A 119,547-nucleotide genomic window follows, 5' to 3' on the forward strand; every position below is an offset into this window, starting at 1 on the left:
AGCCCAGGATAACAGAGCAGCGAGGGACTGCAGGTAAGGGCGCTTCTCTTTTCACCTTCCCATCCTGTTTTTTTTAAACTTTTGGGGTGTTTATTTGTGCATTACTGTAGTTAACTGATGGGATGGAGCACTACGTACTGTTCGGTTTCCTGCAATGGTTTTTTTGTTTTTTTTTTTCAGTAGATACAGATATATGTATTTGCCACAGTGGTGAAATTTTAAAGAACATGTAGAGCAAAGCAGCTGTTTTCTTTCCTGAAAATATTTCCCTTATTTAGATTACTTTCTCTTTTCTAAGATGTAGCTGGTGTCTGAAGAGGTTACCTGAGGTTTCATGAGGTTGTGTATGAAACAGGTAAATGCCATTTCCGTCCATGTAGTTGGATAGAATTATGTGGCTTTCAATTTTCTTTTACCACCGCAAAAATCTTTACGAACAAGCAAAATGTGATATTTTAATCTCTCAAGAAGACAGTGCCAAAGGTCCGTTCTCTTCAAAGAAGATTTTAGGAGATTTTCGAATCAGTAATATTTTAAACTGCTGAGCCTAACAAAGGTGATTCCAGCCTGTATTTCTGGCCCTTTCCCATCTGTCCTCAGCTAAGCAGTTAACTTCGGCATCAGTCTGGAGGTTTCCAACCCTCAAGATGTACGGCCTGTATTTGGAAGCAGTGAACGATTACATCAATGAATCCTACGGAGAGGATGTGTGGAGGCTGATCGAGAACAGAGCAGAGATACCCCACCTCAAGTTTGTCAGACATCAGATGTACAAGTAGGTTGTTGTTTTTGTACTGTGATGACCGCACAAGTTTGAGACAAACCTGTCAAACACTTGTACACAGTTTAGTATAGAGATGCATTTGTAAAGCTTGTGTTTTTTAGTCGCTAATTTGACTATTTCAGTATTCACAGACTGAAGACTGTGATGATGATGTCCTCAGCACTGCATCATTTCAAATTGCCCACTTTAAAATCGAACAGGGGCAAATGGCAGCTAAGAACAACTCAAAACAAACATGGTTTGGTAACTTTCTTTACAGCGACAACCTGATCCTGCGGTTGGCAAAGGCAGCAGGCGAGGTTCTGGGAAAGACCCACGATGAGCTGATGTACGCCTTCGGGGTCTATATGGTCAAAAGGATTGGAAATTATGGATATGAGAGGATACTAAAGGTGACGCCCCTAACAGCAGCAATAAATACTCCATTACTGACAGATAACATATTAGTGACTAAGTCGTATATAATCATTAAAAAATAAAAACGAGCATATAAAATTCAAATGAAAATTCACGACTGTACACAGAACAGGTCTGTAGTGGGGTTGAAAGAAACATTAAAATAAATGCTAACTACTAAGTGTTAGGACATCTAGAAAAATGACTTCATAATGACATGTTATTCATAATATATAAAGCCTAGCACACTTTCAATTTTAAACATCATCATCCTCCATCTTTTCCAGGTGTTGGGGCGAAATGTACGCGACTTCATCAATGAGCTGGACAACCTGCATGAATACTTTCGCTTCTCCTTCCCCAAAGTGCAGCCGCCGAGCTTCTGTGTCGAGGAGGAGTGCGAGACGAGCCTCACGCTGCACTATCGCAGCACCCGCAAGGGCTTCACTCAGTTTGTCAAAGGTAACAAGAAGCACAGCGGGCGAAAACATACAAGCATAACTACTACTGCATGCTCTGTTCTAGTATTCTATGAATCCTTACTACAGCGGGCTGTTGAGGTGTGTAAAGGTGTTTTTGCTGTCTGTTGTTATGCACTATTACAAAAAGATAATTTGACTTTGACAACACAAAATCAAGATAACGTTTAATGTGATGGACAATACAGTAATGATAATGTCCAGTTTTGGCACATTTACTTCCATACTGCAGTCAAAGTCTAGAATGATGCAAATCATATTAAACATAACATTAACAAACTGAGCTGCTGATCATATTTGGTTTCAGTTGTTTTAATAAGGAATAGCAAACAACAGGTGAATATTAAGAAAATCAATTAGCCAATAGTTATTTGTATTATCGAGTTTTTAGTTTGATCTCTTCTTGATTGTTTGTGTTAATGTTTTTAATTGTGTTAATGTTTTCTGCACATTTCTCGCTTCAGTTTCTCACCTGCTTCACATGTATTTTAGCGAAGACTGACAAAAGCTGAAAGGGATGAGCCTCATATTCAGTTTGCTGTGTTGAAATTTAAAATAAATGACTTGGTTCATAGGGACGAGGCAATCGTCACACCTTCAGGCAAGGTTCATCTATCCAGGCCAAGTCATTGATTCAAAATAAAATGCTGACTCTCGTTGACTCTTGACTCTGAAATGAAGTCGATTTTGAATGAATCCTGATAAGCAAAAGTCGACCTCTACACATCCATGATCAGTGCGTGTAATTGACTCCTGCAGGGCAGCTCTCTCAAGTAGGACGGCAATTCTACAACACCGACATCGAAGTGGAAATCTTGTCTAAAGAGGAAACCGAGAAAATGACGTATGTGGTACGTATTCTGGCTTACAGGTCAAGTAGAAATCGAGCGTCTGACCTTGACCCTGTGCCGACTCTATCAGCATGAAAATGATTCCATCACTTTCAATGAGATGCCAGGCAGAGTTTTTGTCTATGCTCAGACAGCAAGTGTTTATTGGACGGAGATAAGTGTTTATTGGGATGGGATTTACAGCAGAATATGTTTGACATGTGCAACCTCATAAACCTGTTGTCATGACATCAGGTAACATCAATATCAGCCCCTGTTGTTGAAGAGTTTGTCCCATTTGTTTCACTTTTAATTTATCATATTCAGCTTTTGTTGAAACCGTTTTAAAGAGGTGTTGATTTAACTGTAGGATAATATGTGTATGTGAACAAGTCTGCAGTTTGTCTTCACTCTGATTGGCCAAAAAGCAGTATCCTTCATTTGACATTTGCTTACAACTATAGAAGAACAATGTAAAGTTATGACAATTCACAGGCATGTGAAAAGCTCAAAGTTAAAAAAAACACTGCATTATTAAATGCAGTTAAGATATCCCAAGCTGTATTTTTTGTTGTTCAAACCGACATAAAAATATTGTATAGATTTGTATTTGTAGGGTTTAATTAACTTCTCACTGCTTGTCCAGGTTTATAAGATGAACTTTGACAACGCTGCCTTCAAACACCGCATGCCCCAGCAGAAAACAGCGCCAAGCTACGAGAAGCTGCCAATGAAGCGAGGTATCTTTTTTGACATGTTCCCCTTCAGTGTGATCTTCCGCCGGGACATGACTATGTACCGCATCGGTGACGGCCTCAAAGAGGTCTTCTCTGACCTCCAGGGCAAGAAGGTCAATGAAGAGTTCACTCTGGTCAGACCCATGCTGGAGTTCAGCTGGGATAATGTGAGTTTGGAAGGAGCAGCCCAATTTTTCTTGTCATGTTTGCATTAAATCGAGCATGTGACTTGCCGACACAAAAATCTTTCTGCTGACCCTCATCAGATCTACACCCATTTGAACAACGTGTTTGAGCTGTTGTCTAAAGCGGTGGTGGAGAGCAAGCAGAAGGTCAACATCCCCAAACTGAGCAAGGAGGAGCCAGAGGAGAAAGAAGAGAGCGAAAAAGCAAAGAGGGAAGAAGAAAGGGGTACCAGTCTTTCCAACTCAATATTTATTTCATTTCAAATGCATTATATATGGAAAAGGGGTCATTTCAAATGGACGGGATAACAAAGTGTTCATCCCCTCACTTCCCTGACTCATCTTCTGCCAAGGTTATTGTATCTAATTAGAGCAAAGTGAAATATTTATTACGAATCCAGGCGGGAATGAAAATCAATCTTAGTGAACAGCAAAACCACTACTGTTCATTTAACAATAAAGTTAAATGTACTTATTCCTCAAAGCACATATAACTTAAGAGAAAGGCAGCATGTTTTGCCTGTCAATGTAACAAAAATGCTGATGCCAAACAAGAAGCTTTAAACTCGAAACACCATTGGCCATCATTTACAGCAATGTCAAGTAACAGCTTCAAATGCCAAGAAAGATGGGAGTAAATGTTTAAAATAACATAAAAAGCATGACATAAGTAAAGGAAAAAGAAGAAAACAATTAAAATAAGTATGAGTTCATAAAAGATACAAGAACAAATGGAACTAAAATGTAAACATGTCAGAATGAAAGGGGAGATGAAAAGAAATAAACGATGACTTTGTTGCTGATTGCCCACAATGTTGTTGATCATACCAATTTTACCACTTTATTATTTTGTTATGTGTAAGAACGAAAGGTGCTGGAGAACCATCAACAGCACACACTGGAGCACAGGTCTGAACCAGATGACAACTTTATAAGCTATTCTCTCTGAGCCCTGCCGCTCCGCTCTTGCCTGAATGTGTGACTGGAATTCACTGCGCCCTTTTCGCCGCACTCGTTAACTCACTTGCTTAACTCACACTCGGGTTCATTCGGTCATCCGTCCTCTCACTGATTCTGCTGCTCTCCTTCCATCAGAGCCGAAGGCGGTGGAGGAGATGAAGGGCACAGACCAAGAGTACAGCAGTGCTCTCACCCAATACAACAGCTCTGCAAACTCTGGAGGGGAAGATATTGAACTGCTGGCATTCCAGACTGTCACTGGTCAGAACCATTTACACTGCAACGCCTGCAAGCACTATTGTCAATTTGGTCTTACATTTTCATGACCGACTGTTTAAAGACAACCAACACGCTGAAAGCATTTCATACCTTAATTCTAAAAATCAACTGTCGCTTCTTGCTTGCATAGTTTTAATTGTCACAATTCTTTTCAGGAAAGTGTAGTGAGACCATCTTCGAGGATATGCGGGAGCCTCCAAAGAAACCTCTCCATCTGAAGGGCCAGATGAAGTATGTCCCTCAGTGGGACTCCCTCATCTTCCTCGGGACACCCATGTAAGACCGCAGCCTACAGACTGACTATATTTGATGGTGCTGACTCTGAATTCACCAGAGGTCCACTTGGTTCATAGAAACTGGGTCCAAAGCCCCAGCTTGGGGCTTATATGGTAGGGTAGTTTCCAGTTCTATTTCTTCAAGTATGAGTTCTATCTGCCAATGTGTCTAATACTGGAGTGAATGTGTCTAATACTGGAGTGAATCCAAGTTTATCTTGTGGGGCATCATAGTCACCCAGTCTTTTCTCTATTATGGTCAGCTTCAGGTCAACTGCAACTCGATCTAATTATTTGGACTATAGAATCTGACTGTCTCTATGTCCTTTTTGGATCAGGTGTCATTTGTAACAGTAAATTTGATTTGCATGCACAAAACTGGAAATTCAATTTGGAAAAAAGTTATTATTTTGTGGTCATTGTGAAAAGGGTTGTGTTTTATGTCTCAGTATGCCAGGGTGCCATCACGATAAGAGCAGACTTAATGTTGGTTCCAGCACTGGAAACACTCAATGTTCTCTGCAGTTTGGTGGTTAAAATATTTGCATAGATTTGTATCATTAATGTTTTGGATGGAGTTTGGATTTGTTAGACTAAATTCACCATGTGAACCACTACAGTACAGTTGATTTTCTTTTTTCCCCAGCATATATTTTGGACCCTTTAGTACAGATGGCAACTCAGAGCTATTATTTTTTAAAATATTGGCCTTTATTTGATGAAGTAATTGAAAGTAATTTCATAACAGCGCTCAGGTCAGTAGGTGGATTGTTCTGAAAACTTGACTCCCATTGTTACGAAACCGTTGCACTGAAAATAGCATTGCTTTTTCTCCTCAAATCATATCTAATTTTGGAGATTGGATTGTGTATGCTAATTTAGTGAATGAATTTACATTCTCTTGCTCTTCTTTTCTTTGACAATTCATGTATATTAATCTCTTCTCCTTATTCTTGCAGTATCGAGACAGTGGAGGACATGATAAAAATGGGTGTGTACGTGAACGATCTGAACCTGCATGACTCCAGCAGAGAGCTGATTTTGGCCGGGACTCAACAATCGGCTGAGCTTCAGCTGGCCCTTGATCAGGTGACTCCTTACTCACCAGATAAAGACCTTCACACCAACAAAGCAGACTGGAGAACTTAATTGTGTAAAATCACAGAACAGCGGGGCAGTCTGAGGTGGTTCATGTCGCCTCAGAATTGTACTGTAATAAGTAAAATTCAAAGTAGAAGTCTTATTATATGATATGCTGTATGGACAAAATGTAAGAACTGCTGGTTCTCTCTCTATCCTCACCAGGTGAGCCCAGGTGAAAGCCTCGGTCCCCTATTGATTTCACCCATTAAATCCACTTCAGTCATGCAGGAGAGATGTGGATTAAGAGGATTAGAGAAGGCAAAGAGGGATTTTTGAGCTTTAAGAGAGGTGAGACTGTAACCATAGACTCCCATTTCTGATCCTCTAGGAGCAACAGAAATATGCTCAGCTGCAGGAAATCATCAAGAAGCTGGACGAAGAGAAGAAGAGAGGAGATTCTTTACTGTATGCCATGATCCCTAAAGCTGTGGCCGACCGTCTCAGGAAGGGGATCACTGCGCTGGAGACGTGCCAGGTACAAGACAGCGCTGTACCCAAGGACAGCACTACTCAAAAATCACACAAAATGTCAGAACATCAGGCTCTGACACATGCTAAACTGAGGCCTTTTTTTGTTTGTATCTTCCCATCCTAATAATGTGATGAGAGCATAGTGAGCAAGCACCCACTTACATACCAAGTACTTTTTTCCTTGCAATGTCAACCCACTACACACGGAGGTGAGGGGTCAACCATGCAACAATTTAGCTTCAGCTGCTCCAGTTGAGACTGGCAACTCGTGTTGCGAGATTTGATTTACTGACGGATCTGTAATATCAAAGAAATGCAGCAATGTTGAGTGCAGGTGATACCAATCATTCACATCAAGTACTGTAGAAAAGAGATGAAATAAATAATACCATGGGCAAGGGCATATTATTTGTATGCTGACTATTATTAGGTGACATTCAGCTACTCACAAGCATCCTTGACTGACACCTCATGGTGACTTCACTGGTGTTTCCTCACAGTATGAAGTCTGCATAACTTTATATTTGTTTGTCTTCCAGGTCTTCCCAGATGTGACCATTCTCTTCAGCGATGTGGTCAAGTTTAATGAGATCTGCATCCACATCACACCCATGCAGGTGGTGGACATGCTCAATGAGATCTACATTGTCTTCGACACACTCAGTGAGAAGCACAATGTCTACAAGGTCAGTCCAAGAAAGTAGCACAGCCTGATGCTTCTGCATATGATTCATTTACTTTGTTTTGTCATTTGAAGTGTTTTGGATCAGTTTTTGTTTTGTTTTTTCTTTTCTGTACATAAAGAGAAGAACTGATGAGTTTCTTTACATTTGACTATAAAATTCCAGCAGAATCTCACCAGGCTGTGGGAAATACTGAAACACTGCAAAACCCCTACCAAAACCTAAATTTACTAAATCCTTAGTGATTCAGTCAATCTAGTTTCAAAGGTACAACTGTATTAGAACCGTTCTGACTTTTAACCGTGATTTAAAAATACAAACACAAAACAGTCAGTGTGTGTAAGTTTGAAGAGGAAGACGTTGCACACACACACACACGCACACACACAGACTCACTCACTTAATGCGTTTCATTAAGAGATAAGCTTGAATTGAACGTATTGCATTTATTTATGTATTGCATTAATACTGATTTTGCTTTTGAAGCGACATTCAAAATTTAATGAATACAAATAATCGATTCTCTTATTGCAATGTGGAAATCACCACTCTCCTCTCTGTGCAGGTGGAGACGATTCGCGATGCCTACATGGTGGTGGCAGGTGTTCCCAACAAGACCACGTTTCACGCGCACCACATCTGTGACATGGCTCTCGACATGTTGAGCTCTATTGACCACCTCAAAGACCCCTCCACCGGAGATAACATCCAGATCAGAGTCGGTGAGCAGTCCAACCGTCAGAGGCCACACAGATTATTTAGCTGTTTTGGATGTTGTTGGCCATCAGGAGGTCATAGCTCAGGGTCAGCCAACACTGTCTCTGAACTGGTAGAGATTCAGTGTCTTGATCCTTGTACTCCAGACATTTACAGGTTGGGCTTTTCATCCACTCAAACACCTTTTAAGTAACAGCCCCTCCGCCCCCCCCCCCAAAATAATCTTGGGATCTTTGGGCAAAACAAGGGGGCATTAAAGGGAGAACTAAATAATCTTTGTCTTATCATCCACTACTTGCATTTCATATGTGGCAAGCACTATGATACTGCAGCCTGTGAATGATAAAAAATAACTCATAATGCTGTATTACAGCCGACATAAGCCTAATACGGAGAGCAGAGATCTGATCAACAGATCCATGCGTCCATTAGCTCTATAAACTATTAATTCTGTCAGGGTCATGCACTGGGGTAAAAGGTAGTCTCTTGACAGGTCGCCATTCTTGATGCTAAACACTTGAGGCAAACACTGCTTTGCTGGAGACTATTTCTCCAACTGCAGAAAAAACTCTTTCTAGTCAAAGCCGGAAAGCAACTGTGAGTCATTATGAAACTACAAACCGATCACTTTTGCACAAATAATTACAGCCATGAAAAGGGACAGTAAATTTTATAAACTGCTGCACCTTCGAGGTTAAACACAAATCAATTCAAACATCGCAAACAATTGCTTGCAATGGTTGGACTGTCTTTTACTGCTCTAAACACAGTAAAAAGTACACAATATCTGCAGGTAGCAGTTTTACTAGCGGTTTTCACTACAGGTGACTTGCAACAATAACTAAATTTCAGGGTCTGGATTAGTAACTACTGCAAATGAAAATCAGTTTTCGGGCATTTTATGAGTAAATCAGCTCAGGTCCTATGAGCTGTTCTTCCTCTTTCAGGTATCCACTCAGGAATGGTGGTGGCAGGCGTGGTGGGTCTGAAGATGCCTCGCTACTGTCTGTTTGGCGACACTGTGAACACAGCCTCAAGGATGGAGAGCAACGGAGTGGTGACTACGCTAACATATTTAACAAACCATCACCCAGCAAATGCGCTAAATAAGCTACGACAACAGTACAAACAAAAGCAATGACGTTCATGACTTACCTCTAATTCAAGTAAATTAGCAGAGAGAACCATTTTCAGACTAATGATGACATTATGCATGCATGCTATGTTTTAGTTAATGGAAACGCTAATCACTTTCATTTGCTTTCCATTACTAACAGTAATACCCTCAATGGCATGTTTTGTGGAAATCTGTTCTATGATGAAAAGAAAATTAAAAAGGAGGTAGTTTGCAGGCTTAATTTCCTCACTGCACACTCCTGTAAAGGAAGAAAACCGTAAATGAACTTTCATTTTCATCACGCCAAATGTTTTCACTTCCCTTTGGTGATTCTGAAAAAGTCTTTCAGTACAAATGGAGCTTGTACATCAATACTCCGCTTTAGCAGTAGTGTTTTCTGTCTGTGCGTCTGTCTGAGCAGGGCATGCAGATACACATCAGTCAGACCACCAAAGACCACCTGGAGCACGAGCCCTATATCATTGAGGAGAGGGGCAAAATCTTTGTGAAGGTGAGTGATTAATATCAACAATGGACACAATCATTCTCCCAAACTATGTCTGCCCAGAAAAGATGGACATTATGATTAATATTTTCTGTTAGGCCTAGTCTTGTAGCTGTAATACTTGAATCACTTTATCCCAAGATGAGGTGTGTAATTGGAACAATGTGCCATGCAGCTGAGTATCACTGAAAATACTGAAATAAGATACTCAGATATATTTTGAACACAACAGTGTTTTAGTGTTGATGACTGAATTTTAAATGAAATGTTCTTTCCAGCACGTATGTACAGCATTTATGATCAGAACATTTTATTTTTCCTTACATCTTCCAGGGTAAAGGCTACATGAAGACCTACTGGCTGAAAGGAAAGAAAGATCTATCGTTCAAGACCCCAGCAGAGCTGCGCTACAGCAGTGAACAGAAAGACTCTGAGGACAAGAGCTCAAATGGGTGAGTAGACAAAAGGAGAGCACCAAAGAATCACTTTCCTCCTGTACACAGAGCAGACTCCAGATGCTCCCTGTTGATTCGGTCTGAGCTGTGCTCACTGCCCCCTGCAGCACCACACAGCAAGCAAACCAAAAGGCTGTTTTAGGTGCTTTTGTTTGTTTGGAGGGGTCATGCTGACCACCAAACACAACACTTGGACTCAGACAGAGCAGTGAGACCCTTGGGTTACCGAGGCACAACAACAAAAAAACCAAAAAAAAAACAGACTGAGACAAAATGGGCAACGCAGCACTGCCAAAAAGCCCATTTTATCAGCTGCTTTAGTCTGAGGTCGAGACTTTCAGACTTATTTTTCATTAAATGAGAAACATTACTACATTCTGTTACTTAACATAATTGTTGTTATATGTTCAGTGACAGAAACTACTCTGCCCTCTGCCCGTTTCCTCTGTTCAAAGAAGTTTTTGGAAAAGCAAATTCAGTAGGTTGAAATGTCAGCCCTACATTGTAACTGGAAAATTATTAGATTATCATTATTGTAATTAATCAAAATTATTAAATGCATTGATTTCATTGAATGCAGGTGAAATAACATCACTCTGAGGACAGAGTTCTTTGTTTAAAGAAAATGTGACTGTAGGACCAAACATACAACCTAACAAAAAATATATATATATATATATATATACTACAGAAGAAGAAGAAAAAGCTTTTGTTTGGGAGTCTCAGCAGGTCAGTCATTTTCCCAGTTTCATCAACTAAATGCGTTTTGTGCCAGACTTTTTGGTAAATGTATGTTTATTTGTGTTTTCTCTTGATCATGGAAATGATTAATAAAACAAGCCAAACTTTTCCAAGAGAAACCCCTCAACATCTGTGTATTGACTGATGTTTCATGTATTTTCCACTCTGCCAATCCTCATCTGAAACCTGTGTCATATCATCTGTAATCACAGACATACTTAAGACAGTGGGACTTTTTTTTAAATGTCTTTTGTGAATCACTGACAAACTCTTATAATGTCTAACTGCACCAGTTCCACAAGCACCAACGCCAAGCACATGGCCTCCAACCTCCACATCACCAGCAGCGAGGAACAAGCGGAGGGGAAGCCAAGCCCCAGTGATCTCCCCTTGGATACCCTGCCACCACCAGAGGCCACTAACGAGCCCCCTGTCATTTCAACTGAGCCACAGGAGAAGGAGAAAGTCAAAAAGACTAAGAACAACAAGGGGGCCAAGTTGGAGGTGCCCCAGGGAAACGCGGTGCCAGAGTCTTCGTCGCCCGCTGACGGCCTGGAGAACCCAGGTCCTCTACTCAACAGCAAGAGAAACAGCTTCAGGCAGCAGTACGCCAAGCTGCCCACCAACCTGCCCATGCGCAGCGCCTCCTGCTCCATTCTGTGAGATTACAAGATGACACCGACGTGACGAGGGTGCGACGATGAAAATAACACTGAGGTTTAGTCAGAGGTGAGACAAAGCAGGCCTTTCCATGTTACCCCGAAGGATTGAGTAGGAATGAGTTGAGACAAAACATTTTCCCCCAAGTTCCAAATTCAATTTTTTGTTAGATCATTTTTTTAGATCAATTACATCAACACCTTGAATTTACAGGTTTCAAAACAGTACTTCGAATCGACCGTTTCAAAAATAAAAAAGGAAGTACAACATCCTCTACACACGAGCAGTGCATGCAGAGAAAAAAAGAACTTCAAAATTATTCTCACACTTACTGACTTTATTTCTGATTTTCTTTATGCTTCTTGCTGTATTATTTTACAGCTCTACAAGCCATTCATGAAGTCAGTGCTACTACTGTTACAGGATTTATGTTTAATATGTAAAATGACAACAAATGACAGGATGTTTTGGAAAATTAAAGTAAGCCATTTTGTGACAGGGCTTACATGGGTTTTAACAGAGATGGGCGCATTCACAGAAACAGAAAAAACTATTTCTATGGATGCTTCATTTGACCCACTGAGAGTAGACATCATCAGAGGTTGTATTTTATTTTGTTTAAACTAGGCGTATGGTAGTTCAGTAGATTAGACCTTCACAACATTGTCTTAAAGAGTTCTACTTTCTGTATGTGACTGACTGCATTTATTTCACTGTATGATAGTGTTTATTTATATAAAACTGTATGTACAGCCACTACAACTCATGTTTTCATTTTTTGCAATTAGGTCAGGGCACTTGCACTCATCTACTGGTTAAAGTGGTTTCAAAAAGCACACACCAGTTACAGGTGTGACCAAAATTGACCTGCTTTTGGTTTGTGGACAGAACTGTACCCATAAAACTTCTTAAAATTAAAACAAGTTTCAAAATTTTAACCCTTAAACACTTATTGTCATTGTTTTTCCAGTTAATCTGTTAATTTATTAGTCAGCAAATCTTCACATGTGAAAGACTGAACCTGGCAAACATTTGGCATTTTGCTTTCGATGGATTCAACAAATCAATCATCAAAATTTACTCTTTGTTGGATTTAGTGGCATCTAGTGGTTGCAGTGATTGCAACCAACTGAGCAATCCTTGTATCACTCTCCCCTACCGTGACCGCTGAATGTATGAAAGGTGCTCTCTAGAGTCAGTGTTTGATTTGTCTGTTCTGGGCTACCATAGAAACGTGGTGTTGCAACATGGCAGACTCCATGAAAGAGGACCTGCTCCCTCTAGAGATATATAAGGCTCATTCTAAAGTAAGAAACAGAAGAGATCCTAAATGCAGGTGATTATATGCTAGTGAAAATCTAATTATAAATAATAAATGTCAGCTCTTAAATCCTGTATGATGGACCTGTAACTGAGAAACAGTTTCTGCTCTACACTGGAACACAAAAATGAAGCCAAAGCATCACACAGTTCCACAAAACCTTCAGTGATGTCTGTAAACACTGCCATGCCTTTTAATGGCCACTAGGAGGTGACAAGGTAAGTTAATGAATAAATGAATAAGTTCATAAGTCAGAGAAACAATGTGAGTGAATTGGCTCCCTAAGGTTCCCTTCACATCTAAAAACACAAGCGAGATGGAAGGGGTTTACATCTGATCGTGCCATGAGGGGAAAGTGAATCCCTGATCGCAACAGACTGATCATATTAAATCTTTGGTCTCCCCCAAACCAGCATCTGTTAATCTCAATCGGTGATCACCATCTATCTTTTAACGCTGCGAGTGGAAAGACAGCATGGGCGTAGAATGCAACTAAGCTCACCAAATCCTCTGTCCAATTCAGGCTCTAAATCTCCAGGCGCAATTGCCTGACCTCAGTGGTTATGAGGTCAGTTATTCCTGTCTTAGTCATCTAGTGATAATACACTGCCATTATGTGAGCAACAGTGCATGTGTGTGTCTGTAAGGTTGGAGGCTGAAGGTCCATGAGATCTTTTTAATGAAAGATAAGTGACATAATTGAAGTTCCTCTTATTATCTCATAACCAAAAGAGGTAAGCATGTAAGCTGTGTACAGTACGAAGGTGAGACAGGTGAGCGCGCTCCTTCACACACACTACGCTCACAAACACATGCAAGCACACTCGCTCACGCTCACACGTACATATTCAGCAGAGTCCTCCCTGCTGATGTTTCCTTGTGAGATGTCATTACATGATAAAGAGGAAGCCTTCAGGAAACCGCTTAAGCACTACTTCCTGCCTGTTTCCACGGTGACAGACCTCATTCTGCAGTTGCAAAGTTAACCATGACTTTACTCAAGTTAATTTCCTTCAGAAGGGCTGAGTGGGAGGCAAAACAAAGAGGCAGGTGTGTTTCAGTCTACGCCGCAAACTGGTGGGCTGGTGTCCTGTCCCGCCACTCCTCTTAGTCCAGCTGGGTGTCAGCGTCACCTTTAACCTCGACATCTGGCAACAGTTAACATTTACGAGAGTTGATTGGACAATTCTTTTTGAATGGTCTGAGGTTCAGCCAACAGCCCCTTTAGCACAGCTGGTTGCAATTCAGATAAAACTACAGATAAACAAACAGCTTTAGAATCCGGGGACGCTTCCTGATTTCTAAATAAATCGTTGAATTCATTTCGGACATGTTTGCTGTACACTGACTGCTCTGTTGTGAACAACAGGCTCTTTATTGGTTACTCTGGATTATATCCTATATCACCCACATCAGTATTTACATTTCACTCGCTTACAGAACACTTCAAAAGGTAGGCAGGTTTTACAACCAGCTCAAACAAAGCTTCATTCATAAAAGTGATACTGGCTTTCAGATTTTATTAGCCAATGCTGTGACTGCAATCAGGTGTCACCGCTCCAGAGGGAATTACTTTATGAAGTGTATTTTTCATGAGGATCAACTGTCAGGGACAAAGTGCACTCAGTGGCATCATTATGTTTTATGTTCAATTAGTTCATGTTCCAAGGTTTTTTGTAAATTCAACTTCAAAAATTATAGATCAATAAAATAAATGTTCAGGGCCAGACGTAACTGCGTCAATACACACACGATATATTAATGGTAAGTGCTGGAAACGTGTGCTGACAACATTTATTCTGGAGGCCGGGTTGCATTTTGTCCATAAGCTTTATATCTCAAGTCCCGCAGGTTGGTAAAAGCATTTAGTTCCAGTAAAGCTGTGGCTATGTGAAGGTTTGTGTCACACTCCTGACTCCTGTTTTGATTCTGCTTTGTACGACAGACACACAGGAAGGGACGTGGTGCTCAGCGACACTGACAGGAGCTGCATTCCAGCGAAGGTGAACACAAAAAAGGGGTTAAGCCACTCCCTTTTCAACTAGCTGCATCACTGGATTATTGCTAAATTCTTTCGAGGGGTTTTCACTTGTCAGAACAAGCAGAGGGACAACGTCAGCAGTACAGAGAGGAGCCAGGGGGGAGAGACGGACAGATTCAGAGAGAGTGGCAAGGTGTAATGACAAAGGGTGAGAAAGAAATACAGCAGGTTTGAAGGGTTTGAATTTAAGAAGGAAACACAAGATAGAGAGCAGTCAGAGAGAGAGAGAGAGAGAGGGAGGGACTGAGAGAGAGAGAGAGACACACACACACACACACACACACACACACAGTGAGGGGTGTGTCATAGCAATTTAGTTCCTCAAGGAAGTACAAGTCAACACTATCTTAAGATAGGGTGGCAGCACTGACAGTAGCGCTGCAGGAGGGCTGTGTTCTGGAAGTTCAGGCTGTGCTCGTGGTGAAGATGAAGGGATCTCATTGAATCTGGCCGGTGCTGTCACCCTGAGACCCACAGCAGAGGGAGAGAGAGAGAGATCTGACACAGAGCAGGAGGGAGGGGGACTCAGAACACACACAGGTAAGAGACTTCTGCTGCATTCATGTGCCAGTGAAGAATAAAATCCTCAGGGCCCAGATTAGCAGTGTTTCGCCTTCTCTTGTTCATGGAAAAATTAAGTATATTCTTCATTGGTGCCCAGGAGAGACAAATTGGAACAAATTGTGACTTCTGTCGACTTCCCCATCTTGAGCGCGGTTGTATGCTCACAGTCATGCTGGGACAAGTACTGTGACACAGATGTAGAAATCACAATTTTGTTTGTGCACGCTGGGAGTTGCTCAACTCAAATCTCTAGGCAGTGGACTTTCCCTCCTTTACTGGCCTACTTTGATTTGAAGCACGTTAGGTCAGAGACGATGAAAGATGTTACTTGCACTGCGGTGCAGATACGCAGGTCAAATGCAAGCTGTGGGCCTTTGCTGATGACACCCCGCCGTCTCACCAACTGCTGTCTTTCGCTTCCCTTTTGAGGCACCGTAGAAGGGACAGGTTGAGCAACTCGACTCAAAAAAGTTGTGCAATGTTGAAAGAGAAACTGCAATATGTGCTTTTTGAGAATTTCAAAATGCTTCCTTTTCTGTCGCAGAAAATTTTTTGTTTGTTTAAACCAATGATTTTGTCAAATGAAATAAACTTGCATAAAGAATTCAATATGCCACTGAAGTAAAATAACATTAAGGGCTACAAACTACACAAGATACACATCAGCCTTCAGCTCTTTTGCTCACAGTTGAAAACATGAGGCGGAAGTGACACTTCATCCTGGCACAACGTTCATCTCACACAGCCAGCTGCTGTGTAAGGACAAAGCACAGACAGATCATTAGCCTGGCCCACGATATTCAATGTGTTTGCGATTTTGTGGAAAGTAAAGAACCTCAAACTCATACTTAGTTACTGTACATCCCATCACTGGTTACTCTAATAACACGTAGATTTTTATTTTTAATGCAAATGTAAATCAGACCTTTGTCTATTAATAATATAATAAAATATTGTCCCTTAAACACGTCAGTTGGTCCCTACTAAGTTTTACTGTTATCATATAATCCACTCTGGTTCATCACCAGGACAAAACAAAGTTGCACCGGTTCAACACAACCACCTTTGTAGCTCAGCACTTTTAATAAAGAGTCTCCTTGTTTCCATCTGACTGAGGGATACAGCCTTTCTACGTGTTTTTTCTGGAACATTCTCATTGTTTGACCTGATCAAAGGCTGCTGGCAGCCGAAAGACACCTCCTAACCCTCCCTCAGTCTCATCAGCTACAACTCAGTGTGCCCAGTCTGGTGCTGGGAGTCAGTGAGGATGTCTGTCTGTAACGAGGGCCTGCTGCACTCTAACAACAGTACAAGGCACACTGTGATCGGCTGAGTCAGAAGGGGCTCCATGAATCCCCCTCTAAGCCCTGTGAGAGGATTTATCTTCATGCTCACACACATATACACACATACACATATGCTGGAAAGGGCAAGGACATGAGCACACAAGTGCACACACACAAAAATCCAATATATTCTTTTATTTGAAAACATTCCTCAACTAAAACAACCGGAAACCACTTTCAAAAGCGCACATTCACGTGTGCACAAGTTCATACATGTACACAAACACAGAGGCTGTCAGCTGAGGAATGCTAAATATTTATCTCTGCTGCCTGCCTGGATGGCTAGGCCAATCAGCAGTCTCCCTTTGACTGTCCATTAATCTAATGTTTGAGGAGTCCTCACCGGGTGGCTGTTACAGTAACTCCAAACCCAAGTGGGACCATCTCTAATGCAATGCTTCCACTTCTACTCTGTTTTTCATTTTGCTCTTCTGACAGTATTGGGTCACTTGTCAGTTCAGGCAGGCATTTTTATGAGGGAAATAAACACTTGAACATGTAATGCAGTCACTCCCTGGTCAACAACAAGCCGATGCTTAAAAGCACTCTTCAATCCGTCTGTCCAAAAAATTATGCTTTTAAAGAGTCCTCGATGTAACCGACTCAACGGCGTTCATTACAGAGAAGAGGTTTCATGGCAATGTGCTGCTGTAACAGGGAAATGTTTTCAACACTCTCCAAATGGTCTCAAACTTCCAACAGATCTGCATAAAATAAACAATGCACATGCACGAGAAGCCTAGAAGCGACCAACCTCCAGCTGTGAAGCTACATTCCACTATGTGGAATACTGACTGATGACTACGCACTGTGCGTGTCCTTCAAATCCCTGTAGTCTTTTTAGCAAATAAATGAGATTGAAGCATGAATCTGAAATAGCTATCACGCTGCTGTGCTTCCATTATCACCGTTCAGGGAAATTAATCTAATGAATGCTCTTTAATTCCCCACAGGGAACCCAAAGCTTTTCTAACAAAGTGAGCTATTAGAAATGTGACACTTGTTCAAAATGAATGACTGCGTGTGCAAAATGGAACCTAGTGAGATATCCCATAAAAGTGACTATTTGCTTATTATAGATGCTTTACACCAGCGATGGGGACAGTCGGAATGAGCGCTGATATTTGCATACGATCGTTAATGTGACCAGATTGCTTTTTCATTTATTAGCGAGCCGTAGTCGTTTGCTGAAAGTGCATCACTGAAGTCAGACAACGAGAACATCATCATTTGAATAACGCTGCCTAAGCAGCCATCATGCAGTCCTCTAACTGACAGACTACAGACAATATACTGCTGGTAATGCACATGTTTCCATGACACATTAGCTGCTCTTTTACCCAAAGGCAGACCCCTGGCCAGTAATTAATTTGGAGGTTGCATCCAGGGTGCTCACTTCTGGTGTGCTGCCCCCAACACTACCACTGATGTAATCTGGAAGCAGCAGGCAGGGACCTGTCTCAGCTATGCAGCTTACCAGCTCCTCTGAAATACTTGTCCACACAGGCCAGAAGTGGGGCTTAGTGTGGAAAGTTACACTGAAAGATGCTCAGTAACTCTTCCAGGCTTGTTCACACACTAAATGTGTGAATGTTGCTCATCGCAAATACTCAGGATTAAGATTAAGCATTTAAATAAAAGTTAAGCTGCTCTTCATCTGTGTGTTTTGGAGATGAGTTGGAGAGAGATCTAGGACTTACCTGTCAAGCATAAGTATTCTACAAGTACGCCTTGTGTATTTGCTTCGTCTTCTTTAAGAGTCATATTATTCCAATCCTTTGTTATTTTGTTGCTGAGGGAATTTAAACTTATTTTACACACCCAACCTTTGTATGCTTCCCTAATAAGAACATCAGCCAAATGAATTGCAGTTTTCCTCTGTGAATTTATTCACTCCAAATCTGCCAGTTTTCATGTTAGAGATTAGAGGAAAATCGAATGTAATTAAAAGGGAATTAATTCAAACTGTGTTGACAATCAAAGATAAACAGTGGATTTTGTGGTTGTGTCATAGCATGCTGCATACACACTGATGACCTCCCTGGGGGGTGGGTTGTCTGTCATGGATGCTAGGTGTGGTCAAAACCTCAGTGGAGAAATTAAAAGTCTCAATGGAGTCTCTTCCATGGTACTTTTCCCTTTTGGCATCATATGTGCATGTCAGATACAAAAACAAACACTGGCACTGTATTGAAATACTTGACACTGTATTCCAGCCTCTGTTAATTTAACACAGTGAGAATATTATCTTAAAAAAGACACATAATGGAGCTTTAAAATGTTGTCACTGAAATGTACTTAAATGACATGTCTGGATAGGTGGAAATCTGAAGGTTAAAGTAATGACCGGAGGGTCAAACTGTCACGATATCTGGGAAACATGGACAGGAGAAGTGAACATGTGTTGTCCTCCCCAGCCTTCATAGTGACAAACAGCCCATCAACACAGCACTTAATGTCCAACTACTGAAGCTGCTAACAGTGTGGCTGTAAATGGCTGAAGTTGTGCTGAGCACCCAGGTGTGAAAACGTTCTTCCTCTTCCTATAAAGCGGCATCTCTAAATATCTTCATTATTTTTGGTAGTGTAGGCGCTCCTCTTACATTTGGCACTTTATTTTGTATTCAGGCAATGGAGAAAATACTGAAACTTCTCCTTTTTGTTATTGACCGAGAAGAGCAAAAATTATATTTTAAAACTGGGAAAAACACACACTAAGTGGGGGACTTACCCAAGAAAATATAACCACCAAACACTTAATTTCCTGCATTTTGATGACTTTTGTTCAAATTAATGATAATAATAAGAAGAAAAAGAATCTAATGTCAGGTATGGGCAGAGAGAGAGATTTTTCCAAATGCAGGGAGAACACAAATACAAATTTTGAGAGACATAACATAAATCATAGAAACATAACTGCCTCATACATGCTACAGAGCAATTAATCCATTCAGAGAAAGTTGGACTTCAACAAAAAAAAACATTTACCTCTGTGACTGGGCGCACTGTGTGTGGTTAACTGACCTAATTTTGGATATTGTAACTCATCATCGTTTCTTTGAAAAATGCTAAATATTTTTTCCTTCTCCCTGTCAATTCAGGCAACCATGGACTCCTTCAGCTCAAAGGACATGGCCCTGAGGGCACAGAAGAAGATCCTCAGCACCATGGCCAACAAAACCTCTGTCCAAATGTTCATTGATGACACCACCAGTGAGATCCTGGATGAACTGTACCACATCTCCAAAGACTTCTCGGGTAATAAAACAGAGGCCCAGAAAGTGATCAAAAACCTGATCAAGATAGCCGTGAAGATTGGAGTGCTGTTCAGGAACAACCGATTCAGCACAGAGGAGCTGGGAACGGCCCAGGAGTTTAAGAAGAAGCTGCACCAAGGTGCCATGACAGCTATCAGCTTTTATGAGGTACGTTTCCACTGTGTGTTTGGTACTGCATGTTCTCAGCCCCTCAGCTTACCTCAGCTCTGGGCTAAGAGCCAACCCTGGGATAGCTTAGTCGCAAGGGGTTAACCTAAGACAAGGGCCATATGACTCACAATGGACTGCTACTATATCTAATGGTTACAGTTTAAAGTTAAGCTTAGTTTGGAATCAAACCGAACTGTGCCAGTGTGAAAGCTCCATTAGACTGGGGCTAAGGTTCTAAGAAGTACAAGGTATGAGCAGGTTTCAGATCGACAGAACTTATATTTACTCAGTGAAATATACACTGTCAAAAACATCTTCAATTTAACAGACAAAGGGATAAAAATCCCAGAAAACTACAGACTTTTTACGGACAAGTCTAAGTTCATTAAAACTGAAGTGATGAACAAGAGGCAGTACATAAAGACTATATCATTTTTCTAATCTCCATTCAAAAGTAAAAAGTCATTGCTATGAAGCGCTTGTTGTTATTAGTGCAAACACACACTCAAGTTGCCTTAATTTAGCTTGTTTCCATCTCTGCTTTCGTAACATATGTCAGAACACAAGGATAGATTTGTACCACACTTTCCAATGTCAAAGTGACAACTGCCATTGGCTTTCTTTTCAAGGATGTGCAGACATCAAGGACTCGATTAATTCATAATGCATGAGTCTGCTACTACATATACATGAGATTCCAAAAAAGTTAGGGTAATTTTTAAAGCATAAATAGACAATGTAAGACAATAAAAACAATAACTGCAATGTTTCATCAACTTACCTCATTGATTTCAGTAAATACATCCTTATTCTGAATCTGATTCCAGTACAGCTGGGACAGAGGTAACTAAAGACTAGCACAGTCCACAGGTACAGAGCTTCACCTGTATAAGGTGATAGTATCATGACTGCGTGTCAAAGAAGGATCCTTCACCACTTTGTCAAACACAGGATTGTATAAAAGGATGTTACTACATGTGCTCAACAACACAGATTAGCTGCACGATTGCAGTCTGTTTTTATTTACGTTTTACAAACTTTTTTTGAAAGCGGGGTTGTAGCACTCATGTATTACCTGCAGTTACAGATCCTCTGTGAGATTAGATGTTTTTTGTTAAATACAGAAATACAAACCCTCACAGTGACAACATTCTATATCCCTCCTGACTGGTGCAGGTGGACTTCACCTTTGACAAGGCAGTGATGGAGGACCTCCTGACCAGCTGCAGGGATCTGCTGCTGAAGCTGGTCAACAGCCACCTCACCACAAAATCACACGGTCGCATCAACCATGTCTTCAACCATTACTCCAACCCAGAGCTCTTGACCAAACTGTACGACCCCAACGGCCCCTTCCGACCCAACCTCACCAAGATCTGCAAAGGACTCAACAAACTGGTGGAGGATGGGACAATATGATACAAACAATAAAATGTCAGTCAGACACTGGGAGATCTTCACAGTCAAAGTGGCAGACTAACTTGAGACTCAGAACTTTTGGATGAAATTGGTCTTACTGCTGCTGAAGACTGGCTACATGAGTGCTTTGAGAACAAAAGTGATGCCCTGTCATTCTCAAAGAACACGTGGGATAAAAAACAAAGTTGACTGAGTCATTCCTCAAGTTATTAATGTTCAGAAGTCATAGATAATAATTGTAACTTGTCTGTTTAGACAATGTTTGCAGAAACCAAACTTGAACATAAAAAGTATATCAGTGGTTAAGAGCTATAAAAGTTGTGTTGAGTCAAAACAGGTGGACAGATTGCATAAAGAACAGACAGAGAACAAAGCCAGTGTAATACAGCACTGCCATCTGGTGGTCAAGATGTTGCTTCAGCAAGTCAATGTACTGTATTTACAGAAGCATCCAGAAGCCAGCCAATAGTAGAGCTAATAACACCAGAGTGGACAATTACTTATACCTTATAGTCTCATATTCAAAACAGGTCTAGAAGCATCAACAAAAACACTGACTTTTAAAATGCATTGACTGCATGAGCTTGGATTGCAGGTGTTAGTCTTTGGTTTTACATTAAAAAGACATAGAATATCAACAGACATGAGAAAAATCAAGCCCTGAATGGACACTCCACCTTGTATAGAGTTTAACTGCTCAATATTTTCATCTTTATGTGAAACAATAATGTAGAGAAAAGCCAGTTAAACTGTAAAACTAAAGAAAGCTGTGTTTAAAGTGCTAATGCTAGTTAACAGGTTCTTGAGGTGCTTTTGAGGGCCACAGAGCTCAACCTTGTAAGTGTGAAGAAACATATACTTAGACCCCGAATGTGATGAATTCACACATTTTTTTTTAATTCTAAAATGAACTATACAAAACTTTTGAAAGAAAAATATGCCCATAGCAAATAATAAAATGACTGCTGTCACAATGCATTCCTAAAAGACATGTCTCTTTTTTAAACTTTGGCTCCATTACAGTTTAAACTCTTAAGCAGTAACATTTGTGAGCAATTTTGTCATCTTGATATTACAGTGAACATGACTTGTATGCTTTACATACCATAGCTAAAGCTGTGGCATGTAAAGCTTTAATTCTGAAAACTTGTGTGACTGTGCATTCGCAGGCTGTGAGGTAGCATGACACATGACCGTATGAAGAGTCATATGACTAAATCAACATGACTGAATTCTCATTTTCCACATTTCATTCTTTTAATTTCTGCACGTGAAAACAAGCCAAAAGCAGCTGTCGGGGGAATATGGAGCTTTTCATAATCTAAAGTATGTCCCAACAAATAAATAAAAAGGATACATAAGTGCGATATTCCTTTTAAAAACCCGTTAAAAGACAGTGTAACTTAACATTATATAGTCTATTTTAAATGGCAGTGAGAAAAGACTTTTAAACTCCAAGTCATTACAGCAGCATCACAGCAGGGGATCAGATAAGATCTGTTCTTTTATGTGTAATGCTCTATTATGCTGGAGGCCGAAGCCAGTGACATCGCTCTCTGGGAAAGTTTCTTTAATGATCAGAGTGAGACAGCAGAAACAACATGTCACAGCTGGAAGATCTCATCTTCCCTGTCTCTCAGTTTCTTGGTGAGTTTGGTGATAGTTAGTGGTACTGCTCCATGTGGTGTCTGCTGCTGCTGCTGTTTTCTGGGAGATGAAATGACACTCTGCGACCTTGTGAGCGGCCGACAGTCTGATGTCCTGCTGGTGCAAGCTGCTTCTAGGGCGGCAACCCTGTGAAGAACAAACAGATGAAAAGATACAGCGAGTCTGAAGAAGTCTTGCTATAAGAGTCCTGCTAAAATAACAAACAGGTCTCCTCTGAATTACATTCAACTGCAACTAACATGTACTGACATTTTTATTTTCACTCAAAGCGTGGTTTCAAGGCAGGAAGCGGTTCATAAGAATGTTGAGGCCAGGGAGTTGGATGGGCGCATTAAGTGTTTGACCTGTGGACTTAGGTCCATGTCAGTGTGCAGTTTCCACCAAATAAAGCATGGAGGAAACTGCACACTCGCTGATGATGGCTTACATACCTATAAGCGTATAGCAATACATTTAATTGGTCAGCCTGCTGAAAAATGTCCATAACCAGCACCAAGTGGCTGGTCTCTTAGAGGGACAATTTGGGCTGCCAAATTGCAGCACAGTAGCAACTGAAATGGTAACACTTGAGGACTCTGTCATAACAAACATGAAGCGTGACTGTCTGAACGACCACTGTAAACAAACAAACAGTGAGGGCCATGCAAATGTACCTTTTCTCTGCTTCCAGGCATCCTTTGACAGCCGCCTGCTTGGACTGATTTATCAAACCATCCAATCTTTTCAAAAAATCCCCTGGAGTAAGGTCTGATACTCCTGTGCCATCATCTTGCTTCGTCTCAAAGGAGTTCTCTGTGTGCCCATTTTTAGCAGAATCACAGCCTTCTTTGCTGTCTTCAAAAACCAAATCCACCTCACCAGGACAGCAGTCCAAGTCTGACAGCACAGGAATTGACAAGGACTTCTTCAGGAATATGGAGTCATTGGTGTACATCCTGTTTGCTCTTTTGATTTGTTCCATCTGTAAGAGATGATCTTGTCAGTTTTTTGCAAAATTCTTTTTGAGCTCAACCCGCTTCAAAAACACTGATACTTTTTGATTTACTAAAATAGATAGATAGATAGACAGATAGAAACTTTATTGATCCCGAGGGAAATTCAAGAATCACAAGGAGGATACCAACAGCACTGCAATTAAATTGTTCACTCTTGTATGGCGTTTCAAGCTGAAGCAATTCCTTAGCATGCAAATGGTAACAACTGAATAAATTTAATTAAAGTGCTGTCTTGTTTGTGATGATGTTCTTGTAAAGATTCCTTTATTTTACTGAACCACTGAGTAAGTCCAATTAACGTTCAAAACTGAATGAAGAAATAGCCAAGATAAAAACAGTAAGAAAAATGTATATACACACTGTGATTAAAGCAAACATTACACGATTGATTTGTACGTCCGAATACTGTAAACAACTATAGAGGGCGGCATGATATAAGAATATTGTGTATTTTATCTAATGCGGGCTTAAAATAAATCGCAGACAATCAATACAGATACAGAATTTGACTTATAATAGATTCACTAGAAACAATACTCACCGAGACTCCATATTTCAGGGAAAGCCCTTGCAAGGTTTCTCCTGGCTGAATTTTGTGCTCAATGCGTCTCTGGCGAATCGGAGAGAGCGGAGACCGGACCAAACTGCCATACGACTTGGTACGGCTGCCGCGGAGAAGGCCGGTGCCCCCGGCTGGCAAAGGTGCTCGCTCCCCGGACATGTTCGCGAACCACTTCGCTAGAGTTAAGTTGGCCACCGAGCTCACAGTCGTAAATTACGGTTGCCAAAGACGCACTTGTAAGTGTTGTTCACATCGTAGGAATGCAACTTATTTAACTTACATATGCGTTGGAATAACCAAACTAGCAGCTTAGTTAGCCATCTAGCTAAGTCGTCGACTTAGCTAATTAACCTGACGAGCATACTTTATTGAAAACTATCACGCTGTGACTGTATGTGGCAAGCGTTTGCCACGGGTAATGACAACAACTTATCAAACTTGACTACAACTTTAACCTACCTTATCTCTCAAATAAACACTTGAAAAGTTGCTGACGGTTGTTATTGTTAATCTTTTCATGTTTCCTGCTGCCAGCTGTCTGCTCACATGTTGCCATGACTGCCGTGTTGCATGACTTGTCCCATGATTCGTCACAAGCGCTGCGTTTACAGTAATTGGAAAATACATACAACTTGAAGCCATCTATATAGTTTATCGTTTGAAACAGAATTAATGCCAATGCATAATCATGAATCCTGGATGGTTTAACAGGATTCTCCAATCTCAGAAAAAATAGTAAAAATTGACGGCTATTGCTAAACTCCGAGTTCAAAACAACTTACTATATACAAACTAAGCTAAACGGTATTTTCAAAAAGGAAACTCATGTGTCCAATTTCCCCCTTTGACTGGGAACGCAACATTGCCATCAGGTTAAAGCTTATCGTTGTCGTAAAGTAGGTAGCTAACGCGTGACAAACAGCTTTCAGATAAACAACCCTAATAAGTATGTCTTTTAAAAGGGAAGGTGATGACAAGAGTCAGTTGAACATCCTGAAGGTAACAGTTTGTTCTTTCAAGCATTTCAGCACGAGATTTCAGCTGAGAACTTAGTTTAGTGTTGTTAGCATCCTAGCTAGCTGCAAACCGCTATGGTGTTGAGAGCTGCGTTGTTGAAACTAAAGAATAAATATAAAAAGGTGAATTAATCGCTCTACTGTTGCTGTCCAACGTCGTTGTCTTTTCTTTCAGAAACGCCGTGTGGCAGATCTGCTGTCTAATTTTATTCCAGAGGATGAAGCAGCTCTTCTAAAAAATGGAAGGTGAACTTAAACACTGATACATTCGGGAAAGACAGTCTTATATTTTGATGTTGTTAATGGCTGTTGACACAAAATAAGCTGGCTGATGATATGTAGTTACATTTAACCTGCTCCAGATACACTTGCCTTGTGTGCTCCTACCGCCCGGTGTTTGACACGGTTGATATGCTGACAGTCCACAGAAAGGGCAAAAGGCATCTGGAAGGTGAGACGTTTACAGCCCAGTCGCTCTTTTTCTGATCTGATGATTATGAGTTCATTCCATAAGTAATTTTGGGGTGAAGTGTTTCGATAATGTTCTCCTCTCTTTTCAAGGATAATCTAGTGTTGGTGACCGTTTTGTTGGCTAACCTTTGACTTCCTGCTGAAATGTTAGCTTTGTTGCTTCTAGCAAGCAGCTGGCGTTTGTCATGAGGGGCACATCAAGTATCCTGTTTTTGTCGAAAAGGATGTGTTTCTGTTATGTTCTTTTTCTTTTAAATTTTAGGTTTTCCACATTCCCTGACGTCATTAAAACATTTAATAATTAATAAATAGTTATTAGTAATAGATATCAAAACCAAAACTGTTGCTGCTGAGCTCTGATGTCTCTTAGGTCTTGTACGAGTGGTAAATGGCTGCTCTGAGAATAAATCCTACTCTGTTTCTCTGTTTGTTTGCTTTTCATGCATAGAGTTCCCAACAAGTTAGGTCTCTTTATAACTGTGATGGAAATATGCAGCTCATTTATTTGAAACAATTCCTCACAGTGACAAAATACAAGCAGAGAAACCGAAGGGGTAACTACAGTACTGTGGTACGTACGATGTGGCAACTGTTCTGTTGCCTGACAGATTTATACTGTCTCATCGTCCGTATTGCCGTATCGCCCAACTCGACATGTAGACATTAAAAGAAATTATGAATGGTTTAGAAAATAATCGTTTTTGTTTTATTTCTTCAGGTCTAAAAGCATTCTATGGCAAGAAAGCACAACTGAAGAATGAAATAATAAAAAGGCAACATGAAAACTACGTCAAGATGGAAGACAAAAGACAGGTTGGTAACTACAGTTAGGGTTTAGCGATCTGGTGTTTGTTTTGTTTTGGGGGTTTTTTATCTGCGATCCAACAACTACACAATTGATGATTATCTAAAGTTGTTAGATCGCCCGCACTATACTGTATACAGTTAATGGCCATAAGGTGTGTTTGCTCCTTTGAGTTGTTGTTCAGTTACCTCCTAAGCAAAAGACAGAAGGTCAGTGAATCACCTCTGCAGAAAAACAACATGAGCTGGACAGTCTCTCTTTGACTTGTCTCGTGTCCAGGACATCGTGTGGCTCTCTGGCTGCCATATGACATGTTGTCAACCAATTTAAAGTTGTTGTCTGCTGTGGAAAAGACAAACAACATTTGACTTCTGAATGATCCCTCTATGGTTCTGGAAACACTTAACCTTAACCCTATAAGTCTACATGCAGTGTTTTGTTGTGTTTTAAGGAACCCTCCTGTTCAGCCCCTTTATTGGCACAAACACGGAAGCTCACACATCACGCTTTATTGAAGTCTGTACCATACAACAGCTGCCACAGAAAAACCAGGTGAGCGGGGTGGTTATTTCATATACGAATTCTCACCTCACATAGTTTAAATCGCTAAAAAGAAATAAAGGTTGTGTTGTTTTTTTTGTTTTGTTTTTTTCTTTAGTACAAAATCTGAAAAAGGACTGGACAGCCTCAGCTCAGACCGAAGTGACAACCATTCCAGCAAAACAGCATCTGAACAAGAAAAAGCACGTCAGCAAACTGAAGTTTCAAACAGTTTATCAGAAAGCAGTTCAGAAGGTAAAATCTTTCACAGGAACTCTTTGTGTTAAAGGCAACCCAGATCAGCTTGTGCTTTAACTGTGGACATGTCTTCTGCAGCCAATAACGAGTCACATCCATCAGTAGCAGTGACACAGGAAGCAGAGCCTGTAACAGCCCAGAGGAGGAGAGAGATGGAACACTACCTCAAGCTGAAAAGGTACAGAGCTGTTAGGACTGCACATTGACACTACTGCGTTATCTGACTGTGCCAACCTCATGGTCTTCATCTGGATTTGTTTATTTCTTAGCCAGGGGTGGTTGCAAGACCGAAGCGGCAAGTGGGTCAAAGATGAGAATGTGGAGTTTGATTCAGACGAGGAGGAGCCTCCTTCACTTGTTTCCACACCTGCAAGTCACGGAGAGGACTAAGACCTGTGGAAAACACTGGTTAACTTGTACCACAGTGGTACATTCAGAAGCCACTGAACTTCACATGCAGGGACTTTCTCAAACTGATTTGTACCGTCCCTCATCCTTTAACTGAACTCCACGGCTTTTAATTAATGATAAATATCACCCAGTGAGCTGATACTCGATCCCACGTCCTGCATTTTTTACATCAAATTCTTTTCACTGTGACTCCCTGAAAATGTTTGTTGCTGTCTTTTTTTTACTACATGGGACATCAAGCAGACTTAGACTCTACTTAGCAATAGTAGAGAATATAGTTTTTGAACAAGGCAGTTCTGTCTCTTTCTCAGTGTTCACTTGTAAAATCTCCAGCCTTGTCTGTGTCCTGATGTCTCGAAGTCAATAAAGCGCAATTCTGGTTTATAACCACTTGGTCTTCGTTGTTTATTTTCACAGTTAATTGTTTAGTCCATAAAATTGTGAAAAAAATCTCATCACAGTTTCCCAAGGCCCAAAGTTACATCTTCACATTGCATGTTTTGTCCAACCAGCAGTTCAAAAACTGAAGAACCAGCAAATGTTTGACGTTTTTGTCTAAAAAGTGACTTAAACAACTAATCAATTATCAAAATAGTCAACAATTTTCTATCTTGTAATCAACTGTCTGACTGCATCGGTCTCTTGCCTCGCCTGAGCTTGAGACTTTAGAGATGCTGCTGTGCTCTCATGTCTCAGCAGTGTGACTTTAAACAGTGTTACAAACTTCTTTATCCTCACCAACATCGGCAATATGTCTCGTTCACGGACCCTTTAGGATGAGAAAAAGCAGAACTTGTGCAAAATGAAAGAGAGAGCAAGAGAGAGAGGCAGACAGAGAAACCATCGCTGATCAATTAGCTAAGCTAGCAGAATTAACCAACGCTAAACCACTGCTGGATAAGTGAGGAAAACAGGAGCTATAAGTGTGTGAGGTGACGTATTTTAGTACAAGGTGAAGTATTCGTTGCAGTGGAAAAAATAAGCAACGTTTGACTGTGGAAGAGACAAACCATACACACAACAAACAAGCTACGCTACCAACACGTAGAGAAACAGGAAGTGACGTAGGACGCTTGCTGTAGTGCAATGAGTTGAAGATGGGCGGTGGCCAGGTTTCTGCCTTCTAAAAGGCAGTTTTTCCTCACCACTGTCACCAAGTGCTTGTTCGTGGGGGTTTTGTTCAGTCTCTAAAATCAAATTAAAGAGCTTGGTCTAGACCTGCTCTAATTGGAAAAGGTCATGAGACAGCTGTTGTTGTGATTTGCCGCTATATAAATAAATTGAATTGAATTGAATTGAAATGATGAGACTCTTTTCATCATCCTTTTGTCATCTATTTTACTTAATACAAACTGAGTTTCCTCTCTTCTCCGGTAGGGCTATAAATGAGCAGCAGACAGGCTGTATTGGTGCTAATCTGGGTAGTGAAGCCCCCAGTTAGCTTTCACAGTGTGTTCGTTCAGTGCTGCTCTCGGCACAGTTGGTATAAATTGGATAACACCATCAGGGTCAGTGGCGGGTTGGCAGAGAGACTGAACATGGGTTCGCTTCTGGTGACGCCGTTAATATGTGTTGAAAGCCCGCTTGCTTCATTATTTTGGAGCTCAGAGCATCAATGCTACACAGGGAGGCGTTTCAGATGTTGAAGATAGTTTTCAGCTGTTTTGGAGACTTGGCAGAATGACATGTAGGATGCTCTTGAAGTCATATTTATCGATACTTAAATTCTGATGATCTTTAACAACATGTCTTCCATTTCTGCATTACATCTTCCACAGTCCTCTGACGCAAACAAACAAACAAACAAATGAAACACAATATGGAAAATATGTTTGTCATACTATTCACAGCGCCCAGCATTACAGTCCAAAAATATATCCGTGTTTTACTGTGAAACAACGGCGGCAGGGATGAGAACCCCTCAGAGTAGAGTGTGTCGAGGCGACGCTGACTTTAAATCATTTTAAGATGCCAAATGTCAGAAGAGCCTGTAAAATGTGACCTTTGAGAAAAATGAGTTTTCTCCTTATTACTAGTCTTGTCAAACTTGGCATTTAGTCTGAGCGCTTTAAAGAACTGAGGGAACTGAGGGTTTAAGAACGTGGGGGAGGTGGTGAAGGAACCTCAGCAATGCTGTCAGAATCCTCAGAGGTTAGCAGCTGTTTCTGTTCATAAATCTCTGTGGGTGCACACAGGTGCAACCCTCCAAAAGTTGGTTCTTATATTTGGAACAAGGTAACTCAAGCCCAGTGGACTAGGTTATGTTTCCCATCAGGGTTTGGGAGTGTAAAAATAGCTCAGGTGCTTGAGGGAAGTCAGAGGATCAGGAGAAAGTAAAAGGGATTAATGCAGTGTGATTCTCTACATCCCTTAGAGCTGCAGTGTGTGTCAGTCTTATCAAATCTTCAGTCTTATGAAATCTCGTACACCCAGTGTCTTTAGATCTAATACTGATTCTGCAAAACAAGTCTGTCCACTTTAACGTCAAAAGCACCAAACAATGTGCAGGTTTGGTGCATTTAAAACCAGCGTCTATATAATTCAAAGTACTCGTGTTCAGATAAGGTGTAGAAACAATACAATTAAATTTGCCAAACACTGACAAAAAAATACTTGAATATATATATTTTTATTTAAAGTATTTACAGTTCTTCCCACAGACAGCACCACATTATTAATGTTTTCATGAATGAAAAGGGTTAACCTTTTGTTTGGGATGATGTCGGCGATGCACAAACTAAAAGCATTAAAAAAAGACACATCACGTTTTGCTTGTGACCTGTACATGCCTTTATGATGAATTCAGCAGTCTACAAAAAAACTGGCTGCGAGAAATGAAATGAAAATGATTAGACATGTATGATAGGTGGGTTTTCACCCTGCACGATGACCCCTCGCTTGGTGCGTGACGCTGAGAAAGCTGGCACGAGGCTGCTGTTTGCAGGCTGAAGCAGTTGTTCTTCTGACTGCTCCTCGGTGCTTTCATCTTAATCTCTGCTGGCGAACTGCACAGAGAAGAAAGACTAAGTTAGACAAAAACTACACAAAATAAAAGCAGTCAGTTAAAAAAAGGTGGAGGTTCAAGTTGCATTCACCGGCCTTCAGAATTAAACCAGTATTTAAGTGTTATAAAGACACCTGGCAGCACTCTAACCCTCATTTCAGCTGGATTTTACACAGACTAATCTTGCCCTCCAATCTTTCCATAATTCTTCATAAACATTGACATTTTCCAAGCATTTCTCACTCATGTCGTTGTTTCGCGTGATGGCCATGGCAGCTCTGGCACGGGGACCCTGCTGGGTGAAGTGGTAGCCGAACTTGAGGATGCTGGAGTTGTTCTCCAACATGGAGGCGATCTCCATCTCAACTGAGTCTCCCAACTTCTGCCTCTGTACCAGAGAGAGAGCAGCTGATTCAGGACAAGTGACACTGGCCCTGGAGGACACAGGGCTACAACTCAAAACACATTAAATCTGACTGACTAGAACTCTTGTGTGTCGCCCATCAGTCAGTGCAGTGAGGTTTAGAGTACATCTATAGTCTCAGTTGTGTGTTTCACACCTGGTTGTCAATCTTGAGTTCCACCAGCGTTGCGTTGTTGGCCATAGCTTTGATGATGGCCATCATGCCGTCTGCAGTGATGAAGTTTGACTCGATATTAAGACTCTGCAAGCTGGTGTTCTCCTGCAGCATCTCAGCACAAGCCTGGTACACACACACACACACACACACACACACACACACACAAATGGGGAATGTTTTGTTTGCTGCACAACTGCATGTTAAAAATGATTAATATATTCTCAACTCCTGCTTTGTGACCTTTGAAACACAATTTCGTTGCCCAGTGAAACACCTCGCAGTTGGATATTGATGTTGCTCTGTGCAGGTTTCAAAAGTTCAGTCATGTCATGGTCAGAAGTAAGACATCTGAGAGTTTCATCCCATAGAGAGCAGTTTTCAGCCCTGTGTGATTTGACCCTTTTAGACAAATTTCAAGTGCTTTTATGTGAAGTAGGAGTTTATTTTAAGATGAATTATGGGTTCAAACTCAACATTATACTCCATTATACTAATACTCCATTAGAAGTAAAATTCTTTCTGTAACTTCAGTAATGATAGTGTCATGCTCAGGTGGTCGTACAGGTATAAATGACAGAGCGCAGCCTTAACCATGGAGTCAAATCTACCTGTGATGTTTGTATCGCACTTACTACAGTCTGTTTTTTTTAACACATTTTAAAGTAATGGAATACAGCAGTTGTACGGAGTTTGGGTTACAGCAGTTGAGCAATGACTTCTGGTGAGGTGCGACAACACCGCTTGGACAAACCACATGCAGGAAGTAACAAGTTGATAAATAATTCTAATAATTCAGTACATAACTGACAGCAGAGATATTTTTGGCATGTCTGAATATAATGTTATAATCACAGCCATGTGACAGAGATTATGTTTCCATACCGAACAAAATGAAACAATAAAAAATAAGTAGCATTTTTCTGTTTCTTATTGTACTCACATAGGCCACAGGGTCATTGCTACGGGTCGCAGCGATGCTCAGAAACTCCACATGAGAGTTTCCCTTCATCGCCTCGAAGATCTCTTTCAGCGTCGGGATGGGAATGTCCTGCAGCACAGACAGACAGACAGACAGACAGACTTTATGAGCTCTGAGCCAAGCACTGCAGAGGATTTAGACCCCAGTACACAGCATTGTGTTTGGTGTCGTGCTGATACGACACATGGCAGACGGTCACTTTCAGGGTTTTCAGGGTTTTCAAGTTATGTACAGCAAAAAGTAAAACTATGCTGGCTTGGAAAGAGATTTCTTGAATCTGTAGACCTCTGCTGTGTGGTTCACTCTGATGCAGATGGTGACATTTGTATTTCTGGCACTGCTTGAAGTTAACATCGCTGTTTTTTTTCCGTTCCGCTGACCTTGATGTTGTTGAGGTTGACTTCAGTCAGGGTGCTGTCGTTGCTGTGGATCCTCTCCAGGGTTTCCTCCACGTTGGTGGGATTGGGCGGCTCATCGGGGAAGATCTTGAAAGGATCTGGTTTCACTACACCTGTTGGAGATACAACTTCACAGCTTAGGCTTCAGAGTGGCATACTGACATACAGTGAATGATATGTTCAGTAAACAGTATATCTAAAAGAAGTATCTTGTCATGGTGTGCTTATTTAGTCCATTTTCTGTTAACATTAATATTTTGCACATTGGCTATATATAAAAATGGACAATATGAGAGATCTGCTTAAATAAAATGTAGTCTAAAATACTTTGAATATGGTAAAAATCACAAATGAAATGAGGAAATCAAGAGACATTAACAAAGTGAAGAAGCTAACCAGCAGTTTACCTTTCAACTTAACTTCTTATGACTTCCATTGGCTTCTAAACATCTTAATGAATAAAAAAAAGATGAAATTGTTCATGAAGTGATGTCATACGTACTGTTGATGCCCTCTGTGTTGGCAATCGTGCCTGTGGTGCCCAGAGCATCATAGTACTGCTTGTTGCTCATTAGTGTGTACATTCCAAGGATGGCTGCGAGTAAAGGAAAACAAAATAAAACAAAATAGTAAATAATATTTGAATAAGATCATATTATATGTCCTGGATTGTGGTTTTGTCCCTGTTGTTGTTTCAGGCTGTGCTGATATCCCCAAGTCAAAGTTATGCTGGATTTGTAAATAAAATGTTTTTACGATTTGTACTCACTTCTGAGCCCAAAACAAAAAGAGACCTAGTTAGATTCTCTGGCTTCGTGCGTGGCACTACTCTGTGTCTGTCTGACGAGATTAAGATATCTTTGTCTAAACTCCACAGGAAACTCCATCACTGGTTGTAATCGCACAGTTTCCAGCAGCCCAGAGGAACTAAATACACCATACATTTCTCTCTGACTTTTTCAGTGTTATTCGAGCTGACACTGAGTCAGTGTTAAAACAACAGCAAAAATTTTGTGAAGTAGGATACCCGTGGACATCAAAAGTATATTTCTGAACTTGAACAACTTCACTATAAAGTCATAAACCAGCAAATTAAGACTCATTGTGATGTAATCAGATATAAAGTTTGACATCCAAAGAGAGTGACCGACAGAAAAGACGTTTGACTAGCTTGAAATCTTGAAGTTCAAGCTACTTTGTAAAAAAGAGATTGATCAAATTGACCTTGCGCACATGATACAAAACTATAACAAAAGAATGATTTTTTTTCTCTTGTTGTTACTGTTTGTGACCAGAAGGGGGCAGACCTGCTAGTGCTTTTCTTGCTGTTGTTCTAACCTGCCAAACTATGTCACACGCAAACCCACAACCCCACCCCTCTTCCTCCCCTCTACCCTCACTCCACCTTCCAACCCACCAGCCTCCTGACCCGGTGTGTGTGGGGAACCATGGGAAGGGCCTTGTGAGGGGAGAGAGACCCGGGAGACAGCTGCTTGCTCTTGGGGTGGGGGGCGTAACTGACCATAAACACCATCTCATCATCCGGTATGGCCCTGAGAATAACCCACAGTAATTTTGCAGCACAAACTAGACTGCAGATAACTAAAAAGCTCCATATAGCAAAGTGTTAACCTAAATCAAATGTGAAAATTAAGTCACCAGGGTGACTTGTCAGACGACTCTCCCTTCGAGCTCACAAAGCAGGTCGGCCAAGCCATTCATCCCCTTTTAGTCTGTTTGCCAAAAAGCCCACACAAAAGACTGACAGAGGCTAACTGAGGTTTAATCCTCATCTGGACTCCATCCAGCGGTCTCTCTGAGAGGCTGATGTAGCTGGACAAACTGGCCCCCCTGTTCAGTCTTTCCGGATGCCTGCCTGCCAGTTTGGCCTGTCAGAGCAGTGTGGCTGGGTTTGCCGGGTGGTCACACTCAATAAAGAAAACAGGTTTTATGGTTTAATTTAAACTAATTTCTACAGTTATCTAACATTTATTCAACCAGGCATAGTTATAGACTTGAATGTGGGGTTTTCAGGTGAATGATGTCAAATACAGCTATTGTATCTTATGGGATAAGTTATTGTCACATTTAGCTAATATTTTAGCAGATGGCTAATTTTCCATCTGCACTAGCCTTTCTATTGTCCCTGATGTTGATTGAGGAATAATACCAATACTATTACAGCTACTCCTACTTTCAGACAATCTGATCTATAAACCGGGTCATTTAAAATTTGATTCCCACAATACTTCTCACATTTCACTGTTGATTAATTCTGAGTTTCAGTAACTCGAATTTGAACTTTAAGCGACAAACTGTGGCTTTTCTATCTGTGAATACAGAAGCTTCCCACTGGTCTGTTCTAAACAGATACAGTATCTTTGTCCCCACCATCTCCATGTCTACTCCACCCTTCCTTTGGTGGCCTGAGGCCAGGCTTATTTATTTTTGTGTTGCTGAGCATGGGGAATTGGACCCCACTGCATGTCTGGCCACGTCCGTTAACCCTGGGACTACTGAGCTGTCTCAGTGCTCGGGGAAACAATGCGAAGTTAACAGTATGGAGCTAACAGGCTCTGTATAATACAGCTATGTGGGTCAGAGCTGCTGTGACGAAACACTGAGGTCACACCACGCTTGTGTTGGGTATGTCTTCATATGAGCCTGCTGCTGGGAAACAGCATGAGGACAAACACATGACATCAAATGGAGAGAACAGCAGACATTTTTTCATGTCATAGTGGAAAACAAGCAGGTGTCATTGATAACCACGTTCCATTTAGATGAGCTATCGTTTCAGGGTCCTGGTGTTGTATGTGCTGGCTTACTGGGACACTTGATGGAACTGAGCCTCTAAAATGAAAATTATGCTCATCCCAATGTTATCAAATAAATCACATTCACACACATACATGTGACCATATCTTCATAGCAAATGCGCATGCGTTTTAAGCTGTGAAAATTCACATGCAGCCACATGTTCGGGAGCCGCTGATCGAGAAAAGATTAACAGAACTGAGTGGTAACAGTCTGACTCCAGCACTCATGACCCAAACAGGATCACCCCAGATGGATGGAGAGACACAGCTGCCACTATTAAGTAAAGTAAAAGTGGTTTTCTAACCTGCAATATCACACATCTCTGCGTCTGTGGCGTTTTTCAGAGCCTCCTCCAGCTCTGGCTCCAGGATCACCTGCTCGTGCTGAGGGATCTCCGCTACTTTCTTGGCCACGAAGGCCTTTCCTAAAAACAGAAAGAAAGAACGAGTGAGTAAAGAGGGGCAATCAGAGGTGAGAAGGAAGAAAGAAAATATGGCAGACAGAAAGAAAGGGAAGATTCAGATGTACAGAGTCGAAAAGGAGAAGAGAAAAACAGAAGGAAAGAGTTGAGTATGAGAAAGACTCAGGCAGTGTGTTTGTGAGTATTTGTTCATCAGTCTCCACAGTGTGTGTTTTGTTGTTTTTTTTTATCTTGATGTGGTGACTTCAGTTGGAATCCTTTAAACTGCAAATTTGTCTAAAAGCTCTGCTCGGATCATGTTTCCCAAAGTAAGTCGAGGCTTATCAGGGATTTGTGGACCAGCTCTAATAAACTCAATTTTCCACTGGAGCCTGTGCTGGGCTTTCTTATCTTTTTCTTTGTGTGTTTGTCATTCATCTTCACAATTTCAATTCTGAATCACAAAAATAAACAAATTTTAGGCAGGACACAGGCATGCCTGTAATGCCTTTGTTAGCTGAGTTGCACAGAACTAAATACTAATAGTCAAATTATTGCCTGGTGTAGGTCTGGACATGTCATGCCTGTGAGACCATTAGGGAAATGGCCCCAAAACTCAGTGAGCTGCAAGAAACCCACACAGACCTGAAACCAAGAGCCCGAGCTGCTGTGCAGTGGTGCATTGCTGTACAGCTGTCGGAGGGAGAAGGAAAAAATGTCTCTGGAGATTTAAGTTGGCACGATCTGTGTGTAAAGCTGTTAAGAGCTATCGTACAATATAAACCCATAAACCCTGTATGAATGGTCATTTTAACCTCTGCTGATGTTTTACAGTGCAGAATGTTGTCTGCACAATAGACTGAGTGGAATCTCTATGAGCATATGTGATCATGTGATGGAGGCACACGCAGCAGCTTTTACTGTGACAGAGCAATGCAAACCTTTTCTGACTGTGTGCAGTTTAAAAAATGTCATGTCCTCTATTCTGCATCTGAACATTGACAGCATAATAGTTACTTTAAATATGTTCTTTTTTCTGTTAGGAAACTTAAAGTGCATATTCTGTGGACAGTGTATTTCGCAGAGTTCCTCACACAGGACACCTGCCTCCCCCCACCTTTCTTCTCCCCAGTGAAGGGCACCAGGTCCTCCCTGTCCTGGTGCTCCAGGGCCAGCTTCTCCAAGTGCTGCTGCAGGGCTTCACGGTCAAACGGACCTGTTGGGCTCTTCTTCGTCTGGTCACGCTGCCGCATGCCAGCAGGCAGCATGGCGTTCTGGGAGAACAAGAGATCAAATGTTATGTTGACATGTCATTAAGACCAGAGAACATGTGAGAATGGATTCACTGTTGTTTCAGTGCCTGGATGGACTGAGTGAGAAACTTCATGAATCAAAGTCAAAACGTTTGTACAGCATTTTCATTCTTTACTGACTGTAACTCTAGCTTTCTTGATGCACCAGTTCCCACAATGCAAGTGAAAGTCTTCCCTTTTGTTCCTTCTCCCCAGCATTAAACGCGTCCCATAATGGAGGACACTGTGAGTCAGGTGCATCGTGCGTGAACCTTGGCTACAAAGATTTAAATACATGCGCACACCTGTTACTAAGCATTCAAATCTAAAATGATGTCCAAGTGGCTTTTAAATGTCATAAAGTCCTGAAGCAAATTTTAATTTGGAAAAATATGTCATGGCGATACTTATTTTTACACGTCGAGAGGGCAGCCTGATTTCATACTTGAATCACTGGTGTGCTCACCCCCTGTCTACACAGTCGTGTCTCCTGCAGGTTTTGGCTATCCTCACAGGTAACAAGTTACATGAGATCTGACCACGAGCTCTCTAAGAAAACAATCAGAAACCAACCACCTGGCAGGTTGAGGCAAATCAAGCGCTTCCCCGTACCTCAGGGTCCATCTCCTGCAGCTCATACTCCAGCTGGTCCAGCTCCTCGGCACTGAGGCCCCTGAGGATGGCATCCTCGTCGATGTCCCTGGGGTCCGACATGGTTCCAGACGTCTGGTTCACATACACACACACTCACTCATACACACGGCTGCACACTCCTGGGTGAGAGGACACTGTGGGAGAGGAGGAGGAGAGGGGTGAGGGGTGAGGGATGGATGTGCAAAACGTTTGAATCTCAACCCCAATTTCAGCTTTGGCCCTGAGCAAAATATCAGCAACTTATTCGAATCAAACATCGCAACATGAACTCCTGGACCATACAAAGTACTACAGCACGTAATAGCTGGATGTTCCAAACATTTGTCCTTTACTCTAAGTGATAAGGTTCAACACTTTATCCATTACAATTTCAATTATTTATCCAAGTCAGAATTTTTTAGCTGAGCTACTCCACAGTCTCTCCATGTGACCCCTGGCAGAAGTGCCCCTTCTCATAATGTATGGTATCATACAGTAGTTCACAGTACTGCATTCAGACTCAGCACATCAAAACCTCTGATCAGGATATTCATTGAGCAAGTCTTTTTATACTTTTCAGATTATTTTAAAATGAAAATGACTTTTTGGACATTTTATGACTTTATTGAATGGGCAGCATTAGAGAGAAACAAAAAAAGCAACAAATGGGACGTTTCAGGTCATGGTCAGCATGTTAACCCCTACAGGACACAAGGCAGCCCCATGTGTTTGACAAAACTATGAGCCACTCTGTCCTTATTTTATCTGGGGACCCTGTGGAGCCCTGTCAAGGACCACAGGGGGTCCCCTGCTCTGCTGCCCTTGCCAAACAGTTTCATGCTCTTCATTGAGCTTATCGGCAGCCCTATTCAGAGCACCTCAGTGATGCGATGATGATAATAATAGATGCATTTCCAATAAGAAATCCGCGATTCCCAGGAGGGCAGAGTCCATGTAAATATGCTACAGCAGTTCCCAGGTCACATGCTTACGTAAGGCTTCACTTTCACCTGAAAGCACACAAGGGGTGCATAACCACCCACTCATGGCCTGCAGTTTGAAAGCAGAAGCTGCAGAGCGAGGGAGCGAAGAAGGAGAAAGAGAGAGCAAAGTCTTTGTAACTCTAAACCCTTAGCTCACCACACAGCAACTAAGAATAGCATGATGCAGAGAGGAGAGGGTGGAAAGTGCAATCCCTTATTTATCATGGACAGACACTCGTTCATACAGCAGTGGACACACCCGGAGCATATCTGCGCTCAGTGATGAAAAGACATGGACACATAACAACAAACTGTAAAGAACAGCAGGTTCACACAACAGGGTCCTCAAACGAGGAAATACCACAACGATAGCACAGGGTCAGAGCATGAGTAATGCAGCTATCAGGTTTGGGAGGTCCGATGTTTTCATTTTCAGTCCAAATTTCATCCCAACTTGGCCAGAGAAGAGAACCCACCACAGTTCATGTCACAGAATGAGGTTTCATTCAGCCATCCTGCTTGTATAACGTCAAGAACGTCTTACAGCAGGAACGTAATCACGTTTAGCCTCAGGGACTGACTGAAGGGATGTCTAAAAACACGGGAATTACATCAGTGGGGCCTTTCATTTCTACAGCCAAAATTATGTCAGTGCTTTTCAAATTAATATTACTCATATTTTGTTTATCTTTAAAAGGAAGCAAAAGGTGCGTAGAGCTAAGTATCAGATACTCTTCTTTGAGTGGTCTCAATTACGAGTTTGATCGATGAGCTAATGTTAAGTGTGCTTTAAAGGTAAAATATATACAGCAGCAGAATGTACTCTGCTGCTGAAGGTACACGTGCACATGAATAAAATCTGCAAACTTCATGTGAGAACATCAAGATGGAAATCGTGGTGAAGATGATCCACTGAAAGTGAGTTTGTGGCCTTCTGAGAATCAGAGCTTCAGCCTAACTCATTTGAATGTCTGTCTGCTGCACAATATCCTACAAACAACTTACCTACACAGCATTTCAGCGTGTATTTCTACAAGAGTACTGCTTCATGGTTCACTTTTTTCTTTTGTTTGTTTGTGGTGTCAGTGGATCAAATTCCTGCAACAAATAAACCACAGCCGAACGACTGAGTTACCTCAACAACAGCACATTATGTCAGTCGGCATGGACATGAAATGACAGACTTTTGTCCATATTTACTCCAGGATGTGTCACGACCTTGAAGACACCTGCTTTGCTGCATTTTACGCTGTGTTGTGTACTTTGTGTTGCTTTGCTGCAGTGACACACAAACAATGTGAGCATAACCTCATTCTTCTCAAGGTAGAACCTGTTTGGTGGGAGTTACTGATCAGATTACACTTTATCAGAGACCACACACACATACAGTACATACATATGTATTTATATACAAGCACAAATTCTGAATACAAACAATACCTGCCATGAACCGTGCGTGTGTGTGTGTTTATGAGTCACACCTGCTGTATTTTCCTCTGACCTATAAATTGTAAAGAAGAGAGAAACACGTTCGTTTTTCTCTGAGTTTTTTGAAATAAACATCCTCGATAACATCAGCACAAAAGCTGAATTACAGTCATGACCCCCCTGCTCCTCTAAAATCTTCTTTTGATAACTAAAACGCTGGAAGCGCCTGTTAAAAGGTGCTCCTGTGTGCCTGGCAGCTCCCCGTTGACGCCGCGTGGCTCTAATGCGTAAAGCCAGTGACACAAACAGCAGATCACACAGCTGAGCGCCGACGAAGACGGAGCAGATTTAAAGGGTGACAGGAAGGAGGCTGAAGCTCAAAGCACCAAGCGGAGGACAAATCTACCACAGCTCACTTTGTGTCTGGGATGAAAGGTTTTACTGCAGCCTTGACGTCTTAACAATCAGATTTACAAAACTTTTATCATAATAAGATTACCAAGAAAGCATTTGATGGTATACTCTGGGAGGTTTTCATATCAACAAACAGAAGTTACACCTACATTTAGGTCTAAGGAAATGTGTTTCCCTCCTCATAAAATATTTGTAAAAGCAGATTTTTCTAAAAAATGTAAAACCTGCATAGTTTTGTCCATATTTACTAGGCTGCAGTCTTCTTCTTCTTCTTCTTCTTCTTCTTCTTCTTCTTCTTCTTCTTCTTCTTCTTCTTCACAGAGGTTTAGTGTGACACCTTTGGCAGGACTGCTCTTTAGCCCCACAAGATATCAGAAACTTCAAAGGAAACCAAAGGTTTTCAGTTTTAAGACTTCAAGCATCTTCACACCTGAAGTATCCACGAGCAAATGTGAGTTCTGTCAGACGTCAGTTTGCTGTTTTGTGAAGGAACAACCAATGTTAACTCCCAACACGTTTCATATAAAGCAGGCTCAGGCCATATTCCATAACAGACCATAATAATATTGATAATCCTGTATAAATGCGTATTGTTTCAAATCTAACACATTTGACTATTAAAATGTTAAAAATGAGTCACTGTCAACATCAGCTTGGCCATAAGCGTTTCCTCTTTCCCTCTGAGACAGCTTGTCGGTGTATTTTACTGGTTTGATTTCGACTGTAGTTAATGTAGAGCGCAGTGTGTGACTTAAGGAGTGAATGCGATCCATTGCAGGGCTCCATCCAAACGAGGCTCATGTGATTTGCCTGCAGTCAAGCCTTTGAGCCTCGCTTATTGTTGAGCTAAATACATGGCTGATTTGTGACACTTGAGCTAAGAGTGAGGGCTCAGCTGCGTACCAGCAGTTTACCAGTTAAGGAAATAAGGAACGTATTACTTTTACATACTTTTACTGCACAACAGGACATTTCCTTTTCCGGTATTGTACAGAATCAATCCAGATTAGATCAATACATTTGATTTCTGCGGGTGGTAAACAAGTGTAAACCCAACGTTTGTTTGGGGGCTACTGTTTTGAAGACTGGGCCTGAGGACACGACGTTTTGTCAATCACAAGGTAACCCTGCCCTAAATGGGAGTAAAAATTTTACTAAACGAACTTCGCACTGTATTGACAAAGACTGCAGATTAGCAACTTTTAGCAACAATTAGCATAAACTCATTTGGAAACTGTTTAATGAGGTAATAAAGCAAGCGAGAAGCACACTCGTTTCCCCACAAGCTCACGTACAATGGGACTTCTTTCTGAAACCAGTAGAGTCGCCCCCTGCTGGCCAGTGGAACGAAATGCAGGTTTAAGGCATTTCTGTATTATCTTCACTTTTCAGCCCCTGGATTATGTCCATGTCGTACATTCAGTATGTGCCAGTAAAATATAAAATAGTTAAGCTAGTTAAAAAATGTCAGGACGTTGGCAGGCAGTCTGACGAGCAGACAGACAGCCAGGCCCCACATTGTGCTTTCATTTGTTATGACATTTAATTTGGCACGTTCTACATGCCACTGGAAACAGGCTGGATGTTTGTGAATGTGCATCTGCCCCCAACAGTCCCAGCAGGGTTTCTGTATGGACCAAAACAAAGCGGGAGTGGTGGCCGTCACCTGCTGCTGTCAGCTGGCTCCGGATGTTTCTTTTTCCAGTTTAAATCTCAAACATCTCGCACACCCTCACTTGTTGTCGAGACATGACACAAACCTGATCATAAACATAACGTCTATGTTTCATTGGGGTTCCTTTAATGACATTAGACATTATCATTAAATGTTAAAACGGCATCTGGAAGCGTGCCAGTTTTCCCCTCGTATGTGGCGCAGGATTCATTTTTTAGGTTTAAAAAGATGTGCACATTCTGGTCCACAAACGTGTTACTGACACGTGACTCTTAACGAGTCAGAGCAGAATGTGTCATAATTACCACAACAGGAAGTAAATAATTTTGACATTCTGCTGAGATAAATGGCATGAATGTGACTGTTTAGAAATACTCAGTTAATACTGAGGGGTTTATGTCTGAGTCCACGGTGGGTGGGAGTTTTGTCTGTACAGAAACAGACAATGTGAACGTCTTTAATACTGAGACGACTTTAAAAAATGAAGAAAACGAAGGCCTCTGGTGTGACCTTGTCTCACTGAAAGTCATAAAAAATAAAAGATGGAATATAAATTAAATTTACATTCTCTGACCGCTAACTTTTACAAATGAGACCTGTTAAACGTATAGTTAGGGCTGTACATGAATATAATATATTAGAAGAAGAGGAATAAGAAACATTTCGAGAGTATGAGCCTCATTTCTTTAGTTAATTTTATCAACCTTGAACTGGGTTACACTTTGTGACTCAAAGTGACAGACAAGTAAGACAGTAAGACTAATTGGACTTGTACAGACTGTGCTTTAACTTTTGGCCATTTTATTTGAGTGCCTGAGTGTAAAATCTACACACTATGTACAGCAGTGCTCTCATAAGTCCCTACATTAGAACATAAAACTTTCTGCTAACAGTCCCTCAATGTATTGAATATTACAGATGTGAGAAATACTGCTGAGTGACACCACATCTGTCAGTGATGGAGCAAAATGACAACCAGTAAGTGTTGGAAATCTCAGTATGCGGCTAACAGAAGACCAAACTACTGAGTGTCTATTGCATACAGTGTAGTGACTGAGTGAACACCAGAGCGAAGTGGGACACAGCCCCAGACGTTCAGCCTTGGCAGGTCTAATGAAGCAGAACAGCTGAAAACACCTGTGCAGGTTTCGTTTGCAGGACCTTTAAACTAGTTGGTGTCCTGATGCGACTGGAGCTGCTGCATTCAGGCCGATCAACAAAATTATCCAGAAACAGGATGTGAAGTCACATGTCTGATGAACAACCCCAAACAGTCTGTTGCACTACAGATCAACAACATCGGAAAAATAACTCGGTCAGAGTTGAACCAAGATGAACTCTGACCGACTAGTCCAACCAGAGCCAAGTGGAGATCAAACAGAGACAGGAAGTGAACAGGAATCAGAGGCCACATTCGCAGGGCAGAGCTGCAGTGTGATTGTACCTTAACTGTTTGAGGTGTAGCTGGCCTCCATCATCAAGACCTACAGCTCACATGTCAGAAGCCTCACAGGTCAAATGTTTTCTCCAGCAGGAGCTAAAGCAGCTGCTTCAGCTGCGCCATCTCCGACCATCTGTTAGGTCTAAGCATGTGCACAAGCGCTTTATGTCCCAGAGATTTTACGGCTTCACTCTGATCCAGCCAGACTGCAGCTCCTTAGACAGCAGAGATGGCTGGAAGCTGGGGAGAAACACTCTGGAGATAGACGCACCAAAACCATGACTGACTGCATGTGAGCTTGTACATCTGTTTTTATGTCTTCATCCATTAAGGAGCTCCAGCATGTCCACGTCAAAGTACTGCCCTGAGGCAAGCAGCAGTGAGAGGTTACTGTGTGTTTTATAAGTCAGAGACTATTACACAGGGTTTGATTTCACAGTGACAAAGGTTATACGCTCATAAACGCTCCAAAATGATTTACGCTCCACTTCTGTGCCAAAGCGTTTGTTTCTCTGAAGCAGAACATAAAACTTTGAAGTCACTGCTCTCAGTTTCATTGCTCTTCAGGTCTATTTTTCGTCTGTTCATAGCAGAATTTTGAAGAAGTTTGTCTTTTCTAAATGACCCAGCTGCTTCATTCTGCCACCGACAGCTCAGAAGATTTGCCACCTTCCACAGGTCGCCTTCTGCACGTCTTACCGCCCGAGTGTGACATTCCAAATGAGCCCTCAGCTTAATTTTAGCCTCTCAGGTCAGCTACTTCCAGCCGTGTGAATCCTCCTCGGCTTGGATTGCTCCTTGAGACTGCATCAGAGCCCCTTTTCGAGGCCTGGGGAACCAGTTGGCTGCATAGATTTTGCTTCCTTCTGTGATACTCACAGAGGAGCAACAAGCAGAGTTGTTTTTCAAGACACACAGATTTCTTGCAGGTGGTATGTCAACAATAAAAGACATTTTTAACACCAAAGCAACTTTTTCATACCGTAACTGAACTGGATCTGCATCTTCGCCTTCAGGCATCTGTCAGATACACAAATGTCCCACATGAACGGATCTGTCTGCAGGGGGTGTGCAGATGGAGGGCAAACTTAACCCTCCTTCCCGCTTTCCAAACTGTACAGCCCCCTGAGACAACATCTTCAAATCCGCTGCGACGAATTAACCGCAGAGCGATGGACAGCTATTGGACGGCTTAACCCCTCCACATACCACACTGACAGCTTCATCTGAGCGACAGTATTGACCCTCTGCAGAAGCCTCCCACAAAGTTATGCAAGTTGAGACTTACTGCCTGAATACTCATGTCAGCATCTAAATAAAATGAAAGTCGCCAAATGAGACCCACATAAATGTGACATCTGGGCAAAATTTCACGGACGTCCAGCTCATTCATCCTGCGGGCTCTGATTAAAGGAAGTGTCCCCCCTCAGACAGAAACCCTAAAGGGAAACATTACAGTGTGGACACTCAGGATCCCCCAAAAAACCCCCACAGAGCAACAGAGACAGAAGGAAGCAGCCTCACACCTACCTTCACAGGAGCGCAGTGCTGAAGCCCCTCGGCAAGGCAGAGCCTGCAGTTAGAAACCAGAGAAAATTGTTTCTCCCCCCACCCCTCCTCTTCTCTCTCCCCCTCTCTCACCCCCCCTCTCTCTGTCTCTCTCTCTCTCTCTCTGTCTCTCCCTTCTCTCTGGTCAGGCCTCAGGACTGCTTTGCTGAGACAGACATACTGACCGATGGCACTTTGAGCAGTCAGCATTTTATTATTTTGGCTGCGAGAGAAGAGTGGGTGACAGGGAGTCATATATAGAGAGAGAGAAAGGAAGAGAGGCAGAGAAGTGGGGCATGAACTCATACGCTCATTAGTCATTCAATTAAAACAAAGCGCAGTCAGACAGGAAGAGAAGGCCTGACATCTAGTGGCCCGAGTCGAGTTGTACCTCGTCTCAGTCTCAGTCTCAAACTGTCTGCAGTCAGCAATCTGTCTCGTTTTCAAAACAACAACCATCACTGAAGTTTTCCATGTCAGACAACCACAACTGCCAACAAAACTCTGTTGGACGTTTAGTCACATTTGATGACTCCATGACAGGTTTTGACGCCTTTGATGTGCTGGCAAAAATGAATGCACCTTGAACAAAATTACAGATTTCTTAATGTCTACTCTGTAAAGAGTTTGAACACTGTTATAAAATGTTTGAGATAATGTAAGTACACAACCAAACAAAATATATGCAACAGTTCATTTTAATATAATTTAAATCAGAATCAGAATTCCTTTATTACTTACTGAATTCATTTGTTGCATCGATGTTTTACTTTGATATTCTGTTACTTTTACTGCTTCAATTATTAAGACATTTATTTATATTTAACAATGTATTTAGCAGCTGTGTCTTATGTGAAAGGCTTGGGTCAGTGTGACATGTCAGTTAACTCAGGTCACAGTTCATTCTCAGTGTCTGTTTTCTGCAAACACGCTCTGCTAACCTCAGAGAAACTTTGCTTATCACCAAACAGCAGACAAAGTTAGCCGCTAGCTGGTTAACACAGCAGACCATCTAGCAGCTGAAGAGCCAGATATTTCTCACAGAAGTTAGTGGTGTCCCAGCGAGTGCGATAAAGAAAGTGAAAACGAGCATTCAGGGCACAAACCGCAGGCTGATACTCTGCACATGCTGGATGTGTAAAGTATCAGCTGTTTGCTCACCCGTTAACCATGTTTTTTAGCTTATATTGATATTAATTCAGTAATTATGCATTCCAGTGCGTACAAGCGGTTCTGTGGGAAGAGAGCCAATGCTTCTGTGCAAAGTCGCTGCAGGATCCTGGAACTTTTTGGTCATCTGTGGCTTTGTGTGCTGAAGTCACCTGGAAAACACCTGCAGAACGTTGTACTGAGAACTCGCTGCTCCTGTTGGTAGTTTCTTAAACAGCTCTCAGTAGATTTCTCGACCAATGCAGACATTGTAAAAAAATATTAAGCTGCACCCAATAACTTCCAGGTTTAACTGACATCAGCTTAGACTGAAGGGAAAAGCAATAAAATGGTCTGACTGTGGTCGTTGTGTCTGATCTCACATTTGGTTTAAATGCCGTGTTGGCTGCTTAAAGTAGGAGGATTTCAAATTACACACAAACAAACTTAGACTGCCTCAAAGGTTTGAGACAAAGTGGACAAAAGTGAATCCAAAATATCCTGGATACGAGTGCTGCCATATTGCACTGGTGACATCATTTGGAGCCAGATTCCTCAGCAGTTATTGCAGCCTAAAATAAAATCCATCCCTCCGTTATGTTAGTTGTGATTTTTGCCTAAAGTGCTACATGTCCTTTGTGGCGAGCGAATGAAGATGAATCTACGAGGCTAAAACTTCAGAAGCCGAGACATCTCGAAACTTCTTTGAAGTGTTGCTAAAACTTCTTCTTTGTTTATTTCAACCCCACTTTAGTTTTTCACCACTTTTTTCAACTCTTGCAACTTCCTTGTAATTTAATGTTTCACAAAATGTTTTCACTATTTCTCCTCTGGTTTCTCCTCTGTTCAGTTGTCTGGATTATTTATTACCGATTCTTATGTTTAGACTTTCCACTCATAACATTTACAAGTCCAAAAGTCTTCCAATTTTCATTTCACAATTTAATTTAATTTAATTTTTTTGTTAAATTTGCACTGTCGAAACTTCTCTCATCAGGTCATCACAACACACCTACTTACAGTAATTCCCTTGTCATTTAAGAAGTAGCACACGTAATAATACATTCCCCCTGGAGGGAAAACCATTGACTTCTTCAAAACCTCCACTGTAATTCCCCTTTCATCCCTGAATGGGTAAATAAAAAGAGAAACTTGTTTTGAGTTTGAAGGCTTAAAGGCTTTAAAATATTGTTCTTTAATTTAAACTTCGTCATGCACCATTTTACATTTCTTAAACAGAAATGCCTGAATGTTTTTCTGCACTTATAATAAGCTGTTTTTCAGCCAGACGTGCACACACACACACACTCCTCCTCTTTCACCACTAGATGGCAACAGACAGACACTAACAATGTCAACACAGCCGTTCTGAAGTTCTTATGAAATCATTGCCTTCAAACAGGCAACCCTGTGTTCTGACTGTACAATGCCCTCCAGTGTTTGGCACTTGGGCTACAAATGAGCCAGAGGGCTGCATGAGAAAAACAAGACATGGAATGAGCAACAGTGAGCTCATTACTGGGGGAATAAATCTTGAATTTTGTGAAAAACCTGAATGCATTGATGCATTTCCAAAATGGTGCTGCACTTCCTCTGAGGCTGTTCATCAAAATAACTGGCTGTTCGTGTAACAGTTACTGATGTCTGCTGATAGAACAAAAGCTTGTGCTCTGAGGGTTGCAGGCTAGTTTGTGTATGTCCTGTTTTAACCCTAGACCTGATTACAAATCACACATTCCATTCATTTCTTCGATTCCTGGCGGATGCTTCATATACATCTCAGAAGCATTGAAGCATCCCACGAATGCTACCTGACTGCCTTCTGTTTTCACTGTCAGCTGCTCTAAATAACACCACAGAGACACCACACATCACAACAAACAAAGGTGTGTCAGGAATTCACTCGTTTTCACGTTGTGCCAGTGGATGTAATGTGATATGACAATGTGATATGAGTGTGAAGAGAAAAAAAAGTTCTCACATTGTTTTTGCCTTTTTATTTTGTCATATAAGCACCTTCTTTAGTTCAGTTTCCATGAATGTGCCGTTTTACACATTCCTCTCCCACGCCTGCATGTGATCTACTGCACCTGCGGGCCTCGGCATGTGAATAACGAGTGTTTTGTTGAAGTGTAACTTCATCTGGAATGTAAATAGAGAAGAAATTCATGAGAAAAATGGAGGAGGAACAAAACATAATGCAGATGCTACTGGGACACAAAAGTCCTGCTGAAACTAATACAATGAGGTGGATGGACTAAAGTTTGTGCTACTGATAATAAAATCTGGAATTAAAGGTTCACCCCAACAAGGTCTATGGATGATCTTGAGGAACCGGGTCATGGTTTCTGCGCCACAAGTAAACTGTCATTTAGTTCCTTTCTGTTGGAGCGAAGGCAAACATACAGCCGATTTCTCCCAGACTCTGCAGTTAACACCAAAATTATCCACATGGATAAACAGCGTGACCGGTAAGACGTTTTTGATCGAGGTTGAAATGTGCATCACTAACATACTGTAAGTGAAGATGGCTGACGCGTCTCCACTTCCTTCACAGATTGAGACCTTTTGGCTTCACTTTTGGGGAGCTCCCATGTTGTCCCTCTTTAGACACAGTAATTGTTCCAAGCAGGGAAGTGACTGCTTCCCAATAAAGAAAACCGTAAACCGTCAGGTCGAGGGATTATCCACAGGAAACACAACAACATTTCTGCGAAAGTGTGCTGGGTTTTTTAAAAGTTTTCCTTGCATTGAACAACACGCATGTTCACCTCAGCCGAACTGTTTGGAGGCAGAGAGAAGTACCTCAGATCACGAAACCAAATCATGACATTTCTCAACACCACTGCGCTGTGAGTGTCAAATTCTGTTTTTTGTGTGTGTCATTTGGATAAAGTGACCTTTCAAACTCTCAATTTCCCCTTAAATTTCCTCTTAACTTTATGAAACTGCTCAACAACAACATAAATTCTGTATCGGAGGTGACGCAACACCTCACTGGGGCTAAATGCTGCTCGCACTGAGCACTGAAGTGTTAAAATCTAAGATGGTACATCTTCACGGTTGTACCTTTACATCAAATGACGTCAAACGATCAGTTTATATCAACCCTGACTTTAATCTAAAAGAAAGTCATGTAGATTTGCAAGATTCTTGTGATGTAAATATTCATGAAACCGCCGGAGAGTCACAATGAGATCTTTTGTGAGGAAATCCATAACAAAACCTGACATGTTTTGAACTTCTGCCATCATTTCATCAAAGTGATAGTGTGATAAAGGTTGTTATCCGCCCCCCGAGGCCAACTTCCTCTTAACTCATTTTTCAGTTTGAGTTCAGGTTCTTAAAAAATATCCATTAGCTTTACCATCCTTCATCATTCAAATAATGAAAAGCTAATAACCTAAAATTTTCCAGAAATCACTTTTAGACTACATGATTTTTTTTTTGTCAGAAAGTTCGTGTATGTGTCTTACGTGTCTATGCGGTCTGGATGTGTGTTACGCGTGGGTATTTCCAGTTAATGACTCACCACACAGAGAGGGGGAAGTGTGTGATTCTGGTGTTTGGTATTCAGTAATCTGTGACAAACTGCAGGCCAGAGTGCTAATAGAAAAGTATCCACCAGGCTTCTACTCCAAAAACTGAACGTAAACTTCAAGATGAAGCTGAATACGTTAACTGATCACAATCTACGTAACCACAACCAGGCAACACAATGCGGCAACCCAGAGAAAAGGAAAAAAACCAGCTCGAGTCAGTTCTCCGGATGTGGAGACACTTCCTGTCAAACTGAAGCTGAGCTTTCAGCCAAAATAAAACTCAAATGAAAAAATGACACGGTTAGACCAAAACAAAATTCAGTATTTGTTCAGAAAGAAAATATGTCACAGCCTGCTGGTAAAGCAGTGAAACAACACTGTGCTGAGCTCTTTCAAAATCAAACTCATCTTTTTGCCATCAAGTTCAGTTGTTAAAGGAGTACTTCAACTTTTTTTAAAATACCAAAGTGCCAAACTATTCCTCTAAACTATATCTTATGATAGTTTTTCTTTTTATTTATTTAAATGAACTGTATGAAATGATGTGGTGTAGTTGTACTGTACAGTTTATGTACTGCCATTTACAGTAAGCATCAAGTAAAACTTCATTTATAAAGTTTCTTTCCAGAGCAGAAGTTGCAAAATGCTACACAATAAAATACATAACGTTTTCTTCTTACAAGCTACTTTTAAAATACTGTATTTGTTTCACGGCCGTACCAGTAAAGTACATTTGAATTTGACAGAGAGGAAGGAAAGGTGGGGTTCTCCCAGTTTAACATAAAGTCAGCAGGGACTCTCCCGTCACATTCAAACACAAACGTCTCTGGGGACGAGACCAAAATGGCAGCACGGACTTTCTTCTCTCTTTCTTCTTTTTGTGACAAATGCTCCCAGTGCTCTACAGTGCTGTCCCCCAGCTCTTCTCAACGCCGCACTGCGACAACATGCTGGAAAGTGGATGTTAAACTGAAAACTACCGCTTCCTCATTCCCGGAAATTCTAATTAATTCCATAACTATGTGGATTTTTCCACCACTAGAGACAGTAAAAAGGAAGTTGTGTTTTTTATACTGCCACACAAAAGGCTTTTGTCTCATGAAGAACGCAGCCTTCCAGCTTCTCCTTTGTATGGGTGTGTGTGTGTTATGTGTGCAACATGACAGCATGAACATTTCCCTGTGTTGACTGAAAACACGAGTGCTGTCCTTTGTTGACTTGACTTTGTGTTTGTGATGCTCCCAGTGGAGAAATTTTCATGCCGACAAACACTGAGTGCATATTAAACAAACCACACGAGAAACATTCTGCAATTTGACCTCAGAGCTGGCCAGAACCTGTCTGTTGGAGCACTAAGTTCCCTGTGGCGAGTCTCTCGACGTGTTGACATGCCAACCAACATGGAAAAAAGAAAAAAAAAATGTTGCACAGTCACCTGTGTGAGGAAGCGCTTTGCTTCCTCACACACAATTAAATTCCACAAATACATGAGGATTAAAATGCAAATGTAGTTTGTACAGAAAGGAGTGGAGCTGGTGTGTCATCTGAAGTCTATCATGTTATAAAAGAATGAACCTTAAACGTGACAAAGGTGAAACCTGAAGACAGCTGAGGTTCGATGCTGACGTAGCAGAAGGTGTGGCAGCAGCGCTACAGCTCATGTCTGAAAGGTCGAAATCCGTCCTAATTGTGATTAGTGCCGATCGTAGGGCCGTCACTTGGACACATGCATGTTTCAGTTTCAGTGGTGGAAGAATCTTTTACTTACAGCTGCTGCGTATCTTTATGTTAACAATGAGTGAAAGAGCTAATGTAAAGGAAGTCGCTCACAGTTCAGCAGGTTAAGTGGTGGATATTTCCCTTTGGAGCTGGTGGAGAGGAAAACAGAGCTAAAAGTCCAAATCCAAGAGTTCAAATGCAGTCATGGAAAGCAACTAAGTACCTTTACGAAAGCATTTAAAGACATGATATTTCTCATTTCTGCATTAATTGTTTTCCATGATGTTCATTCCCAGCAGTATCTGCAATCTCATTCGAGCTAAAGGCGCCTTTCATTTGGTCACCTGTTGTTTTAACTTCCAGGTGAGACTCAGAGAGAGGAAGGAAGTCAGATGAATGTAACGTGAAGAAAACTTTAAAGCACTACCTCAGACTGTCTGCAAAGATGGTTGTCTAAATCGAAAATTCTCAAGATCCCACTCAATTTAATTCTGTTGTCTTGTGCACTGAATGCTGTCGTTTCATTCATTTAATAATATTATTGTTTTGGTCAAGTCCGTTTTGTTCAGTTTTCAGCTGTGTAAAGTTTCCCTGTGACACTTTGGATAAAATGCGGCAGTGACAAACTATGAAGCTGAACAGAACAGATAATAAAGTGCATATACTGTAGTATAAAGTACATTGAAACTGTACTGAAGCTTGGGTGAATGACAGACCTTTCGCCTCTGGTTAGTTGTTAGAATGACGTCCTCAAATCAGATGTTCTCTGCAGTAATAAACACAAAGGCATTGTTTCAGTGACCTGGTTTTCAGATTACAGGAGGAGGACGACATGTACTCTGTGCTGTATCTAGTCACACCTAGCAGCAGCATGACTTTGAAGCGTGGCAGTCTTCAGACGACGCTACTGGGATATTCATTTTAATTACAAACCTCATTTCAAATGTTGCAGTGAGGCGTTGGTCCACTCGAGCCTCCAGAACAGCTTCAGTGCTGAGATGTTTCTGATGTTTCCTTTTCACTGAGCAACGTGTCCCAGTTGCAATGTTATGAATTCAAAGTGAGGATGTTTCTGGTGGTTAAATATTATGTAAAAAAAATATATTTATTTGGCTCCAAGTTGTTTTGGATGAGCAGTTGAAAAGTATGACTGTCAACCCACAGATGCTTCCAGACATTTAATGATGAGGAAAAAATGTGTCAAGCATCTGTAAACATATTAGCAGTCCGTCTGGTGAGGGCGTGAGCCTGGGATGTAAAGGTAATAAATGTGATGGAAGAACACAGTCAGCTGGATGAGGAGGACATCTCAGACATGTCGAGGCAAATGTTCTTGTTGATGTCTCACTTTGGTGGCCTCTCCTTTGCCTGTGTTTTACTCCCTTACTGGGGAGCTCGAGGGTTGCGTTCAGGCTCACTGTGGTGCATGATGTCATCTTGGTAAAGCAACAAGTTTGTTTAACTGGCTAGCAGATTTGTGAGTATTGAAACCGAGTGCAAATGAGTGCAATTCAGCCGCGTTAATTAACCTGTGAAGTGCTACGTTTACCGTATGTGGAGTTTCATTACAACTGCCTCCACTGTAAAGAAAACGTAACATTTCAGTATTAACACAAAGGGTTGCTCAATTTTCTATAATGTCTTTAATGTCTCCACTAAGACTTATTTATTTTTTTCCCAACACAAAGTGGTCTGTTGGCTGGTTCTCACTACAGTGAAAGAGCCTCAGTTATGAAGGCTAACAAGCTAGTTATTAAGTATATGCTAATGCTAACCAATAGCTTGCAGACAGAGCTAATCTTAAGCTCCCGTCTTAAGCGTCTGATGGGTCCTCCTCCACCCATCAGACACGTAAGTCATGCAGCTTTATGTTTCAAAAAAATAATAGTAAAATTAAACCTATACAGCAGGGTATAGTGAGCCCAGCTGATTGACATTTCAAATTCAAGCTAGCTTGCTGGCTAACTTGGGTGCTAATGGGACCATGGGTCATATCTGACAATGTTTGTACAATCAGCTTCTGTCTTCCATCAATTCCTTTTTTTGTACAGCAGTTTAAACAGAGAAGAGTTGAATAACTGCATGCGGTGAGACAAGCTATGACAGCTTCCTCCATTTGGACTCTGCGGCTCTTCGTTCCCTCAAATGTCAGCACTGTTGATGCTGTTTGCTGCCGGTCAGCAGCTCACATTTGTGTGTCAAAGTTCAACAAAGATGAACTCTAAACCAAAGCGTCACATGGAATTTCCCATTCCCATAAACAAATCCACTTTAGCAGTGATTCCACTGAAATGAATTGATCTGTAAAGCTGGTGTGACAGGGCCTTTCAGCCGACTGTTGGAACACAATTGGGAACCGTTTCACATTTAAGAAGTTTAGTACCAATGAGACGTGGCTTTAATGAACAACCAGCATGAAGCACAAACATGTTTACCAACCCAGCTGGTTTTTGATATTATGTGGCCAACAAAGGTGTGATTTTCTTTTCAGCCTCAACAGAAGACGACTGACATCTGCTCCATCCACTACAGCTGCAGTCTCCACCAACAAGAGCCGAGTGTTTTCCTCGCAGGTGCGTTCATTACATGTAATCCTTTGGGGCTGAAGACATCCAGACGTGAACAGTGCGTTCAGAAGCAGACAGACATGTTAGCTGTATTTTGAGGCCTAATGACAACCTTAAGGTGTGTAAAGGTGGTGGTGAACCTGACTCACATGAGAACATGTTTGCAGTGGTGGGAAGTAACTAAGTAATATTTTGATGTACTTGTGCTTTACTTGAATACTACTAAAATATAATCAACTAATGAATAATAACTGTAATTCACTTTTTACATCATTGTACTGCTTTTGATACTTTAAGTATATTCTGATGCTAATACTTTTGTACTTTTACGTCAGAAAAATCTTGAATGATGTACCTATAACAGAGTATTTTTACACTGTGGTGTTTCCACTTTACTTTGGTGAAAGATCTGAGTGCTTCTTTCTGCATTACAGTCCACCTGGCCTGATTGTTCCAGCACCACACTGGCTGGTGTCACATGCTTTGGAATGGAATAAAAGAAGAATTTTAAAGGAAGCATTCAACAAAGCTGCATTTCCTTGGCAGACACAAACCGCCATCTTTGTGAACAAAGAACAGAACAAATTACTGTCTTCATGCTTTTAGCTGAGCCAACAAGATGCTGTTGAGATCAGCAGGATCACACATCCAGCTGTTGTTCATCAGAATAATCTTTTTGGTGGCTTTTCTGTGTCATGACTCTTTTTTTGCTCTCTGATTGTTATCAACTATCAAACTATTTTAAAAAAAAAAAAAAAAAAAAAAGACAGACTAAAACAAAATAAAAGCATAACTTTTAAAAGGAACAAAAAACAGCCACAACACACTTCCTTAACAAACTCAACCACACGAAAGAATGTAAGAGTAAAAAACTTACAAGACAAACATTCAAAGCGTATCTTTTAATTAAAGTGGACGATTTCAGTTTCCGTCCCAGTGCATGTGGTGGCATTGGGGCCTGATAAAGTTGAATGAGTGAAAAGCTGAATGGAGCCAGACAGGGGAGGCATGCGTGGCGTTCATGGTCATGCGTTGGATCAAGTTTCCTTTGTCTCTGAACCCCACAGCCTGCTTTGTCTGAACGAGGAGGATCCGATTTCCCCTCGTCTTTGATGTCTCCTCCTCCCACGCTTCCACGCCTCCTCTCCTCAGCCCCTATCCTCCCCCCATACCAACCAACTTGCCCTCCCACACAGTCATGCACACCCACACACACACACACATGCACACCCACCCACCCACCCACACACACACACACACACACACACACACTTGATCTTGCCTTCTGCTTACGGGAAACCCGACACAAGGCAGCATCTGGAGGTGAATGCACGGCCATGAGCCTGAATACCTCATCAAATGACTGCATGTGGAAAAAATTCGGGATAAAGCAGACAACAGGACGGCTTTATGTCCAAACTGAACTTATATTTTTTAGATGCCCAACGAGAACAGAAAACTGAACTGACTCTAACTTAGGCAGAAGTGACATTAGGTCCTTGTGCTGAAAAAAGGTCCATCTTGCATTTTGACCTGGACTTATTTTCGAATGGGCTTCAGTGCTGGAGTTAAAAATATTTTGTTCTCACTGTACCGAGGAAGGACAGAGAGCAGTCCTGAATTACCAGCCACCAACCCGTCCTTCTCCAATTTTGGCAACACTGAACTGAAGGCCAGTCTCTTGCACACAGATTGCCTTCTAAGGGAAAAGAAGTTCAGAGCAGCGTATGAAGTACTTTCTGATTTTAGAAGACACTCAGTGTACAATATTTATAAAGGGTCGTTAAGTGTTTGAGGGAGTTTAGGTCAGAGCTCGTCTTTGGTGCACGATCACAGGTTATCAGAGTGTGGTGCATTTATTGTTGTTCTGCTTAATGCTGTATCTCAAGTAGCAGTTTTCTCCTGTGTTCCTGCAACATTAATGACACTCACGTCATGCGAACCCCCTGCTAACTAAGCATGCTAAGACGGTGAACGTAATACCTGCTAAACATCAGCATGTGAGCGCTGTTGTCGTCAGCACACTGAGGTTAGCACTCAGCTCAAAGCGTCACAGAGTCTGTAGTCTGATGGTGGACTCTCAGACAGATCCATGAACTTAACGAACGAAATCAATAAATCAATTCCAGATATCCATTAATTGTGAAATGTAATCGCTGTGCTCACTGAAGAGTTGTTGAAGGTTTAACAGCACCTTTAACAGACTGAATTCTGTGTGTTATAGAGATAACAGTAGCAGACCAGTCAAACAAAGTACAAACACGTAAAATCTTGATGTACAGCTTAATATGTGAACAGTAGTGCTTACTAATATTCTACTGAGTGTGTATTAATACTGTACAGTACGGCTCCAAAGTGCACGGAGGACAAAAACGCTGCGGGCTTGAATCCAAAACTAAACAAGCCATCAGTCTTCAGTCGCCTTCATGCTGCAAATTTAGCGAAGCAAAATATTTACATTCAGCATGTGACCTAAATTTCCATATGGCCCTTCTATGGGGGGATAATCCATCTTAACGATCGCCGGACATCTCCATCTAATTTATGCCGCAAAACAACATGTGGTATGTAAAGCATCCCTTTGATTGTATTGTTGTGGGGGGCTTGTGCAGTAGGAGATGGCGGGGGCCCCCACCCTGTCATGGTCTGCCAGCCAGACTGCCGGGTCAGGGGGGGCCTCTTCCCGCACACAGCCGTTTGGCTATTGAGGCAGCGTCCTTCCTGCAGCCGGGCTGATGTCAGGGCTGAGGAATGTGGAAAACAGAGCACACTGGGGGGCCTTGTTCTCCCTCAGTGAATAGTTCTTGGGCAGGAATCCAAACCACATGCCACACACACAGCCTGAGACGCAGCGAGGGGGCAGGGAGGGAGGACAGACCGAGAGGACGGACTCCCTGGAACCCTGCGAGAAGTTGGAAGAAATACGCACATGGTTTAACGGATGGTTTGAGGTGATAAGGTCTGAAACGTGTGTGAGATGAAGTTGATCTGCTGTCTCAGAGTTTGATGAGGTTTATCCACTTTCAAACGCGCAGATCAGGTGTTTTCATTGAAATGGGGCCTGTAAAGGAAACCTGTATATGGAGCTATTATTTATTATCATTTCATTTTTCTTGAACTTTTGCTGATCATGAAACCATCCCAGCATGGCCGCCCCTCGTTTGCTTTGAGCCAGCTTTCACTGAGCCCACTGAGTGTCTGAGGAAGGTGTGAGCTGACGTTTTCTGCTCACCGACTCCCTTAAGACCCCGATCGGAGGCAAATCTGTGCTCGCACTGCTAGCAGTCACGATTGCTACGTGTGATTTTCTAAGGTGCAATCTGCAGTATGCACCGATGCATTGCTTCCAGCAAACAGATGTTGTCTCATGTGGCAGACAGACTTACTTCTCGTAGCAGTGACACCACCTCCGTCACCTGTAAGGTGCCAAACACAACTTCAGGTCGCCCCACTGTAAGTAATGTAGTGTGTAATGTTATCCACACAGCAGCCTGATAAGTTTGGAAGTCATAGAGTGTGTAGGCAACATTAGCCTCCTGCTTTGTAAGTCAGTAAATACATGAATGAAAACTCAAATATTCAAAATCCTTCATTTTGAATGCACACCACGAGTACTCCTGAGCTCCTTCATACTGCATGTTGTCAACCTCCAGCATGCAAACCACATTCAGTTTAGTTTTGTTGGTCCTGTGATTTCAACATTTTCAGAAACATAGTAAAGGAAACCAAAAATGCCGCCAAGGCCACCGACCACCGATTGGGACAAAACCCCGGAACAATGATGACATACCTTTTCCAATGCAGGCAGATTCAAAACGAGAAGTGAAAGTTTGGATGAAAGTGAAAGCAGGAGACTATTAGCAAGAACAACACAGAACAGCCGCTGGCAAAACCCAGAGGCAGCAGACTCGTCGGGAACATGTTAACGTGTTGTCGATCTGAGCTCAGAACAGTATGAGTATCGTATCAGTATGAGAAAATGTTCAGCAAAGCCCTGTTGGCTGTACCACAGCTGTCATGTTATGTAACATCTGGTTATGAGCCCAGCAAAAAAAAAAAAAGGTTGAATTCTGAAAGAAAAACAAAGAGTCTCCTAAGGTGATGCCCACAGCCAGAATACGGTAATCAGAATAAAAGGTATGACGTCTTGCTCAAACAGAACTGAAACGTCTTCGGGGCAGTGTCTTTTCATCATCTAATCAGAGGCGGATCCAAATCTTCCTGTCTGGGACACAGTGTTCTCACACGCTGATGAGACACGTCCTCGCCCAGTCCTGACATGTTGACCGCTGCATTCCTGAGAAAGAATGAAACCCCAAACATCCTTCATCTCAGCTGCTGGCACACCACAGGTTTAAAATGCACAGGATCCCGTCCGTGCCCTCCAGTCAGTCCCGTTTTGTGGTTTTAGTGCCGACAGAATCAGTCATTTAAAACGAATCATGACCATCGATCGACAGTTTTGAGTTCAAATGGTCACGTGGCCAGTAAAAAGGCTGCATATTTCAGTGTGTTTTACGCAAATCGTTAGACACAGAGGGCCATCGCTGGCAGTCAAACTACATAAAACAATTTGCAGGACTATCAGATCTTTGTTTTATTTAGTTTCACTTAGTCACTCCCACTGAGGTGTATATATTTGTTTTTTCAGAACTGATGAAGCTGCTTGGATTAGCAGCGAAACATCTTCAAATAAAAAAACAGATATGTTTTACGCAAATATTTTTATTTCATTTAGACTTTCAGACAGACAACATAATCTGAGAACACTTTAAACATGACTGACAAAAAATAAACTTCAGAAAAGACACGCCTGTCCTGTACATAGTTACACTCTGAATGAATGAATGAATTCACTTTGTGTTTCCGTGTCACGCCATCAGAATGTCCATCCTGCGTGAGAGTCCTTTACGTAACACGGACACAAAATACTACATAAATAAGGACTTCCGACAGATAACATTCATTCCAAACAATCAGTTTGCTGAGAGCTGTGCTGTTCCTCAAACATGAAACAACACACACAGTTTCATTCTGTCTCTTCATTATTTCAGCATGTTAAAGTGAAAAGGCATTTGAATCTGATGAGCAGCACAGCCTCGTTCTCATTTCAGTTTCTTTTTCACCCTCATCCTGCTCATCAGCATCTCTTTCAACTTGCAGATGTGGTGGGAAATTTCACAGAAATATTAGAGGCTCGGTTTTGAGTAAACTTTGTGTTCTAAACTGTGAGAATTTTTCTTTCAAGAGGCTGTAATCGGTGTTTTCATCGTAACAGGCAGACAGCAGTGATTTCAGCTGTAAACAGCCCACAGCACAGCAGCAGGCAGACGCAGTCACTGAGTCGCTGGTGAACAAAGTGCATCATTTAGACGCTGCAGAGCCTCTCATTTCCCTCAGGAGTTCGTGGAGGCCAAAAACAGAGGAGAGGAAGGCAGAATATTTGCCTGGTGGACAGAAAAACGACTGCAAACAGATGTAAATTCATTCAGCCTATTTTGTCAGTTGCTTTACGAAGGCTTGTTGGTTTCTCATTCACTTCATGACCCTGATGCACGACGAGCAGAGCAGAGTGACCTGACAAAGAACTGAACCCAAACTGGGCTAAAATACAAACTGGACTGACGAGGGAATGGGGTTCAGGTGGACACGCACAGGTGAGGGCAGTGAGGGTGATGAACAGGCTGAGGAAAACTCTGCGATTAAAACACAGGCCAGCTTGTATCCACAGCTGACAGAATGTCTCTCTGCCATGTGTTGACTAGAAGTACAAAGTGGCATAAAATATGAAAACAGGGTTAAAGTATGACTACCTCAAACAGAACTGACTGTAAAGCCTTTAGTTACTTCCCTCCACAGGTGAGTGAACACAGCAGTGTTACAGCAGGAAGTCAGAGAAGTAGGGAGCTGAGTGCCACATGACTCTTTGGATGTCCTGATGGAAATACAACTGAGGAAATATTAAGCGTTGCACTAAATCTGTTGAGGCAACAAACAGCTAAACATGAGTTTGCATTAGCATCTAATTCAGACTGGCACTATGTTATATAATGATGAAATTCAGATGAAATCTAACATACAGAAGGAGGAAAATAAAGGAAAGGAAAGGGTTACCGCTGACTGGATGTGATCTGCAGAGATGCCCTAAAGCCCACTCAGCAGGCCTGTACACTGTGTGCTCTGTATGTGTGTCATGTGAAAACGCCCCACAGCATGTCTTCACGTCTTTGTGCTGTGGCGTGTCATCAGGAAAAGCTTGGAGTCGAGCCAGCGCCTGACCTCCTTCCATCTCCTGAACCTCACATATTATTCCAAGGCCTGGTCACGTCTGATGAGATTACATCAAGCTCTTATGTAAGGCTCAGCAAGTCCAGACATGCACTTTTCACCACTTATTTCAGCTCCATGCAGGAATCTGCCTGCCTACTGCAGTTCAGAACAAGACGTTCCAGTGCATCATCAATGTGGAACGTCAGGCAGCATGAAAACAGCCTGCAGTTCTCTGCATCCTGTCTTGTCCCATAACATGTACACACAATCTTAGGTGTCCTTTAACCTTAGTCATCAAATGGTGTGTGAATAACATGCTGAGCACGTGTTCATTACTGTTTCCATGACAACAAAGGTCACCTGACTTTGTCCAAAGGTCATAAAATTTGAATGGCGTTTAATGACAAATAAAAAGCTTTAAATGCGTAGAAACAACACGTGAAATGTTCTTTAAAGTGGTGTGAGGTCGCCTTGGTGAAAAGCAGTTTTTTCCCTCTCAAGTTGTTCCAAAGTGGACAAACTACGGCAGATTTGGTAAGAATGTTCAAAAAATGCAGGATAGCTATTAGGCCAGTGACTGAAGCTGCAGTGTAGTACTCAGTGCCTCATTGCTCCAGACTGAAATATCTTCAAAACTATCAGGATGCTTTCAAAGAAGTTTGTTTCAGATATTCATGGTCACTCGAGCGTGACGTTTGTGGTTTTCAGTCATGTGTCTCGTTGGATGGATGATATTGATTTGCTATGAGATCTGAAACAGACATTCACGTTTCCGTTCACGATGAACTGCAATAACTTTGGCAACCTAAACCTCAGCTTTTCGCCTGGAGCCATCACCCCCGTGAGCCTGGCTGTCGTGACCCTTCGTCACTTCGTTGCTGTTCTAAATCTCTCCTCTGCTGCCCTTCTACCTACGACGTGGCAGCATCTCAAAGTTCATCTTGTCTCGCCTCCATCAGCTGGTGGCACCACACACCTCATAAGAAAGCTCATCGCAGAGAGTAAAGCCCCACAGGTTGTGCAACACTCTTCATTTAGATGACAAAGTAGGCCAAGTGTGTGTGAAAAGGCTTTTACCCTCACAGACGTTCTCTCTTTCCACTGAAATGATGCAATAATCTATTATGCACAGCTTACAGTCTGACATGTCTACTGTTACTAATGCATATAAACACCACTTAAGGGTGCTGCAGGCTTTGTGATTGGTTGATGCAACAGGAGAGCCTTTCAGTGCTTTAAAAAAAACAAGTCTTCTTTATTTCACTGACATCCAACAGAAATCCTCTCCATAATCCAACAGACTCTCCAGAGACATCCAGCAACTGTACAGAGCGAGGGGAAAAACATGCCCGCCCACAGGCTTTGCTCTCTATTGAAAGCATTTGAGGCAACAGAAAGAAAAGCTTTTGGGCAGCATGTCTGGTTCCAAATTCGTTGCTTGGGGAGGCAGAGAAGGATTTAAAAGAGGTGAGCGTTTGTGAGAAGTGAACGACATGGTGGATGCATTTGTACAGATACATTCACGAGAACAAAGAGCTGAAGAGTTTGATCCCAAAATGAGACATCTGCCTACAATAAGTAACATTAAAGGTACAGTACGTGAAACACACAAAAAATCCTCAGTCAAGATGCAAAAACAAACATTTTCCAGCTCAAATTCTGTATATTGTCTGCTTTGTAAAAAAGAAGTCTTCATTTACTGTTTCAGCCCTTAAATCATTCATTTCAACATTTCCCCCCCAAAAAAACACTCTGGGATGAAATCCTTCCAGTTTCACATCACAGCTGTAGGACAATCAGACGTTAGAGAGTTTGTAAAGTGCAGAAAGGATAACAAGGGAAGCTGACCTTTTCTTTTCTTTTTGAAAAGGTTTGACATTGTGCTAAATTAAAGGATAATATGACACTTCTTGCAGAAGTTATTCTGCAATTGAGGATGATTAAGGCCAAATGAAAAAGTATTTGATTTATCATATTAAGCTCAGAATTTTAAAGGTCAGGAATGAATTAAGAATAAATAAAAAGCTCTGATTTCAGAAAACAAAACAGGAAGTTCAGAAATTCCTCAAAATTTTGATTAAAGACGCGACGACATTTAAAAGTGGGAATGCAGAATTTTGAGCAAAAAAGTCAAATTTCCCTGAATGAAGTAAATCATTCAAGTCAGCAATTTTGATATCAAAATGTTTAAATACTGAAATGTATTTTGTACGAAGTCCTGCCTGAACGCTGTGCGAGCAGAACAGTTCGAGACAAACAAACCACCTCAAAGTCAAAACACAAAGTCAGATTCCCTAATTCACCCTGCAAAGTCGTGTGGGGAAGATGAATGGAAGCTATTTTTCTCTCCCTCCAACACCAGTGGAGCTGGTGTGGAGCCACGCTGAGTGTTTCAGTTTTATGTGTGGAGGCACCGCATCCTGAGCCACAATCTCCACTGTATCGGGGTGAAGGCTGAAGATATCTTAATGTGTTGTGATGTGTTGACCTTTGGACCAACAGAGGTGCTCAGAGCACACTTCAAAATCAACACCAAAGTGCAGGCTAACAAAACCCCCAAAACAATAATGAGTGCAGTGAAGAGCTTCACTGGGCTGAGTGGAAAACACACAGGATGACGGTGGAGGAAGGTGCAGCAGCTGATGTTGCTGTGGGACAGGACGGCGGCAGTCTTTGTGGATGTGCAGAGTTTATTTTTAGGCTGATGAACTTCCTTCCAGGTAAAGTTTTCATTCCAGCGGAGAATGTCGAAGATCACTGGTTCCCACAGCAACTGCAACAGTCAGAAAGCAGAAGTTATTCCATCGTAGGCTGGCAAATAATGTAAAGCAGAAAATCATCACCCATCAGAACACCTGCAGAAGAACTGGATAAAAAATAAATGTTAAAAACAATGCTGTCTTATCATTTTATCTCCTCAGTTGAGCTATTTCAGTACGAAGTCGATCATGCATGTGAGGCCTGATTTCATTTCTTTAAGATCGGCTTGGCTTGTTTCTAAAAGGGCAAAAACAATAAATGATTCAGCAACCTCTGCCACCAGGTGGGTAAGATATTAATTAGGTGTGTTGTCATTTAAAATACTACGAAAAAAAAAAACCCCACAGCGCTGCTGCTGATCATCGTTCATGCTGAAGAGGTCGGTAAACATCCAGGTCGGAAGCATCCAGCCTGACCTCCGTCACTCCAGAGTGTGTAAAATACTGGCAACGTCTCTGCGTGGTGTGGGTGTGCTGCACACGGCTGTAAATCAACACTGTGGTTGCTGCTTCACTTTAATCTGTTAAGTTGTACCAAAGCCAAATTGTACTTGGTGTGGTCATGTTTGAAATGTTCTTTTAATGATTGCGCCAAGGGTGTGAGCGCAGAAACAAACATTGCATTTCCTATAAACAAAACAAAACAAAATACCCGGAGTCGACATTTAGAAGCATCAATGCACATGGAAGTTCACACGCAGCATGTGCACACTTGATTTTACTTCAATCAGTGCAGCTGACACAGCCAGTCGGTGTCATTCCTCATGCATGTAATGCACTCTGTGGTGCAACACACACATACCGTGCAGTCACACTCCACACTACAGATGAACCTGCATGCACTTCAGTAGCCTTCGTGCTCATTGCTGTATGCTACCCTGCATGTTCAATTTCTTTCCCAGAGAAGAAAACGCGGCCTGACAGATGGAGACTATGATTGGTTAGGGTCTCACATGTAGTCTGCCATGTCATGAGACTGGGGACGGCAATGCTGTCTGTCCACTTCTAGGCTGGAATACACAGTGGCCCACACAGAGTCCTGACCTCAACCCCATCCAACACCTTTGGGATGAACTGGAACGGAGATTGTGAGCCAGGCCTTTTGGTCCAACATCAGTGTGTGACCTCACAAATGCTCTGCTGCATGAATGGGCACAAATTCCCACAGAAACACTCCAACATGTTGTGGAAAGCCTTCACAGAAGAGTGGAAGCTGTCAGAGCTGCAAAGCTGTCTGTGTGTTTACAATGAGACGTCATTAAAGTCCCTGTCGGTGTGATGGTCAGGTGTCCCAATACTTTTGTTCAAATAGGGTATCTCTAATGAACAATTACCAACAAGTTCAGCATGGATGTGTGTGGTGCCTGCAGGAGGAATTTTCTTCTTGTGCCAATGAGAGGTTGGCGTCTGTGGTTTTGAGAGAAATGTGGCCTGTGTGTAATGTGCACCAGCCTCCGACCAGGTGCTCTTTAGTGACATTTAATTCAAAATGTTTTCATTCAGTGGAGCTTTTTTGTGACCAGCAGTTCACTTGATTTACTGTCTGGGCTAAATGTGAATCAAAAAACAAAAAATGGCAAAGAGAAAAGAGGTGCTCTGCCAAACCCTTCCCTGTCTAAATATAAGTCCCAGGGATATGAGATGACAGCCAGTAATTCACACAGGTGGTCTTTAACTTGTTGTGCAATATCAATTACTCATGATGAGCGCCTTTTATTTCGAGCGCATGTTGTCATCAGAGCTGTGGTCCTCTCTCAGCTGCCGGACTCTGCTGCAGAGACAGCTGCAGTGACACAACAGGGGAGTTAGAAAATGAAGTGCCTCCAGCAAACCCACGCTGCACTCGTAGTGAGTTGGAACTGGAAGGTCTTCAGAGGACTGCATACACAAGTTAGACGTTTCCGGAAGACATTGAGAAATCAGTGTTTACTTGGAGTGGTGTGTTGTAAAGATGTTCACGTGCTACTGCATCATATTTGCAGATGTTTACCATGTACCTTCACCTCCTTAATTCTGTGGGTTTATTGGTCATAACTTTAGTTTAGAAATTCACCAGAATCTTTAAAACCCGGCTGGGGACTTTTTCAGGGATTTTGGACTGTAAATATTATCAGAAACAGGAAATAAAAGGTTTAATATTTGCCGGCTGCAGTACCATCTGAAAACTGAAGGACGTGTAAGTTTGACCGGCAGGGGATCTTTTGGGAAATCCACTGTGGAGACGTCACAGTAACGATCACCAAGCAACAAGGATGGAAACAAAATCAAAACAAGTGGAGTCCAAAGCTTTAAGCAACCAGAAGCAGAATTACTTCATCCCTCCCTTCATTTCTTTGTCTCGCACTGAATTCATTTTGACTTACAGGCCGAGAGACACACGCCTCTGATAACAACGAGCCCTGCACAGCCCACAGTCCACAGCTGCAGCATTCTCAGTTGCATCCAGTCAAATTTATCAGTAAACCGAGCTCAGGGTAGGTCAACAAATTCATCTAGGCCGCAGTGTTTCGGTGTGCAGGTTTTTATTTAAATTGCTAAAACATTTAGGTACTTTCCAGAAAGACACCAGCTGATACGGGCCACTAACCAGCCAGGGACTCCACCCCGACACTTTCTGTGGCGCCTAAATCGAAACGACTTTAACAGTTGCTGAAGTGTATGTTAAAGCTGCAAAATGCTGACCTGTTTAACCTCTAAACTTACACATTGTTTTGTTAGAATCGTGGATTTTACAGAGTTAAAAGACACCACTTGCAATTTTGCTCTTTTTCCAAAAGTCTAAACACCTTTTCTTGCAATTCTGCATACTTCACTGTTAATCTTATCATTAAGCTGCCGGCATCCTCAGGGCTCCTCGTTTTCTCTGTTCACACCAATGACACAAGCACAAGCACCGCAAGTATGGAGTCATGTTGTTTTATGTTCAGGTGGTATTAAGATGCTAATTTTGTCTAGCCTGTTGATGGTAAATCCCATTATGAATAAGCATGCAGCTAACAGACTAAGACCTAGCTATTTATAAAGATGTGAAATTGATTCAGGAATAAAAGAAAATAAAACAATTCAGAAATCACAGTAAACTAATCAAATGAATCGATTTTTTCTAACCCTTAAGTGAAAGTAAAACGAGACCACAAGCTTGTGTTGTCTGCACACGGTGGCACACGTCACCTGAACCAGACGTCACCTGGATCAGTCAGGTCACTTCAACCCTCGTCCACTCAGTCAGTGTGACGACCTCATCAGTTGTCCTTTAACTCCAAGGCTGTGAAAGTTTTCTGTTGTGAGCCAAATCTGACCAAAACAAAACCCACACAGAAATGAGTGTTTGAGTGTTGCAGTCAGTGAAAAAAAAAACACTATAATAATAACAAACTTTAATTACGTATTAAGTCACTTAAAAATATTATTGTTGTTTTAAGGCCATAAGAAGACAATCATTCATTAATATCAATAATCCATGTAGAGTTTTGTGCAAAATAATGGTGACATAAATAATCCTGTATGGAATACAATCAAAATCAGTGCTGATATTTAAAGTTTCTTTGCATTTGTTTTCTGGTGTCAGCTGAGTTTAATAAACAAGCAGATTGGAAAAGTCAAAGATGAACCTCCTCACTGATCCGACTGTGGGAAACGTGTGGGTTTTACTACGTGAGCATTTAGCCTGGCTGTGTTCCCACCACCCTCAGTCCCACAACACACTCGTACACACAGCAGCATCTTCAGTAAAAGTACTTTTCATACTGCAGTAAAATCCTCTGTGACTGATTAAACGTCACATGATGTGATAGTTAACTTTGATGCATGTGAGCAGCACTTTGCTGTTGTAGCTGCTCGAGGTGGAGCTGGTGAACTACGACCGGCTCTACTTTCTGCAGTTAGCCAGTCTAGTTCAGTTGTTTCCAACCTGGGGGTCGAGCCCCTCCAAAGGGTCACTGGATAAATCAGAGGGGTCATGAGATGATTTATGAGAGATAAAAGATATAAACCCAGACCTGTTGCGCACCTTTGGACTTTTCTCTAATCTTTACCTTTTATGACCTTGAAACGAAATTGAAATGAAACCAAGTGAGGAGCTTACAGGACACCACATCCTGCTGCACACAATTAATTTCACAAAGCTTATAGTTTTTGTGCAAGTTTATAATCTTTTCAGATAAATGCAGTGGAGCAAAAATGACAGCGTTTCTCTCTGAAGTGTTGTGGAGCTGAAGCAGAAAAGAAGCGTGAAAGTGGGTAAACATGCAGGGTTACATGCTAGTCATGGACTCTGACTTGTTTAGCAAAAGGTGAAGTTGAGCCTGGAAGTGAACACAAAGCTGCCTGAACGGCTGCCTAAACGGCTGCCTGACGTCTGCTACGTGAGCTTCTGTTCTCTCTTGGAGCTGCCGATGGGCTCAGCTGGCTTTGTTTATCTCGATGGTGTTAACTGCGTGGGAACAGCGTTGACGAGGGCTCTGCAGTAAACTGACTGTTGCCTCATATTGTACACAAGTTACCACACATGCACGCATGCACACACACGCACCACACACACCCACACACACACACATACCTTCCTGTGTACCCAAAACAATAAGAAAACTGGAAAAACCAAAAACTGTGGCTGACTAATGAGGAGAACAGGTTGGATCTTGACTTGGACACACTAATGGCAGTTGCACTGCCAGCTGTTGGCTGGTTGGCTTTCAATTGTCTTTCTCAGGGCAGCGATTCAAAGTCTACCTTTGCTATTCAAAGCAGGGACAAAGGCCAAGGCTGAAAAGCCTTAATGAATCGCAGCTGAAGTAAAAGCTCTTGCTATTCCTGTTTAACCATGCAGGCCTCAAATAGTCTCCAAACACACACACACACACACACACAATTCCCCTTTACATTAGAACCTTGAAATCCATTTGTGTGTATGAGTTATATTCGTACTCAACGTTCTCTGGACTTTTTCTCTGCCTGTCTCTCTGGGCGGCCGCCTGCCTGGATCCTGATCCTCATTCCTCCCATTCCTCCCAAACAGCCACAAAGTGCTTCACTCCCTGCTTCAGACTTTTGCAGTTCGCTTGGTGAAATGCTGTACAAAAATACAGTGAGGGGGAAAAAAGCCTCCCTCAAAAAAAGTGTTGTTTTTCGAGAGCAAAGATGAAACGGTGATGATGAAAGAGGGAACTGTGGGGCTGGCGTGTCTTTTACAGGTATACGACTTTGCCAAAGACAAGCCTGCTCTTGTGAGGCTTTCAAACACATGAGAGACACATCACAGAGTAAATTTGCTTTAGGAGGAAGCAAACAGAATCAGCTGATAGAAGAGCAGGGAGAAAAGACGAGGAGAGCAAACAGCCCAGTCGAGGGCTGACACGCAGTAAATGACACAGTATGAAGGAGCAGTGATGGAGTCAGCATGACTGTGGTCCAAACTGTGTGCTGTCATGGCCTTATGAGCATGAAAATGGGGGGGTAAAGGTCAGAAAACAGGAAGCAGACCTCAGTTATGAGACAATAAAGGGAAGTTAAATTTATTCACTTTTGTTCAAAGCAGTGAAACTCATGGAGATGAGTCAACCAGGTTAGCTTTTGCTTACACAAACGGAACACGAAGAGCTAAAACAGCAGAAAAGACAGATTAACTGGGGTCATCATCTGCTGTGGGTGTCTGACTGGATGCCCTGACTCATGTCACATACTGAGGGGAGAGAGAGAGAGAATATCCAGACAAAGTTCAGCAACACTGGACAAGACTGAGGAATTTTAACGACTGTAAATGGTTTTCATCTGACATGAACTCCACCTGACTCAGCCAAAACCAGTTAAGAAGAAAGACTTTGCCACAATCACCATTCAGTCCCTGTGGGTTTAAAAGACGGCTGTAAAAATGCTTGCAGTTTGCTTCTTCGTGGAGAATGAAGCCTGAGTTGAAAAGGCATTTCATACACATTTCACAGCAGTTTCCAATTTATGTAAACATTTTTCCCGACGGATTAAAAGTTCACATTTTTTCAAACCATTCTTGCATCTCCACTGTCAGACTAGTGGGCAGATCTGTTTTGTTCTAGCTTGCCACTTTGCCACTCATGTTGCAGAGCTCAACATGCTGAACTTTCATGTTCTACTTTTTATGTGCATATGTTATGGGCATTTATTTCCTCTGCTCTGTGCTATGTGCTCAGGTTGTAAGACTTGAGATCACCTGAAGACTGACTATGCTTCGGACGTGGCTCAACTCAAGCCCCTAAATCTGTATTTTAATCAGCTGACTTTTGTGGAGCTTTTATTCTGAAGGAGTCCGATCCCAGGTTTGGTGCTGGTGCTGCAGGAATGCGAAAAAATATACCTGATCACACCTTCTTTTATGGAGCAGTATGCAACTTTAGCTCATGATCTTATCATCAAAGACTGAAACTCGTGGGAGTCAAGCATGCGATATGAAACTCGAGCACTGTTTCTTTAAGAGCGTGGGCGAATAGTGAAAGAATGCGGAGAGAGACAGCCAGCTTCAAATGTGTTTCCCCCTCCTTCCACAGACTCGGAGCCTTTAATTAAGTGAGATGTGTGTGTGGGAGGCAAAAGATGGCCAGTATTTCAGTCAAAACACAGAAAGTGTGAGATTTTTTTGCAGGTTTAGCAGGAAAATCTTTGTGTGGGGACAGATAAAACACACTCACACAGGAAAGCTGACACAAAAACATGCTTTGTGGATATGAGGCCAAGAGGAAGAAATGACTAAACTTGACTGACGGAACTACATTCAGTAAATAAATCGCCTTACATGGGTTGTATTTACATGTTAGCAGCCTGAGGCGTGTGCCTCGATTTGCATGCAGCCTCTGATATTTCATGTGAATTATCCAGAGAGCCACAAAAGTGATCTCTTCAAAAACAACAGCAGATACCAGAGAGAGAGGAAAACGTTGCTTGAGACAACAACGACGACTTGTTTGAATTCCTACTTTGGATTATGTGAGATAAAATGACTTTTTTAGGCACCAGATTCCCTGAACAGTATGTGAACAGATTCAGGGTTTGCAGCCAGTTACGGGTCTTCAGGTTCAGCTCTGTTTCATGGCTTTTGAGCAAAGGTAGCCTCTCCTCCTGTTCCTCACACCATCAGCTTCTGTAATTCTTTAAGAAGATGCAGCAGAACACAACAGCGTGATAAAGAGTAAAATACTTCACAGACTGGAGGGAGTGCGTACTGAAACACAACACTGTTCCTGCTCTTTTCATGTGCGCTGCAGAGCCCCTTCAGGGTCCAGTGAAGAGCTCTCTGCATTCCTTTGCAGTAAGCTCTTGTTTTTCTGGACTCACAGGGGCATGGCTGGACGTCAGCGAAGCCTGAAAACACCTCGGATCGCTGAACTAATGCACTTTAGGCCCCATGCATGTGACCGCCCGAGCTTGCCAGGTGAAGTCCGGGACACTGACAACTGAGGTATTTTCTCTGATTGGAATTCAGACTTTCAGCAGAGGAGGGAAACATATGCAAGGACTTAAAGTAACAGCAGCAACCTTTAATTCCTAAGTAATTATTCAAGCATCAACACAAGTTTAAAACCACGCAAGCACTTCTGTAAGGCTGTACTTCTGTAAGGCACACAACGGTAGCATGCTAACAATGACCAATGCTAACACGTTGATGTTTAGCAGGTCTAATATGTGTCATGTTCTGCACCTTAGTTTAGCATGATAATAATGAGAAAAATGATTAGCTGATGATGACATCATAGCATTTGCATTTGATCAAATTCCTAATCTCAGACAATCATACTGCACTTCCAGTGTGATAAAAGTCAACATTTAAAAGTTGCTCTATGTTGTTGTACTCGTTTGCTTGTTCAAATGCATTCTTGGAAATTAATATTTATCTCTTCCCATTTCTCCCAGGAACAAAAATACAAGTATGACTGCTTCCAACCCTCAAGCTTTTAAGTGTTCCTACTGCTAGAATAACAAATAATACAGTTTAAGTGTTTAGTGACAGTTTAAATGCTCTTCTTCAATGCAAAACAAGGACAAAACATTAGCTCTTGGCAGTTCAACAAGTATAATATCTGCCTACACAAATCCAGCCACTCACTTAAGCCGTTCTGTACATAATAAGCATGAAGAGAGAGGAAACAGGAAGTAGGAAAAACAGACATGGAATTTTGGGGACAAAAGGGCATCAGCTCTGCTTCTCCTTCACACTGAGTGGGCGTCTTTGATCACATGCTGTCATTGGCCTGAGAAAAGACACTTATCTCTATTATGAATCAGTGCACGTTCCACCATGTCGTCACGTGGGACCGTTCCCTCAGGAACCCTCCTTCCCATCTGTCTCACGCCTATCATGTTTCATCGCCAGAACCTGATACAGTCAGTTGACACCCATTTCCTCGAGTCATACTGTCCAACTGAGATGTTTTGGTTGCAGGCTTGTTGACCTGTTGATTCCAAACTCCGATATGAGAGAGGATCCCACAGAAAACAATTCAGTGACGGGTTGGTAAACTTTGGACATTTTTGATCAGCCAAAGCCTCTTTGGTCTGATCTTTGGTCCTGGTCGGAAGATAAAAAGCCTGCAGTGACTGACAACAACAAAGAAACAAGTTCTTTGTGACTACTCATCAGTGTTTGCAGTAAGCCAATCATCACCAGTCACAGTCCAAACAAATGTGACTGGTTCAATGGTTCTGAGCTGTGAACGTCAAATTGGCCTACAAAGAAACCAGAACGAGTAGATGTGGATTTGCAGAGGGGCCCATAGAGGATGTCTGTGCACAGGGTCCAGAGTTGTGTGCTACGCCCCTGCATTTAGATGGGCTCAGTTGAAGTGTGGTGCTCATTCAGACAAATGCAGCAAGCAGCACATTCAAGATCAAACACACCCCTCAAACAGCAGTTTGCTCTCACAGAGGTCAGATAACGTATCACAGATTTATCTGAGGAATCTGCTTTGAGTCAGCAGCAGCTGAGGTCACTCACAAACTGAACGCTTTAACATTCAATATATACTGAGAGAGAAGGGTTGGACCACAATTACTGTGCAGGCAGATTAATTCAACTGTAACAGAACATAGATAAACTAACAGTGAAATGTTGTGAAATTCCATTTGTGTCATTTCCTACAAGGGCCATATTTGGTTTCAGGTTGCTGAAAACTTCCGGCGGCTGGGACTGAACATGTAGCTGGTCATAAAATTTTAAAACAGGCGAATTGAATGGAAGAATGACATCACTAATTATGTGTGGTGTTCACTTCCTGTGTCCTTGACCTTAAGTGTGTGTGTGTGTGTGTTTGGTGGGGGGGTGAACAGGACTGTATACTTGACCCATGCACAGTCTTAAGCAGGAGGCTTTTGTTTACAGCCAATTTGTGACCCGTGACAGCACATAAACTTTCCTGTGTCGGTGTCATGTAGGAGTCTGCTTTCTATCGAAGACACTCGAGCCATTTGTCTTAGACTTTATAAGAGTTTCGAAAACATTCTCAGGCAAAAGTTGTAAAATGTTATGATGGTATTTGCAACAGGCCATATGTTTCACTGCTATTTTGCGCCATCAAATAAAAAGGAAGATAAAAAAGGAACACAGACAGCAGGTAGCCTTTGTGGCTCAATATAAAGACTGAAAACAGGATGAAACAGAAACAAAACCACCAAGCAGCTCACCATCAGTAAAAATCGATCAAGTCATTTGTGGTTTCATGGAGTCTCCGCTGGTCGCCAAGAGGACTCGAGGAAGTCGCTGCACCTGACCAAGAAACAGTGTCGCACAAGTTCCTGTAAAAACACACTGGTTTCTGTTAGGATTAAACAAACAGTTCATGGCACCTTAATTAGCGAGATTTAGAGCAGCTTGAAGGCACATTTTTCAAATTCAAACTAGTTGTGTTGTTTTTTTGTGTGTCTTGTTTCTTCAGGGCGACTTTTCTCAAAACAAAAATGTCACGTGAAGATGAAAGCAGCAGCCATCTTTGTGTGGCTCGCAGGGTTTTTTCAGCTTAAAATCCACAGTACAAACAAATTTATTTTCATTTCGCATTTTGTCTTAAGTTGCATTAAAGACAAACGGGTTTCCATCATATGTTTTCTTACTCCCGTAAAGAAAGGACCCAGTGCACACAGTACGTTCACCTGCTCGTCAAAAGAAGGTTGAAGAACTCGCGTTTAAAAGAAATATGAAAAATGAAACTTGAAATAAATAAAACTGATGTTGTTTATATTATGTTAGTGGGAAAACTTGTTTCCACTAAATTTCTTTAGGATTTTTCACAGTGCAACCAAACTGCAAAACAAGTTTAAAATGATTAATGTAGTCTGAGGCTGAATTTAGAACAGTTTGTTCTGTCGCTTCCATTTCACTGCTGCAACTCGTGATTGGCGTCAGGAAAACAAGTCATTTGATAGTCATGTGGAAACTCATTCATTTTTTCCCTTCAAGAGTGCACATATTTTCACAAAAATGTTTGAGTGCCAAATACCTGCTACCTCATCCGGGTGAGTGATTTTATTTAATTTTCTTCACTTCCTTCCTTCGTGCTCTCTGGGAACATGAGGTCTGTGCACAGAACAGAACATCCTCAGAACTGAATTAGTGAAAACCAGTTCTCTGGCCAGCTGATTAAGTCATGTGTCTCCAAGGCTCTTTGCTCATAGCGACCTAATTAATATAAACTCACCTTAGCTCACTGTTCAAGTAAGCAAACACAGAATGGCAAACAACAACTCCTGCACAAACAGGCCTCAGATCAGATGACATGCTGTATGGCCCATGGCAAACATGGCCATGCATGTGTATACAGCGGACGGCACCTGGCAGCTAGCAGGGACTTTGTTTATTGTTCACCAAGTACAGTAAACTGGTCAGGTGCTTCTGGAAACACACAGGTGCTATTGTGCTCATGTGACGTCCGCTGCCAAACTTTTATTCTTGTCTGACAAACAATATAAACAGGCTGGAAATAAAAAATGACAACCGAGACCAAACAGCACGTCAGTGATTTAGCTGGTTAGCTGAGAGTCAGCCATCATAACTGCTTTGCCCTCGTGATAATCTAACCACTCATGGAGTCGTTTGACTCCACCTTCGCTCTATTGATCTCACCTGATAAGCTTCCACATCCTTGAGCGAAATATTTAATTTAGATTTAAACCAACAGTTTCCTGTTAGTACCACATGCTTCTGTCACTTCGCACTCATTATTTATCAGTGGCAACAGAAATACACTTAAGGCCAATTTATTTCATTCCATGGAAAACTTATCATAAAATCAAGAGGATTCTTGTAACTTTCTCCTGATGTGCAGCAAGTACAGTTTGTGATGAGTCTACTGGTCCGTCCAACTGACAGGAACACAACACCTGTTACAAGTATGGGGAAATTAACAGCATTAATCATGAATGAATCATTAACTCTATGGATAATCAGGCCTACAATTGAGCAATAAAAATATAACATTCCCAGTGTTTATTTTTTTGTGAAGAACTTTTATGACTCTGTTTTGAGTAGTAATCTGTTTACATGTTTACACTGTAGTTTTAGTCTCTTGTTTTAATACACACAGTCAGTCTGGTCAACCTGTTTTCTTTGCACTTTACTATACTTTATGTAGCATATGTTAGCTTATTTAGTATATGTTTAGTCTATTTATGATTAGTATAGTTTTATTATCCAAATCTCTCCTACTAACAGTTAGGCCTTGTTTGTTTACTTTTGACTAACCTACACTGCTGGGGCTCGGAGCAGGACTCAAATGTAGAGACTCGAGTTTCGAAAGTTCAGACATTATTAAAGACGTCTGAGACGAACCTCTTGGCAGAGTGAAGAAAACAATGAGGCTACGAAAATAACCTAACGTGTGTTCTTCCCTAAAGGAGAACACACGGCTATGAAACATTAACAATGAAAAGAGGAGAAAAGGAAACACCGACTGGCTATGAAATTTTACGAAACAAAAGACGCTCCCAGAGGAGGAATAAATCTACAATCTAAGGTACTAAATCTAAGAACAAAAAATCACTCCAACTGGAGGAAAATCTATACTAACAAAACAAATAAATCAACAACCAAAAATCACTCTAGAAAGAGGAAAAAAAACTCTGACTAATTCTAACTAGAAAGTTGGCACAAGACAAGGGAAGACACAGACTATTTAAACACATGAGGGTAATGGGAAACAGGTGGATACAGTCGGGTAATCAGGGAGACAATCAGACTGGAGACACCAGGAAGGGCAAGTGACCTGAAACGAGAGGAGGGTTACTCTTCAAAATAAAACAGGAAATGACGAGATATAAAACCTAAAACAAGACAATACCTCCTCGCGGTGTGACACTATCTGTCTGTCTATCTATCTGTCTTTTCAACTTGAGTGTTTTTTTATCAGTCCAAGTGGTAAAATGTCAATAGCTTTTCAATAACTCCTACCACACTGGTAATTGACTGAGCTCATTATATTCACATCTTTAGATTTTGGACACTTAGCCAAGCTGATATAAGCAGACATGTAGGGATTTAAGGAATTATACTGATGTTATGGTGGAAGTTTTTTTGGTTAAAATTCATTTTCTCAAGCCTACGTAAGCAGCCCTGATATTCATAGTGTTTCCATCAGCAGGATGGTGTATGTGGGATTGAGAAAAATGAACTGCAGCGTGTGTGTGTTTGTGGCACGTCACGAAATTTGTCGACAACGAGGAAAAGAACATCCTCTGAAGAGCTTCATACTGGATGCTGGCTGTTTGTGGACACACACGACCTTTTGCTCAACTGCTAAACCTCTTTGCTGGTTTAAAGGAACTTTGATTGAATTCTCGTACAGCAGGATTTAGATACTAAAACACCGGATTAAGCCGCTGGCCAACAGTGCAGAATATCACAAATATTTATGATAATTCTAAAATCCTTTTGATCAGCATTCATGGCAGATTTTGAGGGGATTATCTTTTCACATAGTGTTTACTGTAATGTTTTGAGTAACCTTTTCTTTGTCTCTGTGAAACGACAGACTAGCAACACAGAGATCAGCACTTTGCCAAACCGCTTTCTTTGTGGTAATATGAAGGCGACAGGCTGGAGCTGGCAGGTCTCTTTGTGTCTTTGCTTATCAGCTGAGAGCTTATTTTGTCTGTGCTGTAATCCCCCCATCGCCATCCATGGGGGAGGATGAAAGACTTCAGCCCTGACCCAAATTCATAGAAAAGCACAGAGAGACAAAACAATAGCAAAGCTTACAGAAAAGCCCCTAATTAATGTTTTCTTATTGGAGTGTAGATATGCTTTGTGGCGCGCAACAGGAGAACCTCGCACCGAAAACAGTAATTTCATCTGTAAAACATTTATCAGAGCCAGGGCTACACCTAACATTCTGGCAACAGGTCGTTTTCACCGTCTGCAGATTACACCCACACAGTGAGAGCTGAGCCAGTATCAGTCTGTTGAAAGGTCCTGGGTCTGGAGCAGGGACGAGTAGGGCTTCCCCTACTCTCTGCCGACTGCCACTAAACCCCATCAGAAGCTCCAGCAGACTGACTCCAGGTCTGACTGTGTTTGGCTGTATGAGTGTGAAGCCAGATGTTGCTGATGAAAAAAAAAGGGTTTTAAGAAAGTACCTAGAAGCTGTTTGACATTCAGAGCTGCTGTAAAATGTCCGACCTGCTCGATGTGTATTCCCAGCAACCATGAGAGGAGAACCGGTCAGGTAAGATACCAGTAAGAAAGAAATACTACTGGAATGACACTTCTTCAGCTTCTCGAATAACATTTGTTCTTTCACTTCAGGCCTTTAAGCTGCAATAAAGGCAAATTACACTGATTTTACACAACAAACTGAGTTCCCAGGCATTGGGGTGGTGCTGCCTGTAGGACAAATGTTGCAGCTGATTCTGAAGAAGACAAGTTGGAAAGAAGTGAGCTATTAAGCTAGTTAAAATGCCCAAACTGCCTGCGGTCGAGCTGCACTGTGGGTAACGTGGTCAGGTTTTGATGAACAAAAGAGTATTTTGGAGGTAAAAAGAGCATTTCTGCTGCGTCCATTTTTATCCTTCTTTTCCTTTGAAAGTGACGTTAGAAGTCAGAATTTTTGACTTGCGGACACTAAGCAGACTACAAGTGAAAGTCAGAGCAGCGAGCTTTCATACACAGAGTAAAGTCCCACAGTACCATAGCAGCAATCGCTGATGCAGACATGTGTCTCGCCTTGTGTCCCTCTGTCAACACTCTTTTTGTCATTTGTCATTTCACACTAGGAGGGTAGGATACAAAACCATAAGCTTCATAGCTTTTGCTTTGAAGAGCTGTACATCCCACCCCCTGACAGGACACACACAGCACACCACAGACTGGGACTAAGTGCACTTTATTTACCTACTTGTATTTTATATTTTTATATTTTTCTTAAGTGTGCAATTTTAATTTCTGCTGCTATTTGTAAATGTGCTTTTAAGCCGAGAATCTGCACAATTATGTTTGCGTAATGACAATAAAGACTCTTGATTCTTGATTCTGTAATCCAAACCTTCGTGTAAAAAATCCGAGCTGGTTTGCGTTGCTGTCAGATTTTCAAAACACATAAACACTACATTCTGTTCTGAGGAAATGCAGCTGGCTACAATCCCGTGAAAATCACACCAAAAACAACACCACACACACAAACACACACACAAAAACATTTGCCAATTATTAAACCTTTTGTTTACGAAGAATTCTTTCCTTGTGGTTAGAACGTGTGAACCTAAAAACACAAAACAGAAACTGGAAATGGAAAAAAGTCAACTTTTCAAGTCTGGCTCAGATCAAAGAAAACAAATCGTAGGTGTGATCACACTACGTGTAAAAAATGTAATTTTCCACACTGACAAGTGGTTTATTGGAACGACAGCACTGGAAATATCAGCATTTTCTATCGATACAGAAGAGAAGTCACATTTCACAAGTGACGCCTTACGTGAAAAGCTCTCCTCCATCTACATGTGACTGTGAATGGGTCAGTTTAACGAGATCAAGTTAATCTCTTTAAGACAGTTTGTCCCACTTGGATGTGAAGACTGAAGCAGTTGGACAAACATTTTAATGACATCAGACATCAACAAGGATGGAGAAAATGGTTTGTTAAATGAAAAACATGACCGAAGTGCTCCATGTTTGGGCAGCTGATCTGCTGTGGTTTTTGCCTTGCACACTGCACTCATATCTGAAAAGCATCCCACACACTGCAGACAGATGTACACTGCTGTAACATTAGCCTGCATTTGCTAAATTAACCATAAGGCAAACTTGCATGTGTAACAAGTCACTATATTACCACGTAGTGGGATGGATTCCATGCTCTACTATTTCCCCGTGGTGTGAAGAAACAATTGCTGTTGTTCATTTGCATACAAATCTGTCTAAAGCCTGGGAAAAAAGGGGGAAAACACCACCAACTGCCTGTCAGAGTGTTGAGCTGGAAAAAAGGCACAGGCAAGAAGGAGAAGTCTCAGCCAACCTTTCACCTCTTCAGTTGGGCAGTGAGGAGGAGACAGATAAGAACCTTTAAATATTTATGCAGTGGCCCATTTTCAAACAAATAGTGGCAGGAACTAAGACACAAAGGGAAGTTTTTCAGATTGCATGTGTTTCCTCATTTGAAGAGCCACGAATAATAGAGACATACAGGAGTTTCCCCTGATTGGACAATGTGAACCAATCAGAGCTTTGTGGCCGGCATTCAGAATGGAGACGCCATCGTCCTGGACCATAAGCACAGTGCATCCCATGAGGAAAACGGCAACAAGGAAAGTTTGTGCAGTGGAAGAAAAAGGAGGATCCAGCTGCAGACCCTCCAAACCCCGTCCTCCACAAACCACACCCACCTGTACACGACCCCACGGCGGCTGAGGAAGACCGTATAAGATTAAAAATACACTGAAAATGTAATTAAAGGTATCAGCTTTGGAAACTATAACCAAGTCTGTGTTTGAGCCACAGTAACGTGTGACTTTCTGTGTAAATAATGTGATCCAATCAATGAACTGATGCAAACAAGAGGTTGTTTAGGAAAACAAAATCATTTGAAAAGATTAACTTATTTTAGCAACTATTAAGGGTAAACTCTGAATTGTGTTACCTGCTGAAAACAGATTTGTTTGTTTGCAAGATATTTTATTGAGTAGCTTGTTAGTAAAAGGTCTGTCCTTATGAGCTGCTGTTTGACCTTCTTGGCTCAGACTACAAAGTCTTGTGTTATTATTTCAATATCTTCATAAGTGTAGGTGCAACTTATAACACTTATGAATATCAACATCAAAATCTGGAAGTTAAATTTCCTTCAGTGTCATTCAAGGTCCTTTTCACATTTGTGCTGCAGGGCCAACTGGATATCCTTGGGAAAAGAGCAGCTTCAGGTAAAGGTGAGATGTGAGATATAAAATATGTTGCAGGGAGAATCCGAAGGCTTATCCAAAACACTTCACAGCAGTTTAGAATATTCATAGGCAGATTTTCCGAAAAGTTAGTTAAAATCAGAAATTTGCTGTTTCAGTCAAGACGTGAAGCTTGCGCACCTGATGTCCTACTGTAATGCAATGAAGTCATCATGAACACAACTTTACCTCCTTTCACCAGTTACTGACCAGACGTGAACGCAGTCAGTCAGCCTCTGATCACTCCTGCTGTCCAAATAGTACACATTATTAAGTGTACGACTCACCGTGTTTGGCCCTCTTGCAGCACTTTTGTTCGACCACCTAAAAATTTGTGGTTTTGCTTGAACAGTAACTTTGATCCATGGTGAGATGCACCCGTGTGATTCATCTGCTAAAGGTCTGTGTTCATTTTCTTGCTGACCGAGTGCTGATCCCAGCTTCAGATGAGGGAGAACAGGGTGTATAATTATCCTACCGGGCATGAGGTCATCTCTTGAACTTCTGCTTGTGTTGCCCTCCAGCTAAAATGAGGATTTCAACACACTTAACCATTCAGTGAGCACCGTGGCACAAAACATGTGACTCAAAGATGCATGACTCCACGCTGTCAATGGCAAAATGATAATCGGTCATATGAATTACGTACAGCCGCATGCCAAGCTTCTCGAAATGACCACATAAACTGATGACTATCAGCAGCACTGGTGTTGTTGTTGGTTTTTTCACACAATGCCCCCCATTCAGCTGGGTTCAATGGCTGACCTCTGAGCTCCACAGGCTGTTATGCGAAATGCTGCAGACTGTAGGCGTCAACAAACCAGCATCAATGCTCGGCAAACATGTGGTCTCCAAACAAAAGGTGAAGCCGACTGGGGTTGGGGGGGTCAACAAGCGGTAACTGACACTGGCCATTTGACTCTCCACCTCTCGCCTGGTGGCTTATCCAGACACAACATCACACCTTGGAGCATTCGGGTCAAACAAGTCCAGACCTGCCACAGTTTGACCCCAAAGAGAGGCAAGCCAATGTAAAGAGGCGTCACGGCGCTTCTGCAAACACGGAGCAGAGACTAGACAGTAAATGCATCTTCTGTCATATAGGTTTCAGTGACTAAAAAGGAAATGGGTGACCTACTTCTCACATGTTTGTCACCCAGTTTCAGGGACGCGCACTTCCCTATCCACCACGTTACCAACAACATAAAAGGACATAATTCGGCGAATATCTTGGAATTACCAACCGCACTGTGGTTGTCTGCCAGTTTTAGATTCAGATTGGAAAATTCAATGAGTTAGTTGGTCCATGTGCAGAAAAACTGCTTATTGGGAGAAATTAAGGCATGAATTAATTCATTAAATCTGAACTTGTCTCCTGGCTCTGCTGCTCTGCTTGTTACTGTGGTCACATGCAGCTGGTCAGGATTTTATCTAAAAACCAGATTTTTAAACCAGTATTGTAGTGTTAAGTTTGGGTCTTTTATGCACCCGAGAGTGCAGTAAGAGAACAGAAGTAGTTGGAGAGATAACGTTTCCTTACACTCCACTACTCTGCTGTCACCACCGCAAACTATTTTAGGGTTAAACATGACCAAGAAAACTGCTTCATCAGATCTGACAATTGTTGTGCCAAAAGTGATCATCCACCAAAAAGTGATTGCCGCTTTGCATCATAGATTATAACCAGTCCAGTCCTGCTTCCATCCCTGTCCTCGCTTGTCTATTTTTAGCATCACATCTGGGAAACCGGGTTACTACAGAAACCTAACAGTAAGCTGGATACTTAAGTGCATTTTAACACACTGAGTTGCAAAACTATATGACAAAGTGAATGAAAAAAAAGAAAGAATAAACCTGAATCCAGTGTCCACATTCTGTCTGAACCGTTCAGTTTCATTTGTCTTCTGACAAACCTGAATTTTTTCCAAACAAGCCAGGATTTCAAGTTCAGATTTATTTCTATTTTCATTTTCTTCAAGCTACATAGTATTTCCATGTTCAGTACAGAATTAAAACATGTTTATCTCTCACATTAACTTTTCTATAGCCAAATTCTTTCTCTTCTTGTCTGAATGAATAGATGGATCAGCTGTACTGTTTTCCTTTTCTGTGAATAAGAAACTCGAGGTCGTCTCCCTGTCCTTTCTGTTCTTTCACTTTCATTCTTATCTGCAAACTGTACTAAAGATTAACACAAGTGAAGAAAAGAAAAAACTGCGGCATGATGAGTCTTGTCTTGCCTGTGCTGGTTCAGGATTGCCATGTACACACAGCATCTATTCTTACACCAGATGTCCTGCTACGTTCTTCCCATTTAGTACAAGCTGCGACGCTTGCTGGGAACATCGCTCCCCTTTAAAACAGGACTGCCATTGTTACTAAAATGTTCTTTCCTCACACACACACACACACACACACACACAAAAACATGGAAAACCTCCAATGACCTAATGCAGGGTCAATGACCGGCTTCAGAGCACACTCTGTGTTGAGACACAGCCGACAACAACTTCTGCTTGAGCACAGAGACGTCACGTAGCTCTCGTCTCAGAGCAGCCAGAGTGATTGGACAGGAACTAGAACACATTCATACGTGCTCATGCACACACAAGCTCTCTGGGTGAGGAGAACTAAAAACGTGCCAGAGATTCTGAAAATTATTTTAAAACCTGATACAGGAATTGGAAAAGAGTTACCCCCTGCTGTTTCAGTGAAAACATTGTATTCTGTTGCAAAGCAGGAAATGACAGCTTCTCTGAAGTATGCACTCAAGTACGTGACGGATGCTCAGTCTGACTTTTGCATTAATCTCTGGACGCTAGCATCTCAAAATGTTTGCTGCAGCAGTGGTTCCCAACCTCCACTTGGGCTCTCATCAACCACACATGCCACGTTCCCAGTGGCTTAAACTGGGATGTTTAGTCACTCCTACGGATGCACGATATTGACCCGATCGTGGGAAAGTGATATTATGGGCCATCGGCCGATAATGACATCACAGTCGATAAACAGAGTTTCACAAGCACCTACACGCTCCCACACTGCAGGTGTTGAGAGAAAGTTCACAGGTCTGGACTGAATACTGTTTTCCTGTAATTTCATCACCCTGGACCATGACAGATCCAGATGACACCTCCGTGTGCACATCAGCTCAGATTTAAGTGAAGTTGGCCATCTGAAAATGATCCAAGTACTCCCTGCCTCCATTTTTTCTTCCAGCGACTATTTTTTTCTGAACTCACAGTCACACTTTAAACACACAGATTGAACAGCAGCTTTTATGATGTCAGGAACTGCAAGCGACAGTGCAGAAATGGTAATGAACAACCTCTGGGTCCCAACTGCCAACACAGCTAAGCTGTCTATTAATACTGCACTGGTCATCAGTCAAAGAACAATGTGTCCAAGAATGGAATGACTCAGCTCAAAAGGGAACATGACTCATCACCCGGTGGATCAAACGTGATCTGCGTTCAGAGCGCACCAAGGAGAGCCGTGGTGTTCACCGAGACCCAAAACCCATCGTCTCTGACTTCTTTAAAACTTCTGAACTATTCAAAATGTATGCTAAGCTAGTGGCAGCCATTTGCATTGACGGTGCTGAAGCAGAAAAGCCGTGACAACAAGCATCTTCCCTAACATGCTTTACGTACAGTACGAGGAGTAATGGGAGTGGAATACAGAAACTTTGGCAAAATGTTTGTTTGCGCTCAGGAAGACTCATCATAACTTACCAAAAACAGCCACACAAGCAAATCAAATGATTTATGAAGTGTTTTCCTTCCCAATAGCTTCTTAGCTAAACCATTTCTTTAAGTGACATTTAATGTGAAGCAACCAGCCAGTTGGTTTTCGAGCAATATGGAAGATCGATCTTCTTTTAGGACATCACCGGCCTCAATCGACTCAGATGTACAAGCATCATATTATTTCAGAGCAGGTAAATAGGATTACAACTTTTCATCCGAAGAGGAAAGCAGCCCAGTATGGAGAAAATGTGCACATCAGAGCATCAGTTCAGCCTCCGAACGCAGCATCAGTCAGTAGGCTGCTGAGTGTGAGCACATACTGAGCTTATCAGTTCAAAACGGCACCAGAATGTGTCTGCTTTACATCCAGAATAGATTAAACAGAAGAATGCGTGACATCCATTTTGCAGGGACGAGTGGAAGGTTTGTGCTTGCAAGAATAACAGAGCGTTGGTTGAGTTTTTCTTTTTAAACCAGACAGCCTACATATGCAAACGTGCACTTTTTTGCATAAAGCTTTATGAATGTGGCTCCTGTCGCCTGACAGGTGCTTCCAGGGAAAAAAGCTTCTTGCAAACAGGAAGTGGTGGCTTTACATTTTCGACTGCAGAAGCAAAATAGTGGACCGAAAATAAAAATGGAGGAGTTTGGTGGATGTGGTCCCTCCATCTGGGAAGCGTAGTGCAGAAGCACCCCAGCGATAAGTGGGGCAACATTACACTAAAAACACCTTTTACATGCTTGTTCAGAGAAATGCCCTAAGACATGTGGACCTGCTTTGTTCAAAGTTTTGTGTGCTCGTAGAGGAACGAGTTGAGCAGACGCCCTCAGGCTTCTCTACACAAGCACATAAACAGGTTCTGTATATTCAAATAGCAGAGCAAAGACTGCAGGCCAAGATTTAATTAAAGACTCTTCCTGAAGCTCAAAGGACTGCAAGCCTCTAATTCTTAGCCAGTGAAGCAGCTCTACAAACTTCACTATTTTTTGTTTGCTGGTAAAGAAATGCAAACACAAACTCAACATTTTTCTTTTACTTTTATCTGAGCATCTCAGAGTCACAATTCTGAGTATTTGCAGCATCTAACGAGCAACTCTGTAGCTGAGTAGTCCTGTTAAAGATAAACTTGTGTGTCAGCTGACTTCCCAGAAACTGTTGCTTTTTTTAAAATCAATGGGCGGTCTGTTGCTACGAGGAAGTGGAGAGGCTCCCAGCCAGTAATCAGGCGGCGAAAAAGGCCGTTCCTCCCAGCTCAGGTTACAGACTGCAGCAGGCAGCTTTATGTGGTGAGCTTCTATATGAAGAACAAACTTTGAGCAATGAGACATGATGAAATAAAAGTTTGTCTATTTCTGCAATTAAACTGAAACATTAAAGTTGTTTTTAGAGTTACTTAAATTTGTATGGAGCCACCAAATTCGTAATGCACACAAAACTCTGAAGTGGTTATCTGCTAACAATCGCCCAGTGCTGAATCATACTGGATTCTTCTGGGTTGTACAGAGCTCCAAGCTGAATACAATCAATACCACACGGCGCTGAATGTTAAGTATGTGTGCAGACAATAGTTTGAAGCCACTCCTTAAACTATCCCTCAGCAGGAATGTATTCACCTGCTGAGAGGTTTCCTGTGCAGGACTGACACAGCTGAGGCTGCTCACACAGATGCTTTGGACTGCAGCTGCAAACAGTGAAAAACATGCAATAAAGAGGAAAGCGACAACAGTCCAGTGAGTTCTGCAGGTTTCTTGAATGCATAGTGGTTCTCACAGCTTGCTCATCAAGTTGTTTTTCTGTGAAAGGCAACTGACCAGCTAACCACAGTGGGACAAAACCACAGTGAGAATGTCTACAATCTACCACATTAGCAGCCCTGTTGAAATAGTAAAGCACCACCTGTAACAGTTTCATTTTCAGTTTGAATGAGCATTATTTTAAATCACTCTATGGGCTCCATTAGCTAAGGTGGCACACCTGAACACCAACTAACACACTGCTCTGCACTTTAGTTACTTCAGTACAGTCACTGATCTGTGCTCGTCATGAACCACCTGCTGACCATTTGCACTGTTTACCTCACCTACCTGCACTACTTCACTGTTGTACTACCGCCAGAACCATATTTATTTTACTTATCTTATTTTATTTGACCTTATTCTATTTTATTTTATTCTACTATTATATGTTACTCGTTCTTACGTTCAATGTATGCACCAATCACCAAGACAAATTCCTAGTAATGTGAAACCTCTTCACTTACATGGCAATAAGGACGATTCTGATTCTGACACCTGTAGTTTCTGCATATTTAAAGGATCACATTCTGCTGTTATTTTGACACTCTTCCACACGGAAGGACACATTATGAAGTAAAAAGATGAAGGCTTTAATACTCTAGACAGAGGAGAAATTAAAGCGCGCACACAAATACACACACACTTAAATAATGCATCGCTTCAGTTAGTTAACAACATGAAGGTTGTTGAAAGACTAAGTGCGCTTTGCATATTCAGCCCCAAGACACTTCAGTGCTGCCTGTTTTCTGCATCGCCCAATCCACTTGCGTATGGTGCAAACTGCTCTAGAAAATTGCCTCAGCCTCAATTCCCCTTTGTGTGGCAGCCTGTTCTTCACAATGAAGCTCACAGGGGTAACCAGGGTGGTGGCTAACATCATTAGCTGTGGGAGAGGACATGGGGAGGTCTGCTGTGGATCATCACCATGGAGAGACTCTACTCCATTTCCTCCTAAGACCTGATGAGTGTTGTGTTTGTCCTGTAACCCAAGACAACAGGCGGATCTGAACAAACAAGGGCGCAGCCACACATCATCATCATCATCATCATCACCAAAGGATTCCCCATTTACAGGCTTAACAGGGTTAAAGATTAAGGTTTTAGATGACAAAAAGGATAAAAATATTCTTGTATCAAGCGAGAAACCTTCCTGAGTCCAACATGTCATACTGATGTGGGCAGAAGAGAAACTGACTGCAGTTCAGTGTCTTCCCCACCCAGTTTATCATATTTGTTGATAAACATCATGCATTAAACAAGTATGCTCAAGACTACAGTTTCTAAGCAGCTAAAAGACCTCCCAACTCAGGAAGTAGACAGTGTTATGCAACTTTGAGGATGTTGTGAACTGTTTTTTACCCCAGTTTCACAACCTAGCTGGTGCATTCAGATGTTGTGCACCAATCCCTTGCAGCACTGCAACTCGTGAAACTGCGGATGCAGCTGAGCGCTCACAGTATGATGGAGGCGCTGCTACATTAAATTTCTAGGAAACAGCAGCCATTGCTGTCTTGGGTTGTGGTGTGAATAAACATCAAAGGTTGACAAGTGCAGAGGTGTCAAACTTAAGTTCAGAGCAAAGAGATTCATATCAGCACAACAGAACCAGGACGAGTGTAACCTCCATCTTCTGCTTACAGCGAAAAAATCCCTTTGACATACAGACCATATCAAAAGGTCAAAACGTGAATTGTGTGTCTTCTTTTTATTATTTCAAAGCTTACAACTGGGTCTGGTCTATTAATCAGTCTGCGTTCTTCTCACAGAGGACCAACATCATGTTCCAGCTATGGCCAGCTTTGGTGCAGCAGTCAATCAACACTAACTGCACAGTCAGAGTCCTTGGTCAATTCTTCCAACAGACTCACACTTTCCAGGCTGCCGTACAGCTAAATGTCCCGCATGAGGTTGCTCTCGTCTCCAAGTGCAGATCCAACATTTTCTTATCACGGAAGTAGAGCCACACTCATGCAAATCCTCCCCCCTCCTCCTCTCATATGGATGGGATGTCCACACAAAAGATCCGGCGGTGTTATGAATGGGCTCTATGGAAATGGCAAAATGCAGTTTTCCCTCCCTGCTTTGACCTCAGGCTTGCGTACAAATACCATAACCACCAGGGAATTGCAATATAATTATTAAACAGAGCCATTACCAAGCTACCAAAAAAAAAGAAAAAAGAAATCAGGTCAACTGACAACCCAAAACTACTTTAATTTGCATAGATATACATTTTACATTTATTAGAAAAATAAATTTCTTTGTAAATTAAATAAAACTTGTTTGACAGATGACTGTTGTGAAGTGAAATCTGTCCATGTTCGTCAACAGTCAAAAAAAAAAAAAAGATTTCTCTTATTTTGTGGTCAGAGGTGGACGAGAGCCCAGGAAAAGAGCACAGAAACCACTGATGTTATCCTCAATTCAGCTGTGAAGCCTTTCAAGTCCGATGTCAAGTCAAAGTCTGACAGCTTGCTGAAAACAACGCTCTGGGTGTCCGAGAAATTCACCTGATCAACAGGGCCAGCGTCGCCCCGATCCCAGCAACTCCAGCAAAGGCCATGAGTGCGTTCCTCACAGTGGACTCTGGGTCTGCTACCCGAAAGAACTCGACAAAGCCATCCTGGGGGGGGGCAAAGAATTAAAACAAAACTTTAGATGGAAATGTGAGGGTGAAGCACAGGGGCAAATGTCCACTGGACACGTAGGCTTGATTGCACAATGGGCGCAGTTATGCAAGCAGTACATTTTTATCTGCTTCCTGTCATTCAGCCATTAAACATTACTCACCCAGGCGTTGTTTTTGATCAGCCAGTCTCGCTGGGCAGAGAGCAGGTATGTGGAAATTTCCTGTCCCACCAGCTCCACACAGTTCTGGTTGCCCTTGTCCTTCAGGTACTGGGACACCACCGCCCCGAAGGCTACCAGGCTGGCGATGCGACCCCAGTTGGTGTGTCCATCTGCAAACAGGCTTGTGGCCACCTCGCTGACAAAACTCACATCGCCCCCTTGGTCACTCGCTGACAGCCTGTTGATCATACCTTCAAAAACAACGAAGAGTCAAAAATCTATCTAGTTCCCTCAGTTAATGCCACGTTTCTGCGAGGGGATAAACTCAATTAAAAACGTAACCGCACGACTGGTGACTTAAACGTACTTCTACAATCGTCTCAGTGTATATTTTGAGTAAAATGGCTCCCGTTGGTTAAAACAGCAGTTCTAAACAAGGCCTTTAGTGAAGAAGTTAAACACAGCCTGTAGCTGAGGGAGGGAAAAGTCAGGGCAGCTGTCTTTGTGTGAAGTCCACACGTTACACTGTCGCTACTTACCATTGTACGCGTATCTGTGTTTTGCCAAGACGCTATCCACAACTCTTGTCATTGTTGATAATCTCTTGCCTTGATTCCACTGAGGTTTCACAAGTCCAGTAAATTGTGCCAGAAAGCGGGTAATGAGTTGCCTTGTGTCGGTCTCCAACGCTTCATCCCCCGCCGAACAACTGTGGACATCCATTTCACTGTCCGACTGCAACTCCGGCGTACACGGCAAAGAGCCTTCGTCGACGTCGTCGCTGTCCTCTCGAAGGCTTTTTGTCGGATACTTTTGTGCTGCCTTCACTCCCAGGATCGTAGGCCGTTTCGGGGTGTCGGAGGACCCCACATTCGCGTTGTGAGAGTCCATAGCAGAGTCCGTTGCAATTTGAGGGGACGACTCTCCTGAGACGTAGTGCAGCCGTCCTTCCACGACTCCATTTTGAGGAAGCATAACGCTGATGGCTCCGGTAGTAAGGTTGAACGCAGCCCGTTGCGGAATGATATTCATTTGGATGATTATGTATGTAAAAACTACGCTTACTTGTTTGGGTTAGAAAAAAAAGTAAGATAGTTAAAGGTTGTTGCTAGCCTGTCTGAAACAAAAAGCTAGCCTTCCCCTTTCTTCACACTAACTCCATAACAGGGTGGCAATGAAAGAGCAAGCCCTTCCTAGTCGCTCCGCTGTTATGAATCTGTGATAGGCGTACCCCTGCTTACGTACGTTTCCGTCTAGAAACTACGCAAGCACTACGCAAGCAACTTCCTCAAAGATTCTTCCTAGGTATTTGTCAATTGATTTGTCTATGCTAGTTTTGAAAAATAATAATAAAAAAGAAACAGGAACGGGAAGATTCGTGAAGAGTAGCGATGGTTCTGAAGCGGAAAATAAAATAACGGGGATAGACGTGTTTATTTATTTATATATTTAAAAATATTTTGGTATTTTTCCATGACATCAAGTGAATTAATTCAACGAAGACCGAGGAGGCATTATGGAAACACAGCCGACATTAATCATAATCATAATAATCATAATACCAACAAGAATAGTTTTAAAGTAGTATGTAGAGGATGACAATTACACAGGCCGTATTAACAGAAATAATGTAGCTGTTCCCAATTTTTAATCTCAAGGCTGTGACTAATAGATATTTGTTTTTACACCACACTGTGTTGTTTTGGTGGTTTAAGTTAAGTTAAATAGGTTTACGTTTCGAGAATTAACTATGGCTGATGCTGGTTAAGAAAATAATCAACCCTGGCTGTAGACTGCAGATACACACACAAGCACACATAACCTTTCATATCACATGAGGATAAGTTTTGCGCTTGTTTAAAAGCTCTTGTATTGTGTTGGGCATTTTAATTGCTAGAAATAGCTAGAACTTCCTGGCTCAAAGTGCCTCATGTATTGATTGCTAAAAACGACGGTGCTACCCCCTAGTGGTCAGTGGGAGGTTGTACGCCCTGTCAGCACCTCCTCCACTTGCCCACTAATTTCAACCCGGTGCTCTTCAATCTGGGACCTTTTTGATGTGTGTAGGCGGTCTCAGCGTGTTGTCGCAAGTAAACTGAGCAGAGACATCGATAAAAACAAGGAAATCTTATTAATGTAAAAGTTTATTTCAAATACTGACAAAAATCCTTTCACCTACTCCCATACAACTGAAACATTCCAAGTACTCCTGTACTTTCTTAAAATCATTCCCGTGTTCTCCAGTCATCCTCTTTATCATGTAAACCCTTATTTATTTATTTTTTTTTTTCCTGGAAGTAAGGGTGCCTCTGATTTCCCTGCAGTTAACTTGGGCCAGGATGAAATTTACTAATTATGCAATAAGAGAACACAAGAAAAAAAAAAGAAACAAACAAAAGAAGAGAGAAACATTTACTTGCAAAACAACAAAGAAACGGATAAGGTAAAAGCAGCACAAAAAGTACTTCAGAGCACACAGCCTGTCATTTCTTTATACATTCTGGCACGTGTTTATCATAGCTGAACGAGAGACACCCTGTGTGTTGGGTTTGAAACACCCCCTACCATTTCCTCTCGCTGAACTGCTCTGTGCAAAGCCAAACATCAAGTTGCATTCAAGAACTTCTGTCCACTGTTATTTCATAGAACACTGGGGCTTAATCACCCATTTCTTTTAGCCATCTTTACTTCTCAAAGCAGGAAACTGTGGGCCTTTAAATATAATATGACAAAATGATCAGTACATGTCAATTACAGTGACAACAAGTGTTCCAGACTTCTCTTTTCGAGCTCTGGACGACCAAAAGCTGGATCAAATTCAACATTGCACCATTTAAGTTAAGTTGTAGAATTTACATTGAGGTTTACCACAGCCTCAACTGAATGGACTTTGCCACAGGAGCTATAGGACTCTTAAACAGATACTTGGAGAGAAGAGAGTCATATTGGTAGAATCAAGAGAGCAGGCGTTCTTTACAGGGTATCGTCTCTTGGATTTGTCTTTGACTGAATCAGCAGCATTTACACATATTTTCATATGATACAGATTCACATAGCCTCTGCAGTTCGCCAAGATAGAGCAGACGTAGTGTTAAACAGAAAGGAGAGAGGAACCATTGAATCACAAAATAGCTCAAGCTATGACAGAGTGAAATACAGGTGAGAAACATCAGAAAAATCCCTCCCTGTTGAAGTCTATTTACATTGGCTGGAACAGAGAAAAGCAGTGCATTCATACAACTCCATAACAAGCAAATAGGAACAGGTCAGATCTCTTTCACCCACTGCAAATTTGACACATTTTAGAGTCTCAGTAATGCAAAACAAGTGAGGTTGAAAATGTTATGGTGCATGCACCCTATCACCTAGCCTACATGGTGGAGTGTGCGTCTGTGAAGGTTCCCTGAAGCAGTATTATACAAGGAGGCTGATTCTTAGTGAGCGCCGGCATCCAGTTCAGATTCTTCAAAGTGTGGACGGCACCTCAAAATCTGCAGATTTGTTGATCGCACTTTTCACCTCTCTTTCAGAGGTCAAACCACATTAACAGGTGGGACCAGGAGCAGAGACTCACACTTTGCCCCCCTCATCATGTGTTATAAAATCCCTCTCTGCTTTGCCAAGTGTTAGAGTGAAAGTGTCCCGCAGGCACGCAGTGTCCCACTTTGGGCCTGCGATGTTGATCTCGGGAGCCGGGCTGACACCTGTGGTTATCAGGTTGCTTGCCGTTTACCCTCTGACACCCCTGAGATCAAAGATCAGTCTGTGTAGTATGTCAGTTTGGGAATAAACCCACTGTTCTATGGGCGCTGATAGCAGAACTACGTCTACACTCCAGCTAAGGTTTTAGGGAAGTAAAGTAGTGGTGATCCTTTTACTATAGTTAGTGTTTCACAACATGAAGTGCCAAAGACGGCAAGCTGTCAAGGGAACCACTATGTCTGACTGTATATCTATGTTCTGAAAGTGTTGAGAAAACGATCTCAAAAAATGTGAAATCTCTCTTAGCTGAGTAAGAGTGATTCTTCTGCTGCACAAGTCCCATTGCAGGACACAACTATAAAAACTACCCCTGTGGTTACTGGTTGTCCTTTCAGTGGGACCTTTGTGATCGGATATAGCAGTCCTGTCAAAGTACACGTGTTGGCGCGCGACACTGAAACTTTCAGCCACGTCTGGATCTGTGTTTCCAGGTTGACAGCTGTAAGTAAGATGTCTGGATGGGGGTCAAATCACTCTTGTGCTCAGATCTCCAAATACAATGAGAGCCAAACCAGCCTAGGCTGCAGTCTGCCTCATCACATCACGACATGATAGTAACAGTCACGTTGGAAAGACAAGTGTGCCCGTGGTCTTCGAGCCTGTTAGCTGCAGTGTGAAATTTGGCCCAGTTGGTAAAGCACAAGATTTGCAAGCCAGAAATCCCAGGGTGTAATCCCAAGTGAGTCGATTTAGCACTACCATTCCACTCAGGCATGTTAGCCGCTCTGGTCCTCAAAGCGCCAAGCTTATCACGAATTACGTGCTTGTTTGAGTATTATTTACAGAAGCATATACTCTGTGCAGGGTTCTTCAATCCCCCTGCAAATCTTTTAGGCTCATAGTAAACACACGTCTTGATGCAACTCAACTAAGACTCAACTCAGAGACTGGGAGCGTTCCCAGCCATTAAAAATAATACAAAGATACACTCAGCTGGCTCTCGTCCTGAGCCTCTAACTGGAGCATGTGTATATGGATTGTCAGGACAGCAAACAGGAAAGAAGGGAAGGAAATGTGACTGTGGACGTTTCAGGGCTTTGTGTGTTTGTTTTGATAAGTTCCTATCACTAAGCAAGTGCCCCACTCCCATTTAAAAACACGGTAAATTTCTTTCTTTTTTTTTTTTGTTACAATCATGCAGCATAGAGAGAACAGGAGCAAAGGGAGTCAAGAATTAAAGTAACATGAGCACAGAGGGGGCAAAAAGTGGAAGTGGCCTTTCAAATCCCTGTTCGGCTGAGCTGCAGAAGATGACCTTGAGTTTCCGTCTGACAATAAGTGACCACAGGATGAGATGAAAGGAAGCCTCCATTCGCTTCCCTGCATTTCCTAATATGGTGTCAGTGAATGCTAAACAACTCGTAAGCTAAGCAGCAGCCCCTTGCAGATTTGGTACGCAAGCGATTAATCACATACATCTACCAAACCCTCCGGCTGAGGCCCGCCGCCAGCATAGACTGGGAACATAACAATCAAAGAATGCGCTGTGATCATGGTTCCTAACTCCCTTACACACATTATTTTGGTGTCATTTAGGATGCAAAAAAAAAAAAACAAAGCATAATATACAGACTACAAAGTGCATTAACTCATCCCATCCAACCCCTGCCCGATGACACACACCTACTGTGATGCATCTTGGAACACTGAAAACCAAGAAGACATGAGGGAGGCGGTAGAGCAGAGTGCGCAGAGGGGCAGAGCTGTGCGTGGTGAGAAGGCAGAGAAGGCTGCGACCTCAAGGCCTGCCTGAACCTCCATCCCTCCCACCCCGCCCCACCCACATACAAGCAAATGGAGTTTTAACTTATACAACTCTGCCCGACATGTTAAAGCCAGTGGTGCCTGGGGATGACAAGGGAAGAGAGGAGTGGGGGTGGACATATTGGGGACATGGGTGAGGAGGAAGAGGAGGAAGAGGAGAAGGAGGCGTTTGCCGGGAGCCCCAGGAGGGGATGAGGGTGCTTCTAGGATGGTGGAGGCTAGCCGGCTAGCTTGCTTGTCACCAAGGAGGACTTCCTCTGGGGCAGATCCTGCGGCGTGGGAATGTGGTCACCAGTCACCAGGTTCTTGTCAGGCCCTGCCACAGGAAGCTGCTTGTTCTTCATCTTGGCCTTGGCCATATTGTAGTCGCCCGAGTCAAAGTACTTTTGCTGTGCGAGGAAAGAGAAGAGAGGTGCTCACATCTGCTTACTGATTTAATTAAACAAAGAAAACAAGTGGTGGTTTTTATTTAAGACAACATGAAGTGAAAGCGTTATTAGTCCCTGTGATTGCTCCTCCTGTCCATACTGGCCCTGTGGAGCACCTGTCCTTAAGCAATCCAGGACAAAACCCACAGTCCCTGTTCTGTGCAAAATTTATTCCAAAACTCAGAGCAACAACACAGCAAATGAGGCTTCAGCAGGCTCATTTAAACCCATCGCATGCTTCTCATGCCAGGCTTGTTGGCTTGTGGCCTTTGGTACCAAAACCACCTTCCCGTGCCTCTTTCCAAAACATCCAAACATCTTTAAAAAAAGTGCTTTTCTTGCTTTCTTCTTCTACAGTGGCTTTCATGTGCTTATTGTAGAAGTGTCAGACAGCAATGGAAAATTCTACATAGACAAATGCACAACTACAACAAGAGATGGTGCATGGATTGTCACAGTGACCATGCTGTGCTCCTTAGTCAAATCATTTGTACCAAATTTCAAGTCTTTTTGGTATAAAATTCCCTGGAATGTATTTCAGCACAAAACTAGGAATGTGGATTTTGTCCCACCATATCTTCAATTGGCACCTCATTAGGAAGGAATCTTTGCACAGCAACAGGAGGAATTATCACAGTGACAGACAGGCTTACATGAATATCAATTCGGAAGAATACGTCCAATTTTTTCTCGGCACCAAAAGATACAACGTTCAGTTATTTAATTTTTTAGTTGAGTACTGCATTGTGCATATTCAATCAACGAAATAAACAAAAGGAAAACTCCACACTCAGATTCTCATCTGTCTTTGATGATGTTCTTTCTGTGAGTTATGATGATGTGCTGCAATTTACTTTTTGGCTTTCTTCTCAGTCGCCCTCAGCTACTCCTACTCCTAGTCAGTGATTTCCCAGAATGACTTTCCACAATCTCCAGTGGTGGAAGTTCTCTGTAACATGTACGTGACGTGTAGGCGGAGAGAGCAATGTGAAGGAGGAGAGAGAACGCCCTTGTGTGCTGTTCAAATTACAAATAAAACAATAATTCATCCAATGGGCTGCTGCGTTGCTCTCTAGTCTACTGAGGTTTAGTCTGTGGAGAAATTATTTTTCTCCCAGCTTCAATAGATTAAGCCCAGTAGGATTGTTGAATGGACTACTAAATGGCAGCTATAGTTAGAAGCCCTCACTGATTGGTTGTGAGGGACACATAACTGTATCAGTCATGTCTTTGATGACAGGAACCATGGGTGATCTGCTTGTTCGCCCGCTGATCAGTATTCAGTATCAGCCAATTTACATAATAAATAATCTTATTGGAAAAATATGCAAGACGGGTTCTCTGTGCTGCCACAAGAGATTCCAGGACTAAAACAGCATCCCATCATCCCATGACAGAATCCTTAGCAAACCAGGCCACAGAAAATGTGTTTGGGACAAATAGCCTGCTACTTACCAAATGACAAACTGAACTCGAACGCTGACCGCAACAGAGCGTGTCTTCTCATGCTGTTACTATGGTTACTATCACTGGCTTGGCTACTCAGCGCAAGGCCTACAAACGATATCAAGAATCTGAAATGTTCCAGCGAGACTGCAGGTAAAGTGGCCCAGGTTGAACCAAGATGGCACAACAACATTCATACTGAAATTGGCAGGAGGAGAATTGGTTAGTTGGTGAGCAGCAGAGTCCTGTGGTGTGTTTGGTTAAGGGAGCAAAGAACTAACAGAGCTAATGTGTTACAAACACACAGCATGACCGAGAGATTCTGCTCAGAGGAACATGCAGCATTTAACAGTGAACTGCAGGTTAATATGACAACTCATGTTATCATGAAACCATGGTCACCTACCCCTTTCTGTAATCTCTTCATTAGGAAGTCTGAGCCGCCGGGCTTCTGGGCCAGGCCAGGGTACTTGGCCTTCAGTTTGGCCTCCTCTGCTTTCACTGGGTTTGCATTCTTCTCCTGGGAGTCCTGTGCAGACAAGAACAAACAGACATAAACACCCCTCCTTTGCAGAAAACAGGGCCTCTTTTTCTGAAGGTCTACTGATACATCTTCAGGAAGGTTTAAGCTCAACTGGAACAGCTGCTTATGTGACAGGCACTTAATTATGGTCATCCTACAATTCCAAAAATGCTGCTGCTACTACAAAAACACCTAAACCTTCCAGATAAACAGGGCCTTTCACTCTTCAGAAATACTAGAACTGCACTTGAAAACCTTTGCTCTGAACAGGCCTACAAATTATGACAATGACTGGTGGGAACTGAAGATACTTTATGATGGGTATGAGTCAGAGCATGAATGTTCTTCTATTACAGTCTCTGATATCATGCCAGAAAAGAAAAAACTCTCAAAGAGGACAAAGCGTGTTACTAACAGTGATATAAAAGGGTTGTCTAATGATTTTTGGAAGCTTACACTGACAACAACAGAGGTCACGTGTTGAAACATTTTGTGCACAAAAGTGCTGGCAGGCATCTGTTCAAGCAAAAACTCTGACCATCACAAGTCTGTACAAGTCCTCTTAAGCAAATCTAATTTTGTTAAATTATTACTGGAATGTTATCCACATTGGACAGTTCTGTTATGATGGAGATAGATAGACAGGTATATAGATAGATAGATGGATACTTTATTGATCCCGAGGGAAATTCAAGGTGTGTGTTTTTTAGAAACATTCTGGGAACTGTGGTTGAGACGCAGGAACGTGACAACACTCTCAGGCTCTCATAATACCAGGAGGTGGTTACGGAAGCTTAAGGTTGCAAGTTGTGAAGACAGTGCCAGTGTTTACACTGTTGCCATTGACTAACACTAGCCAAACTGGTTAGATACCTGTCGTTCAAGTCCCTGTCCCATCGATATTGAGGCCAGTAATTGAGGCCACAAGGGCACACCTTGCTTGTGTAAACAGTACAAATCAAGCGTTTTAACTAAATGTTAACCATCTAAGGAACCAGTAGGTGCAAAGTACACAATGAACTAAAGCGGTCAAACTCCATAAGGCCATTTTATGAACTAACTCCCTGCACGTACAGCTGGTGCAGACCTACTTCCACTCTGTAGACAAGATAGGGCACTCAGCCTGCAAAGCTTGCTAGGGCAGGGATAAAATGTGACTCAGGACAGAAGCCGATGAACAGATTCCCTCAGGAGGAGGGGGGGACGTGTGGCACCAAGTGTGCTAATTCACTTGGGTCCATGACGAGAAATTTATGAGATACTATATCTGGCACGAATGCAGGAAAACTGCACAATCTGGCAACACATTCTTTGTGTACCTTCTAGATCAGTTTTAAACTGTTTGGTGCAGAACTATGAAAATCTCCTTTGGTAGCTTCAAAGTTTAACAAAACATTTCTTCCACACTATTTGGCCATATGGATATGCTATATCTGCTTGTCCCGCTGTCTTGCTGAAGCTGAATTACAAGTCAATGGGGTTTAAGGTTATTTATTAGGAAAATGAAATCAAACTGACATTAGATACCAATTGCATTACTTCTCTGACACATTGGGTGTCTTTTAAAACTGTGCTATTGACAAAAAATAAAGCGTTGTGGGTTTAAACAGCACTATGATTTGGGCTCAGTGGATTTGAGGAGGCCCTCGTGAATCCCTAATGTTACACAGTTGGAGTGTGCGCACACCCAACCTTAAGCATAAAAACAAACTGGTTTAAGAAAAACAAGTCTGACTATGCAACTGCTTTCCTGTTTGGAAGCCTGTCAGATGCATATAAAGGTCGGCCTTTATATCAGTATTATCATTATTGCTCGTGCTGTAGATTTCCTTACAAGTTAGGTATCCAAATTATCACTACAAATCAACTGCTAAATCAGATTCTTGGTATGGGCATTACTATCGTGGTTTCTTTAATACTGTAATGTCAAACAACAATAAATGTAAGCAGTAGAAACAAAATTCGGCCTTATTGGCTGAGAAACCTAATCACTCTGGATGTGTATGCTGATCCACACTGATGTCAGCAGCTAAAACACTGATACAAGTGCTGAACTGCGTGCACATCGCTGCCGTGGTTGGAGCACTGTATGGAAATGCGGAAGCACTGTCACACTGCAGTTGTTGTCATTGTCTGGAGAAAACTACAAGGCACATCTGAGGCCATGTGCCACTAAGGATTATGAGTTAATCTTTCAGTGCGTGTGCCTCTACCGGTTCAAAGTATAACGAGTGAAATCACCAAGTTATGTCTTTATTTGGACACTGTCAGACCTCCACCGCACGTTTTGACACCCTCCAGGACAGACCAATGAGGCCCGAGCTGCTGTGGACTCGCCAGCCAATGACACAAGGCAAGGGACAAAACAAAGTGACACACTGGCAAGGTGGTCTGTACAGTGGGACAGTCACGATAAGACAATTTTCAGCCCGGCGAACAGCTTATCACAGCTCTACATGCCTGCCAGGGGTCCTCCCCCGCCTTGGCGCAGCGCTGAGCGTACACACACCACTTGTGCTAGCTGATGTTAGCCACTTCTAGCTAGCATGCTCCATGGTTAGCCAAAACATCAAGACAGCAGTCAGAAACCCACCTGTTTTTCGTCCTCGTAGTCCACCTGAGTATCTGAGTCCAGGTTTTCTGACGACATTGTGTGAGTGTGACAGACAGTCAAGTGTCACGTTTGCCGCACAATTCAACTAGATAAATATACGAAGGTACCGTTTAGTGTACCTGTATTGAATCTAATCCTTCTCTTCTGGACACGACTGCTCCCCAACAAAAATGGCGTAACGAGGTATGACGTCACTGCCGGGAGGAGTCCGACCTGTGATTGACATATACAGTAACCAATAGACAAGCAGTATTGGCTCACATTTAGCCAATGGGATACCACTACTCTATGTGAATGACAGCCAGTCATCCAATGATTTTCCAAGATGGAGACTGTCGTTGATGCGGGGGCTGCACTGCATCAAAACAAAGCACCTGACGAGCACAGAAGATATGTTATAGCTATAACATGTTGATTTTTAATGTAACACACTTTGCGTTGTATCAGTAATAAAAGAAAACATCTAAATAGCTCAACGAGAGGCTCGCAGCCATGTTTGCCACAAATAATATCATCCCTTGAAAGTACACTTAGGGTCTGGGACAATTAAGCTACTTGTTTTGTGATTGGCTACTTGTTGACCATTGGCAGACAACGTACTCTAGCGGGAGCGGGAACTCGTTCAACGTTAAGCCCTAACTTTCTTAAAAAGCGGATTATATTCCCCTTGTTGTTTTGGTAGAATATTATTTTATTGTTGCCGTGTGAGTAAAAAACAATCCTAATGTGAAAGATACTGTTTTAAAGGGTGGTTGCCTAAATCTGGGATAATAACATTAGCTAACATTAACTAATATGTGAACCGTCTTGTAGTGGTTTACAGTAACGGAATATGATGACGTTAAACTGGCTAAAACAATCTTATAAGACACTTCATATCACTTCTCTGTGTTTTTCGCAGCCTTTATTTTTGTGATCTTTCACTAATGCAATGGCATGTGTTCAACAAGTGAGAAGTTCACAGGTAAATTTACTCTTGACTCATTATGCTAGCTAACGAAGTGTTTAGTGATGCAGCGAACACAGTCGTGAGATAGCTGGTTAACGTTAGCTACAAGCCGAGTTCAAAAGGTGCCGTTTGAGTGAATCTGTGCCATGTGACTTTCTCTCAATGTTTGGAGAGTAAATACAAAAGTCATATTAGATACAAAAGCAATATGATTGTCATTTATTTGTCATCATCTGGTGCATGTTGAGGTAATGTGGTTTTTCTAACATTAGGACTGACAGTTCTTATTCGTATTTTTTGCCAGATTATAACTGTATAAAGCTGTTTTAGTTTTGATGATCATGTGAACATCAACAAGGATGATATAATCGAACATTCTTAGAGTTATTATTAATTTTGTGTTCGTGTGTTTTATTGATCTTTAAACTTTAGACAGACAATATTAAATCACAAGCTGTAAAAATGGGCAGATTTTGCCTCACATTAGTATTTTTCATGTCATAAAATATGTTGTTGGTTTACTTGTTGCACGATAGCTCCTGTTTGTGTTCACTGTGAAGAATAAGCGCTACTCAGTTTGTGATTAATTATTTTCACTCATGCAGGTTACTCAGCTGTTGCCCAGTCAGGTTCTGTCAGAGCAGCAGTCGCTGGTTGTTATAAAGAAGCTTCTGGCCATCGCAGTGTCTGGCATCACATACCTGCGGGGTCTTTTTCCAGAGAATGCCTACGGGAGCAAATATATCGAAGGTGAGATCACACTCGAGAGTTGGACTGACTGACTGTCACAGTGGTGATCAAGGCCCATTTACCGAGATGGTTCTCCCGCTGTCTCCTCCCACAGATCAGAAAGTGATGGTCCTTAGAGAGGAGCACAGCTGTCCTGGTGCAGTTCAGATTGTTCACTGGTATATTACAAGAACGCTTCTCGGCCACAGTCATTGATCTGTAACGTGACAGTATGTTCAGGAGATGCTTTCAGAAAATATTTACACACAGTGAGACTTAGTCAAAGAAAAACATAAAGTATGATATGATGACCATCAAGAAGCATTCACTGTTTATTCCTGTCAGCTGTTTTACTGTGAGGATGTGATTTGTGGAACTTTTTCAGAATGCTCAATAATACTCCATCAAGTCATATTACATGTGATATACTCACACCCAGTCATCAGTACAGTAACATCATGGTGATGAGAGCCCAAGCTGACCTTGTTAAAATATGTTGAAAAATGATATTTAAATGCGTGTTTCTTATTTATTCTTGCAGGATGCAGGGCTGCTTCGAGGCCATCCAGAAGAAGTATGTAAGTCATATTCAACCTTTCCAATCAGTCAGAAAATTTCTTTTGCATGTCTTCATTGAGTCATTGTGCGTTAGACAACATAAATCAACAATAACAGCGAAGTAAGTCCTTATTCACAATTTTTCCTAAGTGTTACGTGTAATGTGGTCATAATGGTTGTTATTTTTGCTCCCACCAGCTGAGGACAGTTATTTTGTCTGTGAGTATTTTCTAACTTCTTATGTGTGTGTCTCTCTGTGTGTGTATGTGGATGTTTTTGTTTTTTTTATGTTTAATTGTGAGAAATCAGACCTGTATCTCATCTTGAACACAAATGAAAGTGGCCCAAATCAGGATTAAAAGGATCAGGTTCCTTTTGGTTTATACTGTTCACACTGTGATGACAAATTCAGATTTGAGTCACAGATATGAGCCATAAAAAAACAGACTTTGGCGCTTTGCTTTCAGTCTGAAAGAAATATTTGCAGTGCTGATGTTTTATCCATTTGACTCTTTTTAGATCTACACTGACCCAGAGAAGCCCCAGGTAATGAGCAGGTTGTCCTCTTGCCTTTAAGTTTAACAATGCTAACTTACTGTAGCAGCTGTTTACATTGCATTGTTGTTACGGGTCTCGTGTACAGCATCTGCTTGTCTTGTCTTTCAGAAAGTGACAGAGTTTTACCAGTTTAGGATCCAATACACTGCAAAAGGAGCACAGATGGACTTTGACAGGTGTTTTTTTTCCACTTGACAGTTATGATAAGTTTATGACACTGAATAAATGTCATATCAGTGAGGGCAACTAACAAAGGGAAATAACACTTGATGTAATAATACTTGATGTTCTGTCTCATTTGAGCGGGTTAACACTCACAGTGTCACTCAAAACAACAAAAGATATAAGCAGCGAGGGATGGGAGTCGTTGCCTGCACTGTCAAACAACCGCAAGTGCTGATGAACATCTGACACGACTCAGGTCGAAATTTTCAAAGTGTTATTCACGCCATGTTTGTTCATGTTCACTGACTTCCTCCTACACTTTGATCTGGATCTGGCAGACTTCAAAATGTCGTCGAGTGACAGCAGAAGCATTTGACAGGTGGTGTGTTAAAAGTTGGGGTAGTTTTAATCAGTCCAGTCATAAACCGACCCCTGCCACCTGAACACCCACAAGTGTGACTGCACTTTCTAATAAAGCATCCACAGTGACTGCCTCACCTCAGAACATAACACAAAACCTTAACATATCTTACCAGTTACCACATTGGTTCCCTGGCCAAGTTGCTGAACGAATCACATTTAATCAGCCGTGGTCTGATAGTTTGTATTCATTTGTCATCCTGCCTCTTGTGTTCACCAGCATCAATAACAACAACAAGACGTCGATGTCATGCGGCAACACCAAGAAGGCCAGCATCTTGTTGGTGAGGAAGCTCTACACTCTGATGCAGAACCTGGGTCCTCTGCCAGACACGGTCTGCATCAGCATGAAGCTGGCTTACTACGACAACGGTAACCCACACACAGGCTGACCATGTTTACAATTTTCTACAAATGCAACACAAATTAAATTGAGCAGCGCGCCTGTTTGATATCCAGACTAATTTCACGGGCTGCGCTTCTCAAACCTTCTGCAGCATTTTTGTCACATTCAGAATATTTATCTGATGCTCTAACTGATTTGAGTTTGTAACTAAAAAAATAATTTAAATGTATCTTATTTGTGCAATGTGCTAAACACTTGTGATTTGCAGCTATTAAAACTGTAAGGAATTTATTTGTCAGCTTTTAGAATTTATAGACCTGCTCTCTTTCTTGTCCAGGTTTTTGGTTTGTCCCTGTCTCACTCTTTGTTTCCCTGTCTGTCTGTCTGTCTGCTTTCCAGTCACCCCTCAGGACTACCAGCCGCCGGGCTTCAAGGAGGCTGAGGGCGACAGCATGGAGTTTGAGAAGGAGCCGGTCAAACTCACCATGGGTGAGGTGGTGACTCCCTTCCACACACTGAAGTTGGACATGGCCACAGAGAGACAGAGGCTGGAGCAGGTGAGTGACAGGGTACCTGAAAATCGCTAGATACTCATGCAAATTAATTGATCTCTCTTTTAATCATATTTGTGTGAAATTCCCCAACCTGAGCATTAAAGTGTCTTATGTCATGGAAGCAAAGAGGCAGAGGGACTGAAATAAAATGTTAAACCTCACTTGAAGTGGGGAGTGAGCCATTGTACAGCCTTTCATATGTGCTCGAGTAAACATGTTAGAACTCATCAATTCAGTTTGTTTGCTGTCTTTAGCTTTTTGGCCTTTACCTCCTAATCGACGAGGCTCACTGCAGTCAGCACTTCTAGGAGCTGCTTTTTGATTGACAGCTGTGCACATTGCTAAACATCTGCAGGTGGAGGAGAGCGTTCATGTGACAGAGAAGTGGGTTCTGAATATGAAGGAGGAGGGTGTCCCGCTGCAGGTCAGTAACACCTCATTACTTGTGCATTGAGCTCTACATGAACATCTTTAAGATCAGAGTCTCATTTTGGAGTAGAAGCTGTGAGGCAGTGTGTGCAGCGTGAACAGCTGAATTGTGAAATGCTAAAATATTGCGCACACAAGTGAGACTACAGGTCAGGTGGTCAGGCAGTGTGTGTGTGTGTGTGTGTGTGTGTGTGTGTGTTGGTTGTTGTGGTCAGTGTGTTGACACTGTGTGACAACGTTTTAATCTTTAGAATCATGTGATCGAACACGAGACACCTGAAAATGAGAGCACAGACTTGGACAACACTGGTAAGTCCTCCTATTTCACTCCGACTGTGTACATAATGAATTTAGCAGGGTTCATTTTAACATTGCTTGTGTTCTATAACATCTCCAGAATGCAGAAAATATTCAGAAAATGAAAACAGGATTTCTTTCTTAAAGCTCCAGTGTGTCGGATTGAGGAGAGTCTTTTGGCAGAAATGTCAAATATTGTTCATATTTCTGTTTTCATTAGCCTACAAACAGAAATAACAGAGCGATAATGTCAGAACACAATCCTTCTCTTCAGACTTAAGTGAAATTATGTGAACATCATCTTTTTCCAGAGATCCAGATGGTCTGCCATGAGAAGATCGAGAGTTGTGAGGCAGCCACAGAGGTAGGAGACACATAAAATAAGTTTAAGAAGGCAAAATTTATACGTTAAAATACAGTAATCTTACTAGCTGATTGCCTGTCAAGTGCAAACTGTTGCTGAGGAATGAAAGCATAAATGAAAGAGAAAAGTTTGTGTAGAATGTATTTAAAAAAGAGGGGAAAGGGAATAATGTTTTTGTTAAGCCGCATTTGACTCGTCTGTGAAAACTGGGGATTCATCGTCTCTTTTCGAGGACATTTTGAAGAAAGTGTTGAGGAATAAATGGATTGCTTTGAAGATTTTCATAGCTGTTCAACTGTTCATGCACAGAGAAATGTGTGAACACAAGACATCACATGTCTGTGTAAACACGAGTCAGAAAGCTACTCTGAGTGCACTTAACGGCCCGTGGTGTCACGCACCATCTGTCCCCCCTCAGATGGACACTCTGGTGAAGAGGACCTCCGACATGGAGGTGGGCCTGAAGAGGAGCAGGAGTGGACGGATCATCAAGGCCACTACGGTCAGTCAGCCTCTCAGAAAACAACAGCTGCCAGTTCTCTGCTTCCGTTCTTACAGCCAGACGACCTGAGGCCTTTGTTCTCTGTGAGCGAGCGTAGATTAGACAAAGCCTACCTGAAATACTCGTTGAGGTTTTTCAGCATTTAGACCTTAAAGTAAGAGTTAAGTGTTTCTTTGAGGCAGTGAGTATTTTATTAACCATCTAAGCCAAACATCTTAACGAGGTTTATTAAAACTCATTTATGACTTTGGGTTATTGACGAGCAGCTGGGCTGCTTGAGTGTGTAAAAGCAGCCGCAGTTGTAAATTTATTTAATATTTTGTATAAACCTATGTTGAAAATGATTTCATGGAATGATTGTGTGTGTGTGTGTATGTTTGTGTGTGCATGCAGGAGACGAACCTGACTGTGACCAACAAAAAGCCGGCAGCTATGAAGGACAAAGTGGTGAGAAGCTCGTCCTCACAGCGTTTACAAACTGATCTGAAGCTGATTCAATCTCAGTAAATTCATGTGAACATAAAGCTGCACAGGCTGCTATAACGAAGCCCTTCTTACTCCGCTCGTTATGTAAGAGCTGTGGAGCTGACACAATGAGTCGATCAAAAGAAAATCAGTTGCCAACTAGTTTGATAATCGACCAATCTTTTAAGTCATTTTTCAAGTGAAAATGTCAACCCTTTGTTGGTTCCAGCTTCTAAAATGTCAGGAGTTGCTGCTTTTCTTTGTCATTTCTGACAGTAAGTGAATAAAGTTAACGAGTCTTTGGGGTTTGGAGTGTTGGTTGGACTAAAGAAGCTATCTGAGGATGTCATTTTTCCACAGTTTTTGACATTGTGTTGACTAAATGATTAATTGTGAAAATAATTTTCCAGTTAATTGATAATAAAAATTGGCTACAGCACACACTGTTGGAAAACTGAAAAATAAAATCACTTTTGATTTGATTAGATAAAACAGCTTTTCTCTCTGCAGAAGGCTGTGGATGGTTTTTGAAATGGAAACTGCGTAGGAACCCTGTTTGTTTCACGCATGAGTCAGCGCCGATCGCTTTGGTTTCTCAGTACGGCATGTTGTCTGTCAGTCGACACAATTCTGTGGTTGTCAACTGCGTGTTTCTTCTTCTGCTGCTTTCAGGTTTCTCAGTACGACATCCCCAGCAGCCAGGAAACGCCGTCTGCATCCGCGCATAAGAAGAAACGCAAGTTCAGCGAGCCCAAAGAACTTTTCTGACCTCACACCCGCCTGCCAGCTCGGCAGCACTGCTCTGTCAGCTTCCGCTCATGGTTTTCAGGTCTGAGCTCTGATTTCAGCGAGTTACATAGCTGTTTTTAAAGGGAATTCCCCTCCTTTTAGCATTAGTTTTGGGGTTGTGATAAAACTGCTTGCTCCACAGTTTATTTGAATGTCTTCAAAGTTAGAACACTGGAGAACCACTGTGTTCGCAGCACAGTGTTTAGGTAGACTGTGAGTGATTATGTCTGCTACACTGTTGCCATTCTGAGTTTCTTGTTCACAAAGCAGGATTTGATACTTGAATAAAATGCAGAAATGCGTCCGTTGTCCTCTGGTGTCGCAGTTTATGGCTCTTCATATGAAGTGTTTTAACAGAGTTCTTCAAGGAGCCACAAAGTCCGTCTGTCTGAGCAGGTTGGATCAGTTTGAAGGATTGTTTCATTCCTTTTTGTTTTTTGGCTTGAATTTGGCCGCATGAATTCTTATAAAACTGGGTGTGTTGTTGTTGCAGATGATTTTGTTATCTTTGTGTTATTCTGCTCCCAAAATGTTGACCCTGTTGTAAATGTGATTAAATACAATGTGAAGCAGCGAGGTGAGATGTTATGCACAGAGCGCCGAACGTTAATGTCACATGTGAATGTGTGTTTGTCGGGGTATAGGCTCCTGCACACACACCTCACACCCCTGAGCCATGTGCAGAGCCTGCAGTCATGTATGAGGAAGCTGCGCAGCGTGCCAGGTTTCTGTGTGAGTCATATTTATATCAGCGGTAAGCAGGTGTTTTTAAGGAGTCTTGTGTAAACTCACAGTGTGTACATGGACTTTTCACCTGCAATAATGTCAGACTTGGCTCAGATTACTTGGGTCAGTTGATGAATACAAGTTAAATGGCATTTTTTGAAATTGGATTACAAAATCAAACTTTGAAAATATTGTTCCACCAATGTTCTTTTTCTCCTAAAACATCTCAGAACATTTTTATTGCAAATGCAACACATTCTTCATGTTCAGCTTTTACAGTCAGGCAAATCATATGACCTTTATGCCAACCACGGGCGTATACTGCGTGTACCCTGCAACATGTGGGAGTTTATTTTTTTTGTGGCACTCACTCAAAATCCACCATTTTCAATGTCAATAAAAAGAAATAAAAACTTCATTAACAAAACAACTATTAGCTGAGTAACCACGAACAAAACTGGCAACCTGAGAGGACACAGAGTAGGACATGAAATGTGACAAAAATGTAAAATATTTAGACTTTTTTTTATGCAAGTGTTGCATCAAAATTGCATCACCTGTTGCGTACAGAATGTGTGTTTTAGATTGTTTAAATGTAATCTTTTCTTAAATATCTTCCTGTGGTTTGGAGCCAGCCGTGGAGTCTGTGCAGTCGTAAAGCTCGACGTGATGCAGCTGCTGCTTTCAGCGCCGAGACGCTACCAGACTCCTGCGCTCGCTTCACGCTTTGTAAAAGGAAACAGTCGTCTCACACAGCTGAGAGATTTCACAGTTTGAGCTCCCTGTCAGTAAACACGTCCTGCTCGGCCTGCAGTGAAGACAGTTCTCTTGAAAAACAAGCCTCCATCTTTGAATAGGCTCTCAAATGCCACCATTTGCATGTGAGGTGCCTCAAATGAAGCTGTTAAGTGAAAGTGGATTATATCTGTACACAGTGACCTTTGGGCCCAGATAAGGGCCCATCAGCAGCCTCCCGCCCCGGCAAGCTGTGTGTTTTTAATCTCCCATTGTTTTTCCCAGAGAGAGGGACATTTGCTGATAGACTGCCTTAACCCACTGCGGATCAATACTGCAGGAAGCCTTTGTGATGCATATCCAAGCAGCCCCCACCTCGCTGTGTCTGCATCAGGCCAGAGGGGGCAGAGAAAGAGAGACTCCATCAAATCAGCCCTCACTTCCTCACGCAGGCATTGTCTTGACCACCATGTTTATTCTGCCTTTTTTTATGGGTATTTCTGATAACAGAGGAGCGTAAAGCAGAACGGACTGGGAAATCCGTGGTGGACAATACCCACACACCAGCACGCGCTTTATGAGCTGTGAAATGAATCAGGGTTATCTAACCTCAGAGCCTGACTTCAGTGGCATTTTTCAACACTCTTTATTATTTTGACAGCAGGAAGTTCTCTGTATTGATAAGTGATGAAATGCACTGAGGGTAAAGGCACCTTTGCAGATCTAGTCCTGTATTGCAGATAACTAGTGTTTCCGAGAAAGGCATTACGGCAACACTACATCACAGAAACGACCGGATAAACAGCGCCCAAAAGGCAAAGTGTATCCAATGGCATGGAAAATAAAAAACAGGCCTACACATACTGAGAAAGAGTCTCGTGTGGCACCCAAAGGGGTGTAACTCTTGGAGATTAGACACTTGCAGGCACAAAGACTCGAGTATGGACCACTTTCAATCACATCTGAGTTGAAAATGAAAAGAAATAGGAAAAACAACGTGAGGAAATGTTGTAAGAGTAGACCAGCATTCCCTTCAAGTGCTTTCCAAACATCTGACTATAAACGGTGGGGAAAGGAATCTAAATTGCAGTTTTATTTTGCGTCCATCCTCAGACCTTCGCTTGGATCCTGGGACTCTACATCATTTCTGTACACACACGTCTTCCAGAAATGAATTCTGAAATTAAATTCAGGGACACACGTCCAGCGGCCAGTGTTAACAGATCAATCAGCTGGCCAAACAGCAGGAGAGGCCAGCCGGACGCCTCTGCAGACCAATCACAAGTCTGGGTTCGGCCTGTCTCAGTCGATAGCTTAGGTCCAGGGCCGCTTGGGTACGGTCAAGGCAAGACGCGCTGACAGACTGATGGACAGACAGCCGCAGTCCATCCTAGGGCTCCATATAGATTAAAGGCAGCTTCTGTGAGTCTATAGTCGCGGTGCTGTGATTGTGCCTGCAGGGCCTATGGGCCCCAAGGGGGGGCTGGGCTTTATACCAGGAGGGGGAGGAGTGAGGGATGGAGTGGACATCTAGCCCAGGGACCGTGACCCCTTTGACCTTGCCAGAAGGGCAGCAAATGTTTCCGAGCTGATTAGCGCTTCCCCAGCAGAGTATCCCGCTCACGGTTAACCCTTTGGAATCAGGCGGCGGGCAGAGGTGACGGAGGAAATCCACAAAATATGTCATTCACATAAATGTGCAGAAACAATACAACGAGGTTAGAACAAGCTTAAGCGAATTCAGATTTTTTAACAAACACCCAAGAGGACTGAACATTCTTATATTGTTTCATAAAACAGAAACACACTGTAAGTGGTGTATTTGAGTTTGAGGTACTTTTACTTGAGTTTTTTTTTGTTTTGTTTTTTTCCTTTTATGTGACTTGGCAGACTTACTTTGCAAATTAGGCTTCAACATATGCAATCTGAAAAAACGGGACGCATTGTTATAAGAACAGATATATTTAGCTCCTGTTCAGCTGCATAAGGAGTACTGTAACTTTTGATGCTGGTGTATATTTTGCCAATAACATTAGGCATGTTTATTTTTGTACCACCTTTCAACAACCAGCCAATCCAAAGTAACTGAGATAAGATATAAAAGGAATACAAGGCAAAACTATATATAAATATATAGAGAATGTAAAACAGAGTGAAATAAATAGAAAGAGAACGAAAGCAAAAATCGAATTCAGTTCATGCAATAGGAGGATGGAAATACAGTGCAGAAACAGCAAAGTGTTGGTCCAGACTTCATTACACGTTTCTGATTTCAGGACTTTCACTTGCTTTACCTCAGGATTTGAATACTTTGTCCACCACTCTACGTTGTCTGTAACAGCAGTGGGTGAATTTACACGCTGACTGAAATATCCTGAACAGCCACAAGGGGGCGACGAGTAGCCACGCAAAGAGCAGCGACCGTGCAGCGGGCCCTCGTTGAGAGCCGCTGCCGCCGTGCGTCATGACAGGACAGCATCTCCTGTCCCCCGCGTGCCCTGATCCGCTCGTGCAGTTGGCCTCCGCACTGGACACAATTTAAAAAGCATGCGATCCCACTAAAGAGCCAACACGAGGCTATTCAACTTGTCTTTTGAGAGACACTGCAGCGGAGTCAACAGTATTGATCCGAGTCGGGGTGCTGAAAGCAGGGGAGGCTGAGAGCAGGTGGCAGCGGGGCAGCAGACTCGGGGATTTAGCCGCTCACCGGGTACGTGTGGTCAGCGCTGCCGAGCGGCGAGGGGACCGATACCTACTCGAAACAGATGCTCAGAGCAAAGGGATGTGCCCCCATTGTGATCAGAGTGGACAGCTGAATTGTTTACCACCAAAGGGTCCTTTTCTTCAGCGGCAGGCCCACGCACAATGGGGCCCCCTCCGCACTGACACACTGAGGATTTCTGCAGGGGGAAGCAAAGGGAGGGGAGTGCGTGTGCATCGAGGCACAGGGGGTGTACGGGGCGAGTGTCTGTCCGTACCCCCTGTTTTTTCTTTCTCTGCGCTCAGATGGACCTCTCTGCCCCCCGCCCCCCGCCCCATCTCCTCCACAAAGCCCCCCTAAAGCTAACGGAGGGCAGGGGTTTAAATGTCACGCTTGGCCATCAGAGCGCCCAGCCCCCGGCTCGTGTCTCCTGGGGGACGCACGCCAAGAGACGAGGGAGAGGGAGAGAGGAAAGCTGAGGGGAGGGAGATACTTGTCCTTGCCCCATTGTCCATTACGATAGGCATGAGCCGCTAACTGACTCCAAATCAAGTGTATCCTCTCGCCACGCGCCTTGGCCTCGTGCCGCTCCCGCTCAAACACAAAGGCCCTCTTGTGTTTTTCTGCTTTTTTTCTTTTCAACTGTCCATAGGTGAATGGCAGCTTTGGTCATGGTATGTTTGACAGCGCGGCTTAAAGGAGGCTTCAGAGTCTGAATTCAGCTGGCCACCGACCTGAATGATCAGCACAGCACTGAATGACCAACACGCTGCACTCCGGCGCGCCCTCACGTCACAAAAACCGCTGCTAACTTTTGGCGTTCAGACACGTGACAGGGACTTCAGAGTGTTGGAGTGCGCGGAGGAGTGCGTGGGGTGACAACGTGTCAAGCTGAAATACAAGTACAGGTCGAAATATACGAGCTGCTGGCCAACTTTATTCCAGCCCAAGGTCCTGGCCCACACCTGACCCAGCTGCAAGACTGAGTGTTTTATGTATCTATCTGTTCTAAATAGTGGCACACTTGACCTTGAGTCGAGATGTGTGTGCGCTCGCGGCCTGGCCTGGGAATCATCCCTCCTGTCACGGACGGGAGGGAGTGACCTTGAACCGCCGAGGCGCAGGCGAAGCTGAGTGCACAAACTCATTTAACTCTCGGGTTTGTTATCGACATGCTGTAATCGTTAACATTATAGATGATGAATAACTACTGACTGCCGTATACCTGCGCAATACGTCGCCGCGCCGCGCACACTCGGGGCCAGCAGTGGCAGACACGCCGACTGATGCTCAGGTGACCGGAGGTCCGCATCACGTAGACTCGTTTCTGCGCCCAGTCATAGCAACACCTCGTCAGGAGCGCCAGCAGGGCACGTCGAGGTGCTCAAGGACAAAGATCAGGCCCGCGCTTTACGCTGCCTTATGGCGCACACACCTGTACGTGCGCTCAGGAACACTTCACCTCCAGCATCGGCTGTCCGGGCGTCTTTTCATTCCCTCCTCCCTTTGTATTGATTGCTATTGCAAATGGGTGGAATTTACTGTAGTTTCTGCAAAACAGAAAACGGACAAAGAAATTATTATGGTCGACACTGCCAGAGCTTGAGGCGAGAATTTCAAATTTCGAAGTTATTAAAACAAAAGCAAGTGAATTAGTGGTTAAATATTCATGAAGTCATTTGTGAGAGGAGCACTGAAATGTGAGTTATCTTCATTTCCCCTTCACTCTCCTTCTCTCTTCCTTTGTTTCTGTGTTTATGAGAAGAACCTCAGTGCAGAGCAGTTCCTGAAGCGTACTTTGTTCTCTGACTGGGAGCTTCTGATCAGGACCACCTGATCTGGTTTGGTCCTGAGCTGGAGGGGAGCACCCGGGACTGTAAAAGTCTTTTGGTGCAGTCTTGCTTTGTGTTCCCGCTGCATGTGAGGAGCCTTGAAGATAAATGACACCAAATTCACATGCAGTTCATGAGGTGGAAAAACACTCTTAATGTTCCAAACACAAGCAGTGCTGAGAAGATCCTCATTCTTCACATTCCAGCTGTAAAGGCTTAAGAATTTGAATTAAAAATAATATTATTTACAGTATAGTAGAAAAACGAGCAAATGTTCAATTTTCACTTTAGTGTTGTTAACCTTAATTGCTAAAGGGGTGTGACAGATGATGGGTATGAAGTGATGTGTCGCGGCGTGCTCTCCTGTGATGTGGCGTCGATACTCTGGTGTGGGTGTCGCCAAACGCTCTCTTGTGACAGTAAAGCTGAGGTTTTTCCTTCTTTTACTCGGTTAAACGTGCAGCTGACTGAGACTAAAGTACTGACAAACTCCAAATCTTTATACTATAAATCTCTTATACTCTCAGATGTGTAAAAATACTTTGCTTCATGTAATGATTTATGCCTGATGTGTGTTTTTTGGTTGGATTACTAGTTAGAAAAATCGTAAAATAACATCTGCTCCTTTTACCTCATCGGAAAATCCAGAATCACAAAAAGAGAGTATCTTTCAAAAGTTTAACTGCTGCAAAAGACATGCTTGTAATTGGCCTTAAAACTGTTGTTGAAGTCAGAAAACCGTCCGGCACACACACATGTTGAACTGTGTGTGAGCGCAGGGACGCTTCAGCTGGCGAAGAGCCTGCAAAGTGTCACGCTGGTCAAACATCCACATGGAATAAAACATCTTCGAGCAGAGGGGGACTTTAAGCACTCTTCTGCAACATCAACGGTTTCTGATGAAATAAGTGGTAAAGTTAGAGAGCAACTCTGAAGAATTAATCAAGAAATGAATTATAGTGTAACACTGAAAGTTCTGCTTCGGCGGTTTGCGTCGCTCGGATTTGATTTGGTTTTGTTTACTTTGTGGTCTCGGTATCATCACGAAATTCTGACTGGTGTGTGCACCAGCTTCACCCATTAAAATATTAATTCATTAAAAAAACTTGATCTCTGATGTCCAGCAAATGTGATTCTAACGCTGAAAATTATGTGGTGCTCATAAAGAACAGCAGCTGTTGCAGTAAAAAGCAGACACTGAAAATACATTCGAGGGCCCTGCTTTTTATGAGGCAGTGTTACATATGACAGATGATAGACTGGAGAACAGATGGCTCACAAACATAAAATACAGCAAAATTTCAGAATCGGTCTGAACAAAATTATAAACAGCACTACATGTAATTCCTTAGGCAAATAAATAAAACAGCACTGAAATGTGATAAAGACTGGACACACTTGAATTACTAAACACACATCAGGTCACTGCGGTCTGGAAGCCTTTCACAAGTTACCCACAAGTTTGCAACAGCATCGAATGTACATTTCATATACAGTAACTCAGAGTTTCCACAGCAGGTCCTCTGTCTGACCACATACAAAATCTGCCGGAGGGGAGAAAAAGTTTGGTAGATTTTCCTCTCTCTCTCTCTCTCTCTCCCTCTCTCTCTCTCTCTCTCTCTCCCTCTCTCTCTCTTCTCTCTCTCTCCCTCTCTCTCTCTCTCTCTCTCTCTCTCTCTCTCTCTTTCTTTCTCTCTCTCCCTCTCTCTCCCTCTCTCTCTCCCTCTCTCTCTCTCTCTCCCTCTCTCTCTCTCTTTCTTTCTCTCTCTCCCTCTCTCTCTCTCTCTCTCTCTCTCTCTCTCCCTCTCTCTCCCTCTCTCTCTCTCTCTCTCTCTCTTCTCTCTCTCTCTCTCTCCCTCTCTCTCTCTCTCTCTCTCTCTTGTTCTCTCTCTCTCTCTCTGAGGCCTTGGGAGTTTGACTTCTGCCCTGCCAGTGTTTTCCTCCTCTCCAGGCTTTGAGGGCTTTTCATCTCTCCAAGGTGCAAGGGCAGCCACTTCGCTCGTCTCCCGGCCCCTTCTTCCCATCCAGCGTGCACACACACACATGCGGATTTCCATTTTAGCTTTAGCATGAGATTAGCAGCTCCACCACCCCAAGGCTGGCTTAAGACAGGAGGGCAGGCATCCAGCAGTGTTGGTGGGATGCATGCGGGGGAGATGATCCCTGAAGACTTGTCTGAGGCCGCTGTGGATGAATACTCAAAACACACACATGTGGTTGTTTAGGATGAGCTGTGTGTCAATTTGTTTGTCAGCTTGATGGCCCCACATACAGGTATCTCTGCACTGCAGGGATAAAGACACACTTGAAAGTGTCTACTGTACTTGCAGGTTTTTGTTGGAGGAAGCCAGTAACATCTCTTTGCTCGGATTTTGGTTTCATTAAGTTGAACCCAAGGATGTCTTTTGCTCGTTTTATTCCCAGGCTCACTTGATAGTTACCAAACTACATGATATATTTATATTTAGGAAAGATTAGGTGACCCAGAAATGCCGTTATTTGTTTTGCTTTGCTGTATTATGTGTCATTTGTGTTCGGGATATTTTATTCATGACGGGTTCCAGGCTGTCTGTAGACGGCTTTCTTGCCTTTGTGGAGGCTATTAGCATGGATGCTACCTTCTGTTTCTTCTTCTGGTCTTGATGAGCTGGAACACAACACACATCATTTTCTGCACATCAGAAAACAAATCCTGATTAAAACCAAATGTAACTGATTTTGTGATCTTCATTTAGTGGTTCCTAGTTTTGGTTTAATGTTTTGAGCTATCAGTTTGTTAAATTTCTGCCTACACTCTTGCAGGTAGCTTGCAAATTAGTCTGGAACCTCATTTCATTTGGACGAAAGTCGCCAGTTAACACTGTCATCAACAACAGTCATTTGTTAAAGCGAAACACCGGCAGTACAGTAATGCTGTTACCTTATGTAAATCGGACCAAACTTAAGGTCTTGTAAAAGAGTCACTAACTGGGTTCCCTGTTTCTCAACTTTGTTCAGAAAATTTTTTTTTGATGGACTACTAAGGTGAAGTAAGTGAAAGTTTATTTTTTGTTTTCATACAGAGGTAATCGGCTCCTTAAACCCCACTGGCTCAGAGAGCATCATATGAAAGCATAGACTGTATATAAAGTCAGTGTCTCACACACATATCTCACATGTATGAGGCTAACATGCAGGCCTACATTAGACAAACCACAATGGTAGGACATCCGGCCATTTGACCACCAACATCCTTCAAGCCCGTCAGACAGATCAGGCTTCCTGTGGCAATAGCTCCCGTTACAACTGACCCGTAACATGTGGCCCAACTACAACTAAATTGTGGCTGAATTATTGATACAGTGGCGTCGGCCGCTTTGCAAGTGGGGGCATGAAAGGGAGCCAACATGGGAATGGTCTGCTAATTTTATATGGGAGCCTCAGGGCACATTCCTCCCAGTGAAGACCAAACATATTGACATATGTGTGTAGGGGGAGAGACTGTATATAATATCAGCCTGGCGTGAAGGGGGAAAATGGACAATGTGACTCTCCATATAGACTGGATCTAAACTCAGCGCTGTGTTTCCCATTTTTCTCAAAATATGACTATACAATCTGAGAATGTGAGTGCTGAGATGATGCATGTGTGGAGAGCTTGGCAGGTTGGAGTAAAAATGTATGCAATATCCTTTTCTCTTTTTTTCCCCCTCCTGTTTTTAAGATTGCTCCTGGAATCATTACAGCTAAACTGTCTGTTTCACTTTCATTTGTCAGTGTAATATCAATACTGTATGGTGAAATGAGATGAATCGTGATGTATGGGAGCAAGTCGTTTAGAAGGGCGTAGCGGCGGGGGGTGGGGGCTGTTTGTAGCTAAGCCGAGGTTGTTGACCGTCAGTGAGCTGGCCGGCTAATTTCTCCAGAAGTGTCCAAAAGCCTTTGTGTCCTCAGTGCACTTTTATTTCCACCTCTCTTGGAATTGTGATGACCGTGCCTCGGGGCGACAGAGACACCTTGAGGAGCGCCCACCTTTAAATCCGCCGCTCCATGACTTCAACCATGACCCCTCGCTGGAGGGATCCCTCAGGCGAGATTTAAACGAGCTCCCCCAGGTCCGCAGTGACTCCTCTATTCGCCGTCACGTTTTTAAAGACATGAATTGGCCCTCTCTGATGGTTGATTGTAAAATTTATTTGAATTAAAAAGAGAAGATTTGGATAAATTGATGTAAAAACTTACAAATGTGGGTAAATGTGCCGTGACATGTAGATGTAAACACTGTGTCAGAGAGAAGAAAAGAGCGGATTTTGGAGTGACTGTGACAGGAGGAATGCTGAGGGCCTGCAACTCCCTTTTCTCTTTCTTCTTTCTTTCTTCTTCTTCTTATCCATGACAGAAATCCCAATGATCAAAATACAACAACACCTTTACTGTATTTATGTGTCGTCAGGCTTCTGGCATTTTGATTTTACCATCTAATATTTTTTTAAATTTTCTTCTTTTAGGTTAAATACTATCGCTTACATTTTTACAATTCTTCTCTCTCTCTCTCTCTCTCTCTCTCTCTCTCTGGCTATTATGGAGGACGAATGGTGAGAAAAGCATACAATATACAGGCTATTGATCCACGCCCATCACTGCAGAAAAAAAGTCAGTTCAGGGGGTGGGGGAACGGAGGGGGACTGGACACAGCGATCGATAACCTACTCTATCAGCCGTTTCCATGGCAACCGGCCGAGCAAGGACAGAGGGCTGCCATGCATTTTGCACCTGTCTATTTCATATACCTATTGTGATAATGAAAGTGTCAGGGAAACAAATGCAAAGGTGACGTAGGGCTCCAGCCCAGCGTCAACTTCCACAATTAGAGAAATTACATAAAGGTTAATAGCTTGTTGAAAGAGAGAGGTGAAAAATGGGAGCAAATAGGGGAGTTCTGGGGGGGATTCGCTGACCTCCTCTTCTCCCTGATGAGGGCTGAAGGACGCTCGAAGGCAAACTAGGTTGCCGCAAGTTGGGTGCAAATCAGGGTGTGCTTGTTCCGGGTTGTTTTCAGAAAAACACACTCAGATGACAGTTTGAAATCGGCAGTTGTTTTCTTACAGTGAGGAAGGGGGCCTCCTTCATGGCTGACCCCAATTTGGAGGTCGAACAAGCATGATCAATGTGCTGGCCATTAGCTCACCGAGAGCAACTGTAGGCACAAGAGCAGAGAAATACATGAGGGTCGACAGAGAACAGGAATGAGGAACGAAGGGGGGGAGCAGCGCTGTTGGTCGAGGTTAGCCGATGCTTTTCTTCAGATCAAAACCCAGCAGGCCGAGCCAGACAGACTGTCAGGAGAACCTGACACCCAGACAATCACTGAATCTGCGTCTGTCTGACTGTCGTGGGCTCTGAACTTCCAACTCTCTTTGAACCCAGAGGCTCATTGGCTCCAGAGCTGGGTCAGCCCTAAGTGAAGGGGATGGATATCATGATCTGGGGCCCGTGTTGATCATGTGCCGTATTGATCGCCAATCGAAACTACTGCTGAAAATGCAAGATTGAGAGCGGGAGAGTGAGATGGAGAGTGGGAGGGAAGGCAGTCAGCTGTGTGGCTTCTCGCTATGGTCAGTGGCCCTCTATAGGCTGCCGTGGTTGCCGACATCGCTGTAGAGGAGAAAATGGCGGTTTCAGAAAGTGTTGTACATCACCAGTGCAACCCATCTAGCTTGCACGCTTTTCTTTGAGGGATCACCATCTGTACTGGCGTATCTTGATCTATTCTCATTGACACAGCAGTCACAAATGACAAGTCACAAACCGCAATGGATTTGCTTGAATGACAGCGGAGTGAAACTGGAGCACTAACGCAGCATGTCAGCGAGTGGCAAGCTGCACCACTGTGGACAACACAGCGGTTGTCCTTTAGCACCAGAGGCACTCTGTGTTTTGTGAGCTGTGACAGTGAGCTATTGATGGGCACGTGGCTCTGCAGTGCTGTTCAGGGGCCACTGGCCACTGCACTGACCTCTGACACTCCATCCACGCAACGGCCTTCATTGTTAGCGGAGGAGGAGGAAGAAAGAGGAGCTAGAGGAAGAGGGAGTGGTGGTGGTGGTGGTGGTGGTGGTGGGGGGTGACCCTTGGGTTCCTTGTGTTTGGATTCTCCCTCCCCCACAGGCTCACCCCTCCCATCCCAACACCTCCATCCACCCCTCTCCTCTCCCCCCTCACATACTCAACCTTATGCCGATCAATGACAGTTTCATGTGGCTTCTCTGGGCCTGCAGTGACGTGTGTCCTATTGATTTATCGACATTACTCCAGGCAAGCGAACCCAGAAGCCCCCTCTCTCAGTAGGCAGCCAGGCTCCAGCCCAGCAAAGGCGTACCTCCCCCTGTGCCGGGTGGGCCCATGCCAAGTCATCCAACTGTACCAGGCTCTCTGGAAGCAGTAGTGCATTAGCTGCACACAACTGAACAGTATTTTCATGTGGATGCATGTCTGCGTATGTCACTGAGAATGCTTTTAAGCGTCACCCCCTCCCTTCTGCCTGTCCCCCCTCTTTTCCCCTGCACTCCATGGGACGTGTAATGGGGACAATGAGTGAGACACCCTGGCACTCACAAAAACATTTACTGTCGCCTCCGATTTCCAGAGGCGACTATTCCACTTTTATGGTTAAAAGGTTCTTTTCTTTCGTCCGTGTCAATGTCATGCCTCTGTGGCCATGGTTCATCCTTGTGGCTATTGCTCTCATCTGCCCCTCTTCTATTTTTTTACTGAGGTGGGGGGCGCAAATCAGACAAGCCCATCCTTTTACCCACCCCCCCAGGCTCTCCTGTGTCCAGTGAAAGGCCAGTGGACTCAGGGAGGGGAGGGGTAGAGGGCAGCTGGACACTCCCCGTGGCCTGGCTAGCCTCTGCTGTGGGGGTCGTAGAGGAGGGGCTGCAGGGGTGATCCAACACCATTAGGATAGGGCTGCTGCGATGGCAGCTGGCCTCAAAAAAGGAGAAGGAGGAGGGGGGTCAGGAGAGAATCAGAGATCAGTGACCTGGCCACAGTGTCCAGCTGGGGGGTCATTTCACGGCCCACCTCCGGCCACGTGCTAGATGACCATCTGGGGATCTGGCAAAGCCCACGAGAGAGGTAGCATCATCTTCTTAGTTGCAGGGATGATGACAACAAAAGTCAAAAAATCTGTCATCCTAATCTGGAGGGAGGAGGGAGGGGGTACTGCAGCTGCCTGTTGTTTGGCACCAAGTGTGGTGTGCATCTGCTGTTTAATGCAATGCAGTGCAGTGTTAGCACCACACAAGTGCTCTCATCTTGTTGATTAAGTGCAGATAT

At 42.5% G+C, this 119,547-nt stretch overlaps 8 protein-coding genes and 2 long non-coding RNA genes across 15 annotated transcripts; 5 read left to right on the forward strand and 5 right to left on the reverse strand.

Moving 5' to 3' along the window:
* Positions 1-296: 296 nt before the first annotated feature.
* On the forward strand, positions 297-12,222 carry LOC124065214 (soluble guanylate cyclase 88E-like). The gene is made up of 17 exons (XM_046400395.1): positions 297-355; positions 601-775; positions 1,044-1,176; positions 1,468-1,642; positions 2,419-2,510; positions 3,136-3,393; positions 3,493-3,637; positions 4,507-4,632; positions 4,806-4,926; positions 5,885-6,014; positions 6,397-6,543; positions 7,079-7,225; positions 7,788-7,944; positions 8,887-8,996; positions 9,478-9,567; positions 9,895-10,013; positions 11,051-12,222. Exons 2-17 carry the CDS (start codon positions 648-650, stop codon positions 11,418-11,420), a joined length of 2,448 nt encoding a protein of 815 aa, XP_046256351.1. The 5' UTR covers positions 297-355; positions 601-647; the 3' UTR covers positions 11,421-12,222.
* A 2,670-nt stretch (positions 12,223-14,892) lies between these two features.
* Positions 14,893-22,518, forward strand: tnfaip8l2b (tumor necrosis factor, alpha-induced protein 8-like 2b). Its single transcript, XM_046400400.1, has 3 exons — positions 14,893-15,319; positions 19,791-20,114; positions 21,294-22,518. The coding sequence occupies exons 2-3, from the start codon at positions 19,797-19,799 to the stop codon at positions 21,534-21,536; spliced, it is 561 nt and encodes a 186-aa protein (XP_046256356.1). The 5' UTR covers positions 14,893-15,319; positions 19,791-19,796; the 3' UTR covers positions 21,537-22,518.
* Positions 22,410-25,365, reverse strand: lysmd1 (LysM, putative peptidoglycan-binding, domain containing 1). Of its 2 annotated transcripts, none has more exons than XM_046400397.1 (3): positions 25,221-25,365; positions 23,858-24,165; positions 22,410-23,330 (listed from the first exon to the last, which is right to left on the reverse strand). In XM_046400397.1, the coding sequence occupies exons 1-3, from the start codon at positions 25,278-25,280 to the stop codon at positions 23,141-23,143; spliced, it is 558 nt and encodes a 185-aa protein (XP_046256353.1). In that variant the 5' UTR covers positions 25,281-25,365; the 3' UTR covers positions 22,410-23,140. The 2 variants fall into 2 exon arrangements, with proteins under 2 accessions (XP_046256353.1, XP_046256354.1); XM_046400398.1 differs by having other exon boundaries at positions 24,741-25,361.
* A 245-nt stretch (positions 25,366-25,610) lies between these two features.
* On the forward strand, positions 25,611-28,649 carry scnm1 (sodium channel modifier 1). The gene is made up of 8 exons (XM_046400396.1): positions 25,611-25,760; positions 25,953-26,023; positions 26,140-26,228; positions 26,967-27,061; positions 27,505-27,605; positions 27,712-27,848; positions 27,930-28,029; positions 28,121-28,649. Exons 1-8 carry the CDS (start codon positions 25,710-25,712, stop codon positions 28,239-28,241), a joined length of 765 nt encoding a protein of 254 aa, XP_046256352.1. The 5' UTR covers positions 25,611-25,709; the 3' UTR covers positions 28,242-28,649.
* A 2,223-nt stretch (positions 28,650-30,872) lies between these two features.
* tmod4 (tropomodulin 4 (muscle)) lies at positions 30,873-45,956 on the reverse strand. Its single transcript, XM_046400443.1, has 10 exons — positions 45,841-45,956; positions 38,349-38,524; positions 37,562-37,718; positions 36,349-36,468; positions 33,727-33,819; positions 33,207-33,337; positions 32,788-32,895; positions 31,827-31,970; positions 31,510-31,654; positions 30,873-31,267 (listed from the first exon to the last, which is right to left on the reverse strand). The coding sequence occupies exons 2-10, from the start codon at positions 38,448-38,450 to the stop codon at positions 31,245-31,247; spliced, it is 1,023 nt and encodes a 340-aa protein (XP_046256399.1). The 5' UTR covers positions 38,451-38,524; positions 45,841-45,956; the 3' UTR covers positions 30,873-31,244.
* Positions 45,957-54,288: 8,332 nt separating this feature from the next.
* Positions 54,289-55,566, forward strand: LOC124065455. 2 transcript variants are annotated; one of them, XR_006844413.1, is made up of 3 exons: positions 54,289-54,415; positions 54,760-54,953; positions 55,270-55,566. It is a non-coding gene; the product is annotated as an uncharacterized LOC124065455 (long non-coding RNA). The 2 variants fall into 2 exon arrangements; XR_006844414.1 differs by having other exon boundaries at positions 54,760-54,841.
* Positions 55,567-59,526: 3,960 nt separating this feature from the next.
* Positions 59,527-70,661, reverse strand: LOC124065248. Its single transcript, XR_006844378.1, has 3 exons — positions 68,788-70,661; positions 67,036-67,158; positions 59,527-63,878 (listed from the first exon to the last, which is right to left on the reverse strand). It is a non-coding gene; the product is annotated as an uncharacterized LOC124065248 (long non-coding RNA).
* A 16,809-nt stretch (positions 70,662-87,470) lies between these two features.
* Positions 87,471-89,779, reverse strand: mcl1b (MCL1 apoptosis regulator, BCL2 family member b). The gene is made up of 3 exons (XM_046398298.1): positions 89,114-89,779; positions 88,575-88,825; positions 87,471-88,407 (listed from the first exon to the last, which is right to left on the reverse strand). Exons 1-3 carry the CDS (start codon positions 89,604-89,606, stop codon positions 88,291-88,293), a joined length of 861 nt encoding a protein of 286 aa, XP_046254254.1. The 5' UTR covers positions 89,607-89,779; the 3' UTR covers positions 87,471-88,290.
* A 921-nt stretch (positions 89,780-90,700) lies between these two features.
* ensab (endosulfine alpha b) lies at positions 90,701-99,296 on the reverse strand. The gene is made up of 3 exons (XM_046398299.1): positions 99,091-99,296; positions 96,381-96,503; positions 90,701-94,489 (listed from the first exon to the last, which is right to left on the reverse strand). Exons 1-3 carry the CDS (start codon positions 99,145-99,147, stop codon positions 94,319-94,321), a joined length of 351 nt encoding a protein of 116 aa, XP_046254255.1. The 5' UTR covers positions 99,148-99,296; the 3' UTR covers positions 90,701-94,318.
* Positions 99,297-99,459: 163 nt separating this feature from the next.
* On the forward strand, positions 99,460-106,810 carry hormad1 (HORMA domain containing 1). Of its 4 annotated transcripts, none has more exons than XM_046398297.1 (16): positions 99,642-99,815; positions 100,062-100,075; positions 100,666-100,810; positions 100,905-100,968; positions 101,331-101,367; positions 101,546-101,566; positions 101,867-101,893; positions 102,014-102,081; positions 102,711-102,862; positions 103,236-103,405; positions 103,746-103,814; positions 104,071-104,128; positions 104,428-104,480; positions 104,899-104,982; positions 105,376-105,429; positions 106,120-106,810. In XM_046398297.1, the coding sequence occupies exons 4-16, from the start codon at positions 100,916-100,918 to the stop codon at positions 106,213-106,215; spliced, it is 942 nt and encodes a 313-aa protein (XP_046254253.1). In that variant the 5' UTR covers positions 99,642-99,815; positions 100,062-100,075; positions 100,666-100,810; positions 100,905-100,915; the 3' UTR covers positions 106,216-106,810. The 4 variants fall into 4 exon arrangements, with proteins under 4 accessions (XP_046254252.1, XP_046254253.1, XP_046254250.1 ...); XM_046398294.1 differs by having other exon boundaries at positions 99,645-99,815; positions 100,013-100,075; XM_046398295.1 differs by having other exon boundaries at positions 99,655-99,815; positions 100,013-100,075; positions 103,236-103,393.
* Positions 106,811-119,547: the final 12,737 nt, after the last annotated feature.

This window comes from Scatophagus argus, chromosome 9, assembly GCF_020382885.2.
Source record: "Scatophagus argus isolate fScaArg1 chromosome 9, fScaArg1.pri, whole genome shotgun sequence".
Classification (NCBI taxonomy): domain Eukaryota; kingdom Metazoa; phylum Chordata; class Actinopteri; family Scatophagidae; genus Scatophagus; species Scatophagus argus.

Bases quoted from the DNA above. Each gene is read 5' to 3' on its own strand.
- LOC124065214 (XM_046400395.1), top strand. From the start codon at position 648: ATGTACGGCCTGTATTTGGAAGCAGTGAACGATTACATCAATGAATCC. The intron at 3,638-4,506 runs GTACCAGTCTTT...TCCTTCCATCAG, and splicing joins AAAGAGGGAAGAAGAAAGGG to AGCCGAAGGCGGTGGAGGAG. The intron at 8,997-9,477 runs GTGACTACGCTA...CTGTCTGAGCAG, and splicing joins GGATGGAGAGCAACGGAGTG to GGCATGCAGATACACATCAG.
- tnfaip8l2b (XM_046400400.1), top strand. From the start codon at position 19,797: ATGGACTCCTTCAGCTCAAAGGACATGGCCCTGAGGGCACAGAAGAAG. The intron at 20,115-21,293 runs GTACGTTTCCAC...TGACTGGTGCAG, and splicing joins CAGCTATCAGCTTTTATGAG to GTGGACTTCACCTTTGACAA.
- lysmd1 (XM_046400398.1), bottom strand. From the start codon at position 24,920: ATGTCCGGGGAGCGAGCACCTTTGCCAGCCGGGGGCACCGGCCTTCTC. The intron at 24,166-24,740 runs GTGAGTATTGTT...CATCTCTTACAG, and splicing joins CCCTGAAATATGGAGTCTCG to ATGGAACAAATCAAAAGAGC. The intron at 23,331-23,857 runs GTACATTTGCAT...TGTTCTTCACAG, and splicing joins TGCCTGGAAGCAGAGAAAAG to GGTTGCCGCCCTAGAAGCAG.
- scnm1 (XM_046400396.1), top strand. From the start codon at position 25,710: ATGTCTTTTAAAAGGGAAGGTGATGACAAGAGTCAGTTGAACATCCTG. The intron at 26,024-26,139 runs GTGAACTTAAAC...AACCTGCTCCAG, and splicing joins GCTCTTCTAAAAAATGGAAG to ATACACTTGCCTTGTGTGCT. The intron at 26,229-26,966 runs GTGAGACGTTTA...TTATTTCTTCAG, and splicing joins GGGCAAAAGGCATCTGGAAG to GTCTAAAAGCATTCTATGGC.
- tmod4 (XM_046400443.1), bottom strand. From the start codon at position 38,450: ATGTCGGACCCCAGGGACATCGACGAGGATGCCATCCTCAGGGGCCTC. The intron at 33,338-33,726 runs GTACGTATGACA...TATCTCCAACAG, and splicing joins CAACACAGAGGGCATCAACA to GTGTAGTGAAACCAGATCCT. The intron at 31,268-31,509 runs GTGAGAAATGCT...TTCTCTGTGCAG, and splicing joins CACGCGAAACAACGACATGA to TTCGCCAGCAGAGATTAAGA.
- mcl1b (XM_046398298.1), bottom strand. From the start codon at position 89,606: ATGAATATCATTCCGCAACGGGCTGCGTTCAACCTTACTACCGGAGCC. The intron at 88,826-89,113 runs GTAAGTAGCGAC...TTGTTTTTGAAG, and splicing joins ACACAGATACGCGTACAATG to GTATGATCAACAGGCTGTCA. The intron at 88,408-88,574 runs GTGAGTAATGTT...GCCCCCCCCCAG, and splicing joins TGATCAAAAACAACGCCTGG to GATGGCTTTGTCGAGTTCTT.
- ensab (XM_046398299.1), bottom strand. From the start codon at position 99,147: ATGTCGTCAGAAAACCTGGACTCAGATACTCAGGTGGACTACGAGGAC. The intron at 96,504-99,090 runs GTGGGTTTCTGA...TTGTCTGCACAG, and splicing joins ACTACGAGGACGAAAAACAG to GACTCCCAGGAGAAGAATGC. The intron at 94,490-96,380 runs GTAGGTGACCAT...TTCCTCGCACAG, and splicing joins TGAAGAGATTACAGAAAGGG to CAAAAGTACTTTGACTCGGG.
- hormad1 (XM_046398294.1), top strand. From the start codon at position 100,043: ATGGCATGTGTTCAACAAGTGAGAAGTTCACAG. The intron at 100,811-100,904 runs GTGAGATCACAC...CTCCTCCCACAG, and splicing joins CGGGAGCAAATATATCGAAG to ATCAGAAAGTGATGGTCCTT. The intron at 102,082-102,710 runs GTGTTTTTTTTC...TGTGTTCACCAG, and splicing joins GCACAGATGGACTTTGACAG to CATCAATAACAACAACAAGA.